Source organism: Natator depressus, chromosome 20 (genome assembly GCF_965152275.1).
Source record: "Natator depressus isolate rNatDep1 chromosome 20, rNatDep2.hap1, whole genome shotgun sequence".
NCBI classification, from domain to species: domain Eukaryota; kingdom Metazoa; phylum Chordata; order Testudines; family Cheloniidae; genus Natator; species Natator depressus.
Window position 1 is genome coordinate 20,623,547 of NC_134253.1, and position 122,884 is coordinate 20,746,430.

General features: G+C 52.2%; 1 protein-coding gene and 1 pseudogene across 1 annotated transcript; one reads left to right on the top strand and one right to left on the bottom strand.

Moving 5' to 3' along the window:
• Positions 1-52,070: 52,070 nt before the first annotated feature.
• LOC141975322 (gametocyte-specific factor 1-like) lies at positions 52,071-88,481 on the bottom strand (annotated as a pseudogene).
• A 12,035-nt stretch (positions 88,482-100,516) lies between these two features.
• LOC141974886 (syntaxin-binding protein 2-like) lies at positions 100,517-121,488 on the top strand. The gene is made up of 20 exons (XM_074934918.1): positions 100,517-100,553; positions 103,040-103,089; positions 104,444-104,525; positions 105,126-105,202; positions 106,174-106,252; positions 106,981-107,084; positions 108,258-108,406; positions 108,695-108,779; positions 112,766-112,896; positions 113,040-113,147; positions 114,118-114,175; positions 114,710-114,775; positions 115,478-115,558; positions 115,891-116,029; positions 117,293-117,399; positions 117,922-118,011; positions 120,153-120,233; positions 120,276-120,286; positions 120,681-120,838; positions 121,375-121,488. Exons 1-20 carry the CDS (start codon positions 100,517-100,519, stop codon positions 121,452-121,454), a joined length of 1,773 nt encoding a protein of 590 aa, XP_074791019.1. The 3' UTR covers positions 121,455-121,488.
• The last annotated feature ends 1,396 nt before the right edge of the window (positions 121,489-122,884 follow it).

Below are 122,884 nucleotides of genomic sequence, written 5' to 3' on the forward strand. Positions count from 1 at the left end.
ATGAGTGGCCCAATCTTTTAATTTCTGTCCAAATGCACAGAGGCATAATCCCTCAATCCATCTTTCAACTCTACATTTCTGGCAGTACTTTTCCGTGGACAGGCCCCACCTCGTCCAGCATGGCTGCCTTAATCATGTCATAATCTCTTGCCTGCTCATCACTAAAAGCCCTATATGTGCTTCCCCAGTTAAATAGGGTGTCAGTTGAAGGGCCCACATTGTTCTGTCCCTAGGAGGTCTCACTGCTCCTCCTTGAAGAGTAACCAAAAACACATCGGGGTTGTTCGCAGGTCCCATTTTACAGTCTGATCTCCTGTGCCTGGTTTCCATTTCCTGTCACGGGACTCACCAAACTTTGGAGGAGTTGTTGCCAGACCTGGGCTTGCTCCCGTATAAATTCCTGCCGACTCTTTTGCTGTTAAACCTCCCAGGCAAGGAAAGGCTGTTTTTCTGTCTGCTGGGATTGTTGGAAGGTCTGTCGGGTCTTCTGCACCAGTGGTCTCCAAACTAGGGTGTGTGGGATGATCCCGGGGGGTGCGTGGCAGCAGTAGCGCCGCCGGACTGCACTCCGCCATTTTTTTCCTTCAGCAGCAACTCTGCACGTCCACGGCTGGTGCTCCCCTCTGGCGGCCCGCCTGCGGCAGGTCTTCCATCGGTGGCGCATCTGCGGCAGGTCACCCTGGGGGTGCGAGAGCCAAAACGTTTGGAGACCACTGTTCTACACCAGCAGTTCTCAACCGGGCCGGTTTTAGGGGGTCTGCCAAGCAGGGTTGGCTTTAGACTAGCTGGGGCTCAGGGCAGAAAGCTGAAGCCTTGAGCCCAGCACCTGCACTAAAGCCCCAAGCCCCTGCACCCTGTGGGGTTAAAATCTGTAGCCAGGAGCCCCAAACTCTGATGCCTGGCGGGGCAGAGGCCTGGAACTGGGCCATGGAGTATTTCTAGTATGTTGAGGGTGGGGGGAGGCTCAGAAACAGAAAGGTTGAGAACCCCTGTTCTACACTTCTCTTTGCTGCTTCATCACCCATTTCAGTGCTCCCTCCATCACCTGGACTGCCAAACCTCTACACCGGCTTCTCCAACAGGCTCTCCATGTGCATAGATAACAGGGAAATCCCTGATGAGCCCCCAGCTGTGACAGAGAGGGGTGTTGCACCCCCACATCCTCCACAAACACAGACTGCATTGAGACTTTTTTGCTTGTAAACACCAACGTATAGTCTATTTAATCCCCCTACCAATACATAGCACCTTTATATTGTATCTCAACTTTCTAAACTCTTCTCCAAAAGTCAGGTGGGGGGTAAGGTGTTTCCACTCAGAGACCTCACTTTGTCAGGCTCTCCTAGCTTTTTGTCTTTCTGTTTCTCTTAGGGTGACCAGACAGCAAGTGTCAAAAATCAGGACGGGGGTGGGGGTGGGGGGGAGGGAATAGGCACGTGTATAAGATAAAGCCCCAAATATCGCTCCATCTGGTCACCCAAGTTTCTTTCTCTGTCTGTTCCCCTCAAAGGGCTCCTGCCCATGTCCTTTTATACAGTTTCCCTGTTAATGGAATGATTGGTTCCTTGACTCACTAGCTCCAATCTGACCTCGTAATCAGGTACACCTCTATCCAATTAGGCCTTCTGTGAGGAACCGAATTCGTACGAATAGTGACCAGAGTGCTGACTCAAGTGCAAACCCCCAGCACTCTGTCACCTCATATCTGGAGATATGACCCCAAAATGTCCATTAGTGATCACCACACTCTATGCCCCCTGTTTCTGGGTCCTGATCATGTATCTTTTCCATATCACTGTACTCTGCTAGTGCCCATACTCCTTGCAGAAAGAGAAAAAGGACTGCAAAATTTTGTCCCTAGCAAAACTAGTCCTATGAGATGTATGAGACTGAAACTTACCTCCCAGCATCAAGTCCTTCCAGGGACACTGGTGTCCAGGACATTGCCAATGGGTGAACTGCCGATTGAACAGCAGACCTGAGAAGTAACCGGGGCTTCCTGACTCTCTGTTCAAGCTGCACCTTCCTCCTGATTGCTGCAGTTCTGTGCCTCTCTTTCCCCAGGCTTTCTATCAAAGCATTAGAATCTGTGCTTTTCGAGGGTGGCAATGAGAGACTGGTGAGAGCGCTTAGGAAGCAGAGGACTTGGACTCTTGTGGAAAACCCCAAGACTCACCATGAGGGAGTGTGTCTGCTGGTGAGGTAAGAGATCTAGGAGGCATCATTTTATCCTTGGGAATGAGTAGCCAATAGAGTGGCTGAGAGGGAACCTCCCGTTTATAGCTTTGTGGGCGGGGGGCGCGGGGGTGTCCTGGGTGGAAACACACAGCTCCCACTCCTAGCTATCAGAGCTGTATGCTCAGAGCAGCTGAGTTTTTGAAGTGTGCAATCTAGCCCATGAGCGGTTTCTTTTGTCTTCCAGTCTTCTGCTAAGATCTGGACTCATAACACCTGAGATCATACAGAGCCTCCTCCCCTGGGTGAATTCCCCCTCAGAAAACCACCGAGTCACCAGCACAGCTTTCCTTGCCCAGGTAAGACACAGGGCTCTGAAGAGCAGTTTCACCATTAGACTCTTGTCTGCCTTTCTTTCGGGAGTTGTACAGTTCAGTTCATAGGAGTAATTGTCATTTTAGACGGTAGAATAGCTCCTCCTTTATATGGAAACCTCACCAGGAACTTCACGATACCTTTCTGAGTCCTTCTCTCTCTGTGGTTTTTATTGCCGTCATTGCCTATACTAGCTACACAGCCACAGGTGCTGGCTGAGAGAGATACGGACAGAGTTTGGATGAGTGGACCTCTTCTGCCAAGTCCTAGTGCTGATCCTAACCAACAGCTCCTGATTTTGGTTTAGCTCAGCACATCTTCTGAATGAACCGAGCGTCCTAATACTACCAACCAAGCAACCTACAACTACATTAATGTCTATCTTAGGTTCTCATTACTCTAGTATCTGAGGACCTCCAAACTCTTTAATGTCTGTATCCCCACCACACTCCTGCGAGGTAGGGAAGCACTATGTTTCCTATTTTACAGGCAGGGAACTGATGCACAGAAGGGCTAAGTGACTTGCCCAAGGTCACACAGGAAGTCTTTGAGGGAGCAGGAAATGGAACCTGGGTCTCCTAAGTCCTAGGCTAGTGTGGGGATACCTGCTGGAGCATCCTCCCTTTCCACAGTCTTCCTCCAACATCTGCATCATATTTCCCACTTATGCTAAGCAACTATCTTCGGGGCTTATCTGGTTCTAAGAAAAACAACCTCTCTGTGCCTGTGATGGGCTGTACCTGGGCTTTAAGGCTCCTTACAAGAGGCCCCGTGGTCCTACTACACCCTGCCCCAGGAAAAGAGCCCCCAATCTGGGTCTGTCTAGAGAGGCCTCATGAAAGCAGCCAATCCGAGCCCATCAGGCTTGGCTAAAAGGAGCTGAAGGGCTTTAGCAGGTCGGTTCCTGGCAGGAACTGGAGGGGCAAGAAAGGGCGCTGCTCTCTGGCCACAGAAATTCAGGGGACAGCCAGAGTTTGATTCTGGCAGCCTTTACTTAAGCTGGGTTTTCAGGAAGAGAGTCCCGAAGAACTTTAACCCTGAGGTGAGGGTGAAGCTAAAAGTGGCCGGTAGGAAGAAGTGACAATGAACTGAAATCAAGCAGTGCCTAGCTCCTGTTTATAGGATCCATGGTTTGGAACCCAGAGTTAGGGGAAGGCCCAGGTTCCCCTACCACCAACAGTGGCATAAGCCCCATGGAGGGGACAATGCTAATGGAGAGCTTGAACAAAGGGCAGAATGTAAAGGACCCAGAGTTGGGGCTGGAGACCCTAGTGAGGGCAATGGGACTGTTCTGGACTACCCCAGAAGGGGTTCATTTGGACTTTGGGACTCAGCCAGAGGCCTGAGCCACAGAAGACTCACTGAGGACGGCTGGCAGGGTGCACCAGGGGTGAGAAAAGGACTGTGATACCATACCCAGCCACTAAGAGGCTCTCAAGAGGTGAGTGGATCCCTATTCTAGTGCCCAAAAGGAAAGCTCCATGTTTTGTAGACCTTTCTCATTTGTGTGGAATACTAAAGTTACAGTGTATTATGTGCCAAGTATCAGAGGGGTAGCCATATTTGTTTGTATCCTCAAGACTGGGGCTGTAGGAGGACTCCTTGTTGTTTTTATTGTATGACATGTCTGCTCAAATTCTATTCCCAATCTTAACGATCCTATTGGGGCTAATGGACAAGTTGATTTTCTTTCAGCTAATGAGTGATCCCATGCTCAGGGAGAAGAAGTTCCTTAAGCCAGTCTTACACATCTTGGAAGAAAAGTCCCATGATAGGAACAGCATTGTCCGGCAGATGGCTGTAAGAGGCCTGGGAAATTTAGTCTATGGGGCGCCTGAGAAGGTAAGAGAGAATACTGACTAGAATGCAGCATAACTAGAGAAACCAAGGGAAACAGTTGTTCGGCATTTACAGAGGCTGCACACAATGCACTAGGCCAAATTCTGCTCTCTCACATACCCGAGTAACCTCTTTGCAGTCAATACAGAGCAAGCTAGATCCTTTGCTAAGCTGGGCATAAGCAAACAATCTGTGCACTTTAATATGACCATGTGTAAATGTCTCCATCTAGGAACAAAAAATGCAGGCCATACTTACAGGATGAGAGACTCTATCCTAAGAAGCAATGATGCTGAAAACCACTTGAGTCATGGCAGAGAATCAGTTGAACATAAGGTGTCCCAATGCGAAGTTGTGGCCAAAAGGGCTGAAATGATCCTTAGAGGCATAAAGAGAGGAATCTTGACTAAGAGTAAAGAAGTTCTTTTCCCTCTGAATATGACACTCATGTGAGCACTGCTGGAATGCTGTGTCCAGATAAGGTGTCCACAATTCAAGAAGGATGCTGATAAATTAGAGAGGATTCAGAGAAGAGTCCCAAGAATTCTCAAAGGATTGGGAAAGATACCTCTAGTGATAGACTCAAGGAGCTCAATCTATTTAGCTTTACAAAGAGAAGGTTAAGGAGTGACTTGAGGACAGTCTAGAACTACTCACATGGGGAGCACATTTTGAGAATGGGTTCTTCCCATTAGCAAACAAAGGGATAAGAAGATTCAATGGGGGAAAATGAAGCTAGACTAATTCAGACTGGTAATAAGGCATTGATTTTTAATGGTAATTTTAATTAACCATTGGAACAATTTACCAAGGGTTGTAGTGGATTCTCCGTCACTAGCAATTTTAAAATCAAGATTGAACATTTTTCTAAAAGATACACTCTAGTTCCAACAGAGTCTATTTCGGGGAAGTTCAATGTTATGCAGGAGGTCAGACTGGATAATCACAAGGGTTCCTTTTGGCCTTGGAATCTAAGTAACTAGGAATCTAATAATAGGATGACACAGGTGTATTATGGCCCCGAGTTTGGCTCATTGTAGCTGGAACCTGGTCTGAAATATAGCTATAGGCCTCCAGGGGGTGGAAGGGGGATATGAAATTCCCACAGCTTCATAATGCTAAAGAAAACGTATTCGAAGTGTGATCAGGGATAAGTGTTCTTTAATGTCGTATGTTTGTCCAGGTGAAAAAGCACAAGAACTTTCTTATGGTCATACTGATCAGGGCCTTAAGTGACCCTTTCAGTTCTGAAGTCATTGGCGAGAGCATGAAAGCAGTGGCCAAAGTCCTGAAGGAGCTGAAAGAGAAGGACATAGGTTCTTCCTTCAGAGACCTCACCCAACAGATCCGGACCTACTTTGACAACGTATGTGACCAGAACTCTCCAGCCCCAGTTCAACCGATCTTGATTAGACTCCATTTACTCCCTGGGCATTGCTCATGTCAGAGTGAAGAGATGTTTCGGCCCCAGGGAAGAGAGGTGTTTTACAGAGGAGGAGAACATTAGGAGGATGGGGATGACATCCCTGCTCCCACAGTCTCCCCCTTCTGTTCTTCTTTCTTGCCACTGAGAACCTCAAAGAAAGTCTGAATACTAGATTAGGTAGCTAGATAACCATGAAAAGGGGGTTCCAAGGTACAATAGAGAGTGTTGGGCCTGCTCTATACCATTTTCACGTGAGAGGGTTGGAATGATTCCGTTTTGCAGAGAATTCTGAGATTTCAAATTTTGGTTTTGTTCCTATTTGTGGGAATCCCTCTCCCCAAACTTCAAGACTCTTTGTGAAACAGAATGACTATTCTCAGCCGAGCTCTATTGAAAGCCTTGGGTCCGGGCAGTCTGCTCTCAGACTATCCCGGTGCTGGGAACCCAGGAAACTGTGGGAGCTAGAAGTGCCAGGGAGTTGCCAATTTGAGAGCTGGGGTCCCAGACGCTGGGGGTTTGGAAGCCCACGATCCCAGTCAGCCTGCTAGATGGGCTTCCAAGGAGCTGAATGGGTGCACTGGCAAGACAGCAGGCAGGTTTCGAAGGACCCCTGCCTGGCTTCTGGAGGAATTTCATCCAAATGGAACTGTCGCTAAAATAGTTTGATGAATCAGCAAATTCGAATCAAAAATTAGTTCATGAAAGTGTTTCCGACTAGCTATAGTTGGAATCCCTCGACTTTAGCGTAGAAGAGATGGCTGTGCGAAGTACGTGATGTGATTGTCCCTTAGTTACTAACTTGTGGGGCTTTCTTGGCTGTAGGAGGACGATGCTCTTCGTTTATTGTCCTTTGTCCTGTTTGGCATCCTGGCCCGCCTGATCAAAAGAAAATGGAAGGGCTATTTCGCCGAGCAGGTTAGACAGAGCTGGGTCACACTTCTGCTGCACCTGCAAGACCCGAACCCCAGGGTTTCAGTGGTAAGACCGAGAGTGACTTATTTACTAAGCCAAAGGAATCTTCCTCCCAATGCCAGGGGAGCTCTGCTATTCCTGCCTGCTGTGGAGGCCCAAATTCTCCCCTCAGTTCATTGCCCTCCTGCTGAGTCAGTTCCCGCCAGGTTGCTCCATGGCTGCCTCACCAGAATCCAGGATAGGTCCTGGGTCTGAGCCCGACAGCTCTCTATTCCTGTCTGTCTCTGCACCCCAGGCCCCTGCCTCCCCAGAACAGAAGAGAGACCTGGTGAAGCAGCTTTCATAGGTAGATCTGTTCCAAAAAGACATTGATGCTACCTCCAGGTTGCAGTGGAAGCTCTCCCCTCTATTAGTCATTCCTGCATGTTTTCTGCCAATTACATCCAGATGAATCCCTTTTTATCCTGGAATAGATGAGCAGTCAAGCAGATGAGTTCCCTTTGAACGACCATAGCACTCGGTAGGGAACAATTAAATGGTGTGACACGCTTTCTTTTTTTCAGGAATGCAGAGCTACGTTTCACCTCTGTGTCCCGTTTTTGGGACTGAAGAGGCTCCAAACTGCCATGAATCAACACCTTGATGTCACAGCCGAGCTGAAGCCTGAAGAGCTCCAGGTGGACATTTGCAGACACCTTGTGAGTGAGCTGTTGAAGTGTCTGAGATTCTTGACTGGAGTGGCATGTGGTGGCGTAGAGGTGTGGGGGGGATGTGTGATGGGTAATGGAAATAACGGTCAGAGTGGGATATATGACTGAGGGTGACGGGAAATGTAAATCTGCCACAGATCCCCATTTTTCCCATGTCCACCCAGTCACCTGTTCTTTCTCTGATTTACCTGTGGCTCGTAAAAGCATGTGCTGGCAGTCAAAGGGCACTTCTAGCCAGAGAGAGCTCATGTGTCCCTGATTTCCTCTAGGCCAAAGAGAATGCCGAGCTGCTGGAGAATTTGTACAAAAGCACCATCACGTACTTCTTTAGCAGCTGGGAAGAGATCCGGTCAGTTGCAGCCAAGTTAGCTGGTGAGAGATGATGCCCAGTGTCCCTTTTGGTATTCCCATTGAGGGAGAGAGAAAAAAATCCCACTGTGCAGCACTGAGCTGCCATTAATCTCTCTGTGTCTCAGCTTCCCATACATAAATCTCTCCAGTGTGGTGGTCGGAGGAAATCATGACTTGCTATAAAGTGCTTTGGGATTGTTGCAGGGAAAGCACGGTGCAGTCATTTAGTAGTAGAGGCTGGGACACTGTCTCATAGGGCATGTTTACACTTGGAGCTGGGGTCTAATTCCCAGCTTGATGAGACATACCCGCACTAGCCCTGAGTGCTAAAAATAGAGAGTAGCTGCGATGGCAGGAGCAGCAGGAGGTTTAACCACCCCAAGTATGATCCCATCCAAACCCCAAAGTCGATTCTCAAGGTGGCTAGCTCCTCCCACTGCTCGTGCTGCTTTAGCTACATTCTAATTTTAGCATGCGAGCGCTGTGCGAGCTAGTGTGGGCCTGTCCCATTGAACTGGGAGTGATCCCCCTCGCTCAAAGTGCAGACCCACCCACAGTGTTGCTCAGTGCTCTTCACTACTACTTCATCATTGGGAGGCATGCAGCTCACCTGCCCTCAGCGCCTGCTGTTTCAGGTTCCTGGCCACACCACCTTGTCAAGGAGGCAAAAGGTTCCTCCGCTTTGGCCGTCTGCCCTCTTCTCCCAAGCATACCCAGGTGAGACAGGCAGGCATTGTGGCCTAAGTCTCACCTATCAGTCACCTTGTGGGATCCCTGCTTAGAACTCACTTATTCCTGGCCCCAGTCCTTTGCTCAGACCACTAGACCAAGACACTAGCTTAGTATATCTCCAATAAGTGACAGCAGTGGCAAGAGGAACACAGACTCTTTAAAGCAAACGGGTTTTGTGTAAACATTCTTAAAAAAAAAAGTCTTTCTCATTCTCTTCAGTGTGGACTCTAAACTGCACTAGCATCCTCTTGCCCACAGCTCACCCTTAGGCCCACAGTAGGAGAGGCCAAAGACCTGTCTAGGGGCTGCTAATATCACTTTGCACTCAACAAGGGAAGGTTTTATTGTTGTTGTTGTTTGTTTTCCATTGTGTATTTAGGCATCATCCTGGAACACACAGACAGGCAGCGTATGAAATGGCTGGACCTGGAACATCTGCTGATGTGTAAGTAATAAATACAGCTGAAGTTCTGCTCATCCGTGAGTTCTAAAGGAATTTAGCTGACAAGCAGCAGTAACCGATACCACTGGTGCAAAGTGCATCAGCCACACATCAAGGGACAAATTCACTCTCGCCCAGTAGAAAGTCAGCTTTAATTTCCCCTGAAGGAGGCAGCTGCAGAGGGTGTGATGTGAGTCCGTGCATCTCCTGGTTGTCCTGGCAAGGCCCCCTCTGCAGCCAGTGCTATCCATTCTTTGGGCTTTATTGGCTCTCTGTGGACTCCCCAGGTGAGGAGAAATTGTAGCCACTTCCTGCTACCCCCAATTTCCCACCAGCAATTTTTCTTCCAGTAGGTGCCCTGCATCCTGCACAAACCAGCTTGGACCTGGCCTCTGTTCAATTCCAGGGTTAGAGATGGAAAATAAACTGAAAAGTGGAAGCTATTGAAACAATGGACCTTCTTCCATTTACAGCAGAGTGGATGACCTTCTGGTCGAGTCAGGGTCTCCCCGCCTGTTGGGAGCACGGAAGGGAGCCAATGGAGGAACCTAAAGCTTTCTTTGTATTGGAGAGCTTCTGTAGCGTGGTATTCAGAGGTAGTAAGTCTCCAGCTATTTCAGGCACAGGTGACAATATGAAAAGTGAGGCATATTCATCTCTCATGTAATTTCCATCCCAATAGAAGGACTGAGCCCAGTTTCACATTTTACCATGTGATCATTCTGCTCTGGTACTTCAAGATTCTGTGATCACGCTTAGCTGTGATTTGACAGTCTGTACACTAACATGTTGTCCTCTGTCATTTCAGCTCTCCACGTCCTCAAGAAAGACCCAAGTCCCTCTGTCCAGCTGGTGGCAACTGAGGTCCTAAATGACATCTGTCCTGGCCGAGTGCTTGGGGAATGAAGCGGGAGACAAAGAGAACAAGGCGCTCCAGTAGTATAAGGCCCTACCGTCAATCAAACGTTAACCCCACACTTGGCCCTCGTAAGCCTTGCCCACCGGTCACTGGAAGTCCCAAGCCATGAGGTATTACTTCCAGGGTCAAGGCAGACAAACGACTGGAAGCAACGTGTGTCATTTGACCCCTCTAAGAACTCCTCCCATTGTCCTTTACCAATCGGGATGGGTTTTGCCCTGATAGGAACGCCCCAAGAGAAGATTTGACCAATCAGGGGGAGTTCCGGGGCAGGATGACCTGTCTGGAAGTGGTTCGTGTGACCCCTCTAAGAATACCTCCCACCACCGTCTACCAATCAGTAGGGGTTTGAGCCACTGGGGACCACCCCGAGAGGAGGTTTGACCAATCATGTGGAGTTCCGGGGTGGGGTGATGTGTCTGGAAGTGGTTTGTGTGACCCCTCTAAGAATTCCTCCCACCGCCCTCTACCAATCAGGAGGGGTTTGAGCCACTGGGGACCACCCCGAGAGGAGGTTTGACCAATCATGGGGAGTTCCGGGGTGGGGTGATCTGTCTGGAAGTGGTTTGTGTGACCCCTCTAAGAATTCCTCCCACCGCCCTCTACCAATCAGGAGGGTTTTGAGCCACTGGGGACCACCCCGAGAGGAGATTTGACCAACTGGGGGGATTCCGGGGTGGGGTGACCCGTCTGGAAGTGCTTCGTGTGACCGCTCTAAGAACTCCTCCCACCACCTTCTACCAATCGCGATGGGTTACGGCTGCAGAGGACCGCCCCGAGAAGAGATTTGACCAAAATGGGGCAGGTTCTCGGATTGGGTGAACCGTCCAGAAGAGGGTCATGTGAGCCCTCTAAGAACTCCTCCCAACGCCCTCTGCCAATCAGAGTGCAGCACCATCACCCCATAAGTCCCAGCGCTGGGCAGAGGATGCCATCTCTTACCAAGAAGACATGTTTTAGAAATTGTGGAAAGGCTGAGAGGAAACATGGACTCCTTTACCACCCCCGTGAGACCTTCAGATTTTGTTTTAGCTCCGAGGACCTTTGGAGTTGTGTGGAGAAAGCGCTACGGCAGTGACAGTTCCGAGGAGGGCCCTTTGACTCAACCCTTGATGGATACGTCGGAACCCGACCCCAAAATCCAAACCTTTGTGAGGCACCCCGATGAGTGTGACAGCCTCTCATTGTCCATGCCCTAAAGTTGGAAGGCGATTGTGGCTTGGGGGAGTCACAAGGTGAACGGGAAAGACGGCGCTCAGGTAAATGAATGATTAAGAAGCGACGGTCGATCATGGGGGTGTAATGGGGTTAGGAATCGACCTGGCATTGCATAAATCTAAAAACAGGCAGTGGGGTGCTTACACTGTTTTTTTGTCTGAAAATCTCTCAACAGCTCGACGATGCCTTTCTAGAGGCCTTTGAGAAGTTACACATCGGTAGCCCTGTGGGAGTAAATCCATCACACATCAGCTGTTTTTGCTCCTGTCTGAGACCCAGATCTCAAGAGGAAAATCCAGAAAAGGACAAAAATGGAAGAATGAACCAGCTCAGACTCCCTCATGGTAGGGATCATGGCATCCTTTGTTTCAGGCGGCTGTAAAAGATTGTGTTAAACCAGGCGATTAATAAAACTTATTTAAATGTGTCAGAATGAACGTGTCCCCCTCCATACTTGTGTTCATAAAAGACGGTCCCAGGAACAGTTATGTCTCCACAGACGGCTCCGTTAAAGAAAATCTGTTAAGCCCCCAGGAAAGTTGGGGGCTTTGACGGGGTCAATCTTCTTTTTCAAGTGGCCAAAAAGCATCCTAAAACTTTAAATAGAAGACAGGTAAGAGCTTGGCTTTCACACCAGGATGCTTACACTTTACACAAACCAGCTCAAATACGTTTTAAAAGAACCAGGACCGTTGTTTCAGATGTGGACGCGCAATGGCAGGCAGATTTGGTCCGTATGCACCGCTTCTCCAAACACAACAGCGGTTTTAAGTACATCTTAACAGTGATAGACATTCTATCCAAATATGCCTGGGCCTTAGGCCTAAAAGACAAGATGAGCGGTGAGGAATCCAAGGCCTTTAAAGCTATTTCTTGCCAAGGTCGCGTGCCTCAAAAATGACAAACTAATCGGTGGAAAGAATTTTGAAACAAACCTTTTAGCAGATTGTTGAAACGGCACAGCGTTAATGCTTTTTGTTACTGATAATGAAGTCAAAGCAGGGGTTGTGAAGCGATTTTAACAGAACTTGAAAAAGATGTGGAGGATGTGGCGATATTTTACAGCCCATAACGCCTTTCGCCACATTGACCTGTTACCTGACTTTATGAAGAGTTACAACCAGAGCTTTTACAGAACTCTACGTACCAGACCCGCTGATGTTAACCCTTCCAATTCTCTGAAGATATGGAAACCGGTCGATAGAGACGGTTTTAAAATAAAACTGGTTGTTGCCCCTTTTAGAAAAGGCGACCACATGAGACTATCTAAAACCAAAGGAGCTTTTGAAAAAGGTTGTGAACAGACGTTTACCAATGAGATATTTATAGTGGATGAAGCCTTAACCAGGAGCCCGAGACCTGTATACCGATTAAAAGATTACGAGGGTGAGACAGTTACTGGATCTTTTTACCCTGAAGATTTACAAAAAGTAAACCCCAAACAAGACAAGATTTGCAGGATCGAAAAAGTTCTAGCGGAGAAAGGAAAAGGGAGAAAAAAGCAGCTACTGGTGAAATGGTTTGTGGGGGGGGCGATAAGTTTACCAGCTGGGTGGAAGCTTCTCAATTCTGACGTTTAGACACAAGCAAAAAAAAAGATTCCTCCTGCAAAGACTGAGGGAGCGAAAAATGAGCGACAGCGGGTTTTACATGACTTTGCCCAGCAATGCCAGCTCTCCAGTTTTTCCTCAAAACACCAGCTCGAACTTTACAATACAGCTAATTAAGCCCTTGGGTCTCCCGGGTGCCTGGCAGGTGGGGTTAGTGGAAATACAACAGCCGCACAGCTGGAACGCTATCAACGAGGACACCCCTTTTGAAATCACCTTTGAAGATATGGCATAGAGTTTTATCCTACAACGAGGTTATTACTCGTCCATACCCGAATGATTGGATCATATGAACAGTACCGTGACTCGTCCTCCCCCACCGCCTGAGGTGGTCATGAACGATGACCCTGTGGGTAGAAAAGTTAGCCTTAAATCCGCTGATTTTACTTTTATGTTTTCTACCAGCAGGGAGCTAGCTAACATTCTAGGTTTGGGCCCCAAGCGCAGCGTCCAAAAATTCCCCTTCTGGGCAGACATCACAGGGGGGGTTAATTCCCTGTATCTGCACACAGATATTGTAGAACACCAGTTTGTGAGGGACTTTTCTGTTCCCCTGTTACGCTGTGTCCCTGTCTGAGGAAGGAACAATGAGTTTGTCACCATCACCTACGATAAACCTCATCACGTTCCTGTCAGAAAACACCACATCGATACCATTACCATTGAAATAAAGACAGATCAGAACAGATACGTCTCATTTGTTGAACGGAGTGGATGTGAAAATTTAAACTGACGCGCAGATAAGACGCTTTCTGTTTAATGGGCAGTGCAGCCAAAGGCTTTAAATTGCGCATTGTATCAGCATCCCTTTTTGTGAAGAAAGTATGGGTGGCCCTGAGCGTTCGTCTGGGGCACACGGAGTCCCTGCTTACCACAAATGCTAAATATCCCGTGGACCATGTGGGAATGAAAGTGTTTAGCATCCCCGTGGGCAGCAGGGTCAATAACCAGGAGAACCTGTTTTTTGGGACAGTTACCCAAAATGCTTGTCCTAGGGTTTGTCTTATGCCTTGAGTGGAAGTTACACTAAAAATCCCTTTCATTTTAAACATTATGATATTAATTTTGTGGCCTTGTATGTGGATGGTGAACAGATACCAACCAAGCCTCTGCAACCAGACTTCGAGGCAGGATGCTGCGTGAGAGAATACATGAATCTGGTTCAGACACTGGTAAACACATGACAGATCGTTCTCTGTTAATCGACCGTGAGGAGTTTCCACAGGGTTACACCTTGTTTGCCTTTGACCTGTCTCCCAACCAGGAATGCGCCAATGACTATTCCCTGATTCAAACCGGGAACCTGAGAGCAGAAATACGTTTTGGGAAGGCTTTAACCATCACCATCAATCTGATCGTGCATGGGGTTTTTGACAACATCATAGAGAGAAATCAGAGGAGAGACGTTCTGCTTGACCATATGTGAACATGGACACCGTGCAGCTCTCGTGTGTCTTATCAAGGTGCCTTACACAAAAAAGAATTTCTTAGATGTGTTCCCTTGTGATTTGGCTCCCTGGCGACAAGCTGTCTCAGAGACCCCTAGGTTTGTATCACACATCCACACAACCAACCTGGTGAACACTGGCTTGCCTTGTGTCTGGCGGAGCGTAACCGTGGAGAGTTTTTAGACTCATGAGGGCACCCCCCGAAGAGCATGTTGTTTCCTAAAAGCATTATGAAATTTTTAAACAAAAATGCCACAGGCATGGTGTTTCACAATAGACAATTACAAGACCCCCGCTCTGTCGCCTGCGGCTATCACTGAGTGTTTCTTACATCATCGGAGCAAGGGTTTATCTTGTGACCGGATTTTAAAATTGTATTCTAACGACTTAGTGCAAAACGACCGGATGGTGATGAACTTTGTAAAAAATACATTTAAATTCTTGGGCATGCCTAGCCTTGCTCAAAATGTGTTTCAACAAGCCCAGACATGTGTATCTTGCAATGCTTTTTATAGCCATGTTATCCAATATTCTCAGGCATAACAGACCATGTTTTGTTTGGCATTATCCAACACATTTTTTATAAAGTAACTTTTCCCACAGTTGCTAGGCCCCGCGAGAATTGCAGAAAAGGGGTGTTTCCACCTCGTATTCATTTTAAAATCCGTAGGGCAGGGTTTTAAACCCTTCTCCTAGGACCCTCTTGTTGTAAATGACTTTCTGTGTTTTCTTAAGGGTTTTGGTCTCTATTTACCACTGATTTTTGTTCCTTACGATAGAGGGCTGCTGCACCTCTCTCTTTTTTGAGGTGTTTTCTCGCAGGCCCGTGCAATAGTCCAGGACTAGATCTTTCAAACTGTCAAAGTTGATCTTTTGACAGTTTGCCAAGTTCAGGGTAATACCTTTGACTTTCATACAGGCCTTTCCTCCCGACAGCTTATACCCGTATGTTTTCAGGCCTGCCGACACAAACTCGGTGATGTGTTGATCTGGCGGGATCTCGCTCGTGAGGGAATTTAGAAAGAGTTTAGCGATTTGGCATTTAGCGGGGTTAAACCTGATCTCATGTTGGCACAAATGCACACCTTCTTTCTGGTAGAAATAGTTCATGTACTTATTTTGTTTTTCTTTGTCTGTGCACCAGCTGGGATACCCTGAAGCCTCTTGTTTCTGGCGGAGGTGTCATTTGATGTACTCTGAAAAGAGTTCATCAGATTTTTCATTAAAAAGCCAGATTTCATATATTTTTGCCACCGCGTACCCCTTCGCTATGGCCGCGTTCAATTCCACCGTGCACCAAGTCCCCAGGATGGCCCTCTCCTCATCAGTATGGATGCATATCTCCCGCTGCTCGGTTTCCGCACAGGTTCGGCATATCGGGAACATAAGTTTGCCACCCACTCTGACAGGTAACAATGGGAAAAAGAAGCCTTGTGTGGGGTACTCTTTAACTTTTGCAATTCCAAAATAATTTGCAAGGGGTCCAAATTTGTCATAAACTATATCGGGGTGTCCGATAGGGTATTCTTTGGTTTTCTTTACAAAAAGGTAGAAGCTGGTAAAATCATAATAGTGGATTTCTTCCCCGGAGTTAAGTTTGTAATATAGGCGGATAGCGTTTGTCCTCCCCGCAAAAAGAGCATCCCTAGGCACGAGAGGCTAGGGCAACTGGGCTCATTTTAAATACCTGCAAGCTCCCTGTCTGTTTCTGTCCTCACTTCCCACTCTTGCTCCCAAAGAGTCCTCACTACAAAACCAAGTGGTTTCAGATAGTCGGTCTTGAGCTGCGTCTTGTAATAAAGAAACCCAAAAGTTGTCCCCGTCATAGGGTTTTGTGCTTTTTCACAATGACAGGTGGCACAAGCGTGGAAAAGAACACCCGTTAAACTCTAAGGCTGTGTGTACCCTGTCAACACTGGCATAACCGTCTAAAGAATAGGAGCCTACCTCTAGTTCCCCACCCTGTAAAGCATGCCGTATTTGTATAGTTTCTTTGTGAGAGGTATACAACAGCCACTGAACAGATGGGGTTGAATATCTTTTTCTGCCTGTCATCATTGTCTGGAGGGAGAAGAGCTACCATGTTAGGCTCCAGAAACATAAACCTGTACACAGCCATGCAGACAGATGCCAGTGCTATGTACCAGAATGGATCTATACACAGTTTTATCTCGGTGAATTTACCAGGTTCTCTCTCTAGTAGATCTCCCTTCTCCATCATTTTCATAATCTCTTTTCTGTATAGGATACAAGGCTGTCTCAAAATGTTGACATCCTGCTGACAGTAATACGCGAGCTCTTTCTGCAAGTCAAACGTCTCCTCCCTGTGGGCCTGCTACCAGTCGAGAAACTCTGCTTTTTCCCTGGGCATCATGCTTTCTACACCATAGTGCTCCACACATAGGGCATAGGCCGCACGTCATTTTGATTTTCAAAAGTGTTCAAAAAATGTGGAAAATACCCTTTGCACCCTTCAAACCCCATCACCTGCGGGAGCTTACCAAGCTTCATGGGCAAGAAGTTTAAAGAGTCTAGAAAACGAATGCCCAGGGCCTTAACTTCCACACACATTAGTTTACTACCCTGAGTGATCAGTTCTAGGCACATCTTTTCCTTCAGTAACTGTCTAATGATGAAGTATGCATCGTAACCTTTGGAATTGTGCGCCTGGAACGTGTAGACCCGGAACTCTTTGCCAATAAAGGTCTGAACAAACATAGAAAGACACTCATCACCCTTAAATTCCCAGGACTTTTCCGGCTTGAGGGACAAAGCAAAAATGTAATTGGGAGTGTGCAACCCAGTCTCCTGTGTGTGTTCGGAATCATAACAAATACACTTTTCTGAGGATTCGGGCTTTCTAAGGCTGTCCATAAAACCGAGGTGACCGTCTACATCACCAGCAATCAAACCCTGACCCTGCTTACAGCGCCTCCCTTTACACCTGTGCCGCTTGTCCACGTAAGACTGACCCTTATCGCACAACGTTTTAGACAGGCATTCAGCTTGTTCTGTCGATGCCCAGTCGATGTGTCTGTCTAAACGCTCTCTGGACTGACAATACAGTCTACGGCGAGGACACCTCAGCTGCACGTCCACGCTGTCTGAGCATGTTACGCTCAAGCAGAGGCAGCAGCTGGACCTGCAAGAGTGGTCGTGACTGTGCACCGTGGGGCAAAACTCACCATAATTTTTTGCTCCGAACAACTTTTTCACAACCAGAACCCCATAGTAATGCTCATCGTGCAACAGGATGAAAGAAGTCTTGGGGTAAACTGCCCCCCCGTTTAAAAAAAGCCCCTTTCGCCACATACAGCACCACCTGTATGTTGACTCCTAAATGCTGTTCAGACATTACTACGTCACTGAGCATAATCTTTTTTTGATCCGACCAGCCCAGTTTCTCATGCAACTTTCTCACCCCCCCGCTAACGATTCCGCGTCCGTAGGTTTATGGTCGGACATGACGGCCAAGAGCCCACGCGCAAAACACAGATTGGTAGCCGTGTAAGTCAGGTCTACTAAACATTGTCTCTTTTTTATGGATGATTTGACTACTGAGGATAGAATTTAAAACTCTACGAGCGGCCTCCACCCCTGTTTTTTTACAACTGTCACAACGAGGTGCAATGTCCCATTGACATGCAACTCTATTGCTCTGTGGCAGCTTTGAGGTCTGATTGAAGAAATCCTCAGCAGACAGCTCATCCCTAGTTCTTCAGACCGAAAACAACGGGTTAGTTAAATTACGGCTCTCTAAATGTAACTGAACATAATCATCAGGGCCCACCCTACCATTAACGTCATGGAGAACTAACTGTATCCCCCTTTGTATGGCTTCAACAACCTGCTGAGCTGAATTTATTCGCTCAAGCTTGACAAAATGAAATTCCTCACAATACACCGACCCCCCCAAATCTAGGTAATTCACGTTGCCAACTTCTCACTCTCTCCATACACACTTCTGCATTTTCAGGGTTACTTGGGGGTTCCTCTACGGGACCATCTACATCAGATGCTATTTGAGAGTCAGACTCTGAGGCGCCTCTGTGAGGGTCATTGGGAGGAGATGGGGACCCATCATTCTAGAGAGCCCTCTGGGGAATTTTCTAAACCAGACTGTGTGAGAGTCTGATTCCACCTCCCCATTTTCAGACATGCCAGTTTGAGAGCCTCCAGTCGAGGGCATCTCTTTTTGTCCCCCCTCTCCATTATCTCTTTAGCCCTTTTTAAAATTTTTACAGCGACCCTGGCCTGGAACTTTTTGGCAGCCATTTGTTTGTCCCCCCTTTTGTTTACACCTGAGCTGATGTGTATCCTTGAGGTGCCCCTTTTACCCAGGCCCCTTTCCACGACTAGTCACGCCTGCGCAGAGCCAAAAATTGAAGTATTTTTCAAAAAGTCACCCACCAAAGCTTTTGCTTTGTTGATGTGCTTTCCAGCCCTCCTTTCTTTTAGACCCCCTGAAGATACACCGTTCACCGGTATTCTGAACGAAGCATCATATTTTCCCCAAACCTTTTTAGAATACCGTTCTTTTAGAACCCCCGAGGATACAGCGTCCCTCAGTCTTCTGAAGGAAGCATCGTAGGTGGGCGTTTTCACTCACGATTTTCTCAGGGCTTGGTGTGGAGGTGGCCTCTGAGGAACTGGAGTTGTGTTTGCGTGGTTAGTTTTTACCAGAGTCTTTGGTTTTGTCCTTGGGTTTGACGTATTTGAGGTTTGGACTGCCCTGATGCTACATCTGCACTCTTGGGCTGTTTTGAGTTGTTAAAGGTCTCAAAGCAGATTTCTGGTTCTTTGGCTGGTCTGGTGGAGGTGTCCCTGTAGCTCTGACTACAGCATTGTCAGGAGAACTGCACATACCCGATTAGGGGGGAAGGAACATATAACAAAACTTAACTTTACCATCTTTCTCACCCACACCGATGTATTTACTTAAAATACAAAACCTCATAACCTCACAAACACAGTATATTTACTGGGCTTCATCCATCCATCTGGTGAATTTTTCTTTTCAGCTGTCTCTTTTCTTTTTCTTTTAAGCTTGTTTACCCTCTGGTCTAAGGGTCTCTCATGTTTTGACCGTACTCTGGAGCAGACAATATTATTATGATTATGATTATTATAAATCACATGAAACTGTCTTGTAAACTTAAAAATAAAATATTCATTAGGGTGTTTGTCTATTTAAAAAGTCAGAGCTTTAAAACAAAATAATCCATTTCAGGCTGTACAACAAAGAGGAGTTTTGAGTTTATTTCTACCACTTTAAAACAAAAAACAACAAACCCGCAAACATTTTTTTAAATACACCTCATTTTGCAAAATAAAAACCAAACTGCTTTTAAAATCAACTTTTAAAATCCAGTTTAAAACACATTTTGCACAGTAAAAAAACACCCTGTTAGTTTGAAACACACCATTACCATCAGTTTGCAGCCATATACTTTAAAAAAAAACCACCTATTTTTTTTACAGAGAGAGAGAGAGAGTTTAAAACACAGTTTGCAACAAAATACTTTTCAATAAACCCACATGCATTTAAAAGCCAATTGCAGAAAGTTACGCCCCCACCCCCACCCCACCCCCATGTGTGTTTGGGCCTTTGGATTAAAGAACAAGCAAAAATGTTAGTTAGTATTACCCCCAAATCCCTATCCAACCTGTGTAATACCTGAAGTTATTAAGCAAAACTCCAGTTAAAATGGTTTTTACCTTGGCCCGATGATGAAATGCAGTTTAAAGTGACTGGTTCCATGCTAAACAGATCACACTGCAAGAAACATAGGCACCATTATTTACTAAGACAGCATGGCCAACGAGTGATAGAATAGAATATATATTTTGAGAGTTAAAAACAGGGAGCATGGCTCCTTTTGCAGTCCAGGAGCCATTCAAGAGAGTTTCTGTTGAAAGAGTCTCCAAAATACCTGAGGTTTTTACACCATCCTAAGCCTTTGTTTCAAACAGACTTCAAAATAGGAGCTAGCAGGTTGATTTGATCGCTACAACTCTCAAATAATAGCTACTTAAGGATGTTAGGCACCCCTCCCTAACATTCCCTTTTGTGATCTGGGGTGGGGGAATTTGTTATACCAATAAAATAAAAGCCAGCAGGATCTTATTAAAAGGGAAAAGGCAAAATGCCACATTTATTGTGAATACAGAAAGAATCATAGTAAGCAGTTAGTTATAGCTATAACATTCCATTCAATTTCATATTTATTCACACATTCATTCATACACACACACACACACACACAGAGGTTCTGCAAGGTTGTTATCATAGTTACCAGCCTTAGGGTTGCTCATGCCAAGCCACTGGCCAGGTGGCCTGGAGACGAGGAGGGAGCAGGGCCTTGTCAGATGCACATCTGATGCTCCTGGAAGTTGGTTTGCAGAATCAGACCCCAAAGCTTTCCGTTTCTAGAGTCCATTTTTATAGGAATTTATTCCTATGCCAGTCTATGGGAATTGCTTCATCATGCTGTTGCTGAATCAATCAGCAGATGGAACATTCCTGATGGCTCCGTCTTGTTCTTCGGTTCTCCCATCCTTGAAGCTGTTGGGTGGATTCCAGTCTGCCCTCCGGGTGTCCTCTGGTTGACGCTTTCTTTGGCCGACGGACACTGGATTCTTAGGCTGGCACCTCCCTGATCATTCAGTTATTATCCACACCAAGCATCCATCCACATACATCCTCTATCTCTATTTTAAAGCACAATCGTTAACAAAGCCAGATAAATACAACAAAAGGGCGGGGAGTCTCTGTGTGCTGTTTCTGTTGTTACAAAGTATTGCTTTGAGAACAGACTCCGTCTAGGATGTACTAACACAATTAGCAGCTTGCAACTTTCACACGGCGAGGGAGAGAAACAGTACCAAAACCCAAGAGACCTCTTAATTAGTAATACCCTGGAATTTAAACTATGGGGAATCAAACTCATTTGTGATTTTAATACAGAACTTCTTTAGTATGATCCAACAAATTAAGCTGTCTGCACAACCGAGCTGCTTTTGGCCACATTTTTTTTCCTTTTAATTAAAATACATTTTTCTGTAGGGCCTTCTTGCAGTATTAAACAGTAAATCACCAATCCGTAATGTAACTGTACCCATTTCCAAGTGGGGACCCTTTGCAGATCTCAGTAAATGTCTTTGGGGCTTGTTTTTTAAACATGTTTCTTTCATGCTTAAAGTTTGGGGTGGGGGGTTGAAATAAAATGGTTGTATCACAACCATAATAAGCACCCACAGCTTTTAAAAATTTGTCTTTCGAGCAAATGATTGTTCTAAAGCATGGTGAAGATTTGTGAACCCTTCAAACATTTCAGTTTTGGGTTAGACCCGTGTGTGTGTGTGTGTGTGTGTGTGTGTGTGTGGTGGGATTTTTTGGTTGGTTGTTTTGGGTTTTTTGGTAAATATAGTATTTTAAACTTTTAATGGCTTTGAATTGCTAGAAAGAGTGACCCATAGCATTCAGACAACTCCTGGCTCATATTTAAACTGTCCAGTAGAGTTCTGCCAGTTCCTGGGTCATTTTCACTGTCCAATAGTGCTCTACCAACTCCAGGGATTATATTTAAACTGCCCAATAGCATCTGCGAATTCCTGAGGTTTTATTTCATTTCATATTAATCCGAACTCACCCACCCACCTCCCTTACTATGGGTGCACACCCATCAAATTTATCCCTATAGCAACAAGGGTAAGGAATCACAGTTACCTTCGCTATTCAGTGGGGTGTGTGGTTAAAACCATTCAGTTCAACAGGATGAGTCAACTCTGTTGTACTCAAACACATGTCTGAACCATCCCTGTTTTGTTTTCCTGTTGTAAGCAGAGGCAGGATGAGCTCTACCCTGACATCTGGTGGTGAGTTGTGGAAAAGGACTTCAGGAGCTGATCTCGTTTGCACAGGACACTCACCCCACCTAGCATGAGCCCACAGGAGCTCAAATGGTCACTTTGGCTGCTGTGGGATCCCCAGTTTCTCTGTTATTGGGGCAGGAAGAATAAAGTGTTGTTATCCTGATGATGTGAATCAAGGACAGTGGAACTGTCCTTGGCCTTTTATGACAGAGGGACTCGCCATCAACTAAGTAGCACTCACTAGGCAAGGGACAAGGATTCCAAAAGCCAGTAAATTGAGAGAGTTTGGAGGTTTGTGCTTAGTGGTGTGAGCTCCCTTTTGAGGGCCCCAAACACCAATTGCACTTTCTCTCCATTGTGTAATGTCAGAGGTAATTTTGATTCTATTAGGAGTTTGGTTACAGACTGCAGAGCTGAATTCACTTTGGGTTCATGGTGCCCCAGCTCTGAGGCCCCCCTACTACTTAACACACTATTCAGTGATTTCAACTTGTCGTAGGGGAGCTTCAGTGCCCCACTGGTGGGGGCTTGACCCGGTTTTGCATCGTGTTACTGGAATGGAACTCCGAGATACTGAATCCAGCCCCTGTTGTGGCCAACTCTGATGGGCAGAAGGGTTACACTGTAAACACATTTTTAGGATTTGTTCCCCTCCCACTTCACAGCTTTTTGCTGTAAATGGGTCTCTTTTACACAAAGACACAAGACCTAGGTTCTCACAAACCATTTTTTTAAATTTAAAAATCATACAGCTTCTTGAAAACAAACCCAGATGCTCCATTAAAACTTTTAGCTCACTTAAGGGCCAGAGACCTTCTAACAGAAACACAGATAATCACAAAGCCCTTTTCATTCGATTTTTTTAAATGTACAGCGACCAAGTTTTATATTGCATATCTGTCACCTCATCATTCTCTCAATTAATCCTTTCAGATTTCTTACAAATAGTCTTTTTCTTAAGCAGGGTTCTGTCCCTTTTTGTGTGGACCAGGCGGTCAATGTAACGCTGTAAGCAGGCATCTTCCGGTTTGGACATTTTCTTTAAAACACGGTCAGGGTCTCCACTGAATTGCACAGCATTTCTCAAGGTCACCCCTTGCGCTAAATGTTCTTGGGTTAGGCACAGAGGTTGCATAACATAACCTATGGCAATAATAGTGTTCAATCAGCTTTCCAAACACAGCTCAGCACACAGGCCCCAGAACTTGCAGTGTCTAGCCATTGAAGTCCAAGTCACAGTCATGGTGCCATTGGGCTGGGGCATCTATGACACAGACCTCACAATTTTCAAAAAGCTTTTCCCTAAGACAGTGATGAAGAACAGCATAAACAGCAACGCGTACAATAGTCCGCATAACATTTTTACGCTCGTGACGTGGCACTGACTCAGCGAGTTCCATGCCAGGCCTCCTCCTAAACTCCTCCTAGCCGTCCTCCTCGGAGTCATCTTCCACAATTTCTAGCGGCGTTGAGCAAAAACAAAACGGGCCTGGTTCACCTTCGCTGCTTGATGCAACGCCGTCCAGGGCCTCCGGGTCCTCTAGAAAGGCATCGTCAAGCTGTCGAGAGATTTTCAGACAAGAAACAAGCGTAAGTTCCCACTGCTTGTTTTTAGATTTACACAACCCCTGGTTCCTAACCCCATTACACCCAATCATCGACTGTCGCTTCTTAATCATTCATTTACCTGAGCTACGTCTTTTCCATTCACCTTGTCTGCCAGTGCCTCCCCCAAGCCATGATCGCCTTCCTCCTCCAGGGTGGCGGATGACGAGAGGCCACCATGCTCATCGGGGTGTCTCATGAGCGGTTGGGCTTCAGGGTCGGATTCTGGCATATCCATCAATGGCTGGGCCAAAGGAATCCCCTTGGCTTCTCTCTCATCCTCTTCAGAACTGTCGCTGCTGTAGCGCTTTCTCCACACAACTCCAAAGGTCCTCGGGGCTAAAACAAAATCTGAAGTTCTCACAGGGGTGGTAAAGGAGTCCACGTTTCCTCTCACCTTTCCACAATTTCTAAAACACGTCTTCTTGGTAAGAGATGGCCTCCTCTTCCCAGCACTGGGACTTATGAGGTGATGGTGCTGCACTCTGATTGGCAGAGGGTGTTGGAAGGAGTCCTTAGAGGGGTCACACGACCCTCTTCTGGGCGGTTGACCCCGTCCCAGAACCCACCCTATTTTGGTCGAATCTCCTTTTGGGGCTGTCCAATGTGGCCAAAACCCATCGCGATTGGTAGAGGGTGGTGGGAGGAGTTCTTAGAGGGGTCACACGAGCCACTTCCTGACGGGTCACCCCGCCCCAGAATTCCCCCCAGTTGGACAAATCTCCTCTCGGGGTGGTCCCCAGCGGCTGAAAACCCTCCTGATTGGTAGAGGGCAGTGGGAGGAGTTCTTAGAGGGGTCACACAAACCCCGGAACTCCCCCTGATTGGTCAAATCTTCTCTCGAGGCGTTCCTGATCAGCAGAGGACAGTGGGAGGAGTTCTTACAGGGGTCACATGACACACCTTGCTTCCGGACATGTGTCCGCCTTGACCCTGGAAGTAATACTCCCATGAGGTGGGACTTCCAGTGACCCGTGTGCAGGGCTTACAGGGCCAAGGGGTGGGGTTAACGTTCGATTGATGGTAAGGCCCTTATACTACTCGCTCCCGCTACCCAAAATTGGAACAAGAGAGACTATAATACTGGAGAGAAAGAAAGGAATCTTTTAAATGTTTTAAATTCTTGTACTGTGCTATACATTCTTTTCCCTAAATTAATTCAAAACATTAATTTGTATTTTTTATTTTTCTATTTTTTGTTGTTGTTTTATAACACAATACAGCAACTAGAATACTGGCCAGTATTAGCCATTCTCCTACTGCTCAGATGCTGTAAGGGAGAGAAGGATCAGGCCCTGTAAAGTAGGCTGGGTTGATTTTTTATGACTCGAAGTGTTTTTATTACACATCAGGACATCTAGTCATTCTGATGGACGTGCAGCCTCTGGACATGCTCAGTGATAAGCATGTACATTACACTGCTTGCTCAGGGGTCATTACTATAGAAACAGCCAAGTACTGGCCCAGATCCTCAAATACACCTGAGCTTTAGACTCTGGGTTGTTCTAAATTACGCTGTCTTGTAACAGCCATTGCTGTACGGGAGATTGCTGTAGCACCGGGGTCGGCAACGTTTGGCACGCAGCCCCCCAGAGTAAGCCCCGTGGCAGGCCAGGCCAGTTTCTTTACCTGCCGCGTCCGCAGGTTTGGCCGATCGTGGATCCCACTGGCCGCGGTTCCCCACTGCAGGCCAACGGGGGCTGCAGGAAGCCGTGGCCAGCACATCCCTCGCCCCGCGCTGCTTCCCGCAGTAAAACAGAAGGTTTATTAGACGACAGGAACATGGTCTAATACAGAGCTTGTAGGTGCAGAGAACCGGACCCTTCAGCTGGGGGGGGTCCATTTTGGGGGGCAGTGAGCCAGACAACCACGTCTGCCCTTCACTCCATGTCCCAGCCAGCCCCAAACTGAAACTCCCTCCAGCCCCTCCTCCTCTGGGCTTTGTCCCTTTCCCCGTCCAGGAGGGCACCTGATTCCTTTGTTCTCCAACCCTTTAGCTCTCACCTTGCAGGGGGGAAGGGCCCAGGCCATCAGTTGCCAGGAAACAGGTTGTCGGCCATTCTCTGTGTCCAGACTCCTGCACACACCTGCCCTCTAGGGATCTGCAATGATCATACACCCTTACCCCACCACCTAGATCCTTAAGAACTGCCTAGGGGAAACCGAGGCACCCCCACACTATTCAGAGGAAACATTAAGAACAGTCCCACTTTGTCACACTGGGTATGAGATTTTGCTGTTTGTGCAGGGAGCTGGGAGCCCCAGGGCGCCCTGTTGAACCCTGGGACTTGGTGCCTCGCCAAGAGGCCCTGCAATGAGTGTTGGGCTGAAACCCAGCCAGCTTGGTTTACATCCGGCCCACAACAGCGTCAGATGGAGCGAACGGGCCAAAGTGAAAGCAGAGCCACTCCCCAAGCCTCTGGGAAAGACTGACCTGCCTTGACGGGCGGGTGTGCAATTCCTAGCTTCTGCCTCCCTCCCGCCTGCTGTTAACAGGAGGCAAACAGAGACTGCAATAAACCCCTCTGGTAGGAACGAGCCTGCGCCACTGGGGAACGGAGCCACCCGGAGCGGATTAAAAGCCCTAGTCCCAGAGCCAGGGCAAGCGTTCTCCTCTGGACAGCGGATGGGGACGTCATACAGGGAGGCTTTCGGGCCCAGGGTTCTCATCCTGGCGCTTCAGCTGCTAGTGACCTAGGGCCTCCTGTTCTGCAGTGCTGAGTCCCACAGCTGCACTGAAGTCACTGGGGCAGATCCACTGCTCGTGTCAGTGACCACGGCTCCAGGAACAGGGCTGGAGAATGTGCTGTGCCCCTGAACAGGGCTGGGACAAACTGCCCCAGCTGAGGTCTGCCCCGATGGGAGCTGTGGGGAGCCCAGTATACTGGAAGCTGCTGCTGCCCCGGGGTTTGTGATGGAGAATGTGGGGTGACGGGGGGGGGGAGCAATTCAGCACAAACAGCTCCTTTCGATTTCCTCCCAGCCACCCCAGCATGCCTGGGGACTCCCCTCCCCAATCAATCAAAGCCCAAGATGGGGATCTGAAGCTTGATATGAAGTTACTCTTCCGCCAGCTGATGTAACCCACGCGCCTTCTGGGTGTGGTGTTGTGTCCCATCGAGTGGCACCAAGACCATTCGAGAGAGAGAGAAGATGAGTCTGCTCTGCAGCCGTCGCTACCAGCCAGGGGGCTTTTAGCTCATGCAATAGAGGCTCATGCACTAAGCTCCAGAGGCCCCAGGTTGGATCCCCACCCACCGACGACCAGGGTCTGTGGGTGTGACGCTGGCGTGGCTGGCAAGGGGCAGCAGGAAGGGTTTCCACTGAGCGTTAAGGGAAAGGAACTTGCTGGCTGCGGCACGGTGCAGCCGTCTGGTTGGCACACCGGGAAAGGAACATGGAGAAGAGCTCCAGCCCTGGCTGCGTCCCCAGCTCTCGTCTTGGCCTTGTAAAAGGCTAACAGATATAGTGCGAGGTTTGATAGCGAACACACCGTGTTCTGGGCCTGGAGCAGTGGCTGGGAAGCGTTCCCAATCAACAACCGCCCCGGGATCCCTGTAATCCACACCAGAGTGCAGGGGGAGGGGAGGGAGCTGGAGGGCCTTTGAAAACACAGACAGCTTGATGCCAGCCTTCCCTGGCTGCATGGATCTATCCTCCAGAACCATGCCACCAAGGGCCCAGTCCTGCAGCGGGACAGCCGGAGGGTTGGTGTCGCTATCCTCCCGTTCTACAGAGGGGGAAACTGAGGCACAGAGCTGGGCCACGTCAGGGCGCAGCTGGGGATGGAGCCCGTCAGATCCTCACGAGATGCTGTGCGGCGCTAACGCTTGCGTCTGCACCAGGTATAAACACAGGCCCCCTTGTGCAGGCCCAGCCGTCCGTCCCCTGGCGGGCAGCAGTGCCCATGCGGGAGCACCCACGCAGCCCCCCACCGCCCTCGGCTGCAAAGCAGCCCCTGCCCCACGGCAGGGTTACGTTCTCCTCCCCTGCCCTGTGTTCTGGCTCCTCCAGGACCCTTCACGAGGCTGGCAGGGGAGCGCTGAGCTTGGAGCCTGGCCAGGCTGGAGCTGGCCCAAAGGAAACACCTCCACGGTCTTTCCAGGTGCCACCCGGTACCCCGGCGCCTGCAGGAAGGTTTGGGGTAATCACACACACGCTGGGTCTCCCAGTCACCAACGCTTTGCCCGGAGCCTGGCTCGGAGGGAAGCGCAGACCCAGTCCAGCCAGCCTTGACGTCCCTCTCCGCGGAGCTGGGAGCGCACCTGGAGCTGTCAGCCCAGTCCTGTCTACTCAGCGAACGTCTTGCTGCTGCTCTTTCCCGGGTCTCCTCCTCCCTCCCCAGCCCTGGAGCCAGACGAACACCCACACACAGGCCTACTGTGCCCATGGCTGTACAGCGGCTGCAGGGCTGCAGCCATCGCATCCTGGACATATTCAAGGGGAGCCCGATGGGATTGGCCAGGCAAGGAGGGCATGAGCCCTGCCCAGCTAGGATGGGGCACCGTCCCCAGGCTGCTGCATCAAAGCCAGCCCTGGCTAGGAGTGATCAGCGACACTGCACTGGCTGATAGGTGCCATGAGCTGGGTGGGTCTCATCATCCTTCTTCGGGTGCCGCTGCAGAGGCGAGCTCCTAGACCAAGGGGGAGGGAAACAGGCACAGGGAAGGGGAGTGACCGCACCCCCTCCTTCCGCACCCCACCCCCTGCCCCATCCCTGAGCCCAGTCCAGCACTTCAAACGCTTTGGCCCCAGCCCATAGCCCCTGCCTGCACCACAAACCCCTCATCCCCAGCCCCACCCCAGAGCCCACATCCCCCCCACAGCCGGAGCCCTCACCCCCTTCCCCAGCCTGGAGACCCCTCCAACACTACAAACCCCTCGGCCCTCTCCCCCAGCAGCAGGTCAGAGCCAGGCATAGAACCCAGGTGTCCTGACTCCCAGGCTACTGCCCGCTAGGCCGATGTAGCTGGGCCACCCAGATGATGCTTAGCACATGGCTCCCCCATGTGATGGGTGTCATCACCCCCGTTTCACAGAGGGGGAAACTGAGGCACAGAGCAGGTGAGGGGCTGGCCCAGTGGGTGCCTGAGCCAGTGTTCGGTGCTCCTGGCTCCCAGACCTGTGCTGAGACAAACATCCACCCCCTTGGCACTCGCTGGGTGGGCTGGCAAAGGGGATGCAGCAGGACAGCTGCAGCCCCTAGTTTGAACAGGCTGCAACCCCAGCACCTTTCACCAGCCTCAACCCCCAAAACAAAGGCCCCTCCTAGCACCAGCAGCTCCCTCCTGAAGTGTCCAGCCTGAAGCGCCCCCAGAAGGTCCTGGGAACAGCTCAGTAAAGAGTCCCCTATTTGCCTTCTCTGTCTGCCCCCTGCATCAGCCCCCTACCCCAGGCCTGTCCCCCCAGCTCCAGGGAGTCACACCCGTCAGCGACCTCCCTTTTTCCACCATATGCTTTTCATTTTAACCTGACTTGAGAAACTGGAAGAAGTGGGGGGGGGCAGGGTGAGGCAGTGCGATGGGGGCAGGGGGTAAGGAGGTGGGGTGGGGGAAATGAGGGGTGAGGAGGGGGTGGAACTGCAGTTGTGGGTGGGGGGCATGAAGAGTAAGGGGGGAGTGGGGCTGTGGTTGGGGCAAGGAGGCGTGTGGGTCAGTAGGGTGGGGCAGGGAGGAGGAGGTGCGTTGGTCAGTGTGATGGGCGCAGGGAGGAAGCATGTGGGTCAAGGAGGAGGAAGCGTGTGGGTCAGTGCAGTGGATCAGTGGGGTGGGTGCAGGGAGGAGGCGTGTGGGTCAGTTGTTCCATGTCAGTCAGTGAATCATTCCCCCCGACCCCTGTGTACTGCATCCCTATCGAGGACCCCCCACCCGCCAGGTGACCAGGCCATTGAACAAGCTGCAAGAGGAGCCAGTGAGTGCCCCAGCTGGCGCAGGGGCGCCAGGTGCCAGGGCGAGGGAGAAGCTCGGAGCTCTGCTCTGGCTGCATTTCTGTGCCCTCTGGCTCTGCTGGGGGTGGGGGATGTCTGCGCTGTCAGCCCTGTGCTGCGGGGAACTGGGCTGAGACCAGCTCACCTCTGTGTCTTCTGGGCCACACCTCAGAGGCCCTTGCCCCCTGGAAGCTGAGTGAGTCAGCTGGGGGACGGCAGAGCTGGTGAGAGAACCCAGGAGTCCTGATGCCCAGCCTCCGTGCTGTAACCCCCAGACCCTGCTCCCCTCCCAGAGCCGGGACAGAACTAGGGTTGCCAGGTGTCCGGTTTGCAACCTGAACTCCCGGTCGAAAAGGGACCCTGGCGGCACCGGTCAGCACTGCTGACTGGGCCACTAAAAGTCCGGTCAGCAGCACAGCAGGGCTAAGGCAGGCTCCCTACCTGCCCTGGCTCCGTGTGGATCTTGGGAAGCGGCCAGCATGTCCGGCTCCTAGGCACAGGGGCAGCCAAGGGGTCTCTGTGCACTGCCCCCACCCTGAGCATCAGCTCCATAGCTCCCATTGGCCAGGAACGGTGGCCAATGGGAGCGGTGGGGGCAGATCCTGCAGCTGGGGACAGTCTGTAGAGCTGCCTGGCCACACTTCCATCTAGGAGCCGCAGGAACATGCCGGCCACTTCCAGGAGCTGCCTGAGGTAAGCACTGCCTGCGCGCACACACCCCGCACACCAACCCCCTGCCCTAGCTCTGAGCCCCATCCCGTCCTCCGAACCCCTTGGCCCCAGCCCAGAGCCCCTGAACCCCTCATCCCCAGTCCCACCCCAAAGGCCGCACCCCCAACCGCAGCCCTAACCCCCGCCCCCCAACCCTCTGCCCCGGCCTAGTGAAAGTGAGTAAGAGTGGGGGAGAGCGAGCGATGGTGTCAATCAATTAAGGTGCTGGGGTATGACTGGTTAAAGAATTGTTTTGCAATGTGCTAGGATTAATTAGAAAATTGTTTTGTAATATTTTAGTAAAATGATGTTTAAGGTCGAGCTAAGCAAGACTCAAGTTTCACTACGTAAAGGTGGGTCCAAAAGGAAGTTCTTTGGAACCAACTCCAGGACACAGCCCCAAGGTCGGAGCTGCCAGACCTCAACACCCGCCAATCACACCGTGTGGAAGCTGGAGTCCCCCAGATGACCTGACCCTGGCTGGCAATCAAGAAAAGGTCAGCTGCCTTATTGGGAGTAGTGAGTGGTGAGCATTGTATGCGGAGCGGGTGCATTCTGTTTTGGTGACTGTCAATAAATAGAGGTTAAGGATATTCCTGTGTAAGGCTCTTTCACTGGTAAAAGACCCCACAAACCTGCAGAGTGTGAGGTTACGCCCTGGGGCCACGGAAGGGTAATGGTGGATGCCCTAGAGCGTGAGGTTACGCCTGAGCCCTAGGAACTGGGTACGGGTTGGTGCCCCTAGAGTGTGTGAGTAACGAAGTATTGTGTGCATAACAGTCCTTCTCACACAGGACTGGAGTCAGGATTGTCACCCCCATTTAACAACAGGGGAAACTGAGGCACGGGCTAGTGAACGTGCTTCGAGCCAGCCCAGGCGGCTGAATGGCACCAGGCCTGAGCTCTGGCCCTCCACAGGGTTAGCTCGGGTCTCAGGCCAAAGAGTGCCATGCCCCTGCACCCTGCCTGTCGGGGCTGGCTGGGGCTGGGGGGACAGACCTGGTGGGGCGGGTTGACCCCTTGACGCCAGCATGGGCAGCGTGGCCATGGGGCATGTGGCAGCCTGGACGTGGGACACGTGGCCTGGGGGAGTGGGGAGCTGATGGGCCGGAAGCTGGAGGCTGCTGTTCTGTTTCCTCAGAGTCACTTCCACTGGCTGCAGGCTCAGGGCGTGATTCACCCTGTGACAGCCGTCAGGAGCTGGCCAGGATGGGAGCAGCAGGCACCGTGCTGGGGCCCTGAGAGGCAGCCGCTGGAGATCACTGATGCTGTGTCACCCTCCAGGAGAGATCAGCCCCTCTGCACCAGCCAGCCCCATCTGCAGGGGGGGGTCACAGGGTACAGCTATGGCAGGGCTCGGTTTAGCCTGGGGAACCCTCAAGTTCATCTCCTTACTGAGGCATTGTCTGGGCCAAACATGGCTCCAGAGCCCCCCCCTTCCCCCGGATTACCCCCCCTCCATGAGCTGCCCCTCCGCCCCCAGGGGTGCAGAATCCCCCCTGCCCAGGCCGCTGGCTGCTCTGGCTGGCTGCAGAGGGGATTGTTCCCCCGTGCAGCGCACAGGCCCTGCCCACAGAGCCACGTGCAGCCCTCAGGTGCTGCACTGCCTCCTGCTGGCTGCACAGGGGTCCTGCCCCATCAGGGAGCCATGGGGCTCACCTGGCCAGTGCAGATACAAGAGCCTGCCCCAAAGCTTTGCTGGTGAGTCCACGGGGCAGGGAGAAACTTGTCCCTGCTGAGCTCTGTGCAGGCCCTGGGGAGCCGTGCCCTTGCACTGCCCTTCAGGCCAGGCTTCCACAGGTATGTAGGTGCCTAACTGCTGGGGTTCAGTGGGACTTTGGTGCCTAAATCCAGCCCTTAGTTTCCCGTGCCCCAGTTTCCCTCACATGATGAGGGTAGTGGCCCTGCAGTTGGGGGAGGGTTGTGAGGATAAAAGCACTGAAGCCCCTGAGGGGCCCAGGCACTGGAGGTATGGGGGCCACCTTACCCAGAGCTGGCAGGATGGGAGTGGTGCTGGGTTTGGGTGCGCCCTACAGCAGGGCTCAAAGAGCCACCTCTGCCTTCCTCCCCAGAGCCCACAAGCTGACTGTTGTCGCTGTGGGTTTTATCCAGTTCAACGCACCGCCCTGGCATCACCGTGCAGGAAAACAACCCGCCCACTCCCTGGTGCACAGCTGAGCTAGCTGTGCCGCGGGGGCCTGCCCTTTGCAGCCGGCGGGGCGTGGCCCAGTGCCAGCTGCAACTTGGGGCAGCTCTGCCTGTCTGTGCTGGGGCACCAGCGCCACTGGGCTCTGGGCTACTGAGGCCTGAAACTGCCGGCGCAGAAAGGCCTGTGTGCCCCTTTCCTACGACAGACACCCCAGGACCCTGCGTTAGCAGGGAGCCCCGGGGTCACGGCGAGAAGGGCAGAGCCACAGCCATGGGGAGAAGGAGCCGTGGCCTGTGGCCATGATAGCAGATTGTGGGGAACGGGGTCACTCTCCACTGGGGCAGGGTCGCCCCTCTGCCCTTCCCCCTGGGAAGCTGTTTGGGTCAGGGGAGGCACAATCTGAATCTGGGCCTGGCACTTTGCTCAGCTTTGAGTGACACCTCGGCCCCAGGGGCACTGGGCTGGGGGGGGCAGCCCCTGGGGGGATCAGCGCCTGTGCCAGTGGGGAGGCATCTCTCTGCTCTCAAGCCACCTCCTGCATTCAGATGCCCTGTGAGTGGGGCTTGTAGGCAGGCTGTGGAGGGGTCAGCCTGGGAGGGATGCTGCGGGGGCTACAGGGGGTCAGCCTGGGCTGAGCTGGGAGGATGCTGGGAGGGTGATGGAGGGTGAGGCTGGGAGGGATGGTTGGGGGGTGATGGAGGGTTGGGCTGGGCTGAGCTGGGAGGATGCTGGGAGGGTGATGGAGGGTCGGGCTGGGCTGAGCTGGGAGGATGCTGGGAGGGTGATGGAGGGTCGGGCTGGGAGGGATGGTGGGGGGCAACCGAGGGTTGGGCTGGGCTGAGCTGGGAGGGATGCTCGGCTGTAGTGGAGCTACAAAGCTGGGGGTTGTAGTCGAGGAGAGAGGTTGTCTTCACGGTGTTGCTCAAGGATTGTCTTGTAGGCAGTTGGTGCTGTGGGCTTGTGTGGAAGAATGAGGTGGGCAGTAGAGGTGACTGGGTTGGCAGTACCAAGCTACCTGCCTCCATGGTGCTGCAACCAGCTTGGCTGGGGAAGCACAGGGCTGAACTTACAGCTGATGTCCCCAGTCCAGGCCAGATAGGTGCATGGTGCAGTGGAACCCAATGGGTGGGAGGAGACTACCTCTCCCCCCATGGCGCCCTCACAGACAGCCAGTGGGCAAGGGGCAGCTGTCTATGCCCGGGGGTCTTAGTGTTTGCAGTGTAGCTGTAGCCAAGTGGGGCCCAGCATACAGAAAAGGGGCAGGGGGGAATCTCTTTCATTGGACCAACTTCTGCTGGAGAGAGAAGCTTCAGAGCCACACCAAGCCCTTCTTCGGGTGTGAAGTTCTCCCAGCTCACAGCAAGGGGCAAGTGCACAGATTGCTCAGCGTAAGGAGTCAGCACATGTTGTAAGTGACCTGTGAGGTGTGGTGGTGCGTTAACATCGCTGCAGGGGCAGGAGAACAAGGGGGCTGGTGGGTTACAGGTGGTTGTAATAAGTCGGAGAGCCAGTGTCTGTTCAGCCCATGATTTTCAGTGTCTAGCCGTTAGGAATTGAGCCTTAACCACTAGCCCCCCTTTTTGTCCTATGTTAACAGGCCACTCTACCGCACCTGGCCCCTTCCACCATTTGCTAACTGTGACGGTGCACTCATATGATGTTATGAAAATATGCGAATGAGCGTGAATATGATGTAACTGGAATATGCTTCATGCAAAAGGTCTCTTGTAAGGTATCATTACAAAGCTTATAATCTACCGTGTGTGTTCATCCAATGTGTATAAATGTATCACTCTTGTATCTGAAACTAGAAATATGAAATATAACTCTGAGGTCCTATTTGTAATTACGCAAAGTGTGGGCCATTAATGGTGGCTTGGAATCTTGATGGCTCCCATTAACCAGGACAATTGGTTGTAAATGGCTCTGTTTACTTGTAAGTCTTCCTGTATACGTGTGCTAGCAAGTGGGTAATGAAGTCTTACAGTGACATGTGATCATGTCACCTGAACTGGAATCCATCTTTAACCTGGTGCTTTTCCATTTAGAAACCCAGAAAGGGACAGAGGATTCCTGCCTTGTGCAAAAGATGTATAAGGGGGTGGAACAGAACAAAGGGGGCTGCAGTCATGAGAAATCCCCTAGCTACCACCTGAGCTGGAACAAGGGCTGTACCAGGGGAAAGGATTGTGCCCAGACTAGGAAGGCATCCAGTCTGTGAAAGAAGCTTATTGAAACATCTCTGAGGGTGAGATTTTATCTATATTCAGTTTTCTACTGTATTAGGCTTAGACTTGTGTGTTTCATTTTATTTTGCTTGGGAATTTACTTTGTTCTGCCTGTTATTACTTGGAACCACTTAAATCCTACTTTTTTATTTAATAGAATCACTTTTTACTTATTAACCCAGAGTAAGTATTCATACCTGGGGGGCAAAGAGCTGTGCGTATCTCTCTATCAGTGTTATAGAGGGCGAACAATTTATGAGTTTACCCTGTATAAGCTTTATATAGGGTAAAACAGATTTATTTGGGGTTTGGACCCCATTGGGAGCTGGGTATCTGAGTGCTGGAGACAGGAGCACTTCTTAAGCAGTTTTTAGTTAAGTCTGCAGCTTGTGGGGGATGGGCTCCCACCTCATCTCTAGGGGATCAGTAATAGCTGTAGTGACTAGCAGCTCCAGGGCACTGGGGCAGGGACAGCCCCTTCCCACTCCCCCGAGGAGATAGCAGCCTCCAAGCATCCCCTGGGGCAGGTGTTTATGTGACTGCTCTGCCCCAGAGAAAGCCCCCAGCCCTTCCCTCCTACATGCTTCACCAAAGCCCAGCCACTGGGAGCGGGTCCCCTGGGCTGCCTGCCTAACAATGGCCCAGACCTGCAGGGCTGGGAGAGACCCTGAGCGATGCCAAGGGAACCCCCCTCTCCCTCTCCAGCAGGATGCCCAGCCCCATGGCCTGCAGCCTGGAGAGAACTCCTTAGAGCCACCCCCATCGGGAGCCAGCCCAGGACGTGGGCTGGTCCCGGAGTCACTGCTGCACTGCAGCCCCTCCTCGCTGCTACTGCTACCCCCAACCCACTGCTGTCCCCTTGCACTGCCAGCCCCATTCCCTGTGCTGCCCTGCCAAAGCAGGATGGCGGTGGGGGCAGAACAAGGTAGGGGCTGGGTCAGTGCAGGTCCCATTTCATCCATCTCCTCTCTGAGTCAGCCAGTTTTTCCAGCCTCTCCCAGCTGGCCTGGGTGCCATCACTTGCTGGCAGTTTCCGAGGCTCCTGGCCCAGGGAGAGTTAGGTTTCCAGGCATGCCTGGCACCTGGAAATGCAGGTTCTGGTGGTGGGGGGGCACTGGGGAATGGAGCCCCCCTGAGCCTGGCAGACAATCCCTCGGGCACCCGTCCCAGCATGGTGCTGGTGGTGGGGTGCTCAGTGCACTCTGTAGAGCCATGTTGTTATTGATGTGGGAAGCCGTGTTCACCTCCCCAGGCAACAGAGCCAGGAAATAGAACCCAGGAGTCCTGGCTCTCAGCCCCTCCCCCTTCCTGCTGTAATCACTAGACCCCACTTCCACCCCAGAGTTGGGAACACAGTCCTGGAGACCTGATTCGCTGTCCCTCTGCTCTAACCACTTGACCACCTGCCCTCCCACCCGTGAAGAAGGCAAGGGAGACTTGACAAAGGGATTCCCTATACCAGCTCTCCAGTGCCATCTGCTGCCCCAGGAGCCCGGTTTGTTTTACAGAGGCCCTGGCTTAAGCATTTATTTTCAAGATGAAATTTTTTTGATGAAACACAAGAACAAAATCAAAACAAGTGTTTATATTAAAACAGAGTGATTCCGCAAAACAAATGGCATTATAACTTATTGTAGCCTTTTTTGGAGGCAAAATGTTTGAGTCTCTTTTCTTTCTCAAGGCAGGACTAAGTATTATCTAGACCATCCCTGACAGGGGTTTGTCCAACCTGCTCTTAAAAATCCCCAGTGATGGAGATTCCACCATCTCCCTAGGCAATTTATTCCAGTGCTTCACCACCCTGACAGGTAGGAAGTTTTTCCTAACGTCCAACCTACACCTCCCTTGCTGCAATTTAAGCCCATGGCTTCTTGTCCCATCCTCAGAGGTTAAGATGAACTACGCCACCATCCTCCTGGTTTCCAGAAAGGCTCAGCCGGCGCAGGGCCCTGCTGCTCGGCAGAAGAGGGTGAGGGCTGGTCTACACGGGCACTTTACAGCGCGGCAACTTGCTCACTCGGGGTGTGAAAAAACACCCCCCTGAGCACAGCAAGTTTCAGCGCTGCAAAGTGCCCGTGTAGACAAGGCCCCAGGCTGGGAGCTATTCCCCTCGTGGAGGTGGGTTTTTTTAGAGCGCTGGGAGCCCCAGCGCTGTACCCTGACCACACAAGCCTCGTTAAAGCGCTGCCACAGCAGTGCCAGTGTAGACTAGCCCTGAGACTGGGAGGGGGGAGGAAGAGCAGGGGGCTCTTCCTCTTCTCCCCTCCCCCCTCTCCTGGCCATGCCAGACTGTGCTGTCCTTGGGGCAAGGACCATGGCCAATAGCCAGGGCTGGGGTGGGACAGGCTGCACAGTGCCTGAGGCTGAGGAGCCAGGCCATTTCGTCAGGAGCCAGGGGTGCTTTGCCCTGAGGGAGGCTGCTGCGCAGGGGCACGCAGATCCCAGCTCCCCCTCACGCCCACAGGGTGGGCTGCACTCTGCTGTGGCTGGGGAGGGGTTGCTGGTGTAAGGGGCGGACTCAAACCCTCCCTCCAGAGGTCACTCCTGTCCTGTCTCCCACAATGCCACAGGGCCATGCCTACCAGGACAGCATCTTGAGGGGCAATTGCCACCTCGCCACCCTCCCAAGCCAAAGCGAATGGGGAGTCCCCCAGGGACCCAGAAACAAACCAGGCACTCTAAAACTCATCCTGCCATCCCCAAACCTAGTGACTCCAGCCAGCCACCCCGCCTTGGAATCCGACCTTGGCTCAGCTCACTGGGCAACATCCACCCCAGAGTTTAATCTGTTCCCCCCCGGCTCGTCGTATCCGCAGTAACAGGATAAGGCCTCTAGCTTGCCCTTCCCCCATCAGCTGCAGCTTACCTCAGGAACAGGCCTGCCCCAGCGCTCGCTGGTTACAGATAAAATGCCAAATTAACAGTTGGGTCGATGCTTTATTTTTGCAATTAAGAAGTATACCTGCCACCCTCCCCGCACCTGCAGCCTGCAGGGCTTCATGGGGATTATTCACTCCACAGTGGAGTGGGTTGTGGCTAAATGCTTTTATCCTCTCAGGCTGAAACACAAACATGAGGCTGAGAAAAGCAGGTCTGAAAAGAACCCGACTTAAACAAGTCTGGAAGCAAAGCCCAGAAGGAGATTGCACAGGCAAAGCCTCAATTGCAGCCTTCCAGCCACACAGCGCCTCGGAAAGCGTGGAAGGAAAGAAAAGCAACTCTCGGTCCCGTGGGGTGCCCGCCGCATGTGAGAGGAGTGAATGCAAGGGCTGCAAACGCTGCCTGCCCTTCAAAAGTCCCAGCATTGACATTCTGAAATAAGGTTTCCATTAGGCGGTCTGTATTTCACAGCCAACATGAAATAGACAATTCGCTGAAGCTATTGACAGAAATATGCTGCTTCTTAAGGTGCCATAAAGGGGTCAACAGTGTTTGAGATGCTTCTCCAGCCTGGTGGGATGGATGCTCAGCTTCCAGGCTGCTCTAAATGCTCCGCACATAAATAAAGGGGATTTCAAACTCCTGTCTGACAAGCACAGCTGCAGGCCTTGGAGCCGTTTGTGCTTTAAAAAATGTAGTCACAGGCAGCAAAGATAAACAAGGAGTCGCACGCGTTATGAGAACCCCAGCTCTGCAGGGACCTGGGAGGGGTTATTTAAAAGTTTATTCCCCCACCTCCCCAAATCAGACATTTTTACCTGGATTAATTCTGGCAGGTGCTTGAAGTGTTTGTTTCCTTTTGCAGTACCCAAAACACAATTTTGAGACTATTTTAAACTGACAGCTAAAAAATGTGATCAAAGCAAAGGTAGCAGAGCTGATGCACCGCAGCACCAGGGAACTTAACACTTTCTTAAAGAACCTTCCAAAGCGGAATTGTCCTAGGGACTATTCAAACGGTGAGCTCTCGCTTCAGCTCAAGTTCTAAGGGCACAGCACCAAACAGCAACAGAACAAACCTATCCCAACGTAAAAGTTCTCTGCTTCTGAAAGCCAAACTCGTGTGACATGCATGGCTGACTTGTAAGCCTGGGTCCTGCAAACATGTATTTAATGTATTCAATGGGACCACAGGTGACTACAGAGAAGCACATTTAGATAAGCCTTTATACAACCAGGTTTAAGTCACCTTCTTTGTTAGCTCTGGGCCACAGCTGGCTGCTGGCATAGATTGCCATCGCTCCAATGTAGAGTTCTGACAGTTTCCCCTAGCTGATGATGTCCTTCTGTTTTAAATTGTGTGTCACAGGCTTCAAAATTATGGGGATTTTTTCTTTCATTCATGAAAGATTTTAGAAATAGCTTCCAAAAGAAAAGTGTGAAGAATTACAGACAAGTGTTCAAGGAACAATCTCTGTTTACACTAAACTGGTAACAGGTTCATATTTTCAATAACTGACTTAGGATGGTGAACTCCTTTGATTTTCAATGAGCTTAGACTCAAGTTTCTCATTCACTTTTGAAAATGGGATTTAGGTCTTGGCTATCAAGGGAATCCCATGAAACTGACTGATATGTTTTGCAGACTGCCAAGGCTGAAGATTAGGTTAGTCATTGTGATTGGTATTTTGTTGACATGTAAGGTCAGTGTCTGTTATTACTTTAACACAAGTTATACAAACTGAGGAAGATACTGACAGATGCAGTAGCTAGTGCACTTCAGACTCAACATTACGTTCATTAGAATTGGTAATTTGGTTCAAGCTAAGGCTGGGGGGGTGGGGTTGGTTTTGTGACAGAATAAATTAGGAGTCTTGCTGTTTTACGAGACAATGGAATTTATGTTGAAATCTTAATTTTGTATTTCCTAATATTGTTTGCATTGGAAACTGAGAAATGAGTGATGGGCATGACTGGAACTCAGGTCAATGCAGCTGTTTGGGAATAGTGATGCCAGTGGTGTAACCCGCCTGCAGGGGCACTCTTATTCCAGTAGAAGAGTGGGTTACTGGGGGTGGTTTAGCTTAAACCCCTTCCTCAATTGATATAAACCAAACCAAGGCCCTTTGGATACTGAATTCAATGTCCACGAGCATCAGACCCGTGCAGCTAGAAAGTCTGAATTTTAACCATTCACTTAAACCAAAAAATATTTTTCCACACCAACAAGGCCAAAGGCTCTTAAGTAATTTAAGCACTGGAAATGTTACCTACAGCCTAAACTCTATTTGTGCTGTTCTAGGTTGCCACTACTGGGGGCTCATTTTCCTCTTGCTAGACTGGATCAATTACCTCCTTTAAAATCAGATTTATTCTTCAATGCACCGCCTTGTTAAAGGCATACACAGCTCATTCACACCAATCTCACTACAATCTAGAATTCACCGGTCGGTGCTGGAGGTAATGTAATCTACCATTCTGAGACGATGGAATTCTTGAGAGCAGATAGGGCTGCTTATAGGATTAGAGAGATGCTATAAACAGGTTATTTTTCTCTTCATTTTTGTCGGAAGACAAAGGAAAAGGAAATAAAATGGCCTGCTAAAGTGGTGTAAGATGACAAGGCAGTGTGAGCAATCCAAAAAGCAGGTTTTATTGAAATACAAACAAAATTACAGCCATGGACAGCTTTTAGGAACAGCATTTCCAAAACATGGGGAACAAAACAAAAGCTCAAACTCGGGTTATTTTCACCCCTGAGAAATGAACTAAACTCTTAACGGTGTCTCTTTTCTCTACATGGCTCATTGTTTTAGCTTTATGCAGTGTAACATTACGGCACTGTGCAACGCGCAAACAAACGCACAGTGATGTCCCCAAAAGCACTTAAAGTGCAGCCAAAGCAGCTCCCTCCACAATGCTGATTTGAGCGCGTTTGGCCAGGTTTCCCGGTAGCCTCCATTCTTCTTCAGGGGCGCTCCTGGGTAATCTTGAAAATCTGCTACCAAGTTGTGGGACCCCATTTTCACAAGTGCATCTAACCAGCGCAGGAATGGTGGCCCAGCGGCTATTAGCTAGTACCACTGTTGCTAATGGCCCTATGTACCCATAATCAGACTAGCAAGTTGTAGGTTTTCAGCCCATCCTGAACACTTCCACAAATAAAACTTTAGCTCAATGCACTTGTTTTTTTTTTTTTTTTTTTCAATAAAGGAAACCAGAGAGTAACTTTTGCCAACGGGCTTCTCAAACTTCCCCTTGTTTCTAACCCTGGAGGAGCATCAAGTTACTGGGTGGTCAGGTGAAGCTTTCTTGTAAGGAAGACCACCACTGATTTATCCTGCATACAGACATTCCGCCCCAGCTCACTGCTGTCCTGTGCCTTGAGACAGTCACTCCCACCACCGCGAAGCTGCTGCGACATGCTACCACAAGTGCAAGGGCACCAAGGAACTGGGCCCCGTCTCTCTCTGCAGGAGGCACTCTCCAAACACCAGATCTGGCTCCGATTTTGGAAAAGGGCTATATTTCTACACAAGGCAGATGGTGCTGGGCAGTCTCTGACAGCATAGCCCTGGTTTCCAGCTCAGGTACAAGTGTCTTTGGTGGGTCCTAACTAATCCTAACTAACATGGAGAGAGGGTTGAAAAGAATCAATAGGATTGATTCCTCACAATCCAAACCCACAAATGAAAAATGTGCAGGTGTTAGAGCAGCAGAGAGCTTGTAACCTCAAGAGACAAGAGCAGCTGAGTGCAGAGTTCAGGAGCGCTTTGCCTAACTCTGCCAGAGCAGAGGGGACATCAGAGTAGGTTTCCTTTTCTCTAAGATGTCCCCTTGCAGTTGCAGTACCTTATCTGCAATCTACTAGATAAAAGGTTATAAACAGCTTGCTTCTATTGCAGTTAGGCTCCCCCAAATTGCCAGACCCCTTTTGGGTATGCTTTGAAAGGGGGAGGGGTGTGTGTGTGTGTGTGTGTGCGCATGTTGGTTATTTATTGCATGGATCTTTTAGATCAAAACTCAGCCCAGCTTCTGATAACAAGTTAGCTGTAAGGTCACATGTACATGTTGTTAACGCCCTACTAAGGTGGGGCAGGCAGGGTAAGGTCAGAGCTTGTCAGTATGAGTGCTGCAGGTGACAGGCTGGGACAAGACACAGCATTGACTGACAACAGGGGATTATTTCCATGATCACACAGTGGGGGAAGGGGTACTCTGCCCTAAACCCAGCTGAGAATTTTCTTGCCCTTTAATACTGGAGAGTGGGAGTTTGAGACACATGCAGCTTTGGCCTAACTGCTCCACTGAAGACAGCACCTTCCACTAGCGTCACCAGGAGCAGTCAGGGTCTCTACACACGGAAGCCTCCCAGAATAGCGACATCTGTCTCAGGCCCCATGCAGACATACTGTTCTAGAATACGAGTGCCTTTTTCTCATTTAGCTTAATCCACTTTGGAGGTGGATTACGTTTTAAACTAAATTAGAAAACGATACTCTTATTCAGCAGTAAATGTCCACACAGGGAGTTAATCCGGAACAGCTATTTCAATAACTTTCCCACTGTAGACAAGCTTGAAGGCCAACACCAAGCCCTTTGGGAAATCCCAGCGGTAGCTCCACGCAACGCTGTTTCAGTTCCTGCCCTGGTGCTGATGGGCACGCTCAGTGTCTGAGGTCTGTGCACCTTCCTGCCTCCACAAATCTTTGAGGCAATGCATCAGAATAGCTAGCCTAAAAGAAGTCCCATGACATCTGTCCTCTGGAGGTGAACATGCTGACCTAACAGGACACGCAGAATGTATTCTATGGAGGCGCTACAGACTGCGCCAATCTGGAGTGCGGAGGTTAGTGACATGCTGCCACTATGTACAATTGTTAGGGAGAGTTATTCTGCATACACTGGGATCTCCACAGACTAGTTTTAATGGCCAAACTAAAGATGTATAGTTTGCTTTGCTGCTAAGAAGCTGACTACTTAACTCTGCCCTCAAGAGAAATATGTTCAAGTTGCAAAGACTTAAAAAAACTACGCAACAAGTTTTATCACAGAGCTGCTGCTAATGGAGGGGAAGGTGCTATTACCCGTTATCACAACTTTTTAGACATTGCTCTCATCAGGTTTGCAAGTGGGACCTACTAAACCACAATGCCAGGAGTGGAACACTGAAATCCCTCCCAAGAGAGTATCTCGTGGATACAACAATGGGTGTATGAAGAGCTCACTAACCAGAGCACATATTTATTTCTTGTCAGAATGGCAGGGTGGCAAAAGCGGATTTTGCTACACTTGCCTTCTGACCAAACACACTTCACTCCCTCAAAGGGCCAGCCCTATAGTTGTTTCCACGGTGACAAGCGGATGTCAGGCGCAGGATTATTCTTCCTGTACAGGATCAAGCAGTGATGCTCGGCTAAGAGCAAGGAGGGGCCTTTGCTCTTTACTCAGAATATCAAATCTTCTCTTTTGTGCGGTGGAGGGGAACAGGACAAGACAGGTTTGACTAGAATGTGATGGCCAGATCCTATGTCTGGCTGACATGCAGATGCTGGAGCCAGCTGGGGATAGAAATATCTTCTAGTGTAATTAATGCAGGCTAAGGACTACTTGAAACTACGCTGACTACCACAGTTCTCCCGAGACTGCTCTTTGGGCCAAGAATGGCTGGAGCGTATGTTGCTTTAGGGAGGCCCACTCCAGCACTTCTCTGCCCAGGAGAAGGGAGCAGGTAGCATGAAACTCGTTATGATGTCAGGGAAATTCCTGGCTGCCCTCTGTTCCCTTTGCTCTGCTGGACAGACACAGATGGGACAGAGCTACAGACCAGGATCTGGCTGGATATTCTCACGCTTTAATGTTGTCCAGATCACGTGACACCAGGTGTTAGACTGGGTGGATGTTCCAGGATGCGTAATGTTCCTGCCACCCCAGCCCTGTTCTTACAACAATTAACATTCCCTCACCTTCTCCATGAAGCACAAGGACACCCACACATGCCCCTGCTCAGAACTAAATGGCGCTCCCTGTGACGGAGTACAAAAATCATTTGCAAGTCCCCACAGCCCAAGAGAGTCTGAGCGAGACTAGAGAGGGGCACCAGGCCAGAGGTGCTCAAGCAGCGGCATGCACTGGGCATCACATATGTGAAGTGTGGTGTTAGGGCTGCCACGGTGGGAGGGCACAGTGCAACTGTTTTATTGATAAGGCAGCCACTTTTCAGCAGAATCCCCCATCCCAGCTCTCTTACAGATGAACTTTTAGGCCTAATCTAAACAGCAATGAGAATATTTTGTTTTAAGACTTTTTGCTTTGACTCCCCCATACACCATCTACAGTCTGAATGGCAGCTCCTTTTTCACATCTAGGTGGGTGCGCATAACAGGCAGGCCTTAGAGCTACAGCTGATCTGATCCTGGGACACACAAACACATTCAAGGTCTCTGGAGGGAAACAGAGGGAACCAAACATTCAGGTGCCTAACTCCCCATCGGGGAGAGATGTACCACCGAGAGCTTACCCCCAGTGTGGGCTCACATGGAGCAATGGTCTGACCTGGCACAGCAATCCCTATGAGAGGGACGTACCATCAGCACCATGCAGTGGTAAACAGCTGCAACGCATTTAAATCCAAAGACATGCAGGGCTTGAGCAATGGATTTACACAAACACCCTACAGGAGGTTACTTGTAGAACATGCTGATCCAGACAGTTTGAACTCTGCTAGCTCCTTGGCATCATAGAATCATAGAATATCAGGGTTGGAAGGGACCCCAGAAGGTCATCTAGTCCAACCCCCTGCTCGAAGCAGGACCAATTCCCAGTTAAATCATCCCAGCCAGGGCTTTGTCAAGCCTGACCTTAAAAACCTCTAAGGAAGGAGATTCTACCACCTCCCTAGGTAATGCATTCCAGTGTTTCACCACCCTCTTAGTGAAAAAGTTTTTCCTAATATCCAATCTAAACCTCCCCCATTGCAACTTGAGACCATTACTCCTCGTTCTGTCATCTGCTACCATTGAGAACAGTCTAGAGCCATCCTCTTTGGAACCCCCTTTCAGGTAGTTGAAAGCAGCTATCAAATCCCCCCTCATTCTTCTCTTCTGCAGACTAAACAATCCCAGCTCCCTCAGCCTCTCCTCATAAGTCATGTGCTCTAGACCCCCTAATCATTTTTGTTGCCCTTCGCTGGACTCTCTCCAATTTATCCACATCCTTCTTGTAGTGTGGGGCCCAAAACTGGACACAGTACTCCAGATGAGGCCTCACCAGTGTCGAATAGAGGGGAACGATCACTTCCCTCGATCTGCTCGCTATGCCCCTACTTATACATCCCAAAATGCCATTGGCCTTCTTGGCAACAAGGGCACACTGTTGACTCATATCCAGCTTCTCGTCCACTGTCACCCCTAGGTCCTTTTCCGCAGAACTGCTGCCTAGCCATTCGGTCCCTAGTCTGTAGCGGTGCATTGGATTCTTCCATCCTAAGTGCAGGACCCTGCACTTATCCTTATTGAACCTCATCAGATTTCTTTTGGCCCAATCCTCCAATTTGTCTAGGTCCTTCTGTATCCTATCCCTCCCCTCCAGCGTATCTACCACTCCTCCCAGTTTAGTATCATCTGCAAATTTGCTGAGAGTGCAATCCACACCATCCTCCAGATCATTTATGAAGATATTGAACAAAACCGGCCCCAGGACCGACCCCTGGGGCACTCCACTTGACACCGGCTGCCAACTAGACATGGAGCCATTGATCACTACCCGTTGAGCCCGACAATCTAGCCAGCTTTCTACCCACCTTATAGTGCATTCATCCAGCCCATACTTCCTTAACTTGCTGACAAGAATACTGTGGGAGACCGTGTCAAAAGCTTTGCTAAAGTCAAGAAACAATACATCCACTGCTTTCCCTTCATCCACAGAACCAGTAATCTCATCATAAAAGGCGATTAGATTAGTCAGGCATGACCTTCCCTTGGTGAATCCATGCTGACTGTTCCTGATCACTTTCCTCTCATGTAAGTGCTTCAGGATTGATTCTTTGAGGACCTGCTCCATGATTTTTCCAGGGACTGAGGTGAGGCTGACTGGCCTGTAGTTCCCAGGATCCTCCTTCTTCCCTTTTTTAAAGATTGGCACTACATTAGCCTTTTTCCAGTCATCCGGGACTTCCCCCGTTCGCCACGAGTTTTCAAAGATAATGGCCAAGGGCTCTGCAATCACAGCCGCCAATTCCTTCAGCACTCTCGGATGTAACTCGTCCGGCCCCATGGACTTGTGCACGTCCAGCTTTTCTAACTAGTCCCTAACCACCTCTATCTCCACAGAGGGCTGGCCATCTCTTCCCCATTCTGTGATGCCCAGCGCAGCAGTCTGGGAGCTGACCTTGTTAGTGAAAACAGAGGCAAAAAAAGCATTGAGTACATTAGCTTTTTCCACATCCTCTGTCACTAGGTTGCCTCCCTCATTCAGTAAGGGGCCCACACTTTCCTTGGCTTTCTTCTTGTTGCCAACATACCTGAAGAAACCCTTCTTGTTACTCTTGACATCTCTTGCTAGCTGCAGCTCCAGGTGCGATTTGGCCCTCCTGATATCTTTCCTACATGCCCGAGCAATATTTTTATACTCTTCCCTGGTCATATGTCCAACCTTCCACTTCTTGTAAGCTTCTTTTTTATGTTTAAGGTCCGCTAGGATTTCACCATTAAGCCAAGCTGGTCGCTTGCCATGTTTACTATTCTTTCGACTCATCGGGATGGTTTGTCCCTGTAACCTCAACAGGGATTCCTTGAAATACAGCCAGCTCTCCTGGACTCCCTTCCCCTTCATGATAGTCCCCCAGGGGATCCTACCCATCCGTTCCCTGAGGGAGTCGAAGTCTGCTTTCCTGAAGTCCAGGGTCCGTATCCTGCTGCTTACCTTTCTTCCCTGCGTCAGGATCCTGAACTCAACCAACTCATGGTCACTGCCTCCCAGATTCCCATCCACTTTTGCTGTGTGTGGAGTTAGTTTTTGAGGGTTTGATCTCTGATATCAAGGGTTAACAGCATTCTGTCTAATTACCTTGGTCGGGATAATTTTGGGACAGCAGCCGATATGTGAAGGACAGTTCTGCAGGAAGGTTAGGGCTGCGAGTGCTTAGCCAACACAGAGGGAATTTATAAGTCTGAGTCTCCTAACCAGCACCTCACATTTCTAAAGGAAACAGATGATGAGCACTCAATAGCAGCCTCTTCTCTGGTCTTCAGTTACCGGCTCCTGCAATTAGATTAAAAAGCAAGACATTTTAGATAGTCAACAATAGCAGCTCTAACATCATCCCCCAGTTGTAAGCAACAGACAAGCTGCTTTGGACTCAGTCTAGGTCCACAAGCTACCCCCTCACCAAAGTCAATCACTGTGTTGAAACGCAGACACTTGGACTGTTCTTCCACACTCGTGCTCACAGCCAGGCAGTTTGCGGTCTCCCCAAAGCAGCGACGCAGCACTCCTCATGCTACCACCACCAGAGCACAAGCAACTCCTGTACTAGCACAGGGAGCTAGCGTTTTGCTCCTTGGTCAGCACACCAGGGAGTAGGGGAATGGGACTGGAGGCCTGGATAAGGGCTTAGGGGCCCTTTCATATACACAGAGAAGGGGGCAGTTTATTAGACAAACTGTTCTCTGTTTACAAGCAACATGCAGGAAAAGCTCCTTAACTGGGAGAAGCAGATGTCTCACTGCTCTATATGCTATGCATCCGATGAAGTGAGCTGTAGCTCACGAAAGCTCATGCTCAAATAAACTGGTTAGTCTCTAAGGTGCCACAAGTACTCCTTTTCTTTTTACGAATACAGACTAACACGGCTGTTACTCTGAAACCTGCTCTATATAGAGTCCCAGTGTATGGTGACGATGCTCTTATTCCTGCCCCTTTGGCTGTGCTCATGCAAGATCAGGACTAGTGCCCAACCTGAGCCCAGAGCTCAGCATTAGTTCCTTCCCAAAAGTAGACCCAGCCTGTCTGGCTGGAGCTCCAACACCTTCAGTGGAATGAAAACCAAGCAACCGTCCTTACTGCTGTGTCTTTGGGAGCTGACCCAGCAGAACAAGGCTGATGCCATGCATCAGCCCATAGTGCAATGATTCATTAAGAAAGATCAAATATGAAGCACAGGTACGTTCTGTAGGTCTCCAGGAAGCCCTGCTAGACTGGATCCTCACCACACCTTGGCTAGAAAGCTGGCTAAAGCTTTATATGACCAGCTGCTCTATTTGGGCACGTTAAGGGTCGTTACCACAGACTTGGAGTAAGTCCTTCTGCTTTAGCTCACTCTCAGCCAATCCAAATGTACACAGACACATCTGAACTCATCTCCAGTGTGTGTTTATCAATGCTGTGACCTTCAGGCACTGAGCTAAGCCATTCCCCCTTTCACCCAAGTATCCTCCTTAGAAAACCTCATCTCACAAGATTAATATACTAGAAAATCTAATCAGATACAGGTGCACACAATCCCAAGGTGGCCTGCCCATACAGCGACAAGACTGATTGCAGGTTTTGTCTGTGAAATGTTCCAGTACCTGTCCAATGATACCTGTGGACTCTCCACCTGAAATCAGGACACCTACTGTCCAGCATCTGGAAATGGTCGACTATTCCATACCACAGCCAGCCAGCCCATAGTGATGACCATAGCAAAAGCTGATGAGCAGTCATTTTTCAAGTACCAATTTCCCATCCATGCACCTCAGCATAAAAAAAAAGCAGAGGGCTGCCGACAACGCACCCTGTACTCCCTAGACACATGCACCCAGCAGATTTTATTGTGAAATTGGTACAATATCCTGGGCTGCCTGGCTTTTTAATCATGGGAGGTGATTAAGCATCTGGTTGTACCTAATCGGTCTGCTTAAAAAGGAGTCCAAAAGAGGTGTTTTCAAGGCAAAATGCAAGCTTCACTGCTGCTCGAAGTACTGGAACATTTTTAAAGTTTAGTTCTGGCTTGAAAAGCGAGGATATTAGACAGTTCCCTTTACTCTGACCTGCCACTTATGTGCATTTGTTTGTTATCTTTCTGTTTACTTTACTGACCATACTACTTCTGCTAGCACTGCAAAGCCGGCAAAGCTGAGAGGGAGAGCTGGCTTGCGTATAGCCAGATTAGTCAAACTGAGTTCCAGCTGCAGAATCTCTAATTCTTGGCAATGCACAAGCCAGCGTGACTTTCAGATTCTTACTTGGATTCTAAGCTCTTTGGGGAAGGGACTGTCTTTTTGTTCTCTGTTTGTACAGCCCTTAGCACTATGAGATCCTGGTTGTAACAACGATATAAATAATATCATCATGAATTTTCTGGCCTAACACCTGAGGAAAACTTGGGAATTAATCATCTCTCTTGTTGCCCCGCCCATGTGTTTTATGTAAGGCTGCTTTTGACAGGACAACTGCACTTAAAGGGTAAAAAAAAAATACCCTGCTTGGTGCAAAGAAGGAGTCGATTAGCATAATGTATTACAATTTTCAGATTTTTCTTAAATCAGATTGCAACCAGACTATTAGACGTTATGCTTTTGAAACGTATTCATCGCTCAGCACCTCAGAGTTACAGTTACATGAATCCTGACCTACTAGCTCAAAATACAGTGATAAAAATAAACTACGGAAATAAGCTTCACACCAAGCCCCCATTTATGTGGAGTGTGTTTTGCACTGCAAATAACTGTGTCCACGATGCTGCATTCTCAGTTCATTCACGCTTTTGCCTGGCAATTTACAGCAGGCGTCAAGTAACGTGTGTATTTCAATGGGGATCTCCTGCAAAAGTGGAGGCCTTTTTTTTTAAACTGGCAAATTCCTACCCAAAGTGTAAACTGCAAAAATGCTATTTTGTGCTTCTCCATCACCTTTCATCTGAGGATGCGTTATAAGTTGCATGTTTATCTTCTCAGCTAACTAGTAATACTTAACTTGCAGGGTAAGTATTACCATCCCTCCATTCTGTAGATGGGGAAACTGAGGCACGGGGAGCTTAAGTAACTTGCCCAAGATCAAGGAGACAGTCTCTGTAGCAAGTGGGGCTCACACTGGGAACAGATGCTCAGATCACAGAAACTCTGTCATATACTCAGAAGTAAAAGACCATAATCCTCCCTAATGTTTAAACTAATGGCTACTTCAAAGGAATTCTCTTGCAAAATCTTGCTTTCTTTCAAGCCACAGGCATCCCCGGAACAGGACAGCTTTATGGCCAGTCCGTCACGGCTACAGTTTGACAAGGGGACCAAGAAAAACGCTCAATGGGTCACACCTCCTTCCAGTTAATGCTTGTTGCTGTTTAAGGGGTAAAAGATTTTCAATTAAGTATAGTGTAAGTACATGAAACTCCCTCCCTAAGATCCAAATGGCATGGAATACCACCAGGCTGTTTAATAATAGTTACCCTGAACTCAATGCTTTGGGAATCGGGTTCTTGGGACACTGGGCAACTGAATCAGTTTTTAAAGAACAAAACCTTGTGAAGAGTCATATGTGGCAAGAGCTCATAAGAGCTGCAATACTGGGTCAGATCATATTCCATCTTGCTCAGTATCCTGTCTCCAACAGTAGCCCCTACCAGAGCTTCAAGGGGAGTAAACACAACAGAGCAATTATGGAGTGATCCACCCCTCTCTTCCACTCCCAGCTTCTAGCAGTTACAGATTTAGAGTCACCTAAAGCATGGGGTAACATCCCTTATCATCTTGGCTAATAGCTATTGATGGAGCTATCCTCCATGAACTTATCCAATTCTTGCTTAAGCCCAGTTACACTTTTGGTCACCACAACATCCCATGTCAATGAGTTCCACAGGTTAGTTGTGCACGGTGTGAAAAAGTACTTCCTTTTGTTTGTATTAAACCTACTGCCTATTCATTTGATCAGGTGACCCCCTGGTTTTTGTATTGTGTGAAATGGTAAATAATGCTTCTCTATTCACTTTTTCTACAACAATCATGATTTTATAGGCCTCTATCACATCCCGCTTAGTCATCTTTTTAGTCTCTCCTTGTATGGAAGCCATTCCAGACCCGGGGTAATTTTTGCTTCTCTTTTCTGAGCCGTTTCCAGTCCCCACAGCCTGACATCTGCGGATCGGAGATCCACGTCCCCTCCACTAGCAGGACATGTGGTGGACAGGAAAGCACGGCAGCCATGCAGCAAAGGGCTGAGACAGGGCATTCAGAGTAAGGCATGGAGCTGAAGCTCAGGATCTGACTTTGGGAGGGATAACAGCCATTTCAGCTCATCAGGGATGGACTCAGATGACTCAGAAAAATGCCAAGTCTTGAGCCCACACTCCCCAACAACTACAATAGACTCATCCATAGACACCATTGGGAACAGACCCAGGCTTGTATATAGGGGAAATTACCAACGTTTACTCCAGGGGGAATTTTGTGCCACAACACAGTGCAGAATTTGCACATAATTTCATTTCCCCCCTCCCCCCAGAGCAGAATTAGTGCTGCAAAGCTGCTGGCTGTCAGTAGCAGATGCGGGACCTAGCAGAGACTGGCTCTCCAGCTTGCAAATACATGACACTGCCAGGGCGAGGGGGAGCTGGACTTTTCCATGCAGGTGCAGTTCCCAGCATGTCCTGAAGGAAGAAAGTGGCATGCAGGAAACTCTGTACAAGCCTGGGACCCAGCATCAGGCTGTTTCTCCCTCTGGATCCCTGGGTTCTGGGTGGTAGGGGGTGCAGGTGTCTGGGGCACCCCCTTAGTCCCCCACAGCTGGACTCTGGGAGGGTAGGGGGTGTGGATGCTTAAGACTGGAGGGACAGAGATTTCTCCCAAAGATGGGCCCAGCTGATGTGTGTGACACACTCAGACAGGTGCCCAACAAAAGCATAACAGAGAAACAGGAACTGGGTTGCTGTAGGAGTTTCTTTGACTCTCTACTCCTGGGGGAATCTTTTTTGCTGTCTGTATTGTTACAGACATAGTGGCTGACAGGTAGTTTGAAATAAGATACCAAAATAATTGAAACTGGTGTGATTATATTATTATTTTGACAAATAAAATATACAGAATTTTAAAAGATTGTGTGCAGAATGTTTAATTTTTTAGTGCAGAATTCCCTAAGGAATACACATTACTACACCACTATGTGGGTGACTTCCTACGTGAACACTTATTCCAAACAATGGCCTTTTTAGTTTAGATTACATCCCCTTGGAAGTAACACTGGTAGGTTTTCCTGGATAGACACACCCTAGCTCTGAGATTTCAATCAAGTTTTGCAAAACCAACCAAATGCTACAGCTGCTGCACACGTGTACAGCGTCCACTGACTTCAGTAGCAGCTGAACCCGAAGAGCTACAACTGTGCTGAGCTCCACTGTGCCAAACTCAGCCCTGTTTGTAAGCCTCGACTTTTGTTCAACCAAGAGCGGTGAACAATTTAAATGTCAGATGCTACAGTAATGGGGGCAATACATGGAGCCTGACAACCTTTGACACAATGCCACCTACAGCAAAATAAAACCTGGATACAGAAGACACTCCATCCACTACAGAAATGCAGCTGCTTCTAGGGAGGACTGTGTTACAGAGCTCTCCATCTCCACTTGCTGATGGTGGTAATAAAAGCATTTCAGTTTATGGAGGAGAATGCTGACACACGGAATAAAAATACAGAGAAAAGTTATCCCGTTCCACTTTGAGCTAACATGTAGGTCCCAGCTTACAGCATGAGGAGACCACCAGCCATTGTACTTACTGCTTTTCCAGGGTAGGCTATATGGCAAGGACTTGGGTGCTGTCATGCCTGACGTTAGGTTATTCTTTTGTTCCATTATTACGCTGGACCCAGGGCTGAAAGAGATCAAATACGAATTATCCTACACATGTGTACTTCTTTTAGCCAAGTACCTTTTACTATAAATATTCAAGTATCTTTCTAAAACTGAAGACAACAGAGTATGTTAATTTAAACAAACCTTCATGCAATCAGAACAGTTACTTCTCCTCGCAAAGGCTAGAGAAAAGTGTGCAACATGTTGATGCCATCTACTTTGACTAAAATCCCCAGAATCAGTCATCCAGACAAGAAAGAAATAAGCCAAAGACAGCAAGAAAAACCAGAGTTAAAGCTTGATTATCAGTATTGCACTGCCCTCAACTGTAAATGGCATCTCAGCACACATGCCCTAGTCATCTCTATACATGCAGACTTCATGCAGACGTCTAACAGTGAATGCCAGTGAAAATGAGATAGGATCAGAGGCTAAAATAGGGAAAGAACAAGTTAAAAATTACTTAGACAAGTTAGATGTCTTCAAGTCAGCAGGGCCTGATGAAATACATCCTAAAATATTCAAGGTGCTGTCTGAGGAGATATCTGAGCCATAAGCAATTATCTTTGAAAAGTCATGGAAGACAGGAGATTCCAGAGGACTGGAAAAGGGGCAAATATAGCGCCAAATCTATAAAAAGGGGAATAAGGACAACTTGGGGAATTACAGACCAGTCAGCTTAACATCAGTACCCGAGAAGATAATGGAGCAAATAATTAAGCAATCAAATTGCCGAATCCTAGAAAATAATAAGGCGATAAGGAACAGTCAGCATGGATTTGCCAAGAACAAATCGTGGCAAAACCAACCTAATAGCTTTCTTTGACAGTGTAACAAGCCTTGTGGATGGGGGAGGGTAATGGTAGATGTGGTGTATCTTAAGTTTAATAAGGCTTTTGATATGGTCTCGCATGACCTCCTCATAAACAAACTAGGGAAATACAACCTAGATGGAGCTCCTACAAGGTGGGTGAATAACTGGTTGGAAAATCGTTCCCAGAGAGTACGTGGCTCACAGTCAAGCTGGAAGGGCATATTGAGTGGGGTCCCACAGGGATCAGTTCTGGGTCCGCTTCTGTTCAGTATCTTCATCAGCAATTTAGATAATGGCATAGAGAGCACATTTAGAAAGTTTGCAGACAATACCAAGCTGCAAGGGGTTACAAGTACTTTGGGGGATAGGATTAAAATTCAAAATGATCTGGACAAACTGGAGAAATGGTCTGAAGTAAATAGGATGTGTAACACTCCGTATTCATCATAGTGTTATTATTAGGATCATTGATTATGGCATAATTATGATGTTTTGTACAAGATCGGTCATGTAAGGTGTCATTGGAAAAATTATGATTTGCTGAATATGATTATCCTATTTGTATGCATGTATCATTTTTGTATTTGAAGTTATGAATATTGACTAGGTATCTGTATTTCAAAGGGGCTTACTCTGGAAAACACCCACAGCCAGCCTTTCAGGTACAACAGTGAAGAAGCCAAACAGTGCTAATGGCTCATCAACAAAGACAATGGACTGTGGAATAGCTTAGCCTTCCTGTGGAAGGCCACTCTGTAAGTTATGGCTGCTATGACTCTGCAAGGGCACGTGACCAGACCATGCTTCTGGACTCCATTTGGGGTACCTGAATTTTTCCACAAACTGGTCTGGGAACCAAGTTTGAAACAGAGCTCCTGCCATATGAAAAAGCTATATAAGGCAAGGAGTGACATCGTTGGTTGTTCTTCACTTCCCCACAACTCCACAGAGAGAAGCTCTAAAAGAAAAAGTCTTGGAACAGGGTAGGAGATCCCAAGCTGCAAAACAAATGCAGCTTGTCCCTTAAGAATCTGCAAGCCTGACTATCATCAGCCTAGGGTGAGAATTTGTTAATTCATATCCAATCTTTCTAGTATTTTCGGCTTATAGTTTGCAGTTCTGTTTATTTACGAGGTAATCTGCTTTGGTCTGTTTTCTATCATTTATAATCTCTCTTTTGTAGTTAAACTTTTTTGCTTTATCTAAACTGGTATGCCTGTGACCAAAGTGTCTGGGGAAAAATCTCAGCCTGGTTAACACAAGTATGCATTGTCCTCTCCACATTGAAGGAATGGCGAACTGGGTAATAAATTCATACTGATTGGGGTTTTGATCAGGGCGGGATGGTACAGCTCTGGGGTCCCAGACTGGGGGTTATTTTGGCTGTAGCCTCTCTATTGCTGGATCATGCAGTGGCTGTCCAAAGCCTGCATGAAACTGCAGCTGGGTGTGTCCCTGCCTGTGTGAATGCTGCTGGGAATGTAGGTCCAGGAGCCGTCTATAGCCTGTGACAGCAGCACAGTGCTGAGAGGGAGCCCAGGCTGGTGAGTCAGTGGGCTCAGTGGAACCCCAGTCCCAGGTGGCACCCCTGGGGGAACCCGTCACAGGATAAAATTCAATAAGAACAAATTCAGAGTACTCCACTATCAGTTGCACACATACAAAATGGGAAATGACTGCCTAGGATGGAGTACTGAAGAAAAGGATCTGAGGGTCATACTGGATCACAAGCTAAATAGGAGTCAACATCATTCTGAGATGCATTAGCAGGAGTGTTGTAAGCAAGACGCGAGAAGTAATTCTTCTGCTCTACTCCATGCTGATTAAATGTCATCTGGAGTATTGTGTCCAATGATTGGTGCCACATTTCAGGAAAGATGTGGACAAATTGAAAGAAGTTCAGAGAAGAGCAACAAAACTGATTAAAGGTCTAGAAAACATGACCTATGGGGGAAGATTGAAAAAAATTGGGTTTGTTTAGCCTGGAGAAGAGAAGACTGAGGAGGGACATAACGGTTTTCAAGTAGATAAAAGGTTGCTACAAGGAAAAGGGAGAAAAACTGTTCTCTTTAACCACTGAGAATAGGACAAGAAACAATGGGCTTAAATTTCAGCAAGGGCGGTTTAGGTTTGACAGGAAGTTTTTCCTTTTGTCCAAGTGGTTGAGCACTGGAATAAATTGCTTAGGGAGGCTGCAGAATCTCCATCACTGGAGATTTTTAAGAGCAAGTTAGACAGACAGCTGTGAGGGATGGTCTAGATCAGTGGTTTTCAAACTTTTTTTCTGGTGACCCAGTTGAAAAAAAATTGTTGATGCCCGCGATCCAAAGGAGCTGGGGATGAGGAGTCTGGGGTGTGGGCTGCGGCCAGGAATGAGGGGCTCAGAGTGTGGGAGGGGGTCAGGGCTCTGGGCTGGGGCTGCAGGAGGGGGCTCTGGGTTGGGGGGGTTCAGAGCTGGGGCAGGGGTGTGGTGTTATCTCGGGAGGCTCCTGGTCAGCGGTGCAGCTGGGGTGCAGAGGCAGGCTTCCTGCCTTTCCTGGCACCACGGACAACACTGCACCCCGGAAGCAGCCAGCAGCATGTCCGGCTCCTAGGCGCAGGGGTGCAAGCAGCTCCGCATGGCTCTCGCCCACAGGCATTGCCCCACCCAGCTCCCACTGGCCGGGAACTGGCCAATGGGAGTGCAGAGCCGGTGGTCGGGGCGGGGGCAGCGCATGGAGCCCTGGGGCTCACCCCCCACCTAAGAGCTGGACCTGCTGCTGGCCGCTTCCAGGGCACAGTGCAGTGTCGGAACAGCTAGGGACTAGCCTGCCTTAGCTGGGCAGCACCACCGACGGGACTTTTAACAGTCAGCAGTGCTGACGAGAGCCGCCGCGACCCAGTGCCCTTCATTCCGCAACCCAGTTCTGGGTCACGACCCGCAGTTTGAAAACCACTGGTCTAGAGAATACTTAGTCCTGCCATGAGTGCATGGGACTGGACTAGAGGACCTCGAGGTCCCTTCAGCCCTACAATTCTATGTCACTGTTACAGGCTGTAGAAGTTCATATGTTGATGACCTCTGATTAGACAGGTAAGGCGCAGTACAATGATTTGGGTGTTCAGGGGTGAGACAGAGATAATGACCAGACACATTATGCTTCATTTTCCAATCCCGCATTGTGATTACACAAACAACAAAATGATTATTTCTGACTCAGGTCATGAGAGATTAGATTAGCTGTCAGAAGTTTAAGCCTAAATTGCTTAACAGCTGACATCAGTCTGCATTTCTATCAAGCCCAGCGTAACAGTTTAGCGTTTAATAACCCCCCCCCACAAATACAGAACCAGTGGGGATTGAACCCACGACCATCAGCACTAATAGTACTACGGTAGAACTAGAGGAGTAACCATTATCTGGTAGCAACAGTATGTTCTTATACTCTCATATGGATCTGCCACTAAAAGGAGACAGGGAACATTGACCCAGGGGCACAGGACTGTTGAGTCATGCCAGTGGGAACGCCCCCACCATCACCCCAAAAATAGGATTCATAAAGTAAATTGCATCTTCCCAACAACACAGCAGCAAGAGTTCAAAGTAGTCTGAAAGCACATCATTTATGGAAAGCACTGTCACAAGAAATACACCTTTTGCTACCTGTTGTTTACGCCACTACTGAACGTGCCCCAAACGAAAGTAGAATTTGATTGCTCCTGTAGATCTGCCAAAAGGAAACAGACATCACTGTGGCTCAGTACCGAGTAACTTCTGCAAGCGTCATAGCAACATCAAATAAGAAATACGACAGAGACGCTGCTAGGTTTACAAAACGGAATGAGAATTTTCTAAGGCTTGGCATAAGTGACAGCAGATCAGACATTTAACTGAGAAATATAAAGTGTAAAGGTTATCATCAATTTCCATTTTCATCAAAGCACAGATGGTGCAACAGACTATATGGAAAACAACAGAAGTTCTGTAAAGAATAGAAGGCATGTGGAAGAGCCTGTGAAGCAGGGGAACTTAATTTGTTCAGGGACAGTATAATTGGGTGTCCCAACACATGATCTGTGCAGAAGGATCTATGGGACCTCTCTCTCCTAGTCCATGTGACTTCTTTGGGGACAAGAAGAAGGGAATAGCAGGCGCTGACAGCCCGTGTCCTCAGCCTACTTCCTTACCTCTATCCCAATCTTCGTCACATGGGGGCGGCTGCCACATGCTGACAATGTTCATCTTCTCTCCCTGGCAGTTATTTGACTGACTCACTTAAAGCAAAGAAGAGTCTTAGTGAGAAAATCTTTTTGGATAAAATAAAATCCTATTTTAGGTACATTAATCATTTTTTGACCTAGCTGTAGAATAGCTCTAGGCCTTGGAGAGGAACAGCATACACTGGAAGCTGATCAGGTACTCCCCTAGTCTTAGGAGCAAAACTCTTAGGCCAGGGATGGGCATTTTGAAGGTAGCAAAGGGATACAAAATCCATGAGAACCCTTTGGTGGGCCATACCTTAAGAGGCTATATATTGTCTAACTCAGAAAGGTTTGCTACAACACCGAATGTTTGGCAAGCCAAATCAAATGATCTGGCAGGGTGGATGTGGCCCCCATTTGCCAATGCCTGTTTTAGGCCTTTTCTAAAGCTAAACAATTCTGCACACATCTTTCAGCAATGGTGCAGCTGCTCCAACATACGAATTGGGAGAGGGTTCAGGTGTGTTTCTACTGTCATGTCACAAAAATCTTCTCAGGGTTTTTTCACTACTGTCATGCTCTAAGCCCTGTCTACATTAACATGCACATCATTGCTATCTTCAGTACAACTCTACATTTGCCAGAGAATAGGTATGTTTTCCAGTGTAGTCATAGCCGTATAGATATCAGTGGGGGGAAGAACTGGAACACGACCCACATAACCAAGTGATTTAGGTGCTGGGCTGACAGACCTGGATAGTGAACTCCTCATCACAGAGCAGACAGCATGGGCAGTGGTAGGGAAGCTTCTCCATAGTCCCCTCCCCAACTTGCCCCACTCTGAACTGGAGGAACCCAACTCCTGTTGGGAAAGTTATTCAGCCTCCCTGGCTCAGTCATGGCTTTTCTGCTAAGATAGTCAAGTAGGATGTAACAGAAGGGAGGATTGTTATGATCTAGACACTTGTCCATTAAGAACTGGACTGAGACCAATTTATTTCACATATGCCACTAGACAGGCTATAAAGATTTTTGGTCACTATCAGGTCAGATCTGCACTGGAGACCCACCTCTCTCATGGCCACTATCTTTCCTCTCTAAGCCATCCAGATTCCCAACTAGATCTCATTCAACACACACAGTTTATGGCATAATGCACAATTCCCATTTTAATGCTAAAATCTCTGGCAGATAACACATGTAATGCAAGCCAGTTGCCTCTCAGATGCTTAGGAGAATTTCCATGGACACAGAATGAATGAAACTCAAGCCTTCAAGGACTCCTGCTACTTCAGGATCATGAAGCACTACAGGTAAAGGGTTGCTTATGGAATAATAGAGCATTAAAACAATCTAACATTAACAGCAAAAGTTACGTTAGAACTCCGTTAGCCCAAGAGTTCCCAAAGTGAGTTTACAGAGCCAAAGGAGTCTACTATTTTCTCACCAATGTCTTCCTCAATGCAGCTTTTGTCATCACAGCTTGATATATGATGGCTGATCTCAGCTCGGGGAACCTGATGGCGGGCATTAAAGGGGCATGTGTCTAGCTGCTTTGCAATTTCAGGGTGGTTCTAGAGAAACAGAAAAAGCATGTGCTATCTCACTGAATTCACCCAAACCCTTGTGTTTTCTAATCACCAGTGAAGGGTTTGTGCAATCTGCATCCAGAAATAGGTTGAAAAAATTAAAACAAGGAAAGTCAAACTTAGTTCAGGACCTGAGCACAAAAGCAGTGGAAAAACAGCAAAGCATACGCATCCTTTATGCTACAGCCTATGTTTGTTTATTTTTACATTTAAACTATGCCCTGAATTTATCTGACTGAAGATCAGCCCCAGAACAAGCACAGTGAAACTGTTGCAGTGTCAGCACTGGCATGGTTCAATGCACAGATGAAATTGCCCTAAGAAGCCGACCTGGGGAGTAAGTGCTTTGAAACCCTAAATAATTCAGCCACTTTATTTTTAAATTAAGTAAGCGACAAACTAGAGAACAAGAAGAAAGTCAAGGAAAGTGTGAATGATGGAGGCAACCTAGTGACAGAGGATGTGGAAAAAGCTAATGTACTTTTTTTGCCTCTGTCTTCACGAACAAGGTCAGCTCCCAGACTACTGCACTGGGCAGCACAGCGTGCGGAGGAGGTGACCAGCCCTCTGTGGAGAAAGAAGTGGTTCGGGACTATTTAGAAAAGCTGGACGAGCACAAGTCCATGGGGCTGGATGTGCTGCATCCGAGAGTCCTAAAGGAGTTGGCGGATACGACTGCAGAGCCACTGGCCATTCTCTTTGAAAACTCATGGTGATCGGGGGAGGTCCCGGATGACTGGAAAAAGGCTAATGTAGTGCCCATCTTTAAAAAAGGAAAGAAGGAGGATCCAGGGAACTACAGGCCAGTCAGCCTCACCTCAGTCCCTGGAAAAATCACGGAGCAGGTCCTCAAGGAATCAATTCCGAAGCACTTAGAGGAGAGGAAAGTGATCAGGAACAGTCAGCATGGATTCACCCAGGGCAAGTCATGCCTGACTAATCTAATTGCCTTCTATGACGAGAAAACTGGTTCTGTGGATGAAAGGAAAGCAGTGGACGTGTTATTCCTTGACTTTAGCAAAGCTTTTGACATGGTCTCCCACAGTATTCTTGCCAGCAAGTTAAAAGAAGTATGGACTGGATGAATGAACTATAAGGTGGATAGAAAGCTGGTTAGATTGTCGGGCTCAACGGGTAGCGATCAATGGCTCCATGTCTAGCTGGCAGCCGGTATCAAGTGGAGTGCCCCAAGGGTCGGTCCTGGGGCCGGTTTTGTTCAATGTCTTCATAAATAATCTGGAGGATGGCGTGGATTGCACCCTCAGCAAGTTTGCAGATGACACTAAACTGGGAGGAGAGGTAGATACACTGGAGGGTAGGGATAGGATACAGAGGGACCTAGACAAGTTGCAGGATTGTGCCAAAAGAAATCTGATGAGGTTCAACAGGGACAAGTGCAGAGTCCTGCACTTAGGAGCGAAGAATCCCATGCACCGCTACAGACTAGGGACCGAATGGCTCGGCAACAGTTCTGCAGAAAAGGACCTACGGGTAACAGTGGACGAGAAGCTGGATATGAGTCAACAGTGTGCCCTTGTTGCCAAGAAGGCCAATGGCATTTTGGGATGTATAAGTAGGGGCATTGCCAGCAGAGCTAGGGATGTGATCGTTGCCCTCTACTCGACATTGGCGAGGCCTCATCTGGAGTACTGTGTCCAGTTTTGGGCCCCACTCTACAAGAAGGATGTGAAAAAATTGGAAAACGTCCTGCGGAGGGCAACAAGAATGATTAGGGGACTGGAACACGTGACCTATGAGGAGAAACTGAGGGAACAGGGATCGTTTAGTCTGCGGAAGAGAAGAAGGAGGGGGGGATTTGATAGCTGCTTTCAACGACCTGAAAGGGGGTTCCAAAGAGGATGGCTCTAGACTGTTCTCCGTGGTAGCTGATGACAGAACGAGGAGTAATGGTCTCAAGTTGCAGTGGGGGAGGTTTAGGTTGGATATTAGGAAAAACTTTTTCACTAGGAGGGTGGTGAAGCACTGGAATGGGTTACCTAGGGAGGTGGTGGAATCTCCTTCCTTAGAAGTTTTTAAGGTCAGGCTTGACAAAGCCCTGGCTGGGATGATTTAGTTGGGGATTGGTCGGGCTTTGAGCAGGGGGTTGGACTAGATGACCTCCTGAGGTCCCCTCCAACCCCGATATTCTATGATAAGTCTCTGCCCGCGCTAGAGCTTAAGTCTTTGCAGTTAATTTAACCCTCCTGAAACAGGAGGGAAGTTACTCAATGTTCCAGCTGAGGCCACATCTATATTGGGAGCATTTTGCCAGTATAGGTAAACTAGTGTGGACATAGAAGAGCACTACTGTCCCCCACTGAATGAAGAGCCTTTACCCTTAGAAAAGAGCAAGAATACAAAGAGGAAGAACCCACTGCTCAGGCTTGCTCTGCATGGCTTTTATATTACTAGAGCTATGTTGGCTAGGGGTGTGATTCCTCACCAATACAATCAGACCAGGACATCATCTTTACACGTGGATGCAGTTATACCGGTATAAGTGTGCTTATACCAGTACAACTAATATACACTAGCACTGGAGAGCTTAAAATAAGATACTAGACTGAGAGGACAAAAGAAAGGAGCAGATTCTCCTCTTAAATATACAGCATTCTCGCCCAGGATAGAAGACTGCGAAGAGGGACTTGCAGACAGATGTACACTGAATAGAGTTATTAGCAATAGAACAAAAGATGGCTTAGCAGCTCTCCTGCTCTGATTGCAAACTAAAAGAATTAACTGCAACATCAGATCACTTCTGCTTTGGCCAGCCAGAAGGCATCCATGTAACACTGGCTGCATTTGCTCCATGGCCTGAAGTGGGAAGTAAATACCCTGGTCCCATGAGTGAACTGTTGGAAGAGAATAGGATCCCATCACTGAGCTAGGTATTCTGAAGAACCTGTTTCGCCTTTCTTCAGGGTAAATGCACTGATCCGAAGGGCATTACTAAATATGAACTGGATGCTTTTACGAAGTGGTAAATGGATGAGCGATATAAATATGAAATAAAGACGGCTTCTTCCAGCCTAATAGCAAGTGAATGCATCCTTCTAGCAAAAGGCAGCACAGCATACCGAGCTCACCATGCATTAGCATTTACAAAAATATGATTTCCCAAGTGCATTAGAGACCTTAACATCCCATCCTACCTTCCTGCACTTTATAAGATGATAGGGAAACCGACAGGCCCTGATTTGATGATCATTATCATAGGGACATTGTATTAACCTCTCTGGATCCAAAGCATCAACTGGAAGAGAAGGAATAAAAAGACAAAAGAAAACATTCTGTAAAACAAGATCTAAGTTCATCTTCAACACAATTAACAAGAGTGGAAACATACTAGGTACTGGAGCTGCCCTCTAACGGGGTTAAGCCATCAATTTTTAATGGCCGAGACAAAAATGCTAAACTGCTAAGTTGGCACTCACTGTGTGTACCCAACCAAATTCACTTCGGATTTTGGGTGAGTGGAATATTCAATTAAAAATGAGGAAAGCGCAATCAGTAGTGCAGAGTGGCCAGTACATATTAATGACTATACTTATGCAGAACAGTGAGCTGGAAATAAACATTACTATAAAAACCCTTGAAGCTACCAAATTAACTAGTTGTACAGTAGTGACATGCTAAGGATTGGCAGAAGCACGGCATTCTGAAGTAAATCCTTTTGCATTTACCTTCATACTCCAAGGCCTGTGGCGGTTCAAATACAAGACAGCACAGAGCTTTTAGCAAGCAAGCGAGCTGGTCTGCCAACGGACTTCTGCCTGTCAGCTTTCCACCTTCCCCTTTATTCTTTCTCTCCCCCCGCGCATTACATTCTCCAACCAATAAAAGGAATACCCTGGCTTTGTTTAACATTCTTATTTACCAATTTCTATCTACCGCATTCCTTGCTCTCGGGCCTTGAGCCCAGTCCTGGGAGGCTTCCCACGGTTCATGTCATCTGGGCGAGATTCCAAGGTTCATGCCCTTGAGAGGAGCTGTGTGTGCACAGCTCCAGCACAACACTCCGGGTGTGCCCTGAATGTTGCCAAGCGCATGAACCCTGTATGAATCCCACAAAGGCCATCTCTGCTGGATTAAGAAAAATATCAGACTCAAACAAACATGTCTGGAGTAAAGGATGCAATTTGCACTACAGTGCACTTGGCCCTGTAAAGTGCAGAGGTTGGCAGGTGCTTAAGAGCCCAACACTCACTGAACATAGTGAGGTCCTAAGTCACAGGCACTTTTTGAAAATGTTCCCTCCTAGTCCATACTATGACCCAGAGACAGGCATGAGTCACCTTAATCACTTAACAGTTACACAGAAGGGACAAGGTAGGGGAGGACTAACTTCTGACAGTGAGACACACAAGCTTTCAAGCATACATAGACCTCTTCTTCAGGATTCAGTTTGTGTCCATGCAGCAGCTTTCTTGCCATCACAAATGTGTCTCCCCTCACACCTTCCATGCTATTTATCCGCGTTTGTATCAGTGTACAGAGGGCATGGACAGAAAGGAACATGGGCCAACGGACTGTGGGAGGTTTTCTAGATAGGTGGAAGTCAGGAGGATGGGCCAGATTGATTACATAAATCAGTGTTTTTCAACCTTTTTGATACCAGGGACCAGCTTAGAATCATAGAATATCAGGGTTGGAAGGGACCTCAGGAGGTCATCTAGTCCAACCCCCTGCTCAAAGCAAGACCAACACCAACTAAATCATCCAAGCCAAGGCTCTGTCAAGCCGGGCCTTAATGACCTCTAAGGATGGAGTTTCCACCATCTCCCTAGGTAACCCATTCCAGTGTTTCACCACCCTCCTTGTGAAATAGTGTTTCCTAATATCCAACCTAGACCTCCCCCACTGCAACTTGAGACCATTGCTTCTTGTTCTGTCATCTGCCACCACTTTGAACAGCCTAGCTCCATCCTCTTTGGAGCCCCCTTTCAGGTAGTTAAAGACTGCTATCAAATTCCCCCTCACTCTTCTCTTCTGCAGACTAAATAACCCCAGTTCCCTCAGCCTCTCCTCATAAGTCATGTGCCCCAGCTCCTTAATAATTTTCGTTGCCCTCCGCTGGACTCCCTCCAATTTGTCCACATCCTTTCTGTAATGGGGGGACCAAAACTGGACGCAACGCTCCAGGTGTGGCCTCACCAGTGCCAAATGGAGGGGAATAACCACTTCCCTCGATCTGCTGGCAATGTTCCTACTAATACAGCCCAATATACCATTGGCCTTCTTGGCAACAAGGCCACACTGCTGACCCATATCCAGCTTCTCATCCACTGTAATCCCCAGGTCCTTTTCTGCAGAACTGCTGCTTAGCCAGTCAGTCCCCAGTCTGTAGCAGTGCATGGGATTTCCTTCCTTCCTTCCTAAGTGCAGAACTCTGCACTTGTCCTTGTTGAACCTTATCAGATTTCTTTTGGCCCAATCCTCCAATTTGTCTAGGTCACTCTGGACCCTTCCCTACCCTCCAGTGTATCTACTTCTCCCCCCAGTTTAGTGTCATCTGCAAACTTGCTGAGGGTGCAATTAATCCCATCATCCAGATCATTAATAAAGATATTCAACAAAACCAGCCCCAGGACTGACCCCTGAGACACTCTTCTTGATATCAGCTGCCAACTAGACTTGGAGACATTGATCACTACCCGTTGAGCCCAACAATCTAGCCAGCTTTCTATCCACCTTATAGTCCATTCATCCAATCCACACTACTTTAACTTGCTGGCAAGAATACTGTGGGAGACCGTATCAAAAGCTCTGCTAAAGTCAAGATATATCACATGCACTGCTTTCCGCATATCCACAGAACCAGTTATCTCATCACGGAAGGCAATCAGGTTGGTCAGGCATGACTTGCCCTTGGTGAATCCAAAGCTTGCAGCCTTTCTAAACAGTGTCAGGGAGATCTGAGGGACAGGCCATTGAGAAAGACTGACACAGGTCCTTAGGACAAATGGCTACTTGTGACGAAGTGGAAAGTGTCCTAGTGTTTGTATGAATACTGTGCGCGCCTCAGTTTTCCCTATGCGTTGCACAAGTATCTAGGTGGGGGGATAAGGGTGTGGGACCTTTGCAGATACCCCGAGAGGGAAGGTGCAAGTGCCGTCTAGCTCCCTGGGCCCAGACAATAGATGTATCTTGGCAACTGATTGCCGGGGCCCATCCTCTGCATGAGCCAGTCGGAGGAATTGGAGAACAAAGAGAGGTGGAGGCCAGGTGACCGGTTTGCCTGGGGAACAGCATACAAGATGGAGGAGGGGCAACTGGGTGTGACTGTAGGTGGGCTGCTGGAGGCTGGTCAGACTCCTGGTTTGGGACTCAGGAGGAGAGACCCATGGCTCTGGGTCTCCTCAAGATGAACTTTGCTGTAACTTCCTGCTTTCTGTGCTAACAAGATTCTGCTCTATGCTGTGTTCCAGACGACTAATAAACCCTTCTGTTTTACACCGCTGGCTGAGAGTCACTCCTGACTGCTGAAGTCGGGGGTGCATGGCCCCTTTGGAGGGCGTGTAAGGTTTCCCCAGCTGTCCTATTCAGGTGGCTCACTGCAGGGAGCTTATGGCATGAGACAGGGATGCTGAATGCTCTGAGGTCAGACCAAGGAGGAGCTGAAGCCCAGGAGGCTTGTCCTAGTGAGAGTGTGCCCCAAGGGGTCGTCACACTGCAAGAGGGTCCTGGTCCGGGGGCTAGTCTTCACCAGACTCACTGCAGCTGCGCTAATGTAGGGCAGTAGTGTAAACGCACTGTGAAGACCAGAGAGCGCTTTCCTGTCAGCATAATTACTCCACCTCAGCGAAAGGTGGAAGCTATGACAGAATGAGAGTGTATCCCACTCACTTAGCGCCGGTGCGGACAGCTCAGGGGGGTGGCTTTTTCATATCTGTGACCGACATAAGTTACATCAACTTAAGCGGAAGCGTAGACAAGCCCTGAACTTCATTCAATGGTTCCAGAGCACCAAGCCCGTGCATCCATGAACTACTATGGGGGGAAAAAGTCCCCAATGACTCAAACCAACACCATATACCTTGCTAGGCCTCTGGAGAGGGCAGCACCCTTACCTGACCATGGTACTAATTAGGGCTGTCGATTAATCACAGTTAACTCACGCGATTAACTCAAAAAAAATTATTAAAAAAATGAATCGCACAGTTACATTTCAATTGGTATTCTATTGTGTGTTACACATTTTGGGATGTTTTCTACATTTTCAAATATATTGATTTCAGTTACAACACAGAATACAAAAGGTACAGTGCTCACTCTATTCTATTTATTGCAAATATTTGCATTGTAAAAATGATAAACAAAAGAAATTGCATTTTTCAATTCACCTCATACAAGTACTGAAGTGCAATCTCTTTATCGTGAAAGTGCAACTTACAAATATAGATTTTTTTGTTACATAACTGCACCCAAAAACAAACCAATGTAAAACTTTAGACCTTACAAGTCTACTCACTCCTACCTCTTGTTCAGTCAGTCAGTCACTGAGAGAAACAAGTCTGTTGACATTTATGGGAGATATGCTGCCCACTTCTTATTCACAATGTCACCTGAAAGTGAGAACAGGCCTTTGTATGGCACTTTTGTAGCCAGCATTGCAAGGTATTTACATGCCAGAGATGCTGAACTTTCGTATGCCCCTTCATGCCTCGGCCACCGTTCCAGAGGACGTGCTTCCATGCGGATGACACTTGGTAATGGGTTAAATAATGTGTGACTGAACTCCTTGGGGGAGAGCGGTGCGCCCCCTGCGCTGTTTCACCCGCACGCTGCCACAGATTTCCTGTTATAGCAGTCGCGGATGATGACCCAGCACATGTTGTTCATTTTAAGAACACTTTCACTGCAGATCTGACCAAACACAAAGAAGGTACCAATCTGACATTTCTAAAGATAGCTACAGTACTCGACCCAAGGTTTAAGAATCTGAAGTGCCTTCCAAAATCTGAGAGGGTCGAGGTGTGGAGCATGCTTTCAGAAGTCTTAAAAGAGCAATACTCCAATGTGGAAACTACAGATCCAAACCACCAAAAGAGAAAATCAACCTTCTGCTGGTGGCATCTAACTCAGATGATGAAAGTGAACATGTGTGGGCCACACTGCTTTGGATCATTATTGAGCAGAACTCATCATCAGCATGGACACATTATCTCCTGCAAATGTAAACAAACTTGTTTGTCTTAGCAATTGGCTGAACAAGAAGTAAGACTGAGTGTACTTGTAGGCTCTAAAGTTTTACATTGTTTTGTTTGAGAATGCAATCTTTTTGTACATAATTCTACATTTGTGAGTTCTACTTTCATGATAAAGAGATTGCACTATATTACTTGTATTAGGTCAAGTGAAAAACACTATTTCTTTTGTTTTTTTGTACAGTATAAATATTTGTAATAAAAAATAAATATAAGTGAGCACTGTACACTTTGTATTCTGTGTTGTAATTGAAATAAATAAATTTGAAAATGTAGAAAACATCCACAAATGTTTAAATGGTATTCTATTATTTTTAAATGCGTGATTACATTTTTTAATTGCTTGACAGCCCTAGTACTAACAGGATATTAACCATGTTGCGTCTGTAGCAAAACGCATTTTGGAGCCAGCCACTGGTAATAAAGTCTATTATGAATTATGGCAAGGACAGGGCCTTAATAAGAACAGTCACTTCACTGGGATGATCCCCAGGAAACTGATTTAGGCCCTGGCTGCACAAGACATGACTGTACCTTTATGACCAGTTTGTACCCCACACAGCAAATTTGATCTGCTAGTTGGATCATCCATTTCTCCAGACCACAGACATGCTGCAGCTGGGGGACATAGTCCACTAGGTCAATGTGGGAACCCACAAACCATGATGCACACTGTGGAGGACTGCAAAATGGCAACTTCCTGGAGGTCTTCATGCCTTGAACATCACTGATAAGAATGCTGCGGCTTGGCTGGATTGCATACACTAAATAAATAAAACGAACCACACACAGCTGCAGTTACGCCCCCACTCCAGCCTTCCTGGCTCACAAAGATTGGGGCGTGAAGTAGAGTATGTGCACCCAATACACTGCCTAGAAGCATTTGTCTCAGTACACCCAGTCCCCAACCCAACATATCACCCAGCCAGTCTCACACCCACCTTGCAAAACCTAGGTATTGTTTCTTGCTGTGATATTGACCCACATCATCCTTTATTGCCTCTAACGTTTGTGTGGTTTTGAATTGCAAGACCACCACTCCACCTGGTTTGGGGTCCCAGAATGAAAGAAGTTGTGAACTGCTGCTCTAATACACAGAAGCATATATTCACCAAACTTAATGCCTATAGCGGAAAGTTACTCCACTCCCTCCTTTAACCAAGTTTAAGATACTTTCATACTTTCAAAGATCTAAGCTGTCTCTCACTGTATCTTTGCAGGAACCATGAATAGAAAGAGAGAATTGTAGGACTGGAAGGGACCTCGCGAGGTCATCTAATCCAGTTCCCTGCATGAATATTAGAAGCCAGCAAAGAAACACTTACCATAGTTGCCTTCTAAATCCATTTGACTGATGCTGAAAGAACTGAAGCTTTGTTGGAGGACCCTTTGAGCCAGTCTCTGAGTGTCACTCTCCTCCTAAAAATATCAACCCTACAGATGAAAAATGAGGAGATTCACAGATTTCTAAGGCCAGAAGAGACAATTATGATAATCTAGGAGTGGTTTTTAACCTGTCACCTGCAGACCTCTGGGGGTCCACAGACTATGTCTAGGATTTCCAAAGGGGTCCTGCACCTCCATTCAGAAATTTTTAGGAGTCCTCAAATGAAGAAAAATTGAAAACTACTGATCTAGGCTGACATTCTGTATAACACAAGACATAGGACTGCCATGAATTAATTCCCATTTGTTCTAGAGCAGATCTTTTTGAAATCAAAATTGGATGTCTTTCTAAAATTTGATGGAGAATCTACAACAGTTGGTAATTTTTCCAGTGGTTAGTTATCCTCACTGTTAAAAATAAACCTTATTTCCATTCTGCGTTTTTCTAGCTTCAACTTCCAGGCACTGGAAATAACTTTAAAGTCATTTCAATTTATCCATCACAGCTATTAAGTGTCAAAGATCAGCTGCACTACAGCAAGTGGTAGACTTTACAGCTACGCTGTGCAGGCATAGGATACAAGCTTATTCTTGGGGGCCCACGTATAATGTAGGGTACCGGGAACCACGTATTCTTGTGCTCCACAGAGAAAAGGTTTCCTCCAAGATGCTAAAATCCACAGATTTTTGTCTGAAACTTCCTCTTTTCCCAATACATTTAAGAGGATTCAAAGAACCAGTTCCCAAGAAAAATTAAGCCATGTATTTGGGGAGCTCAGTTATCTTTTCTTATACACACTTAAAGTAATACTCCATCCTGAGCCCCTCCACCTGCCTGAGAGGTCAACACTTTTACACCTACCTTGTGGCTCATGATCTGTATGAAGAACTTGGTTCCTGATGTTTTAGTTAAAACAAACAAACAAAAAAACGCAAAGAGTTAGATTCTCTCCTGTCTTCACTGCAATTCACACAATTTGAATGCATCGGTCCTCTAAAAAAAATCCTTCCCCCCAAGATTATAAGTCTAAATAAGACAGAATTTAAAGGACTGCACAGTCTAGAGTCAACCTGAATCTCAGATTTGGTTGCCCATCAGAAAATATGTTTGCTACCCCGCCGGCAAGTTGTCACTTCAGTACCATGATGTGCTTTTGTTCTGAAACGTGACTGGCTAAAAATGGCATCTCCTTAGCTGGCCTGCTCTGTGTGTGTGTATTGGAATCAGAGCTGTGACGGTTGTGACAAAAATGAGAAGGGGGAGGATTTGTTGCATTTTCCTCATCTTAACTCTGCAGAGCCAGCCCAGCTACAGGAGGGAGAGCTCAGGTCTATTTTGCATCATCATTGTTATTATTTATTTGTATTAGCATAGTGCCCAGGAGCCCTAGTCATGGACAAAGATCTGTTGTGCTAGGCACTGTACAGTGATTAAACAAATGCAACATTAACAGAAAGAAAAGGAGGACTTGTGGCACCTTAGAGACTAACCAATTTATTTGAGCATAAGCAGAATTAATATCATATTGCCTCTATATAAATCCACACTACATCCATATCTTGAATACTGTGTGCAGATGTGGTGGCCCCATCTCAAAAAGATATATTGGAAATGGAAAAGATACAGAAAGGGGCAACAAAAATTATTAGGGGTTTGGAACAGCTTCCTTATAAGAAGAGAGAAGACTGGGACTTTTCAGCTTAGAAAAGAGATGACTAAGGGGGTGAAAGTAAATAAGGAAGTGTTATTTCTGCTTCTCATAACACAAGAACTAGAGGTCATCAAATGAAATTAATAGGCAACAGGTTTAAAACAAACAAAAGGAAGTATTTCTTCACACAATGCACAGTCAACCTGTAGAACTCCTTGCCAGAGGAAGTTGTGAAAGCCAAGACTATAACAGGGTTTAAAAAAGAACTAGATAAGTTCATGAATTAGTCAGGATGAGCAGGGATGCAAAACCAAGCTCTGAAGTGTACCTAGCCTCTGTTTGCCAGAAGCTGGGAATGGGCCAACACTAGGTAAGGAGGAATTCTAGGCTACCCTGAGCTGTATGGTTATGACACTATCTGACCCCCCTGCTGGATCCCAAGGCCATAGAGCCATTCAGCCAAATGGATGGTATTGAGATGGGGGTCTATGACCTGTTCAAACAGGCTTTGCTGCTGACATTTGAACTGACCCCCGAGGCGTACAGGAATCAATTCCGGGGTGTACGCAAGACCCCAGGTGTCACTTACAAGGAGGTCACCAATCTGCTGGGGGAATATCTCCGTAGCTGGGGGAAGGGCACAGGGGCCACTACCGCAGAGGAGGTGTGTAACCTGGTGGGGTTGGGGCAGCTGTATGACATCTGCCCTCCAGACTTTAAGGTGTGGTTAGTGGACCGGAAGCCTAAAGATCTGGGCAGTGCAGGGGCACTAGTGGATGAGTTTGTGAACAGCAGATAGGGGGCAGGAGGGAGACCCACATCAGGGACTCGGAAGGGGAGTCACACAGAAACCTCTCCAGGGTGGGACTCCAGGAAGCCCAACTCACAGGTGCCCCTGAAGGCTGGGGCAGGCCGACCCCCCGTGGGACTTGAGGGACCTGAAATGTAATTACTGTGGCCAAAAAGGACACAAGGTGGCTCAATGCCTGAAGATGGAGGAAATGGCAGCCGAGCAGAACCCGCGGGGTGTCAACTGGGTGGAAGCCCACGGAGAGGGGGCACCGCGGGTCCAGGGGGCCGCAGTCGATAGGGCTATGCTGGGGTCGGGGGACACACCAAAGCACGAGGGTAGGGCTTGACAGTGCTGGGCCAGAGCCTCTGTCCCAAGGTGGGGAAACTGAGGCACCGCCAACCAGGGCTGTACCCTCAAACCCAGCAGCCGAATTCCAGATGGAGCTGCAGGAGGATCCCTCCTTAGAGAAGCTGAAGGCCCTTGCTGGCCACAATGGTGCAGGACCCCAGGGGAGGACCGCCGGGAGAGATTCCTGTGGGAGAAGGGATTCCTGTACCGGGAATGGGCTGGTTCAGGGCCAACTTTGAACCTTGGAAAGCCAGGAGGCAATTGGTGGTCCTCCCCCAGAGGTACCACCACAGACTGTTGGACTTGGCCCACAATATCCCCCTTTCAGGGCATCTGGCACACCAGGCAGAGGCTGCTGCAGAACTTTTACTGGCCCGGGGCCTTTGATGCCGTCCAACAGCATTGCAGGGCCTGGGACTCCTGCCAGAGGGGGGGAAGGCCCAGGATAAGTGTAAAGCAGCTCTAAGACCTCTGCCCATCATAGAGGAGCCTTTCCAGAGGGTGGCCATGGACATAGTGGGGCCCCTCAGCAGGGCAACCCGGTCGGGGAAGAAATACATTCTGGTGGGGGTAGATTTCGCTGTGCGCTACCCGAGGCAGTGGCCATGTCCTCTATGGAGGCAGACACCATGGCAGACGCGCTGCTCACCATTTTTAGCAGAGTGGGTTCCCCAAGGAGGTCCTTACAGACCAGAGGTCCAACTTCATGTTAACCCTGCTCCAGTGCTTGTGGGAGAAGTGTGGGGTCTGACACACCTGGGCCTCGGCGTGTCACCCTCAGTCCAACGGGCTGGGGGAGAGCTTCAATGGGACCCTAAAGATGATGCTGAAAACCTTTCTGGACCAGCACCCACAGGAGTGGGAGAAGTATTTACCCCACCTGCTGTTCCCATACAGGGAAGTGCCCCAGGAATCCACAGGGTTTTCCCCTTTCAGAAATAGGAGGAGGGTGAGGGGACCCCTCGACTTGATGAAGGACGAGTGCGGGGGGAAGGCCTCCCCCGATGGAGTATGTTCTGACCTTTCTGGAAAAGCTCGTGGAGCTCATGGGCTTGGCCAGGGGAAACCTAGCCAGGGCACAGAGGAAGCAGAAGGTCTGGTACAACCGCTCAGCACGTGCCTGCTTCTAGGCTACCAGGGACCAGGGGATGCGTCTCATCCCCATGAGGAAGCACAAGCTGCAAGCTGCCTGGGACGGCCCCTTCAAGGTCATCAGACAGGTAAATGAAGTGAAATATGTCGTGGAACTGTCCATCCGGGCACACCGCCACCGGGTGCACCATGTCAACATGATGAAGCCATACTGGGACAGGGAGAAGTTGGGGCTGGCTGGGTGTGGGCAGTGGGAGGAGAAGGGAGAGGATCCCCTGGTGGGACTCCTCCCTGAGGTGGGGGCTGACCCCTCCCTGCCCAGCAGGCAGAGATCAGAGAGGTGCTGCCTTCACACCGGCAGCTGTTCTCCAGCCGGCCTGGGCTCACTAACCTGGCTGTTCACCGGGTGGAGACGGGAGCCAATCTTCCCATCAGGTGTTCTCCATTCAGGGTCACTAGGAAAACAGCCCAGGACCTGGAGAGAGAGGTTGGAGACATGCTGGTTTTAGGGGTGATCCAGCCGTCCTCCAGCCCCTGGGCCTCTCCCATGGTGCTGGTCCCCAAGAAGGGCAGATCGATCCGGTTCTGTGTGGATATGGGAAGTTCAGTGCCATCACCGTGTCCGATGCCTACCAACGATAAAATCCTAGACAAGTTGGGGGGGCGCTGATGTGATGAAGTGGGACTGTTCTTAATGTTTCCTCTGAATAGTGTGGGGGTGCCTCAGTTTCTCCTATGCAGTTCTTAAGTATCTAGGTGGTGGGAGAAGGGTGTATGATTACTGCAGAGCCCTAGAGGGCAGGTGTGTGCAGGAGTCTGGACACAGAGAATGGCCGACACCCTGTTTCCTGGCCACTGATGGTCTGGGCCCCTCCCCCTGCAAGGTGAGAGCTAAAGGGTTGGAGAACAAGGGAATCAGGTGACCTCCTGGCCCGGGAAAGGAACAAAGCCCAGAGGAGGAGGGGCTGGAGGGAGTTTCAGTTTGGGGCTGACTGGGACATGGAGTGAAGGGCAGACGTGGTTGTCTGGCTCACTGCCCCCCAAAATGGACCCAGCTGAGGGGTCCTGTTCTCTGCACCTACAAGCTCTGTTTTAGACCATGTTCCTGTCGTTTAATAAACCTCTGTTTTACTGGCTGGCTGAGAGTCACATCGGACTGTGAAGTTGGGGTGCAGGACCCTCTGGCTTCCCCAGGAGCCCTGCCTGAGCGGACTCGCTGTGGGAAGCGCACGGAGGGGCAGAGGATGCTGAATGCTCCGAGGTCAGACCCAGGAAGCTGTGTGAGCTGTGTGTCCTGCAGACAGTCTGCTCACAGACAGGAGACTTCCCCAGAGTCCTGACTGGCTTCATGGGGAGCAGTTCCAGAGCATCGCCCAGGGACTCCATGACAGCTATCAAATCCCCCCTCACTCTTCTCTTCTGCAGACAAAATAACCACAGTTCCCTCAGCCTCTCCCCATAAGTCACGTGCCCCAGCTCCCTATTCATTTTCATTGCCCTCCGCTGGACTCTCTCCAATTTGTCCGCATCCTTTCTGTAGTGGGGGCCCAAAACTGGACGCAATACTCCAGATGAGGCCCTCACCAGTGCTGAATAAAGGGGAATAATCACTTCCCTCGATCTGTGGGCAATGCTCCTATTAATGCAGCCCAATATGCTGTTAGCCTTTCTGGCAACACGGGCACACTGCTGACTCATCTCCAGCTTCTCATCTGCTGTAACCCCAGGTCCTTTTCTGCAGGTCCTTTTCACCAGTTCCTTATCCACCTTTCAATTCTCATATTAAACCCCATCTTCTCCAATTGAACTAATAATTTCCCAATTGTGTCAAATGCCTCACTGACATCCAGGTAGATTAGATCATTGGTTCTCAAACTGGGGGTCACAACCCGGTTAAGTGGGGGGATCACGAGCCCCGACCCCAGCGCACGGCTGTAAGTTGCGAGCCCCGACCCCTGCGCCAGGCTGTCAGCCCCGACCCCTGTGTGGAGCTGCGGGGCTACGAGCCCCAACCCAGGCACACGGCTGTGGGTCCCGACCCCTGTGCTAGGCTGTGAGCCCTGACCCCGGTGTGCGGCTGTGAGTCCCGACCCCGACTCCTGCGCCGGGCTGTGAGCCCCGACCCTGACAGGGAATCGTGGTTGCGAGCCCCGACTCCAACCCCCACACAGGGCTGCAAGCCCAGACCCCAACCCTGGCCAGGAGCGGGGCTGTGATCCCTGAGTCCGACTGCCACATGGGGTTGCAAGTCCTGACCCCAACCAGGAGTGGGGCTGTGAGCCCTGAGCTGGGGCCTCCAGGACGCTGGGAGCCCCGACCCCTGTAATGGGGTTTCAGGCGGAGCCCGGCCATGCTGAGGGTTATCAGCCGGGAGCACGCACAGGGTTGTCAGCCCCGAGCCCCGCCACCCGCTGTGTTTTAGTCTTAATTTAAAAGCAGTGAGTAAAGGTCAATTCATTTTAAGCAATAGGGTTTAAATTTAGTATTTAACATGGTGTTAAATATAAAAAATGTGGTTTTAATTTTTAAGGGGGGGTCGCACTCAGAGGCTTGGTGTTCGAAAGGGGTCACCAATACAAAAAGTTTGAGAACCACTGGATTAGATCTACTGCGTTTCCTTTGTCTGAAACCTCAGTTATCTTCGCAGAGACACCGCTCAGGTTGGCCTGGCAGGACCTACCGATTGTTAAACCAGGTTGTATTTTATCCCAGTTACCGTTCACCCCTTTGTCCTTCGTTACTTTCTCTCTCAGAATTTGTCCCCAGACCCGGCAGAGAGCTGAGGTCAAATTAAAAGGCCTGTAGATACCTGGACCACGTTTTTTTCCATTTCTTAAAAATAGGAACTATATTAGCAATTCTCCACTCCCCCGCCCCGAGTTTACAGAGTCATCAGAAATCCTTGCAATTGGGCTTGCAATTCCATGTGCCAGTCCCCTTACTATGCATGGATGGAGCTTATGGGGTGCTAGGGGCTGCAGTGAGTGGGGTGGGAGGACCCAGTAGGGGGCACTCGCCCCTTCTAGTCTGTGCCGGCCCCAGCATAGTGCTCAATTTGTGCTATTTTGGGGGTTGTAAATCTAAGCTCCTGAGCGCTTGTCACTAAGGAGCCCATGTGCAGTGCAGCCTGGTCATAGAATCATAGACTATCAGGGTTGGAAGGGACCTCAGGAGGTCATCGAGTCCAACCCCCTGCTCAAAGCACGGCCAATCCCCAATTTTTCCCCAGATCCCTAAATGGCCCCCTCAAGGATTGAACTCACAACCCTGGGTTTAGCAGGCCAATGCTCAAACCACTGAGCTGTCCCTCCCCCCCGGCTCCCTGGCCCAGCTCCCCACGCTCTGTGCAGCGCAGTGCAACTAGATGTGGGATTCTTCACTTGTCCTAATCTACTGTGCTGTGTGGCTGTTAAACAGCTGCTCCGTCCCACCCCAGAGGTGGCTGCATCTCAGTGCTGGGCAAAGGATCCCTGTGTAAATAGCCCCTGCACCCCACCCCAGAGGTGGCTACATCTCAACCCCAGGGATGAACTGAGTGACTGGAATACAAGTGACTCTAGTCCTGGGAGTGAGCAGGGCTGCTGGGCCTCTTGCCAGGGAGGTGGGCAAGGCCTCAGCAGAGATTGGGGCCCTGGGGTGGTGCAAGGCTGGGGCCGAGATTCTTCTGGCCGTAGGAGCCCAGTGACTCAGTCAGTGCCCCGCTCCCAGCCAGCCCTCCTCATTCACCGAGCCCTTCGTGCCAGCCATGTCACTCTGAGTCGCACTAGGTGCCACTCGATAGGTCACCTACAATCACACGGTTTCTTTTCGGTGCCTCGACTGGGCAGCGGGTAATGAGAGGTGGATAACGGATTCTCCAGGCCAGGACTACAGACCTGCTCCCCCGCTGTGCCAGCGATGCCCCGCTGGTCCCATCTCTGCCCCAAGAGCCTCCCCCCGCAGTCCCTGGCAGGGAAGGGATTGCCCCACTGCCAGCGCACAGCAGGCCTATGTGTGACATGAGTTTGGGGGTCTCAACCCCGTCCCTAGGGGGATGGGTCCATGCTCTGACGGGCATTAACTGACAGCCAAGGACTGGCCAAGAGTGCCCTCCCCGCCTTCTCGGGCAGGGCAAGGGGTGGAGTACAGAGTGATCTGCTGTGGGGCCCAGGCCCTCGGTCTCTGGGGCTGGCAGCACTGCCCCAGCGGTGAACCTCCCCCAGGGGCAGGGAGCAGCTGCCGGGTCCAAAGCATCCCAGCAAACACTGGCCATTTGGCACCAGCCAGGGGAAAGTCTCGCACCCAGGCCATTCTGGATCAGAACCATGTGTGGGGAGATGGGAGCTGAACACGGACCCCTCTCCAAACTCCCAGCAGCCCCCAGGGCCTCGTCCCTGAGATCCCTCTAACGCCATGGGCACAGGGACCCTCAGCCAGCACCCCCATAGGGCCCAACAGTGGGGAACCCAGCACCTTACCTGGCTGCTACCTCCCATGGCCTTGACGCTGGCCCCAGTTTAGACCAGTTCCCCCACTCTGCAGGGCACTGGAGAAGCCTCCACTGGCAGCTTTGCCCCTGGCACTCTGTGGCAGCTCCTGCCGAGGCCCCAGGGCCCACGCAGGGCAGCGCTGCCCTCCCAGGGGGCTCGTTAGCCAGGGCCATGCAGAAGCCTGGGGCCCAAAAGCCAACCATGGCTCCCCAGCCGGGAGCAGGTTTCCTTGACACTTGGGTACCCCAGGGGGCCAGATCCTAAAGAGCAGGAGGGGAAGATGCAGAAAGAGGAGAGCTGTGCACGGGGCCATGGAGCGGGGGAAGGGACAGAGAGACGTTTAAATCAGAGGGACGGAGGGCGCGCCCCATCTTCCTCAGAGCCCTGGGCTGGCCTGTGCCCTGTGGCACCAGGGGTGGGGGCTGGAAAGTGACTTGCCTTGCCCCAGAGTGCCAAGGCCACTGGCTGTACCGGAGAGGCAGTGCGGCTGCAGGAAATGCCCCCGCTCCCCTCGAGCCGGGCTCCGTGGGGCCAGGATTCAGGCCTGGGGAGCTTTGGGCCTTGTGGAGGGGAGTCGGAGTCCAGCACTGGGGAAAGGGCCAGCTCGACTGCCCCAGAGCCCACGGCTTGCGTCACACCCCCATCCCCCACGCCAACGGCCCTGCCCTGAAGGGACCCATCTAGGGGCAGAGCGGAGCTCAGGCTCTGTAGCCCCAGCGTGCCAGTCCCACAGCCGGCAGGCAACGCGGGTGCTGTCCCAACAGGAACTGGACTGAGCCCCTCTCCACAGCCACCACCCACTGTCAGACACTGCTTCCCTGGGACAGATTCGAACCCGTGCCCCAGAGAGGAGAGACGCCCCTTACCCCCGCCAGCCCAGAATATTATTATTCATCTTACATAGCACTGTCCAGCAAAACACTTCCCAAAGGAGGTCAGTGTCATCATCCCCACTGTACACATGGGGAAACTGAGGCAGAGGGCAGGGTAGGGATTTGCTCAAGGTCACCCAGTGGCAGAGCCAGCCATAGACCTCCAGTCTGCTGCATCCCAGTTCAGTGCTTTACCCACTAGGCCACACTGCCTCTCTTGACTCTGTGGCCATAGCTCGGGAGCGGCTTTCCCTCCACGCACTGCCAGGGGGAGCCATGAGATGTTTAGTATTGTCTGTCCCAAGTGTGGGGAGGCACGAGCCACCCCGGGTCCCACACAGGTGCCTCTGTCCACATGGCACAAAGGCCGAGCGGGCCCATCAGCTTTGGTGCCCCTCTTGTGTCCCAGCATTCAGAAGTCACTAGTCAGGCCTCAAAATCATGAGATTTGCTTAAAAAATCACAAGATTTTAATATTTGTTTGCATTCTGGCATGGCTGTGTTTGGGAGGTGCGAGGTCTTGGGCTTCTCCTCCACGCCGAGGGTGGGCACTTTATCTAACGAAAGCGAAGATTCTTCGTGACTGATCCCATTCCAACTCACCCATCCACCCACTGCTGGGCTCAGCATGCAATGATGGGCGTTGGCAACGCTGGCCGTTTAAGGGTTAAAGTGTGAGAGGGTGTTGCTCTACCCTGGCACTAGAAGGGCAGCAGGAAGAGCAGCAGCCCCACAATTGAGCTGCCTTGGAAATTTGGGGGGGTGTGTGGAACCCTTATGTTTTCACCCCTTGCAAAAAATTTTCAAAAGCCAAAAATGTACGTGTGTGTGTGTGTGTGTGGTTTTTTTCATCCCCTCCCACCCACTTTCCAGTGGCAAATGAGAAAGGGACAAAGGGCAGAGAAATGGGGGAGGGAGGGGTAATTTTTCGAAGGCTGTTTTTAAATTGCTCATCAAAAACCTGAAATGTTTAGAAAGAAGCAAATTTTTTCTACAACACTGTCAAGAAAAAGGCCAATTTACCAACAAAAAAGCTCAGGCTTTAGTTAAAAGAGGAGCGAAAGAAGCAGGGTTGAAAGAGGTACAGAATATAATGAAAGGAGGGGGGTGCTCCTATTTGCCCCCCCCTTCACCTTCCCCAGTGTTGCAAGAGCAATGGGACGCTCTGTGAAAGCAAATGTCAAGGGAAGTTACATAATTAGCCAGGGGAACTCACTGCCACTAGATGTCACTGACATTGCGAGCCTGGCAGGATTCAGACAAGGATGGTGGGGGGTGGGGAAGCAAGGGTGTCAGGACAGAATTTAGAAAAGAGGGCACAAAGCCACTGCTGACTGATGTGGATAAATTGGAGAGAGTCCAGCGAAGGGCAACAAAAATGATTAGGGGTCTGGAACACATGACTTATGAGGAGAGGCTGAGGGAACTGGGATTGTTTAGTCTGCAGAAGAGAAGAATGAGGGGGGATTTGATAGCTGCTTTCAACTACCTGAGAGGTGGTTCCAAAGAGGATGGTTCTAGACTATTCTCAGTGATAGAAGATGACAGGACAAGGAGTAATGGTCTCAAGTTGCAGTGGGGGAGGTTTAGGTTGGATATTAGGAAAAACTTTTTCACTAGGAGGGTGGTGAAACACTGGAATGCGTTACCTAGGGAGGTGGTAGAATCTCCTTCCTTAGAAGTTTTTAAGGTCAGGCTTGACAAAGCCCTGGCTGGGATGATTTAATTGGGGATTGGTCCTGCTTTCAGCAGGGGGTTGCACTAGATGACCTCCTGAGGTCCCTTCCAACCCTGATATTCTATGATATTCTATGATTCTATGACTGTCAGGATGAGGGGGATATGCCCCCCTTCCCCCCCTCCCACGACTGGTTATGTCATCATTAGCCACTAGGAGGGGGTTCTTGCACCTTCCTCTGAACTAGCTGGTGCTAGGGTGGCTGGCCCCATTGATCTGATTTGGGAAAGGAGGCAGCAGGGAGAGGGCAGGGTACTGGGCTAGATGGGTCCTGTGACGCTAGCAGGCCAGGTGCCAGCTCATGCCCAGGCCCTTAGGCCTCACTGAACACTGACAAATGCAGAGCTTGACCCAGCCTGTGTGTTAGCCGTGTGAAAACAGCTGCTGATCAGCGTGTGTGGAGTGTTTCGACTTGTGGAATTGCTTGCAGGATTGATCTCTCCCATAACCTCTGTAGACCGTGGTATAAAGTTAGAATGAATGTTTGCATCGTAAACCTCTGTAACTGCTCTACACCACTGAGTTTGCAAGGCAGCTTACGTCCACCTAACATTGTGTCTACACTAAAATTTGGCTCCCGCTGATGTAACTCACCTGCTTTGCCGACTTAATCATGCCACTTCCCCCAGTCAGCGTAGTTAGGTCAATGCAGTGTCAGTGTACATACTGCGTTGCTTACATCGACTGTCCCGCAACGCCCCACACTGACAGTACAATCGATACCACACACCACAGACACAAGGAGCCAGGTGTACACACACACAAGCGCTGTAACTACTGTGGCGGCTGCACGCAGGGTGATTTGATTTTGTAGTGTAGCCATGGCCTGTGTAACTCCCCCAACAGGGGAGAAGCATGAATTAGTGTAAAGTGCTGGGCCTGCCCATTGAAACCAAACGAGCCATTGCGAAACATCCTTACTGATTGCCTCTGTTGTTAGATATTTCACTGCGTGTGTGTGTTCTCCCTGTGTGCTGCCCCAGCTCTGCGCAGACAGCCAGCACAGCAGACCTTGAGTGAACCGCCCAATGACCACAAGATCCGTTAAGGGACGAAGGCACCCGGCCAGGTTTATTGTTGACAAGGCATGGTAATAGCACCTGGCAGACTCTACGAGGATACTAAGACAAGTATGCCTGTGACAATGGACACAGCTCAGTGAATGGCAGGACTTTCCATTTCCCCTTTGGCTGGACCAACACATTCTCTCAGAGATACCCTGATACAAACAAGCTGCCCCTCTGACTTAGATACTGCCCTCTGACCTGGCTAGTTATTGTCCACTTTTTTGTACATGTTGGTTTGATTAAAACATTTGTATTTATTACGTTGCTATTTGACCTTATCTTTTAGGAGGGCTCAGTGTGTTCCTGTTATCCTTGGAGAATGTTTTTGTGCCATTCTTGATATTGTGGTTTTTTTGTACCACGCTTCTGGAATGTGTTTGTGTGAGTCCTTTGTGCCGAGCACTGTCCAGGACTGCGCGTTTCTGCACGATCAGCGCTGGGCTGGCCAGATTCTGGGAACGTGCAAGTGGGCAGGGCCTGACGTTTGCTCACAGCAGGGAGAGGGGATACTGGGCTGGATGGGCCCTGTAGGAACCAGCCAGGCTGAGTTTCCTGCAGGGCAGAGGGAGGTGAGTGGGCCTCGTTAGATGCAGCCTGGGGGGCTGGCTGTGCTGAGGGGGGTCTCGGGCTTTGGGGGGTTCTCTCCAACAGGCTGTCTCTGTGACTGATGCTGATCACACTACGCTGACCCCTTCTTAAAGCCCAGCCCAGCCCAGCCCAGCAGCTGGAGCCCACCCAGTAATTAGGAAATGTGATTTAATTTCAGGCAACGAAATGCCACGAAAGAGGCGGGTGAGCCGGCTTTGGGCTGCGCGGTAAGATGATAAGCAGCATCACACGGGCTGGTTGCATAATTGTGAACTTGGCTCAGGCCGGTCGCCTTCCCCACCCCCCGCCCAGCCCTGGAGGTTGGGGGCCGACTCTGGGGAGGGCTGGGGGACGAGATGCTGGGTCCCTGCCCGGGAGAAGGGGTGTGCGCTGGGCATCATTCTGGGATCGCTCAGCCCCCAGCATGGCCAGGCCCAGGGCAGGGGGCACCGGGCTGCAGTCCATACCCACAAGGGATGGGCAGGTTGGGGACAGGGCTAGCTCAGCCTGGGTTTGGTGAACTCCGGTCTTTAGACAATTTTTCCTCTAGGGCCATTGGATGCACCCGTGCTGCCTACAGGGGGCACTGCCGCTGCATGGGGGTATCACCCACCTGCACCTCCTGCCTCCCACTTCCCCACCCCAAATCACCCCCTGGCCCCTCAACCCATGCACTGTATACAGCTTGCAGTTACTGTAAACCTCTCCCCTTCCCTGCTACCCCCATTGCCTCCCCCCAGCCCTGCTGTAAGCCCCCCAAGTCACCCCGCTCTGCCCCAAACAATCTCCCTCCAGCAGGGTCTGCATGCAGGTCTCTGCAGGATGAGCTCTTCTGCAAGCCTGGTGCAGCTTCACCTGTCCCTGGGTCCCAGCTCCACCCTAGTCATGATCCCCCCATTCCAGGCCCAAAGGTCTTGGGGGCCCTGGCACAGCTGACACTGAGAGCTTATCCTCAAATAAATTGGTTAGTCTCTAAGGTGCCACAAGTACTTCTTTTCTTTTTCCTAACCCAAATGTATCCCATTGGCTACAGGGAGTTCCAAGCTGGGACAAGTTCACCTTGATGTCTTTCTCCAGCAGGCGGATGGTTGCAGAATCTCTCCTGGGTTGCAGAATCGCTCCTAGCCAGGGCTGGCTTTGATGCAGCAGCCTGGGGACGGTGCCCCATCCTAGCTGGGCAGGGCTCATGCCCTCCTTGCCTGGCCAATCCCATCGGGCTCCCCTTGAATATGTCCAGGACGCGATGGCTGCAGCCCTGCAGCCGCTGTACAGCCATGGGCACAGTAGGCCTGTGTGTGGGTGTTCGTCTGGCTCCAGGGCTGGGGAGGGAGGAGGAGACCCGGGAAAGAGCAGCAGCAAGCCGTTCACTGAGTAGACAGGACTGGGCTGGCAGCTCCAGGCACGTTCCCAGCTCCGCGGAGAGGGACGTCAAGGCTGGCTGGACTGGGTCTGCGCTTCCCTCCGAGCCAGGCTCCGGGCAAAGCGTTGGTGACTGGGAGACCCAGCGTGTGTGTGATTACCCCAAACCTTCCTGCAGGCGCCAGGGGACTGGGTAGCACCTGGGAAGACCATGGAGGTGTTTCCTTTGGGCCAGCTCCAGCCTGGCCAGGCTCCAAGCTCAGCGCTCCCCTGCCAGCCTCTTGAAGGGTCCTGGAGGAGCCAGAACACAGGGCAGGGGAGGAGAACGTAACCCTGCCGTGGGGCTGGGGCTGCTTTGCAGCCGAGGGCGGTGGGGGGCTGCGTGGGTGCTCCCGCATGGGCACTGCTGCCCGCCAGGGGACGGACGGCTGGGCCTGCACAAGGGGGCCTGTGTTTATACCTGGCGCAGACACAAGCGCTAGCGCCGCACAGCAGCTCGTGAGGATCTGACGGGCTCCATCCCCAGCTGCGCCCTGACGTGGCCCAGCTCTGTGCCTCAGTTTCCCCCCTGTAGAACGGGAGGATAGCGACACCAACCCTCCGGCTGTCCCGCTGCAGGACTGGGCCCTTGGTGGCATGGTTCTGGAGGATAGATCCATGCAGCCAGGGAAGGCTGGCATCAAGCTGTCTGTGTTTTCAAAGGCCCTCCAGCTCCCTCCCCTCCCCCTGCACTCTGGTGCGGATTACAGGGATCCCGGGGCGGTTGTTGATTGGGAACGCTTCCCAGCCGCTGCTCCAGGCCCAGAACACGGTGTGTTCACTTTCAAACCTCGCACTACTGTTAGCGTTAGCCTTTTACAAGGCCAAGACAAGAGCTGGGGACGCAGCCAGGGCTGGAGCTCTTCTCCATGTTCCTTTCCCGGTGTGCCAACCAGACGGCTGCACCGTGCCACAGCCAGTAGGCTGGGTTGATTTTTTATGACTCGAAGTGTTTTTATTACACATCAGGACATCTAGTCATTCTGATGGACGTGCAGCCTCTGGACACGCTCAGTGATAATCATGTACATTACACTGCTTGCTCAGGGGTCATTACTATAGAAACAGCCAAGTACTGGCCCAGATCCTCAAATACACCCGACCTTTAGACTCTGGGTTGTTCTAAATTACGCTGTCTTGTAACAGCCATTGCTGTACGGGAGATTGCTGTAGCACCGGGGTCAGCAACGTTTGGCACGCAGCCCCCCAGGGTAAGCCCCCTGGCGGGCCGGGCCAGTTTGTTTACCTGCCGCGTCCGCAGGTTTGGCCGATCGCGGATCCCCACTGCAGGCCAACGGGGGCTGCAGGAAGCCGTGGCCAGCACATCCCTCGCCCCGCGCTGCTTCCCGCAGTAAAACAGAAGGTTTATTAGACGACAGGAACATGGTCTAATACAGAGCTTGTAGGTGCAGAGAACCGGACCCTTCAGCTGGGGGGGTCCATTTTGGGGGGCAGTGAGCCAGACAACCACGTCTGCCCTTCACTCCATGTCCCAGCCAGCCCCAAACTGAAACTCCCTCCAGCCCCTCCTCCTCTGGGCTTTGTCCCTTTCCCGGGCCAGGAGGGCACCTGATTCCTTTGTTCTCCAACCCTTTAGCTCTCACCTTGCAGGGGGGAAGGGCCCAGGCCATCAGTTGCCAGGACACAGGGTGTCGGCCATTCTCTGTGTCCAGACCCCTGCACACACCTGCCCTCTAGGGATCTGCAACGATCATACACCCTTACCCCACCACCTAGATCCTTAAGAACTGCCTGGGGAAACCGAGGCACCCCCACACTATTCAGAGGAAACATTAAGAACAGTCCCATTTCGTCACACTGGGTATGAGATTTTGCTGTTTGTGCAGGGAGCTGGGAGCCCCAGGGTGCCCTGTTTAACCCTGGGACTTGGTGCCTCGCCAAGAGGCCCTGCAATGAGTGTTGGGCTGAAACCCAGCCAGCTTGGTTTACATCCGGCCCACAACAGCATCAGGTGGAGCGAACAGGCCAAAGTGAAAGCAGAGCCACTCTCCAAACCTCTGGGAAAGACTGACCTGCCTTGCGGGGCGGGTGTGCAATTCCTAGCTTCTGCCTCCCTCCCGCCTGCTGTTAATGGGAGGCAAACAGAGACTGCAATAAACCCCTCTGGTTGGAACGAGCCTGCGCCACTGGGGAACGGAGCCACCCGGAGCGGATTAAAAGCCCTAGTCCCAGAGCCAGGGCAAGCGCTCTCCTCTGGACAGTGGTTGGGGACGTCATACAGGGAGGCTTTCGGGCCCAGGGTTCTCATCCTGGCGCTTCAGCTGCTAGTGACCTAGGGCCTCCTGTTCTGCAGCGCTGAGTCCCACAGCTGCACTGAAGTCACTGGGGCAGATCCACTGCTCGTGTCAGTGACCACGGCTCCAGGAATGGGGCTGGAGAATGTTCTGTGCCCCTGAACAGGGCTGGGACAAACTGCCCCAGCCGAGGTCTGCCCCGATGGGAGCTGTGGGGAGCCCAGTGTACTGGAAGCTGCTGCTCCCCGGGGTTTGTGATGGAGAATGTGGGGTGACGGGGGGGAGGAGCAATTCAGCACAAACTGCTCCTTTCGATTTCCTCCCAGCCACCCCAGCATGCCTGGAGACTCCCCTCCCCAATCAATCAAAGCCCAAGACGGGGATCTGAAGCTCGATATGAAGTTACTCCTCCGCCAGCTGATGTAACCCACGCGCCTTCTGGGTGTGGTGTTGTGTCCCATCGAGTGGCACCAAGACCATTCGAGAGAGAGAGAAGATGAGTCTGCTCTGCAGCCGTCGCTACCAGCCAGGGGACTTTTAGCTCATGCAATAGAGGCTCATGCACTAAGCTCCATAGGCCCCAGGTTTGATCCCCACCCACCGACGACCAGGGTCCGTGGGTGTGACGCTGGCGTGGCTGGCAAGGGGCAGCAGAAAGGGTTTCCACTGAGCGTTAAGGGAAAGGAACTTGCTGGCTGTGGCACGGTGCAGCCGTCTGGTTGGCACACCGGGAAAGGAACATGGAGAAGAGCTCCAGCCCTGCTTGCGTCCCCAGCCCTCGTCTTGGCCTTGTAAAAGGCTAACGCTAACAGTAGTGCGAGGTTTGAAAGCGAACACACTTATGTCTGCGCCAGGTATAAACACAGGCACCCTTGTGCAGGCCCAGCCGTCCGTCCCCTGGCGGGCAGCAGTGCCCATGCGGGAGCACCCACGCAGCCCCCCACCGCCCTCGGCTGCAAAGCAGCCCCAGCCCCACGGCAGGGTTACGTTCTCCTCCCCTGCCCTGTGTTCTGGCTCCTCCAGGACCCTTCACGAGGCTGGCAGGGAAGCGCTGAGCTTGGAGCCTGGCCAGGCTGGAGCTGGCCCAAAGGAAACACCTCCACGGTCTTTCCAGGTGCCACCCAGTCCCCCGGCTCCTGCAGGAAGGTTTGGGGTAATCACACACACGCTGGGTCTCCCATTCACCAACGCTTTGCCCGGAGCCTGGCTCGGAGGGAAGCGCAGACCCAGTCCAGCCAGCCTTGACGTCCCTCTCCGCGGAGCTGGAAACGCGCCTGGAGCTGCCAGCCCAGTCCTGTCTACTCAGCGAATGGCTTGCTGCTGCTCTTTCCCGGGTCTCCTCCTCCCTCCCCAGCCCTGGAGCCAGACGAACACCCACACACAGGCCTACTGTGCCCATGGCTGTACAGCAGCTGCTGGGCTGCAGCCATCGTGTCCTGGACATATTCAAGGGGAGCCCGATGGCATTGGCCAGGCAAGGAGGGCATGAGCCCTGCCCAGCTAGGATGGGGCACCGTCCCCAGGCTGCTGCATCAAAGCCAGCCCTGGCTAGGAGCGATTCTGCAACCCAGGAGAGATTCTGCAACCGTCCGCCTGCTGGAGAAAGACATCAAGGTGAACTTGTCCCAGCTTGGAACTCCCTGTAGCCAATGGGATACATTTGGGTTAGGAAAAAGAAAAGGAGTACTTGTGGCACCTTAGAGACTAACCAATTTATTTGAGCATAAGCTAAAGCTCACTTCATCGGATGCTTATGCTCAAATAAATTGGTTAGTCTCTAAGGTGCCACAAGTACTCCTTTTCTTTTTGCGAATACAGACTAACACGGCTGCTACTCTGAAACCTGTCATTATTTGGGTTAGGGTGAATATATGTCAAGAAGGCAAAACCACTCCTTGAGAGGGGCATGGCAGTGATCTAGGCCCGGCCTGAGGGCCTCAGAGACCCCCTTGTCCCACCCTCTCTGCCTAGCTTCGGAACAGTCTAGCGGGTTCTCTGTGTATGAAATTCCTCTCACTCTGCCTTCATTACCGGGGCTGGACGGGGGCTGGAATATTTAGCTGCATGCAGCACATTGGCTTCTTGGGATGAAGTCCCATCACAGAGAGGTGCACACAGGGCTAGGGAATGGGCAGCTCCATCAGACAGCCATCGTATTCCCTGAATCACACATGCAACACGAAGGGCCCATGAGAGTGCTGAGTCCTGAGAGCACCACGGCTCCAGCTGGACTGGATCTCCTAGCTCTCTCCCTTCCCCCAGAAGATGGGGGTGAGCAGCTCTCAGATCACAATGGATGCTTTGCCAGCTTATACAAGGCTATAGTAATGCATTGTTTATTGGTGGGAGAAAATGACCTAGAGAGGTGCGGTTGATGGGCCAACAGGCTTTGAAGTCTGCACTGGGTTTGAGTGCTGATGCCACCGTCAGTGAGACCAGGGACAGCACACGCACGGGGCTGTGGACAGCTCTGGCCCACGGGCTGGGCTGGGCTCAGAAGCATCCAGCGGAAGGAAGGCTTTGGTATTTCACTAGAAGGGGGGATAGGTCAGAGGCGAATTGCCGATTGGAGCTGGCTCGCTCGTGTTGGCAGGCCCCGACCTTTACAGACACGCGACTCCATCCTCGTGTCCATGCTCCCCGAGCCCTTTAAAACAAGGGTAGCCAAAGGCAATGTTTCCATGGCTGCCCCAAGGAGCTTGGCTGCTGGAGGTTACAGGACACAGGCAGCAATGCTCTACCTTGAACCAAGCGGCTAGGCCAGGAGCAGGACATGCCAGAGACCCAAGGTCTCCACCAGCCACACCACCTACTAAAGATGATGCAGCTGGATTCTTTGCAAACTGAGCAAGGCCCTCAGGTCCTCTCACCCATCCCCTCCTGCTCCCTGGGCCTCCCCGCAGATGCTGCTGACTCTGCATTCCAGTGCTGGGGAATGGCAATGCTGGATGGAGACTCCCCTACTGGGGCTGTGCAGGAAGGTCTAGCAGCGTGGGGGCATTTATCGTGGGTCAGTGCTCCTGCTCTGTGGCTGATTATCAGCTTCAGTGACCAATTTCTTGCTCTAACAGCACACAGAGAGCACAGGATTTGCTGTGCTAGCTCACTGCAGCGCCCAAAAGCCAGGTATCCTGTCTCCATAATCAGAGGCTTCAAGGAAGGTACCAGAGACCCTGCAGTGTGTAATTATGGAATAACCTTCTCTTTGGGGAATGTGCCCCCCTGTAGTCAGTGGTTGGCTCCTGGCCAATGGAGATGGTTTTATAGTCCTGGTGTCTCCTGCCCTCTCTAGCTGGTGATATTTGGATTATCCATATATATGTCTCATCCTTTTTTGAATCCCACTAGACATTTGGCCCCCTCAATATCCTGTGGCAGTAAGTTCCGCCGATGAATTATGTGTTGTTAAGAAAGCCTTTCATTGGTAAGTCCTGAAAGCCCAAGGTGCCAAGGTGGCTGTGACTGGCTCATGGCTGCTGTGTTCCTGTTGGAGGGTCAGTGGGGCATCATTCAGGCTGCCTGCCCGCACCCCCGGGCAGAAGTATGGCCGCAGAGGCTCCAAGAAGATGTCACTGAAGGTGTAGATGCGACAGCTGCCAGTCACATTGTAGAAGGACACCTCTCCGGCCTCAAAGTCCAGGAGGATGCCAATCTGCCGAGGCTTCACTCTCAGCATAAGCTCGGGCAGGGGGGAAGTGAGCGCTGCATACTCATCCCCATTGTGCAGCCACACTGTCCAGAAGCCAGTCGCTGGTGAGGGCGTGAATATTCCCTGCCTGCTCACACACTCCTCACAGACCCCCAGTGTCCAACATGGCTTGTCCCCCACTTCCACCTCCCACTAGTGCATCCCGGCTGTGAACCGCTGCCGGGCCAGAATGCAGGTGCACGTGTCAAACCGCTTGGGGTTACTCGGGACGTCCCGCCTCTTGTTGCCCACCCTCACGCTCCGCTGATCCCGGGACAGGAGCAGGTAGGCATTGGCTGTGTTGGGGTCCACAGTCACATGCGCTAGGGACAGAAAGAGAATCACATGGTGCACCCCATTAGTGTCTGTTGGTTACTTATGTCCTGCCCTTTCCTAGCATCTCCCTCAGAGGTGCTGTATAGGCTGGAATGAATCCAGCCCCAACCCCCAGGAGCTGGGTTGGTGTCATTATCCCTGTATGACTGAGGCACGGGGTGGGGGAGGGGGAATTGCCCTCAGTCACACAGGGAGTCAGCTGCAAAGCCAGGAAGAGTCCTGACTCTCCATCTCCTGATCTAAACAGTAGACAACCCTCCCTCACAGATCCAGAAATAGAACCCAGGAGTGCTGACTCCCACCCCCAGCCCCCCCAACTCATGCCCACTAGACCTCTAAGTGTAACTTACAAATGCAGATTTTTTTTTGGTTACATAACCTACTTCTTATTCTGCCAATCGCTCAGACAAACGAGTTTGTTTACATTGATGGGAGATACTGCTGCCTGCTTCTTATTTACAATGTCACCTGAAAGTGAGAACGCATGGAACTTTTGTAGCCAGCGTTGCAAGGTATTTACATGCTAAATATGCTAAACATTCATATTCCCCTTCATGCTTCAGCCACCATTCCAGAGGACATGCTTCCATGCTGATGATGCTCATTAAAAAAATAATGCATCAATTACATTTGTGACTGGACTCCTTGGGGGGAGAATTGTATGTTTCCGACTCTGTTTTACCCACATTCTGCACATATTTCATGTTATAGCAGTCTCGGATGATGACCCAGCACATGTTCCTTTTAAGAACACTTTCACTGCAGATTTGACAAAACACAAAGAAGGTACCGATGTGAGATTTCTAAAAATAGCTACAGCACTCGACCCAAGGTTTAAAAATCTGAAGTGCCTTCCAAAATCTGAGAGGGACAAGGTATGGAGCATGCTTTTAGAAGCCTTAAAAGAGCAACACTCTGATACGGAAACTACAGAACCCAAACCACCAAAAAAGAAAATCAACCTCCTGGTGGCATCTGACTCAGATGATGAAAATGAACATGCGTCAGTCCACGCTGCTTTGGATTGTTATCAAAAGCAGAGCCCATCATCAGCATGGAAGCATGTCCTCTGGAATGGTGGCTGAAGCATGAAGGGGAATAGGAATGTTTAGCATATTTAGCATGTAAATACCTTGCAACGCTGGCTACAAAAGTTCCATGCGTTCTCACTTTCAGGTGACATTGTAAATAAGAAGCAGGCAGCAGTATCTCCCATCAATGTAAACAAACTCGTTTGTCTGAGCGATTGGCTGACCAAGAAGTAGGACTGAGTGGACTTGTAAGCTCTGAAGTTTTACATTGTTTTATTTTTGAATGCAGTTTATATATATATATATATATATATATATATATAATTCTACATTTGTAAGCTCAACTTTCATGGTAAAGAGACTGCACTACAGTACTTGTATGAGGTGAATTGAAAAATAATTTTTTTTGTTTTTTATAGTGCAATTATTTGTAATCAAAAATAAATATACAGTGAGCACTGTACACTCTTTATTCTGTGTTGTAATTGAAATGAATAGATTTGAAAATGTAGTAAACATCCAAAAATATTTAAAAGAAATGGTATTCTATTGTTGTTTAACAGCACAATTAATCGCGTAATTCCTTTTTGAATCGCGCGGTTAATTTTTTGAATCGCGCAGTTAATTGCAATTAATTATTTTAATTGCTTGACAGCCCTAATTTTAATATGGCTAATGTAAACGTAAACATCCAGGAACAAAATCTGTAGGCCTTAGTTAGAGGATGGGGGACTCTATCCTGGGAAGCAGTGACTCTGAAAAAGATTTGGGGGTGCAAGTGAATAAGCAGCTGAACATTTCCACAATATGCTATGCATCCGATGAAGTGAGCTGTAGCTCACGAAAGCTCATGCTCAAATAAACTGGTTAGTCTCTAAGGTGCCACAAGTACTCCTTTTCTTTTTTCTTTTTACGAATACAGACTAACACGGCTGTTACTCTGAAACCAGTGTGATACAGTGACCAAAATAGCTAGAGTGATCCTGGGATGCATAAATAGGGGAATATCGAGTAGGAGTAAAGAGGTTACTGTACCTCAATAGTGGCACCGGTGTGATCCCTACTGTGTCCAGTTGTGGTATCCACAATTCAAAAAGGATGTTAATAAATTGGAGGGTTCAGAAAAGAGCCACAAGCATGATTAAAGGACTGGAAAACATGACTTCTAGTGATACAGGCAAGGAGCTCAATCTATTTATCTTAACAAAGAGAAGGTTAAGGGGTGATTTGATTACAGTCTCCAAGTACCTACATGGGGAACAAATATTTAATAATGGGCTCTTCAATCTACCGGCGATTGGTATAACATGGAAGTTGAAGCTAAACAAATTCAGACTGGAAAAAAGGTGTAAATGATTGACAGTGAGGGTAATTAACCACTGGAATAATTTACCAAGGATTGTGATGGATTCTCCATCACTGACCATTTTAAAATCCAGATTGGGTGTTTTCCTACAAGATCTGCTCTAGGGATTATTTCTGGGAAGCTCTCTGGCCTGTGCTATACAGAAGACCAGACTAGATGATCCCTTCTGTCACTGGAATCTATGAATCTATGATTTGCCTGATTTTGAGACAAAGCCGGAGCCAGTAGCCCTGGGGATGATGGAGAAAGGAAGGGAGAATTGAGGCTGTGCAGCTCAAGCCAACAACCCTTAATCCAATGACTGCTTCATCTTGAGCAGATACTTTTGAATAACAAATTCCCTTCCAAACTAAGGTGGCACCCCCTCTTCTCTCCCCCAGCTGATACACTGGAAAGGAACCAGGATGTCTGGCTGCGACAGGCCCGAGGATCACAGCCCTTCAACAGCTGCGCCAGGCCCGGGGCTCGCAGCCCTTCAGCCTCTAGGCTGGGCCCGGGACACGCAGCCCTTCAGCCTCTAGGCTGGGCCCAGGGCTCGCAGCCCTTCAGCGTCTGCGCCGGGGGGCTCGCAGCCCTTCAGCATCTCCACCTGCCTGCAACTCACAGCCCTTCTGCTCAGCTCTTTGGGACTCAGCCCCAGCCACTGAAAAGTTGGAATTCTTTTTTAAGCAGAAAGTGGATTTGTGCCCATGACTCAAAAGCTGCAGGACAGATTCTGTCCCAGCCTGGCCCCGAGCACAGTTTCCCCTGGGATTTGGCTGAGATGGGAGAGGAGGAACGTCAATGTCTGAGGGGATCTGGAGAGCAGCGCAGGACAGGGGTTGAGAGAGATGCTCTTTCTCAGCTTTGCTGCCAGGACTCTGAGTTGTCTGTAGCTCATATCTGGAGGCTGGGCACTGCCTGACTGCGGGACAGGCTGATGGCACTGCTCTACTCACCCGAGACAGGCTGTGTTCTTGGAGCAGGGCTCTTCCCTGCACAGGTTCAGACCCTGCCTCACAGTGTCCTTACCTTTTCTGAGTTGGCGTTTATATTCCCTAGCCCTGGGCATGTTTCACTGGCCCTCATTTTCCCTAATAAGGGTGGGGTTTGCTCCTTCCTCTCTTCCCGAAGCCCTGAGGATCGTCCAGCCCTGCTGAGCTCTCGATGGTTCTCTTGGCCTTGGCCTCACAGCCTATCACATTTCCCACTTCTGGTTTGGAAGAAACGTGCCTGCGAACATACAGCCGGTCTGGGCTTGGCGAGATGCCGGGAGAGGTCAGTGCAGGGTCTCCGGAAGGGCCATTTTCCAGTTACATAATTTCACAGAATTTAATGGGACATTGGACCATCAAGTCTGACTTCCTGTATAACACAGGCTAGACAGTCCTTCCACCCTGACACCCCTTCCACCTGGACACCCCAACACCCCAATGGTAGGGAATCTACAAGTTTAAAAATATTGACAAAGTTTAAAAGCTTCAACTCTTCTCCAGGCTGCTCCTTCCCATAGCAAGAGCCTCACAGAGAGCCTGAAAAGAGAGAGAGAGAGAGAGAGAGAGAGAGTGAGTCAGGAATGACAACAATACAGGCGGGGAAGGTACTACATTTATAAACAGCAGGTCCTGCTGTAATGTCACATGCTATGCTCGAGTTATGTCCAGGTTACAGAAGATGACGACCATGTTTTCAGAGTCAGAAGCCAAGGCATCCAACAGAAGGGTTGAGCCACTGGCTATCCCAGCACAGTGAAAGTGAGGCACCCCAGTGTTGAGGCAGTTATGCTGGTGTAGGAGTGCTAGTCCTGGGATCGCTGTTCCTATAGGAGAAGCGGAATAAGCTCCACTGGTATAGAGATGTAGAACTGCAACCACACTAGGCCCTGGTCCACACTAGGAGTTGAGGTCGAATTTAGCAGCGTTAAATCGATTTAACCCTGCACCCGTCCACACGATGAAGCCCTTTTTTTTGACTTAAAGGGCTCTTAAAATCGATTTCCATACTCCACCCCCGACAAGGGGATTAGCGCTTAAATCGGCCTTGCCGGGTCGAATTTGGGGTACTATGGACGCAATTAGATGGTATTGGCCTCCGGGAGCTATCCCAGAGTGCTCCATTGTGACCGCTCTGGACAGCACTCACAACTCAGATGCACTGGCCAGGTAGACAGGAAAAGGCCCGCAAACTTTTGAATTTCAATTTCCTGTTTGCATGGTCACCTGCAGCTTGCCACGCTGGCCACAGCTCATCAGCAGAGGTGACCATGACGGAGTCCCAGAATCGCAAAAGAGCTCCAGCATGGACCGAACGGGAGGTACGGGATCTGATCGCTGTATGGGGAGAGGAATCCGTGCTATCAGAACTCCATTCCAGTTTTCGAAATGCCAAAACATTTGTCAAAATCTCCCAGGGCATGAAGGACAGAGGCCATAACAGGGACCTGAAGCAATGCCGCATGAAACTTAAGGAGCTGAGGCAAGCCTACCAGAAAACCAGAGAGGCAAACAGCCGCTCCGAGTCAGAGCCCCAAACATGCCGCTTCTATGATGAGCTACATGCCATTTTAGGGGGTTCAGCCACCACTACCCGAGCCGTGTTGTTTGACTCCTTCAATGGAGATGGAGGCAACACAGAAGCAGGTTCTGGGGACGAGGAAGATGATGATGATGAAGTTGTAGATAGCTCACAGCAAGCAAGCGGAGAAACCCGTTTTCCCGACAGCCAGGAACTGTTTCTCACCCTGGACCTGGAGCCAGTACCCCCCGAACCCACCCAAGGCTGCCTCCCGGACCCGCCAGGCGGAGAAGAGACCTCTGGTGAGTGCACCTTTTGAAATATTATACATGGTTTAAAAGCAAGCATGTGTAATGATTAATTTGCCCTGGCATTTGCGGCTCTCCTGGATGTACTCCCAAAGCCTTTGCAAAAGGTTTCTGGGGAGGGCAGCCTTATTCCATCCACCATGGTAGGACACTTTACCACACCAGGCCAGTAGCACATACTCGGGAATCATTGTAGAACAAAGCATTGCAGTGTATGTTTGCTGGCATTCAAACAACATCCGTTCTTTATCTCTCTGTGTTATCCTCAGGAGAGTGATATCATTCATGGTCACCTGGTTGAAATAGGGTGCATTTCTTAAGCAGACATTCAGAGGTGCCCGTTCCTGCTGGGCTGTTTGCCTATGGCTGCACAGAAATGTTCCCCTCTGTTAGCCACGGGGAGGGGGGAGGGTCTAGCCACGTGGTGGGGGGAGGCAAAATGCGACCTTGGAACGAAAGCACATGTGCTGTGTATGTAATGTTAACAGCAAGGTTTACTGTGAAAGAGTGTAGCCATTGTTCAATGTGTTTTTTTAAATACCACTGTCTCTTTTTTTTTTCTCCACCAGCTGCATGTGTTTCAAGGATCACAGGATCTTCTGCTTCCCAGAGGCTAGTGAAGATTAGAAGGCGAAAAAAACGCACTCCTGATGAAATGTTCTCTGAGCTCATGCTATCCTCCCACACTGACAGAGCACAGACGAATGCGTGGAAGCAGACAATGTCAGAGTGCAGGAAAGCACAATATGACCGGGAGGAGAGGTGGTGGGCTGAAGAGAGTAAGTGGCGGGCTGAAGAGAGTAAGTGGAGGGCTGAAGAGAGGGCTGAAGTTGAAAGGTGGTGGCAGCGTCATGAGAGGAGGCAGGATTCAATGCTGAGGCTGCTGGAGGATCAAACCAATATGCTCCAGCATATGGTTGAGCTGCAGGAAAGGCAGCAGGAGCACAGACCGCCGCTACAGCCCCTGTGTAACCAACCGCCCTCCTCCCCAAGTTCCATAGCCTCCTCACCCAGATGCCCAAGAACGCGGGGGGGGGGGGGGGGCTCTGGCCACCCAGCCACTCCACCCCAGAGGATTGCCCAAGCAACAGAAGGCTGGTATTCAATAGGTTTTAAAGTTTTAAACTTTTAAAGTGCTGTGTAGCCTTGTCCTTCCCTCCTCCACCACCCCTCCTGGTGCTTCTCTCCTCCACCACCCCTCCTGGGCTACCTTGGTAGTTATCCCCCTATTTGTGTGATGAATGAATAAAGAATGCATGAATGTGAAGCAACAATGACTTTATTGCCTCTGCAAGTGGTGATCGAAGGGAGGAGGGGAGGGTGGTTAGCTTACAGGAAAGTAGAGAGAACCAAGGGGCGGGGGGTTTCATCAGGGAGAAACAAACAGAACTTTCACACCGTAGTCTGTCCGGTTATGAAACTGGTTTTCAAAGCTTCTCTGATGCGCACCGTGCCCTCCTGTGCTCTTCTAACCGCCCTGTTGTCTGGCTGTGCGTAACCAGCAGCCAGGTGATTTGCCTCAACCTCCCACCCTGCCATAAACGTCTCCCCCTTACTCTCACAGATATTGTGGAGCGCACAGCAAGCAGTAATAACAGTGGGAATATTGGTTTCGCTGAGGTCTAACCAAGTCAGTAAACTGTACCAGCACGCTTTTAAATGTCCAAATGCACATTCTAAGACCATTCTGCACTTGCTCAGCCTGTAGTTGAACAGCTCCTGACTACTGTCCAGGCTGCCTGTGTATGGCTTCATGAGCCATGGCGTTAAGGGGTAGGCTGGGTCCCCAAGGATAACTATGGGCATTTCAACATCCCCAACCGTTATTTTCTGGTCTGGGAAGAAAGTCCCTTCCTGCAGCTTTTGAAACAGACCAGAGTTCCTGAAGATGCAAGCGTCGTGTACCTTTCCCGGCCATCCCACGTTGATGTTGGTGAAACGTCCCTTGTGATCCACCAGTGCTTGCAGCACTATTGAAAAGTACCCCTTGCGGTTTATGTACTCGCCGGCTTGGTGCTCTGGTGCCAAGATAGGGATATGGGTTCCGTCTACGGCCCCACCACAGTTAGGGAATCCCATTGCAGCAAAGGCATCCACTATGACCTGCACATTTCCCAGGGTCACTACCCTTGATATCAGCAGATCTTTGATTGCATTGGCTACTTGCATCACAGCAGCCCCCACAGTAGATTTGCCCACTCCAAATTGATTCCCGACTGACCGGTAGCTGTATGGCGTTGCAAGTTTCCACAGGGCTATTGCCACTTGCTTCTCAACTGTGAGGGCTGCTCTCATCTTGGTATTCTTGTGCCTCAGGGCAGGGGAAAGCAAGTGACAAAATTCCATGAAAGTGCCCTTACGCATGCAAAAGTTTCGCAACCACTGGGAACCGTCCCAGACCTGCAACACTATGCGGTCCCACCAGTCTGTGCTTGTTTCCCAGGCTCAGAATCGGTGTTCCACCGCATGAACCTGCCCCATTAGCACCATGATGCCCACATTGCCAGGGCCTGTGCTTTGAGAGAAGTCTGCGTCCATGTCCTCATCACTCACGTCACCGCACTGACGTTGCCTACTCGCCCGGTATCGCTTTGCCAGGTTCTGGTGCTGCATATACTGCTGGATAAGGCGTGTGGTGTTTAATGTGCTCCTAATTGCCAAAGTGATCTGAGCGGGCTCCATGCTTGCCGTGGTATGGCGTCTGCACAGGTAACTCAAGAAAAAAGGGCAAAACGATTGTCTGCCCTTGGTTTCCCGGAGGGAGGGAGGGAGGGAGGGAACGGGGGCCTGATGATATGTACCCAGAACCACCCGCGACAATGTTTTAGCCCCATCAGGCAACTGTATAAAAACGCTTTCTACAAAACCGACTTCTATAAATTCGACCTAATTTCGTAGTGTAGACATACCCTTAGAGACTAACCAATTTATTTGAGCATAAGCTTTCGTGAGCTACAGCTCACTTCATCGGATGCATTCAGTGGACAATACAGTGAGGAGATTTATATACACACAGAACATGAAAAAATGGGTGTTATCATACACACTGTAAGGAGAGTGATCACTTAAGATGAGCTATTACCAGCAGGAGAGCGGGGGGGGCGGGGGGAAAACTTTTGTAGTGATAATCAAGATGGGCCATTTCCAGCAGTTAACAGGAACGTCCGAGGAGCAGTGCGGGGTGGGGGAAGACACTGGCAAGAAGATTTTGAATGGCCCCTAACTTTGGGTGCCCACGCTGAGACACCTGGCGCCTAGATTTCAGAGGTGCTAAATACCCGCAACTCCCAGGGGGGCTTGTGGGCACTTAGGGTGTGTCTACACTGCAGTTACGTGCCCACGGCTGGCCCGGACCAGCTGACTCCGGCTCACGGGGCTCGAGCTGAGCAGCTGTTTATTTGTGGTGCAGACGTTCTGGCTTGGGCTGGAGCCCGAGCTCTGGGAACCTCCCACCTCGCATCGTCCTAGAGTCGAAGCTCCAGCCTGAGCCCCAAAGGCTACACCGCAGTTAAACAGCCCCTTAGCCCGAGGCCCGGGAGCTGGAGTCAGCTGGCCTGGGCCAGCCGCAGGTGTGTAATTGAAAATCAGCCCACAGCCGTCTCTGGGTGGGCACCAAAACTTGAAGCATCCAGTGCTGGCCATTTACTCCCTACTGAATCCCTAGACCTGAACTCCATGGGCGAAGCCACCTTGCCTGGCCTGAGTTTGGCTCTAGGCTGCATCTACTGGGAGCCTAGCAGGTCCTCTAGGTTTCATGTATCGTGAGGGCAGCACCTGGCTCTGGGAAGGCTCAGTAATTGGATGAGTCTGTTCAATTACACGGATCTGCTTCTAGCCAGGTTGCCGGTTGCGTTTTGCTTGGGTCTGTAAAACAAAATGAAATCAAAGTGGCTGGTGGAAGCAGCGCAATGAACATTTAAAAAGAATCAGTGGCAGAGGTAATAGCGGGCCGGGGGGCAACTGCCCCCCTCGGCAGCCATTAGGTATACGTGTGGTGCCTTTTCAAGACAATAGGTAGAACTGAAGGTGGAACCACCAAAGACCCAGCTGCCTCCTGGTTCCATCACTGCTCAAAATGTAGCTCCGCTGATGCTAAGAATCCAGAGTCTATTGAGCAGGGACATGGGACAGACAGCACCCTTGCTTGGAGAACCCATGCTTTGCAAAATGAGACATGGACTTTCATTCACCCTGCACTGAATTGCAGCCACTTCTGGAGTGGAGCGTAGTAGCTGCATAACAACACATGGATTACTCGCCCAGCACTGAAATGCAGATACCTCTGGGGTGGAGCGCAGCAGCGTATCATAGAACATCAGGGTTGGAAGGGACCTCAGGAGATCATCTAGTCCAACCCCCTGCTCAAAGCAGGGCCAATCCCCAATTTTTGCCCCAGATCCCTAAATGCCCCCCCCCCTCAAGGATTGAACTCACAACCCTAGGTTTAGCAGGCCAATGCTCAAACCACTGAGCTATCCCTCCCCCCCACAACACAATACAGGGATCACTCACCTGGCATTGAAATGCAGACATCTCTGGATGGAGCATAGCTGATGTGCAACAGCACTCAACAACACTACACAGGGATCACTCACCCAGCACTGAAATGATGCCACCTCTGGGGTAGGAATGCAGCAGCTGTTGAACAGCCACAGAGCGACACTACTCACAGTTTAGAGCAGGATGTGAAGAAGACTCTCACTTCCATTCGAAAGCTCTGGGGGAGTTTACAGAAACAGACCATGCTGTTAACCTGAGCTGAACAGCAGCCAGGACACACTAGATTGGGTCTGCACTGCGGGTAACCAGACAACAGCTCCGCCACGAGGGATTCATTCTGATTGATGGAGGGAGAGATGGGGCAGGGAGCCAGTCAAGCTTGGGGAACAAATTCCTTCTCCAGGACGCTTTGCTCCAGGATCTTAGAGCCCAGACTCTACGGCCATTAATTCCCGCACCACCCAGCCGGAAGGGAAGGGCTGGGGCAGGTCTCTGCGCTCCACATGTCACAGGAGGACAAGGCAGAACGAACCATGTCACAGAATGAATCAATTGCATAGCCTGGACTAGAACCCAGGACTCCTACCTGCCAGCTCTCTGCTCTAACCATTAGACCCCACTCCGCCCGCAGTCAGGATAGACCCCAGGAGTCCTGATTCCTAGACACACACACACACACACACACACACACACACACGTTTCTTTAACCCAGTGGTTCTCAACCCGGGTTATGGGTGCCCCTGGGGTACACAGAGGTCTTCCAGGGGGTACACCAACAGGCTACACAAAAAGCATTAGCGAAGTCAGGACAAACTAAAATGTCATACAGACAATGACTTGTTTCTACTGCTCTGTATACTGTTGGGTGTGTTTTGTTATAGGATTATAGTCTGTTAAAATATGTGTATATTAAATTCAATATGGGGTTTGTGAAGACAGAGCAGCAATCCAAGATGGCGTCTGAACTGCCATCTTGTGACCGCCATCTTGTTGTTTACGGTGATCATGGTCCAGTCATAACTGGATCCAACCGGTTTTTCCCACCATTGGCAGCTCCCAGGACAATTTTACCTCAGACTGTTTCCACCCCGCTGGGACTGTACCATGTTTTCCCGCCACTCCGTGCAGGAAGGGCCGGGACGGGCTGAGCAGTGGTACAGTCCGTTCCCTCCGGCCCTCCCCGCCCCCGGCAGCGCTGAAGGACGCCATTCCCGACGGGGCGAGACGGGCAGCGGCCGCTCGCTCCATTCGACCTGCTCCTGTTCCTGGTACCACACGGGGCCTGGCTGAGGGGGGCTGGGTGGAGGGGGGGCGAGGGGCCTGGCTGACGGGGGGGGCTGGTTGGAGGTGGGCAAGAGGCCTGACCGAGGGGGGGGCGAGGGACACTGCTGGGGGGGGACACTGGTTGGAGGGGGGACTTGCAGCTCAGTGGGGGGCCCTGACTGGAGTGGGCTGAGGCCCCACTACCCCAACCCAGTCCTCGCCTTAACCCTGCCCGAGGCCCCCGCCTCCCTCTGCGCCCCACGTGACCAGGTGGGGGTTCATTGGGGACCTGCGTGGCCCTGTCACCGGGCGCCCGCCCACTGGTGCCCAGGCCCAGCCCCCGCAGCTCCAGAAGTGGGGGGCTGCGACGTTCGGCCGTCGTCAGCCTTGCAGACATCGACCCTCCAGCACCCCAGTTGATTTATACTGAAATCAGTCACGGGGGCTGGGCCCGTCCATCAGTGACACAAGGGGGGGCTGGGCCCGTCCACCAGTGACACTGGGGGGGCCGGGCCTGTCCACCAGTGACTGATTTCAGGGTCACTAGGGGCCGTCGCCCAGCCTCATAGACACTCCCCAGAGCATGGCAGGGAGAGGCTAGGGCGCGCCCAAGGTCAGGAGCAGAGCCGGGGCAGAACCCAGGAGTCCTGACTCCAGCCCCACCCCGCACACAGCTGAGTCCCACTTCTACCCACAGGGCTCGAGGGGACGTGGCAAGAGGCAGAGATGGCCCCGTCCGGGCTGAAGGCTGTGGTGCGCGAGAGTGAGTGCAGAGCCGGGGGGTCTGAGCCCGGTCGGGGGCAGGGTCTGGTTGGGTGTGGGTCTAGGGGGGCAGGGCCCAGTTGGGGGGCCCTGGGAGGGGCGCTCCTGGGGGTGTTGCACCCTCAGGGAGGATTAGGAGTCAGTCGGAGCAGAGAGCTCCCCCCCCACCCGCCTGTCACACACCAGGAGGGGGAGGAGGGTGTCTGCCCCATCCCCAAGGGCTGCCCCCTCCCATAGGAGCTGCACTTTGCGGGGGCGTCATCGTCCTCATCCTCGTCTCTTTCCATCGGGATGACTCCCGCCAGGGCCGGTGCAAGGATATTTTCCACCCTCGGCGAAACTTCCACCTTGCGCCCCCCCTCCCTCTCTCCTCCCTCCGACAACCTCCGAAAACTAGTAAAGTTAGCATTATAAACAGCCTGTCAGAACAGGTAACGGCTGCACGTGAGGAGAAAAATGATGTCATAGCCACCCCCCCGTAGTGAAGCAGTACACTTCTGCCCTGCCCCAACAAAGAGCTGGGGTAGGCTACAGCTGTAATGTAGGAGAGAACAAGTTAAAGCCTTACACTTGATGAGCATGGCCTCCACTGCCTTGTGCATGCTGGACTCTGAGGTGTTAGTTGCTATGTGTTAGTCATTGTCTTCTGGCCACACCCTGACCCACTGTGAGGGCTGTGTTACTTCAGAAGCCCAACCCACTGCTGAATCTCCAGCCCAGGCTGCAGTGGACGGGGCCTGTGGCTAAATTCAGACCACAGACCTAGGGTTTAAAAGACCCTTGGAAAGTGGATTAAGTTCTGATGTTTCATGGTTTCCCCCAGAACTGGGACAGAGGAAAAGTGGCCCACAGCTCAGGATGGCCGGTGGTGCTAACAACCCTTAGCTCTTCTCTTAGCTTTTCCTCCCTAAATTGCCACAATTAGGAGGTCCTGACAGGTGACTTTTGAATACTTGGGGTGGGCCATACTGCCCTGGTTCAAGAGGGGTCTCTGAACAGGAATAGCAGGGTGCTGCGGGTCAGGAGTGAAGGGCATCTGCAGAGCCGTGACGGGGGGAACCCAGGACTGGAATAGCTGCGGGTCAGGAGTGAGGGGCACTGGCGGAGCTGGGAATGGGGAGGGGAGCAAAGGGCTGGGATAGCAGGGGGCTGCGGTCAGGAGTGAGGGGCATCTGCAGAGCCGAGAGGCAGGGATCCCAGGACTGGAATAGCTGCAGGTCAGGAGTGAGGCAGAGCCGGTGGGAGACAGACCAGGGCTGGCATAGCAGGGGGCTGTGGACAGGAATGAGGGGCACTGGCGGAGCTGAGAATGGGTGGGAGCCCGGGGCTGGGATAGCAAGGGCTCCAGTCAGTAGTGAGGGGCACTGGCACAGCTGGTGGGGGCAGTCCAGGGCTGGCGTTGGGGGGGTGTAGCTGCAGTTCAGGGTCGAAATGCCTGGGCGGAGATGCGTGGAGAAAGCAGGTCCGTGTCTGCCTTCGCCATGTCTGGATCCAGTCTGTGCTGCCAGCCCCTTACCGTGCACTCGAGCCCCACGTGCCCCAGTGAACGGGGCGTCCGCATGCCGCAGGTGTAAAGGAACTGCAGGAAAGCAGCAGGGAGGCCAGTGCGTCCTGGTGCAGAATAGCCCCTGGAGCCTCATTGGGACCGAGCAGCCAAGTCCTGATGGGCTAGAGGTGGGGTAGGGAGAGGCATTACTTGAGTTATGGGGGAAACATAGTGTGTTGGGCAGTGCACTCACGCACGCCCGCTATCGGGAGGGAGCGTGAGAGTGAGAGCACAGGTCAGGGTCTCGGGGCTATTGCCCTATGGGGCCAGCCAGAATCAGGTGCTTCGTAGGGATAAAACAAACAGATGTATTATGGTAGCACCCCGGAGCCCCAGTTATGGACCAAGGCCCCATTTTGCAAGGTGTTGTACATTATTCATTAGGTGTATTACGGTAGCACCCAGGAGCATCAGTCATGGGTCAGGGTACCATTGTGCTGGGCACAACAAAAAGATGGTGCTTGGCCCAAAGAGCTGACTATCTAATTGCTTCGCTTGGCTGTGGAAGGTGCCCAGGAGACAGGCCGGCAGTTCCCTGAGCGGGGCATGCCTTGGAGGGGTTCTATGTGCAGGACTCAGGATTTGAAGTCTTTGTTGTGTTGCTGTCCCCCACATGCAGTAGAGGGTCCCTGGATCCCCTCCAGTCGAGGGGTGCTGGGCAGGATCTGTTCTCTTCTTGCACGGGGCCAGATCCTTAGTTCAGCTGCACTCGTATCCAGCCTGACAGAAAGAAAGGGGGATCAGACCCATGGCCCATCTAGCCTGTCACCCCACCACGATCGCTGACTGGGGGCTCTGCTAGGAGCACAACGCTATCTGGCCTGAAAGCAGCCTCTGAGCCACTTCCCCGAGGGGTCCTTCCACCAGCCAGTGGGTCCTGGCTCAGGGCACAGCCGTCCCGTCCGAGCCCCACCGCTAATCCCTGTCTCTTTCCCTTGCAGAGATCCTCAGCGTGGTCCTTCGTAGCGTGAAGAAGGAAAGAGAATGGAAGGTAAGCAGGCCGGGCCCCCTGGGGATATGCTGTATCCATATATCGTGCTCCTCCCCCTCCAGCCTCTTGGGATTCATTAGGAACCTGAGGTTTTCCAGGCTGGATCAGATCCCTGCTGTCTAGTTCATCATCCGTCCCCAGCTAGGCTTGGGTATGTCTGCCTTCCCACTGCGCTGGATCAGACCCAGCTTGTCCAGCTAGCCCCATATCTCCCCCCACACACACACACACCGGATCAGACCACTGGGCCCAGTCAGCCAGCCTGGGTGGGAGGAGGAGCAGGAGAGCGCCAAGCATGGGGGCAGTATGCACCATTGGGCAGGCAGGTTATTGAGCCCCCGGCATGGACTGGGCTGGGGGGTATGGAGCAGTGGGCTAGGCCGGTGCAGCAGAGCTTGCTCAGTGGCCGGATTTGGTGCAGCGGGATGCTGGACTGCACAGAGCAATGGGTTCATTCAGCACGGCAGGAAGGTGGTGGAGATATTGGGCTGATGGCCTACAGGGCTTTCCTAGGGGAACACGGAACTAAATGTAAAGCGTAATTTGTGCACAGTGCATCCATTCCCCACATTTCAAGATTTTGAGACTTTGGATATGAGCAGCTAAGGTTCTTATGAAGCACTTTTCAGTTTCTCCTCTGTACACTGCATTCATTTTATTTATTTATTTTTTGTTTTTGCAGTTATATAAAAAAGCTTGAAATTGCTTATGGGGTTTTTTTAATAAAGCTATTTGCTAGCCCTAGACTTAGAGGCAAATTGTTAAACTGATTAATGGAAGTTGTATTCAGACTTCAGCTACTGTCTGAAGCTCTAGTTTTGTTAAAGTTCTGAGATTCCATTAAATGTGTAATGTGAAAAAAAAACCATGGAGACTCCCCTCATTCCATTTCTCTGTGCCCTGATCCTGGTTCTGTCCAAGGGCTGGGGAGCGGGTATCTGGTGGATCAGAGCAGGGGACTGGGAGCTAGGACTCCTGGGTTCTGACCATGCCTCTTTCACTCACCCTGTCACCTGGGCGAAGAGGCTGATCTCCTCCTGTCTAGGAGGATGGAACCATTCTGAATGGTCAGGTGTCCCAGGTTTGTCTCCTACATCTCGTACCAGCCACTCTGCTCAGAGCTGCTCTTCCAGTAGCTCCTCACGCAGTCCTTAGCACGGTCAGCTCAGCCAAGTGCAGTCTTGGTACCGGCCCTGCTGCTCTGCTGTGGAAGGGCTGGGCCAGGAGCCATCAGCTCTGCTGTTAGCAGTCGCTCTGCTCTCTTGGCTGTGCCGTGGATGATGACGGTGGGCGGCTGGGCTCAGGGCAGTGACTAGTTCATCCGAAGTGGAGCGCTCATCTCTCGCTACCCCAGGTGCTGATCATGGACCACCCCAGCACGCGCATCCTCTCATCGTCCTGCACGATGTCCGACATCGTGGACGAAGGCATCACACGTGAGTGGCCTCTCCCTCCCGTCTGCTCCCCCTGCCAGGGCTCCCCTCCCCCTTGGATACACCTCACAGTCTTGGAGTTGACTTGCCTACATTCATGTTTGCATCTAGTTTCCCTCCTTTGCAGCCCCCTAGACGCCCTCCTTGCTGTTGGTACCTTCCCAGCCAGGTCGGGTTCCCTTAGCCCAGCGCTTTCAGCCCCTGGAGCCTCTTCACTGCTTTTCTCAGACTCCCATTAACTCCTTGCTGCTCCTCCCCCATGCTGTGGGCAGGGTCCTGGCTGGGGAGGGGGAATGCTGGCTCCCTGCTCCAGGGTGGAGGAGCCCTGGGGTTGAGGGGCACAGAGCTGAGCCAGCACTCTAGCGGGGTGCCCCCAGCACAGTACAGAGGGACGTTCCCTCGCTGCTCCGTACTATGGCAGCATCGCAGATCCACAGCCCCACATCAAAGCGGCTACTGCATTGTAGCCCGTGGAACGCCCCAGCCTGCTGCCAGCGAACATCGCTGTGCCCCTTGGCTTTCCCTCCCCCCATCCCGGTGGAGAGAGGCTGGGGCGGGTGGCTAGGACACACTGACCCGCGCCCAGTGTCTGCTCTCTCCTAGTTGTGGAAGATATTAACAAGTGCCGGGAGCCAATCCCCAGCCTGGAGGCCATCTACCTGCTCAGCCCAGTGGAGGAGGTAGGAGCTCGGGCCTGGGGCAGCTGGATGGGGAGCAGGGGAGACCCCGGGGCAGCTCCTAGTGCTGCCTGGAGGTGGCGCTGTCCGGGGCGATGCGCAGCACAACGTCAGGATGGGAATGGGGCCAGTCAGGGCTCCCCAGGAGGCTGCTTCCCCGGAGCTGGGCTTCGTGTTCTTTGCCACGTGAGGCACAGACTGTCCCCCAGACCTCTCCGCAGTGCAGTCCTGTGGGGGTTGGATGGGCAGGTGCAGCAGGCGGAGAGAGGCGACCTCAGCTGAGACTCAAAGCGAAGGAGACTCGCTGAGGCAGAGGCTCAGGGAGCAGGGGCTGTTGGGGAGGAGGCTCCTGAATCTGCAGCAGGGAGGCGAGTGGAGGGAGACCAGGGGCAGGGGGCCCTGACAGAGCAGGGTGAAGCCCAGAACCCGCAGGGGCTGCCCGCGGAGGGAGCGCTGTAGGAGAGGACTGCGAGCTGGGGCCTGGGACTTGGAACAGGACAGCCAGGTTCTCACCTGTCACAATGGCTGGTCGAGGAGTCCGAACATCTTCCGAAAACCCTGCCTGGCTAGCTGGCGTGGCGAAGCTGCAGGTGCCCAGCCTGGCACCGGGGGAGGGAGAGGGCCCTGATGGCAGCTGCCTGGGATTGCTGCTCGGCCGGCTGTTCCCTGGGCACTGCTCAGATCCCACTTAGTTCAGCAGCAAGGCCAATGCCAGGCCCCATCTGTGGCCGGGCACGGACACTTCTGTGCCAGCAAGAGATGTGGCTGGGCCCTGAGGATGTCCCGGGCACATGGGCACATGCCTTGCTCCAGGCGAGGAGGGAGCCCAGAGCCAGGGGGGTGAAAACCAGCCCACCTCCCGATGGCATCATGCTAGGCCCTGAGTCCCCAGGGGCTGGGCATGGGCTGGGCCCTTTGGGCAGCAGGGAGGGGCCTTGGCTGGTGCTGACAACCCCCCTCTTCTCCCTTTGCAGTCAGTGCAGGCTCTGATCAATGACTTCCAGGGCACCCCCACCTTCAACTACAAGGCAGCTCACGTCTTCTTCCTCAGCCGTGAGTATCGGGGGTCGGGGGATCCCCCAGCTGGGAGCCTGGCCAGCGGCACACTGGAGCCTGGGGGTGGGAGGGGTCTCTCTCTGCTGGCAGGCCAGTGCGCACCCCCCTGATTACGCTCTGCCCTCCTGCAGGGGGATGCAGCCCCAGCAGAGCAGACCGAACGACTCCACCTATCCCTTTCCCCTCTTCTCCTCCTGCCTCCAGCCAGCATTGCTCACAGACACCTGCAGGGTGTGCCCAGAAAGGTGGCCTCTGGCTACTGTTCCCAGCATGCATTGCTCCATCAGTCCCAACTGGGGTGAGGAGGTGGGACACCACCAGAATACCCAGTGTGTCAGGGTCAGATCTGCTTCTCCCCATTACAGCGGCAGGGGGAGCCCAAGTCCCCGTTCCTCTTTGTGCATCATCCTGAGTTGTACACTCCAGTCACTCAGCCCTGTGGGGGGGCTGAGGGCAGGGTGTGAGGCAGGGGCTGTGTAGGAGAGATTGTGCCCCCCCTGCTGCTGATGCTGCAGAAAGCGAGAACCCGGCATGACTCTGGTTCGGGGGGGCTGGACTCATTGTTGACTCCTGTGTGGCACTGCTGGCTTGCTCAGGTTCCCCACAGGTGTGCAGCACTACTGCCCCTGCTATGCCCATCCTGGCCCCGTCCGTGGGGGCTGGCGCTGTGCTAAGGGTCCTGAGCCCTGTGCCTGTCACTCCCACCCACTGCCTTTGCTTTGCAGCCTGTCCTGAGTCTCTGTTCAACGAGCTGAGGAAGTCACGGATCACCAAGGCCATCAAAACCCTCAAGGAGATCAACATGGCCTTCCTGCCCTACGAGAGCCAGGTGAGGGGTGGCCGGGCTTTGGAGGAGCAGGGCCGCGGGGTGGACGGTGATGTACGACACTCCACCCTTAGTGTTTCATGTGGCTCGGCGGGGGGAACCTTTCCCTTCTAGGGCCCTGGGTTTGACGCCAGCACAGGGCAGCATGGACTAGCTGGCTGCTCTCACCCTGTGAGACGTGGAATCACTGGCTTGCACCTGGTGGGGATGGTAGATGTATGGGGGAGGAGGGTCCTGCCTCCCTGGCTTTACCAGCTCTTACTGATGGTTTATACCAGGCCTTCAAGACAGCCCAATACTCCACACACCTGCCCTTTGCCCAACTGCCCCATCCCCTCCTTGTGTCATCAGTGGATTTCCCCCCTCACGCCCCTGAGGGGCAGGGCTGTGTTGTCAGCCCCATTGCATTGATGGGGAAACTGAGGCACCGAGAGACATGAGCCTGGTCTACACACAAAAGCTTTGTTGGTATGGGTTTGTTACAGGGACATGAGAGAAAAAATCCCCCCTGTAACTGATGCAGCTGTGCTGGCAGAGCCCCTGGGTAGATGCCGTCATGCTGGCAAGGCAGTCCTTTCGCCACTGTAGCTGATTTCATCTGGGGTACCGGTGCCAGCTGTGCCAAGAGAAGCTTTGGCTGGTATAAGCTGAGTGTCCATCAGGAGGCTTTGCTGGCTCACCTGTCCCGTTGTGCCAGCAAACCCTTTGTGGGCCGATACTGTTTTATTGGTGTCCAAGCATGTTTGTCCCAGTGGCTCGTTCTTTTCGGCCAGTGAAATAAGCGACAGCGGCAGACGCGCCTTGATGCCGGGTTTGCCCGTGGCTATGCTGGGGCTTTCGCCAGACTAGAAGCGTGGCCAAGCCCCCTCCCGCAACATTGACTTCTCCAGGGCAGAGACACACCCCTGAGGGCACCCGGGAGTCTGCAGCCACGTAAGGACCTGAACCTGGGGCATCTTCATCCCAGGCTGGTGCATGAATCTCTGGGCCACTATCCCTCTACCACAACAGGAGTGGCACTGGCAAAGGGATCTTTCCCTCACTAGGGGCTTGCTACGGCTCCGCCAGGCTGGCCTGGTCCAACAGCGCATCTTAGGGGTGCGGTATGGGGCACAGCTGACCTGGCTGCCAGCAGTTGGCACCAGGGTCTGATCTCTGCTCTCCCCCGTCCCCCAGGTGTACTCCCTGGACAGGCCACAGACCTTCCACAACTGGTTCAGCCCCCACCGCTTTTTCGAAAAGAACAAGCAGATGGAGATGCTGGCAGAGCAGATTGCCACATTGTGTGAAAGCCTGGAGGAGTATCCAGCCATCCGCTACAGGAAGTGAGTGTGCCCAGAGGGAGAAGGGTACCCGGCCATCCTCTATAGGAAGTGAGTGTGCCCGAGGGGAGGGGTACCCAGCCATCTGCTTCAGGAAGTGAGTGTGCCCAGGGGAAGGGGTACCCCGCTATCCCCTATAGGAAGTGACTGTGCCATGGGGAGGTACCCGGCCATCCTCTACAGGAAGTGAGTGTGCCCAGAGGGCGAGGGTACCTGGTCATCTCCTACAGGAAGTGCGTGTGCCCCAGGGGAGGAGCTGTTTCTGACCCACAGGGTTTGTCTTTGCTGCAGGGACCATGAAGATAATTTCCACTTGGCACACGCTGTGCTGGCCAAACTCAAGGAGTTCAAGGCATACGAGCCCAGCATGGGACAGGTGAGCAAGCTGTGCCGGCCACGCCCTCGCCATGGGACAGAGCCGTGGGGGAGGGGGAACACATGAGAAGTAAAAGGAAGGAGGAGTGATTTAGAACCCGCTCGGAGATCCTGGCGAGGGGAGGGGTGAGGGTCTAGACCCCCTTGGAGATCCTGAGGGGTTGGCAGAACAATAGCATTTCCTCTGTGGCTGGACTAATGGCCCCAGCCCTTCTCTAACACTGGCTGTGGGCAGATCTCAAAGCGCTCTACAAAGGCCAGTGTCCTTATCCCCTCTGAACAGATGGGGAAACTGAGGCACCGAGTGGGGAAGTGTGCGCCCAGCACAATCTCTCTGTTTATAAACAGGGCAGTTCGGTCACCGCTTCGCACATAGAGCCTCTTCCACACCTGGACACTCCTGTCTGTGTGTGCTCCTACACCCATCACCATGGTATCGGAACCTCACTAATGAATTCAGCCTTCCAGGGGAGGCAGGGTGGGCTGTGTTACAGATGGGAAACTGAGGCATGCAGGGAGTCTGTCAGAGCAGGAATAGAACCCAGCTCTCCCCAGCCTTAGCCACAAGTCAGCCCTGGCTTGTGGGCTTCCTCCAGCTTCTGCCATCCCCGTCCCACCCCCAGCAGAGGGGAGCTGCAAACCCACCCTGCCCTGGATTCTTACACGGGAAACCCAGTGTCTCCTGTCCCCCTAGGAGAAGCAAAGTGATGTAAAATCCAAGGCCTGCCCAGATCTCTCCCTCCTGTTGCCTCTGCTCTTGCTTCCAGCCTTTGCTGCTGGCAGACTGTGCACCTGTGACCAATTGGGAATGTCTAATATCTTTTATGAAGCCGATGCGTGCCTCAGTTTCCCCTACATATTTCATGGCTTCTCTGGTGGGGGGTGGGGAGGAAGGACTCTCAGGGAAGGTAAGAGTCATGGGCGGGGGTGTCACCTCCCTGTCTTGGTGAAATGAAGGGAATCCAACCCAGATCAGCCTGGGGGCCAGAAAGACCGTGCCGGCTCCAATGGCTCCTGGCTGGATGCTCCCAGCAGGGAATTGGAGCAGGGCCCCCAGCTCGAGAACACAGGGTTGGGAAGGTTTGAGCTGGGGGATAAGTGGGGGAAGCTGGGAGCTCTCACCTGAGAACTGACCAAGATCAGGCCGAGGCCTGGTCTACATGAGGCCATTGGGTCGGTGCAACTGCATCGCTCGGGGGTATGGGAAAGGTGGCATCACTGAAGCGGAGTAGCTGAAGTGGTTTACATGTAGACAGGCCCTGAGCGAGAGACCCGGAGCTGAAAACAGGTTTCTCTGCAGCTCGGCCGGGCTCTGGGCTGACCAGAACGGCCTCTTGCTTTAACCTTCAGTGGGCTGGGCTGCCCGGGCTGGGGTCCAGGTGCCTAAGAAACCCGACTGTTCTGACAACGCTGGGTGAGTGGCCCTGTCACCCGGGCTGAGGGGCGTCGGGCCCTGCGGAGTGGAAGGGTCTCTACCAGGATCTGTCTCAGCTGGACTCGCTGGGCTGGGCTCACGGGGTGAAGCCTAGCGGTTCAGTCTCAGGTGGTGGGGAGGCCATGTGGCCTGTCCCGGAGGAAGAGAGAAACCTGTTGGGGTCTGGCACAGCAAAGGGCTTCCTCCCAGAGACTTCCACAGCTGGGGCCCTGGCACCGACCCTGTGGCTCCATGACCGCACCATTCCTCTCTACTTTCCCATCCACCGAGGCAGTGTTGCCTAGTGGATAGAGCCCTGGACTGGGACGGGAGACCCGGGTTCCATTCCCAGCTGGGTGACCTTGGGCAAGTCACCTCCCCTATTTGTGCCTCAGTTTCCCCATCTGTAAAATGGGGATAATGATACCAGTCTCGGGCAGGGGGGCCCCCCTCTGGGATAGCTGGCTGCCATGGCACAATCGCTCTGTAACTCACAGCTGGCAGCACAGGCCTGCCTCCAGAGGGGAGCCTGGCACACACCTGGCTGCCAAAACCATCTACACAGGGAAGGGCTTGACAGCATGCTTGTTAACCACTGGAGCTACTTGCTGCAGCAGAGCTGGCTCCAGCCTGCAGCCCCAGTCTGATCTGGGCTATTCTCAGGAGCTGACGGCTGCTCTCAGGAGGGCAAAATCCTGCTCTGTGCACACCCTGCTGCTGTTACTCCCGTGAGTCCCCCCAGGGATATTCCTGAGGCTCTTGCCAAGCCTCCCTGTCACGGGTGTAAGCACTATCCCCATGTTACACGGGGGAAACTGAGGCATGGAGCAGTGTGCCAGGAGTAGGTGGCAGAGGCAGGAATAGGAGCCAGGAATCCTGCCTGCCCAGCCCCCTTCAATAGAATCCAGACAGCATACCCACTGCAGGGCAGGGAGTGCTGACTCAAGCCCCTGCTCTCAATGCAATGCTGGCTCCATGCAGCACAATCCCGGCTGGCCAGTCCAATGTGCCCCTGCCTTGCCAGCTGGCGCAGAAAGAACCCCAGGGTCTCTTGTAGCATGGCCTCTAGCAGTCAGATCTCCAAAGCCACCCAGCCCGCGGTCCCAGTGCACTGTGGCCTTGTCTGCACTAGTCCCTCTTGCCTTGATGTTTCCCAGCTGCCAGCCCTGAGAGGTAGCTGGGACAGGCAGTGCTGTGGCACCCACCAGTGCACTAACCACCCCTCTGCTCTGGGCAGGGTGGGGTGACCCGGTGGTTACGCCAGCCCCCATCTGCACTCGGGGATCCCTCCAGCAGAGCCGAACTGGCAAAGGTGTGAGCAGAGTCCCGTGGGAGGTGGGGGTGGGGGCTGGGCATAGCAACCCATCCAGGCTGGGTAGGGCTGGAGAGGAATGAAGGCGCCAGCTCTGGGTTCATGTCCCTGCTCTGCCACAGACTCCCTGTGTGACCTTGGGTGAGTCACCCAGCCCCTCTGGGCCTCCATCCCCCTCTGCAAAGGGGTGACAGCCCTGCCCAGCCCCACGTGCATGGGGGGGCAGGATGCAGCAATGATAGTGCTACAGTGGTGGGGGCCAGATACTCCTCCAAGAGAGGCGCTCCCCCGTCAGCCTCAACCCATTTACCCAGAGGCTGTGGAGACCTGCCAGGCGGGTACGTGGTGGCTGATCCGACGTTCTGCTCCCGAGCATGGCTGAAAATCGGGCCACGCACTGAGGTCGGACAGTTGGGGAAGCGTCAGGGGCTGTATGTCCCCCCCGCCCCCAACTGTCTGTGCTACCCAGCGAAGAGCAGACGCAGCCCCTTGCCGAGGTGCTCCTGGGTGGGCTTGGGTTCCACTGGGGCTGCGGGAGCCGGTTTCAGAGCTGTCTGCCATGAGAGCGCAGGGCTGGTCTCCTATTGCCACCTGCTGTGCAAAGAGGGCAGTGCATGCTGATCAGGCAGGGAGCGAGGGCTGGGCCAGCCTCCCCATGATGTGAGTCTGAGATGCTGACCATTTGAGTGGTCTCTGTCCAACTGGATGCTGGGGGGCCACCCAGGCTGGGAGTGGGGAGCTAGAGCCTCATATGGGGTCCCAGCTCAGATGCAAGGTGGGGCATAGGGATAACGTCCCATCGTCCCCCTCTGGGACCCTGTATCAAAGAGTCTCTGGGCCTGGTGTTGGTTCATGATAGACTCGCCAGGCCCTTCTGGTGTAGTTCCCCCCCTCCCTACGCAGCATATGGGGCAGGGAGCAGTCGGGGGGCTGCCTTGTAAGGGGCATGCTCCCGTTGGTGGAGAGGCACGAGCAGAGAACGTGCTTGGGGGAGGGGGGCATTGCTATTTGCACGAGGGGCAGGTAGCCCGTCCCTGCAGGGTGGGGAGCTCTCCCTGCCAGTCAGGGCAGGACCCCAGGGCACGTCCCAGCTAGCTTGGGGCGTGTCTCTTGGCTTCCCCCTGGGGTTGGGGCTGGGCCACAGAGAGGGCGGGTGGTGAAGTTTCAGGCCACCAGGGCCCATTGGATTGTGCCATGTAAGCCAGGCCAGGAACCCTCCGCCAGAGCAGGGGGTGACGGGTTTCTCTCTCCTTTGCCCCAGGGCCCCGACAAAGCCCGTTCTCAGCTGCTGATCGTGGACCGGAGCTTCGACCTGGTGTCCCCACTGCTGCACGAGCTCACCTACCAGGCCATGGCCTACGACCTGCTCAGCATCGAGAACGACACCTACAAGTAGGGCCTGGCTGCCAGCAGGGGGCGCCCCGCATCCCTCCTCAGGCGGGCTGGGGGGGATGTGACCCAGGCACCTGCACTGCTCCGCAGCCCCCACACTGGGGGGAGGGGTGCCACAGTCTGACCTTGTCTCCCCCCTGCAGGTACGAGACGACGGGCATCAGCGACTCGCAGGAGAAAGAGGCGCTGCTAGACGAAGACGACGAACTCTGGGTGCAGTTACGCCACATGCACATCGCTGACGTCTCCAAGTGAGCGCGCTCAGCCCTGCCCCCTGACACACCCCTCCATGCCCCACCGATCCACCGGACATGCCCCTCAGTGCCCCACCCAGGGCCGGGACCCATCCACCCCCGGACACACCACTCCGTGCCCCACCAAATGCCGGGACACCCCCAGACACACCCCTCCGTGCCCTGCCTAGTGCCGGGACTCGCTACCCCCCACTTTGGCACAGCCCTCCCCTCCCCGCCCACTGCCAGGACCTCCCCCCTCGGACACACCTCTCCCACCCAGTGCCAGGACAGCCCACCCCGTTGACACACCCCTCCCCCTCTTTTCCAGTGCCAGGACTTCCCCCATCCTCCCCTTCAGATACACCCCTCCCCACTCTGGGGCCCCCTCAGACACACCCCTCCCCTTTCCTTCCCATCGAGTGCTGAAACCCCACTCCCCCTTGGATACACTCCTCTCCCACCCAGTGCAGGGACACCCCCCCGCAACACACCCCTCTCCTGCTCAGTGCCAGGACTCCCTCTCCCCCTCCCACCCAGTGCTGGGGCTTGTCCCTCAGACATGCTCCCCTCTGAGTGCTGAGACCCCCTGGACCCAGCCCCTCTCCTCAAATGACCTCTGAGCCCTCCCTTCCAGAGCCACTGTCCACATCTCCTCTTGGGGATCCCCCTGGACACTGTCTTTCCCCAAGCCCAGGGTCTCCCCATGCACCTCACAGATCCCTTGAGTGAGTCCCTCACCGACCTCCTGCTGGGCCTGCCACTGGCCCCAGACCCCCCCAGCAGAGTGCCAGGAGCCCCCTGAGGTGCACTGAACTCTGCCTTGGGGTAACTTAGGAAGAGGAGGTCCCCCCGCCCATCTGAGGCTCTCGAGGCAGAGAACCCTGGTGCCCGTGGGGTGGGGCTCCATCCCCTGTAGCATAGGACATGGCACCCCCTACCTCCAAGACAGTGCCTGGCTCCGTCCTGACCCCTCTCCCTGCCGCAGGAAGGTGACAGAGCTGCTGCGCACCTTCTGTGAGAGCAAGAGGCTGACCACGGACAAGGTGCGGCGGGAGTTGGGGGGAGCGATTGGGAGTCCGGGATGGGGGGACCCTTCCCACTGCCACTGATGGGGAGGAGAAGCTATCCTGCTGCCCCAGGAGGGGTTGGCGGAGGCGGGGGCTGTCCCATTGCTCTCAGGGTTTGCCTGTAAAGGGCTAAGAGGTGTATATGGAGTCCCCTGCCCCCCAGCCAGAGCTCTGGAGCTCCCCACAGTGGGGGAGGGCAGAGGCCCATGGGGTGGGGTCAGACAGCAGGATCGGGACTGCACAGGGAAAGCTGCAGGGAGCCAACGCTGGCATCTCCCCGGCACGCTGCCACTGTACACCTTGAGGGGCGCTCGGGTTGTGGGGCTCCTGTGTCATTCCAGCTGGCCTGGGAAGGGCAGGTCTAACCTAAGCCGCAGCCACGCGTGGCCTGAGTGACCCGCCCTGGCACAAGTGGCTGGGCTGCTGCGGCTGTCCCCAGGAGAGGCCTCTGCCCTGCAGGGGGCTCCGTGCGCTGGGAGGGGCTGGGATCTCACCACCGCTTCCCTCCAGGCCAACATCGAGGACCTATCCCAGATCCTGAAGAAGATGCCCCAGTACCACAAAGAGCTGAACAAGGTAACAGGGCTGGGGCTGTTAGTGGGCGGGGGGCAGGGCATTCATTGGGGCTGATGGGAGGGGCAGGGTGCTCTGTGGGGCTAGTGACGGACAGTAGGGACTCTCCTGGGGGGCAGGGCACTCTGGGGTACTCCGCTTTACTGCCTGATGAGAGCTGCTGACCTGTCTGGTCGGGCAGAACCATTTTCCCCCCAGGTGCTGTGTGGCACCATGGGCAGCAGCCTGCCTGTCAGTGCCCAGAGCTGCCACGTTTGCCCCACCAATGGCAGCCCTTGGGTAACGCCCGTGCCCTGCTGCTGCAGCTCTCGGGAGAGGGCCTTGGTGGGCTTCCAAACCAGCCCATTGGAGCCACTTCTGGTGCCACTGGGCCATGTGCCAACAGAAAGCTCCTGGCCACTGGCACAGGTACCCGGACACCTGCTGGTCTCCAAGCCCCCAACCTTGTGGTGACTAACAGAAAAGCCATGGGCTGTTTTGGAAGCTGCTCCCTCGTCCTGATCCTCCCCTCCCGCTGCCCCGCTCCATCCCACAGGTGGCTGCACATCAGTGCTGGGCAAAACTATCCCTATATACTCAGCTTCTACAGCCGATTGGGGCTGCCACTCTGGCTGAGGGGCCCTCCTTGTGGGTTGGGGGGTTCAGGTGCTCTGGACCAGCCGGTGATGCAGTAAACTCCCCCCGTGCCCCGGTCTCTCCCCGCAGTACTCCACGCACCTGAACCTGGCCGAGCACTGCATGCGGCACTTCAAAGGGACGGTGGAGAAGCTGTGCAGCGTGGAGCAGGTGGGTCTGTGGGCAGAGCCTGGCTTGGGGGCAGAGTCTGGCTCATGGTCTCAGCCTGGAGAGAGGGGTCTCAGACCCGCAGGTTCGCTGGAGCCAGGGCCAGCCCCCCCATGCAGCACCGGGGATGCAGAAGGGGGACATGGGGCTCGGGTTACTCCCTGGGGCCCCGTTGCTCACCCCAGAGGGAGCTGACCCCAGGGAGGAGGGGGCCCTGGCACGGAGTAGGCGAGCTCTGGGTCATGGGGCCCTCACATCTCCCATCCTGCTGCGGAGGCGGGAGGAAGCAGAGTGGCCTGACCTGGGCCTTGTGTGTGCGCCCCCTCCCCCCACAGGACCTGGCCATGGGAACGGACGTGGACGGGGAGAAGATCAAGGACCCCATGAAGATCATTGTGCCCGTCCTGCTGGACCCCAGCGTGCAGGCCTACGACAAGATCCGCATCATCTTGATCTACATCTTCCTGAAGAATGGTAACGCCACAGGCCTGCAGGGGGAGCACTGGGGGCCTGCTGCTGCAGGGGGCATTCCTGGAGGCAGGGCCCAGGCCTGTGGGGCTGGGGGGGAATAGCACTGCTCAGACTGGCACGGCCCCCAGCCATGTAGGGCGCCTCCCGGCCAGCCACTTCCCAGGGCCTGTGTCCAGCCTGGCTCTACGGCCCTGTCTCCCCTCTGCCCACCTCTCAGTGCATGCAAGCCTGCCAGTGCGCTATGCCCACGTTCCGCACTGCCCCCTGGGGTCAGACCTGGTGGCCTTTGCACCCTGCTGCTGCCTTCCGAGCAGTGTCCGCTCTCCACACTCCCCCCAGCCCGTTCTCTGCGGGGAGGAGGGACATCCCTCTCTTCCTGCAGGCTGCTCAGATACCATGTTTTGTCTCTGAGCCTCCTGCGACCAGTCCCCTGCCCACCCCTTGTGTCATCCCTGTACCAGCTCCCTGCTTCTTGCTGCATCCAGCCCCTTCCCCAAACTCACCAGGGCCTAGGGAACCTCCCTGACCCTGACACTTGGCACAGTCCCTCTTCCCCCTTCGGTTCCTGCCCCATGCTGGCTTGGTGGGGCAGCACCCTGCTCCGGGCTCTTCCTGTAACCCTGCTCAGGCACTGCCCCTGGGCCCATTGCCCAGGCCAGGGTGCCCTCATGGGGCTCCTCTGGCTGCCTGGCTGCCCAGTTTCCTGGCCAGGGGGCACTGTGGAGTTGCCAGGCCTCCCCATCTGCACTAAGCAGCAGTAAATGGTTTGGGAGGGCGGGGCGGGGGGGGCCCGTTGCCCTCCTTCCAGCTCAAGGCCTCACAGCCTTAAAGAGCCAGGCCTTGGCTCTGACATTGCACCTGACTGGCCGCAGAAGGGGGAGCACAGATCAGGGGGACGGGGGCTCCCATTGTACTGCCAGGGGGAGCTAGAGAGACCCCTGCCCCCAGCGCCCGAGAAAACCTGTTGAGGGAGGAGCAGCAAGAACCTAAATTCGATCATTAACTGTGTGGGGTCCAGTGGGTTAGAGCAGATGATGCTGGGAGCCAGGACTCCTGGGTTCTGTCCTCAGCTCTGGGAGGGCAGTGGGGTCTAGTGGGGGCTGGGAGCCAGGACTCCTGGGTCTACCCCCAGCTCTGAGAGGGGTGGGAAGAGCAGGATCTCAGGATTTGATCAGGGAACTAGGACTCCTGGGGCCACGGACTCATGTGCCTGGGCTGTGGGTGCATCCCAGGGCTGCTAGCGCTGACCTGTCTGTCCCCGTGCAGGTGTGGACAAGGAGAACCTCACCAAGCTGATCCAGCATGCCAACATCCAGCAGCAGAGAGACATCATCCACAACATGCAGTTCCTGGGCATCTCTCTCACGCCTGGGGTAAGGGACTGGGGCCGGGGGCCAGCAGCTGTACCCATGCCAGGGGGCAGATCTGTGCTGCACAGGGGAGCCCAGGCCATCCTGGAGGTGCCCCCCTATGGCAGTGACCTACTCCCAGCACAGAGGTTGCCTCTGTCCCTGTACAGTGGGGTGACGCCCTCCCCATATGAGGGTGACCCCCGAGTTACTCCCCATCTGGGGTGACTTCTTCTGCCCCGGCAGAGGATACTGGGAGTCAGGACCTCAGATCGCCAGGGAGCTGGAGCTGGTGACCACTGCTTGGGGTGGCCATGCGGTGAATGGGGGGAAGCAGCTCTGTTCTCCCATCAATCTCTCTCCCTCCTCTCTCTCTCTCTCTCTCTCTCTCTCTCTCGCTCAGTGATCCATTCTGTTCTTTTCTCTGCCTCTCCCCTGCCAGCCTGGCTGGCGCGACTCAGGTAGGCCGCGCTCTCCCTGTCTGCCCCTGTTCCCACCCCGCACCTCCTCCCTGCTGCCTCTCACCCCTCTCCCTTCCTCCCCCAGAGCGGGCAGCTGCGACCGGAGAGGAAGGTGCGGCTGGAGTCCAGCTACCAGCTCTCCCGCTGGACCCCCATGCTCAAGGACATCATGGAGGTACCGGGCCATCTACTTCCTGGCTTTGGGGGCTTCCCCCAAGCCCCCACCCCCTCCACACTGCCCCTTCTCCTCGAGACACCACCCCCTCCAAGCTGCCCCTTCTCCTCGAGACCCCATCTCCTCCACGCTGCCCCTTCCCCCAGCCCCCAACCCCTCCACACTGCCCCTTCCCTGCAGGACCCCTTCCCCACCCTCCTTAGCTGCTGCCGGTGAGGATGCGGATACAGGTAAAAGGCGGCTTGTGGATCGCGGGCTGATGCACATCCACACTTTTGTATCTGCGCAGGGCTCTAGCCATGTGAGGGGCTCATCAGAGAGTCCTCTCCTGCTGCCGTCCTTAGGGGTCTTAAATCCTAGACACGAGTGCAGGGGAGTTGTCTTACCCGGTGCTGAGACGTTGCCACCTCTGGGGTGGGCCATGGGCGGTTTATACAGCGGTCCCTCACCGTGGCTGAATTCTTCCTAAGGAGTGGCAGGCAGCTATTAACAGCCGCCCAGCAGCGCTGCCCGAGAGTCTAGGGCAGGAGGTGATCAGTGTGTGAGGCTGGAAGTGCAGGGGATCCAGGCAGCACACTGTCGTGACTGGCACTGGAATCTGAATGGCTGGCAGGGTCCTTGGTCTAACCTCCAGTGAGGAGCAGCTGTTTGACGCTCATCTAAAGGATGAACTCCTGCAGCACAGTACTGGTCACGCCCCCTGCAGACCCCCCCCCGCCCGCTCCCTGCAGTACAGCGCCCCCTAGCGCCGCACTGGGGCAGGACTGACTGCCAGGGGAGAGTGTTCCCTGCAGAGCCCCCTGCCCGCTCCCTGCAGTACAGCGCCCCCTAGCGCCGCACTGGGGCAGCACTGACTGCCAGGGGAGGGCGCCCCCTGCTGAGCCCTACGCCCGCTCCCTGCAATACAGCACCCCCTAGCGCCACACTGGGGCAGCACTGACTGCCAGGGGAGAGTGCCCCCTGCTGAGCCCTCCGCCTGCTCCCTGCAGTACAGCGCCCCCTAGCGCCGCACTGGGGCAGCACTGACTGCCAGGGGAGAGTGCCCCCTGCTGAGCCCTCCGCCTGCTCCCTGCAGTACAGCGCCCCCAAGCGCTGCACAGGGGTCAACACTGACTGCCAGGGGAGGGCGCCCCCTGCTGAGCCCTACGCCAGCACCCTGCAGTACAGCGCCCCCTAGCGCCACACTAGGGTTATAGAGCACCCTCTGCTGACTCACTAGTAACCCCCAGCACCCAGTAAGCTTTTCCTTAGAGGTCTCCTATCCAAGCACTGCCTGGGCCCAAACCCGCTTAGCTTGTGAGAGGTGACATGGTCACTCCATCCCCTGACCCTTGCTGGGGGCTGAGCCCCTCATCGCCCTGTCCTGTGGGGCACTCCTCAAGGGGGTGGGGGGGCACACTTAGTTGCCTTCAACCTACTGGCTTGGGGCTTCTCCAGGCCAAGAATTAACCCCCCAACCGGAGCTCCTGTCCCTAGCAGATCACAGGCGGGAGGCTCCCAGGCCCCTGTTCCAGCATTGTGATGGTTCCTCCTGCGGGATTTTGGGGCAGGCAGTTGCGGTAGCCTCAATCCCATGCCTAATCCAATCGGGGTGCCCCCTCTCTGCGCCAGCCACAGCTTGGCAGGCCTTAAGCTTCCCTGTACAAGTCAATGCAAGAGACTAATGTAAAAGCCCCTATTATGTGGCATTAGGATGTATCATATCCTGGGCCCCTTGCGTGCCTGGGACACACCTCATGGAGCAAGAGGCAGGGCCTGGATCTGCCCGCAGCAGGAAAGGGGCACTGAGGCAGCCCCCTGCCTTCCCTCCCCCGCCCCCCAAATGAGGGGCCCTGGATCTGGCTGCAGGAGGTCTCCGCCCTCCTCATAACGGTGGATGGGTGGGGAGTTCACAGCAGGGCACTGAGCAGCTGAGGGGGATGTGGGGAGATGGGGGGGCATCACTGGAGGAGTCAGCGTGTTCTTTGCTGGCTCCCCATGCCCCACCCTGGAAAGGGAGGCCCAGGCTGCTCCCCCCAGGGACTGTCAATCATTCAGTGAGGAGCCGTCCCAGCCCCTCCACCCCAATGGAGCCTGGCTTGGCCACCAGATCCGAGGTTCCTGCTGATCTGTCCTCTCTCCACCCCCCCACCCCCTGCCAGGACATCATTGAGGACAAACTGGACAAGAATCTGTGGCCCTTTGTGTCGGACCCGGTCCCCACCACCAGCTCCCAGGCTACCGTCCCCTTCGTGTTGGACCCGGTCCCTACCACCAGCTCCCAGGCTGCTGTCAGGTAAGGCTGAGCCTGGCTGGGCTGTGGGTGGCAGAGCCCTGACACACACACCCCAGGATGTAGGAGCCTCTGTGCCTGGGAGTGTGTGGCCAGGACCCTGCCCTCTACGGGGGAGGGGATGTCCAAGAGCCTGGAGCTTACCATGTACCCCGCGCCCCAGCAGTCCCTCAACACACCAGGACCCAGGATGGAGGAAAGGGACTGGCCGAGCTTTAGACAGCACCCCCAGCCCAGTGCAGGTGTCACCCTCCCCTATTCCCTCTTGCCTGCTTTGGGACTCCTGTCCCACTCCCTTGGGCAGGGCCTGCCCCCCAGCCTCCTCCAGGCCCTGCCCTTCCATCTGGCATTCCCTCAGCGAGCCCCTGGTATCCACACTGCCCCTCTCTCCCCCCAGCGCCCGCTTTAGGCATTGGCACAAGAACAAGCCAGCGGCCGAGTACCGGACGGGCCCGCGCCTCATCATTTACGTGCTGGGTGGGCTGTCCATGTCTGAGATGCGCTGCGCCTACGAAATGACCCCGGCCACCAAGGGCAAGTGGGAGGTGGTGATCGGTGAGTGGGGCGAGTCCTGGGGGGAAGGGCGGCTGGAATGCCCGGTCAGGGAGAGTTGGGACCCCCTGGGAGGGGGAGACCCTAGAACTGCCTGCCCAGCACCCACAGGGCTCCCATGCTACCCTCTGTCCTCCCGCACCCGGGGGCCTGGGAACAGATGTGCTTGCCCCACATGGCCTGTATCTAGCCACCTGATCTCCTGGCCTCTGGCTCCCCAGGCCTCTCCTTGCCCAGGGACCATGTGTGGGGGCCCAGTCAGACACCCCCAGTAACTCCCATAGGGATATGGCTCACCCCCTGCACACACCCCTCGAAGACCCAAGGGTGAGGAACACTGTCAGCGCGTGGATTCTTGCCTGGCTGTGCAGGGTACAGCGGCACGAGGGGTGCGGTGCCAGGCCATGGAGGGTAGGAGACAGTCCCTCCCCCCCCTGCACTAGAGCAGGGTCCAGCTGCAAGGATGGGGGTGATGGTGATGCCAGCCACATACCTGCCTCACTGTGCCCACCGCTGCCAACCACCTCTCTCTCCCCCAGGTTCCAGTCACATCCTGACCCCCAAGCGCTTCCTGGATGACATCCAAACCCTCAACCAGCTGGACCCCGAGGAGGCCTAGAAGCAGCCCCCTCCCCCCAGAGACTCTGCCCCCCACAGCTTGCTGCCCCCAGCTCCACCTGCTCTTCTCAACAAGGCCCCTTCCCCCCTACTCCTGGCTGCGGTGTCAGTTCTTGGGCGGGGGGAGGACTCCCAGGCTGCTTGGCTGTTCGGGCAGGGGGCAGGCCAGGCTTCCTCCCTCTGGCACAGCCTCTAGGGCTGTTACCCTTTGTGCCCCGTGGCCACCCTGCCCCCGATGGGGTAGGGGGAGAGTCAGGCTCCATTATCTACCAGCTTCAGCCATTCCTACCTCCCCTGCCTGGGACCCAAAGCACAGCCCCTCTCCCTCCCCCTCCTGCCACCCCTCTGTCAGCGATGGGGGGCGCACAGAGGCTGCTACCAGCATCTGGCTTTGGGGGGGGATGTGACCCAGCCACTGAGCCCCAGGCTGTGTCTGTCCAGTCTGCAAAGGGTTAAAGAGAACCCCCCCCCCCCTTCTGCCCCCATATCATCCCCATTCACCGCCTTGGGGTGCTGGCCCAGTCCTGGCTCCGTGCACCCCTCCCATCACAGCCTGGCACCCTGGCCTCTTGGCCCTGTCCCCCGAAGGGGGGAGGGGTCCTAGCAGGAGTTGCAGTCAGAGTGCCCAAGTAAGTGGGGATGGAGCCAGGACTGCGTAGGAGGCGCGTCCAGGGTTGGTCAGCAGCAGGTAGGGTGACCAGATGTCCCGATTTTATAGGGACAGTCCTGATATCTGGAGCTTTTTCTTATATAGGCTCTTATTACCCCCCACCCCTTGTCCCAATTTTTCACGCTTGCTGTCTGGTCACCCTAGCAGCAGGGCAGAGCGGGCTCGCCACCCCGATGGGCCTGGATCAAATGCCCCTGCCCAGTGGCAGACACCTCCCCACTGCCTTTCCCTGGGTATCAGAGCCACGCCCTGGGCACCTGGAGCCCCAGCTCCATCTGAGGCAGCCAGCTCCAGCCCCCTTGGGTCTGATCAAGCCCTGAGCCAAGCCTCACCCCTGAATCCCACGGGCCCTAGAGATCCTCTCCCTCTTGCCCGCCAGCAGGGCTGTGCTAGGGTAAGCACTGGCAGGAGTGATCCCAGGTAAAAGCAGTGACCTCCTTTACCGGGAGTGACCTCCGAGGGGTGGGGGGCGCAGGGGGAGAGTTTGTTTGTTTGCAGCTCTGAGGCAAGTGCATTGCCAAAGGCTGGCCGAGGTCTCTGCTGCTGTTCACAGGCGGGCGAAGGGAGGGCACAGGGCGGGGCGGGTGGCTGAGGGCCCAGGGAGCGGGATCTCCCCAACTCCCCCTCCGGCCCTGCTGCAGGTCCCAGGTGTCCTGGCTCCGAGTCACCAGGCCAGCGCTGCCTCCCCGCACCCAGGAGCAGGGTGGGGCAGTGACTGCTCCTTTCACTGCTAGACTAGGGCCTGGGGGCAGCTCTGCTCT

Coding starts and splice junctions, on each gene's coding strand:
- LOC141974886 (XM_074934918.1), top strand. CDS start 100,517: ATGGCCCCGTCCGGGCTGAAGGCTGTGGTGCGCGAGA. Junction 112,897..113,039: donor ATCGAGAACGACACCTACAA/GTAGGGCCTGGC, acceptor TCCCCCCTGCAG/GTACGAGACGACGGGCATCA. Junction 116,030..117,292: donor CTACATCTTCCTGAAGAATG/GTAACGCCACAG, acceptor GTCCCCGTGCAG/GTGTGGACAAGGAGAACCTC.